Raw genomic sequence first — 144179 nt, 5'->3', positions numbered from 1 at the left:
GATACTGAAGTAGTCCGTGTCAAAGGTGCTGCAAGACCTGGACAATATTCAGGCTTGGGCTGATAAGTGGCAAGTAACATTTGCACCGCACAAGTGCCAGGCAATGACCATCTCCAACATGAGAATCTAACCATCCCCCCTTAACATTCAATGGCATTACCATTGCAGAATTCCCCCACTAACAACATCCTGGGGGTTACCATTGACCAGAAGCTGAACTGGACCAGCCACATAAATACTGTAGATACACGAGCAGTCAGAGGCTGGGAATTCTGTGGCAAGTAACCCACCTCCTGACTCTCCAAAGCCTGTCCATCATCGACAAGGCTTAAGTCAGGGATGTGATGGAGTACTCTCCACTTGCCTGGATGGGTGCAGCTCCAACAACACTCAAGAAACTCGACACCATCCAGGATAAAGCAGCCCGCTTGATTGGCACCTCATCTGCCATCTTCAACATTCACTCCCTTCACCACCACGCACAGTGGCAGCAGTGTGTACCATCTACAAGATGCACTGCAGCAACACACCAAGACTCCTTCGACAGCACCTTCCAAATCCACGACCTCTACCACCTATAAGGACAAGGGCAGCAGATGCATGGGAACACCACCACCTGCAAAGTTCCCCTCCAAGCCACACACCATCCTGACTTGGAACTATATTGCTGTTCCTTCACTTTTGCTGGGTCAAAATCCTGGCACTCCCTTCCTAACAGCGCTGAGGGTGTACCTACACCCCAAGAACTGCAGTGGTTCAAGAAGGCAGCTCACCACCACCTTCTCAAGGGCAATTATAAATGGCTAATAAATGCTGGCCTATCCAGTGATGCCCTCATCTCATGAACGAATAAAAAAAAAAACACCTTCCTCAGGTCCTTACGGTCCTAGCTTCCACAGGGTCGGTGAAAACATTTATGAAGCTTCTCTCCCATTTCCTCGCTCTCAGGAACACGATGGCGCCTTTCATCTCCAAGTGGTTCCAACCCTTTTATGACTATATTTTTACTTAATACATACTTATTAAAGCACTTGCTATTTCCCTTTATATTGATCGCCAGCCTTATTCTATACTCCATCTTAATCTTCCTAATTTTTCTCTTTTGTTTTCTATATTTTTATAATTTTCATAGTTTTATCTGTATTCTTCCTCCCATATTTATTGTCTGCCTCTTTTTAGATCCTATTTTTATTCCAATCTATCTATAGATTTATTGCATTTGACAGACGTCCCGTCATTAATGCCTTTGAAGTTTACAAAAAAAAGCACCATTAGTCCACCATGAATATTTCAATCAGTCTGGCTCTGGGAAATTAACAACATTTATGTAAAGCGTACGTAGCACTAAACAGTGTACAGAATTATAATTTGAACAAATCACTTTAAAACTTAAACCTTCCTACCTGATTGGATCTCAGTGGAGATTGTTGTGCTTTTGGATTCTTGGGAGAGATTTTGGACCCTCGTCTGTGGCGCTGGCGCACTATGTATTCATAAGTGCTTAGCCGGTTCCACACTATCAAAAAAAGTACTTTCATAAACATGATCTGTAATTTATACATCGAATCACAAACACTGCAACTAAAAAGGTGATTATTGCTTCTAAGGTTCACTTGCGATGTTAGTGATGGCTTTGGAAATTATATGTAAATCATATGTAAATGAGATATACATGACTGAAGGCCGTCGAGTCCTTCGAGACGAGTAAAACTCCCGGAAGCGACGGCTTACCGGTCGAGTTGTACTCGGCCCTGTGGGACTGGGTCGGCCCGGACCTGCTGGAAGTATACGAGAGTATGCTCCTGGCCGGCAGCATGTCAGAATCCATGAGGAAAGGTATCAACACCCTCATTTACAAGCGGAAGGGGGAGAGGGCAGAAATCAGAAATTGGCGGCCCATCTCACTGCTTAATGTTGACTACAAGATTCTGTCCAAAGTCATAGCCAGTCAAGTCAAATCAAGTCTGCTCTGGAGTTGGTGATCCACCCCGATCAGACCTGTACTGTACCCGGCAGGAAGATCTCTGATAGTCTCGCGCTACTCAGGGATACGATCGCCTACATACGGGACAGGAGGGTGGACACCTGCCTCATCAGCCTGGACCAGGAGAAGGCTTTTGACAGGATATCACACACCTACATGATGGACGTGCTTTCCAAAATGGGGTTTGGGGAGGGAATCTGCAATTGGATCCAACTGCTCTACACAAACATCAGTAGCGCAGTCTCAATCAATGGGTGGGAATCGGAAAGTTTCCTGATCAAATCTGGAGTCAGACAGGGCTGTCCTCTCTCCCCGGTCTTGTTTGTTTGCTGTATTGAACCCTTTGCTGAGTCTATTAGGAAGGATGCGAGCATAAGAGGGGTGATAATCCCAGGCAGCGGAGGCACTCAGGTTAAAACCTCCCTGTACATGGATGACGTCGCCGTCTTCTGCTCGGATCCGCTGTCCGTGCGCAGACTGATGAGCATCTGCGACCAGTTCGAACTGGCCTTGGGAGCCAAAGTTAACCAAGGCAAGAGCGAGGCCATGTTCTTTGGGAACTGGGCTGACCGATCCTTTGTCCCCTTCACCGTCAGGTCAGATTACCTGAAGGTGCTGGGGATATGGTTCGGAAGGGCCGAGGCGTGCACCAAAACCTGGGAGGAACGAGTAGCCAAGGTACAACAAAAGTTGAGCATGTGGGGGCAGCGATCTCTCTCCATTGTGGGTAAGAACCTGGTCATCAGGAACGAGGCACTCACGTTGTTGCTGTACGTGGCGCAGGTCTGGCCCATACCCCACTCCTGCGCTGGCAGTCACCCGAGCCATTTTCCGCTTCATCTGGGGATCTAAAATGGACCGGGTCCGGAGGGACACGATGTTCAAATCTCTGGACAAGGGCGGGAAAAATGTACCCAACGTGGCCCTCATCCTGATGACCACCTTCGTGTGCGGCTGCATCAAGCTGTGTGTAGACCTCCAGTACGCAAACTCCAAGTGTCACTACATGCTGAGGTTCTATCTGTCCCCGGTGTTGCGAAGGATGGGCCTGGTCACATTGCTGCGGAACGCTCCATGCAGTTGGGCCGTGCCGTACTACCTATCCTTCGTGGAGAAGTTTCTGCGGGAAAACACCTTTGACCACCGGTCCACCAGGCAGTGGTCTGCACGGAATGTCCTCAAGGCCCTACGGGAAAAGGAGATGGGGGATCCTGTCGGATGGTTCCCCGAGCAGACCGTCAAAGTCATTTGGCGGAATGCCTCATCACCAGAACTCTCAAACAAGCACCAAGACGTAGCTTGGCTGGTGGTGAGAAGGGCCCTCCCCGTCAGATCCTTCATGCACACCTGAAGTCTCGCCCCCTCCGCACAATGCCCCCGCGGTGGCTGTGGTGGGGAAGAGACGGTTGCCCACCTCCTCCTGGAATGTGTCTTCGCAAAGCAGGTGTGGAAAGAGATGCAGTGGTTTTTGTCGAGGTACATCCCAAGCAGCTCTGTAACACAGGAGTCTGTGCTCTACGGGCTGTTCCCAGGGACGCACACCGAGACAAACATCAACTGCTGCTGGAGGACTATCAATTCGGTGAAAGACGCCCTTTGGTCTGCCCAAAACTTGCTGGTCTTCCAGCGCAAAGAGTTGTCCACGACCAAATGGTGCAGACTGGCACATTCCAAGGTCCAGGACTACGTGCTGAGGGACGCACTAAAGCTTGGGGCAGCCGCAGCAAAGGCTCAATGGGGAAAGACTACAGTGTAAAGTCCCCCCGCCAAGCTGAACTGAGGGGCTGGATCCATGGGAAACCCCTCGAACTGTATTGGGAAAATTTCTGTCTCGCGTATAATGTAAAAATGCATCTGGCAGGACAAATGTGAAATGGAAGGATTGTGAGGCAACTCATAATTGTATAGAAGGAAACTAATCACCTTTGCACTGTTTGTATTTTTTTGACTTGATGCTGTTTTAAACTGTTTGGGAATGTAATTTTTTACAGATTTTTATGAATAAAGTATATTTTGGAAATTTTAAAAAAACACATGACTGAACTGAAAAATATATCCATGTAAAATGTGATGAAAGCCCTTGATATTTTTCCAAAAGAATAAAATAAAATTTTCTCTTTATAAAAACTGCTGCTCGACCCTACTTAAGTAAAGGGATTTCTTTGAATGCGAAAGTTCATTTTGGTCCCGAGTGACATGCCAGAGTTTTTGGATGCCTGCAATACTTTTAGAATGCCCATTTTTAAAGCTTAATTTTTCCACTGACAAGCAAACTGCTCTTCCCTATAAAGCACACCATTATATGGATTACTAGCCTCCAAATGTTCAAATGATTTTATCTGCAGCAAGATTATATGGACACGCTGGGGACAATTTTTCAAGTATGTGACGGCAGGAAACCTGGCTTGATGCGCCTGGCACGCTGCCCACGATTTTAGACCTATTAATGGGCAGAAAATTACAGGCAGCACATATGCGACACAAGAGTCGTTAGCTTGACACAGTGGTAGCACTCTCACTTTTAATTCAGAAAGGTGTGGGTTCAAAACTCACTCTAAGACTTGAACAGATAACCTCGGGCAGTTCCTCAGTGCAGTGCTGAGGGAGTCTTTTGCATAATATGTTAAATTGAGCCTGCTGTAGGGGACACAAAAGATTCCATGTCACAAGTCAAAGAGGTTTCCAGTGGCAGTGGCTTCTGCTGGAAACTTTGCATGTTCTTGGGAGAAGTGGGTGGAGGGCTGGTGGAGGAGCCAGAGTTAAGCTCAGCTCAGGTGCTTTCCATGGTCAAACTGCCTTACAATGTTCGCCACCTTGGTTCACCTATGAAGAGGGGAACTGGTATCAGAGAACCATTCCCTAGAATGAGACATCTTCAAAGAAGGGAAGTTAAAAAATAATCTATTTGTTTCCTCCAATTTTTTTTTCCATTTTGCTTAGTTTTATAATGCATTCAGAACATTTTTTGCATTTCAGTTCATACAGTTATAGTGCCTGCCTTCATACTCAGTTACTAAATGCACTTTTACTTTTTAAAATAAATCAATCTCAGGATATGTGCATGACTGACATTTATTGCCCATCCCTTGTTGTCCCGAGAAAGTTTTGATACTGCTGAGGGCAGCAAAGAGTCAACCACATTTGTGTGGGACTGGAGACACAAAGGGAAAACCACGGCAGGCTTCCTTCCCTAAAAATCATTCATGAACCAGTTGGGTGTTTTACATTTCCACATATTTAAAATCTGCTTTTAAATTCTCAAATTGCCATGGTTGGATTTGAATTCACATTATCTGAATTATTGTCCAGGTTTCTAGATTACTAGTGCAGTAACATAACCACTACATTACCATACCCATATAGTAAACATGCCAAAGTGGTACAACTTCCTCCTTCTTCCCCATCAGCATATAGAGACGGAATATGAGAAAATCTCATTCAGAAACATCATGTAAACTTTGAAGCCTGCACTGCCCAATTCCCTTGAAACAGCACAGAAATGATAGCAAACTAATTTGATTCTAACACAATGCAGCTGATACACAATCAGCTCTTGTGATAGTGTTGGACAGACTGGATTACTGTAACACTCTTCTGATAAGGTAGGATTATCCTGCCCCCCTGTGGCAAATGGTTTAGTTTCAATATTCTAAGTCTCGACTTATTTCTTATAGTACGTCAAATTGTATAGCTATTTAACTGATTTATGCAACTGTATGGCACAGAAATTTGATCAAGCCTAATATTTAAAAACAAGTATTTAGAAACTGCACCGAAAACCTGTAACATCTAATTTAAACGCTCAAAAGAAAAGCTCAACTTTTTTAGCAAGTGGTGAATCTTATTGATAAAATGAGTACATTGAACATCTTGTATGCTACTTACAGAGGTAGATGTGGAAGCACAGAAGTTGACCCAAAAGTGACACTGAAGTCAGACCGAGTAGAACAGTGATCGCAGACACACAAAGAATGGCAGTAGCAGTTGTACGAACAGGGGCATAGGGCAGAAATGCAAACCAGATATTTGTATCATTTATACCTGTTAAAATTTAAAAAAAAATGTATACAATACTTCATTAATTGGATTTAAACTCCACTAGTTTTCTCCCAACTTGCTTTCTTCCTCATGGTTCAGGATCTAATTGTAAAGAATCAGGACAGTGAAACCCCTATTTACTACACTCCAATTATCACTATTCCTGATTGTCCACCAGCATTTTTTCAGGACAAAGCCATACAGCAGATGTTGCTTCTTGTGTACATTTATGTTTATTTTGTAATTTGTGTTCCTATTCCTTGTCCCACTGGATAAAACTATATAATGTTTATCTGTATTGCACTTGCTTCCATTCTGATACCTACAGTTATTGCTGTACATTTTTGTTAGACCAAAGTTTTGAAGACTCAATTACCTTCTGATTCTCCATTATAGGTGATAATGTACAATAATTAATGCATTAAACTGATTTGAGCTTTTCACAACTAGCAGGTTGCATACACAGAATGCAAAAATGTTTCTTCAAATTTACACTAACACCTAAAAATAGTAAGAACTGTTTTGAATGTCAGGCTTAAGATTAGACCTATACAAATCTGGTTAAAAACTAAAGATTTGATAATATAGAACTTTCGCATGTGAGCACATGAGGTGCATTAATTCACTTTGCCTTTGTTTATATGAACCTCAAAGAAGACACACAAACACTGGTGCAGGGCATAGAGCCTGTTAATTCAAAGCCATTTTTGCACAAAAAGTTCAAATGATCTAGAATTTAAATTCAGCACTGTAATAGAGAGATACAGCACTGACACAGTCCACCGAGTCTGTGCCGACCATCAACCACCCATTTTATACTAAATCCTACATTAATCCCATATTCCTTAACACATCCCCACCATTCTCCTACTACCTACCTACACTAGGGGCAATGGCCAATTTACCTATCAACCTGCAAGTCTTTAGCTGTGGGAGGAAACTGGAGCAACCGGCGGAAACCCATGCGGTCACAGGGAGAACTTGCAAACTCCACGCAGGCAGTGCCCAGAACCGAACCCGGGTCGCTGGAGCTGTGAGACTGCGGTGCTAACCACTGCGCCACTGTGCCACCCAGTGCAGGAAATATTTCTGCACAACTTCAATTAAAATTAACAGATCATTTGAATTAAACAATTTGAAATTAAGAGTGCACTTAGAATGCCTAGTCCTAAAGGAAAATGCAACACAATTTATCATTTTCTTTCTAAACAAAAGAATTTTCCAAGATGAGAGCATGTTTAAAGCCTTTTATATTGGCGTAGATTGGTAAAAAAAAAATTCAAATACAAGTGTTAATGGAGCTGCTCAGCAATACAATTAGGGATGGGGCAGTCCAAGTTTTTAAAATCAGAACCAGGACATTTGAATAATGAGTTCCAAACAATGTAGCACTTGTTCACCATGCAAACCTTCTAAAAAGGACGTGAGAATTCAAGCAAAAAAACTGGTGAGCTTTTATGAGCACCCTCAAATCAAGAGGCATAAGAAATCAGTCTCCCGAAGTAATTAAATAATATCCTTGACTGATGAGCAAAAAGTGATATATATAGCAAATGCCGATTATTATACACATATCAGTTTTAAATATAAATATCTTTGAATATTTTTTCATGAAAGCACAAATGAATAAAAATATTTTTGTTCAGATAAATGTATGTTAACTACTGTAATTTTAAAATGCAATTGCTTGAGACTACCTTTCCTGTTTGCGCGACTTCTCAAAAGTAAGCATATAATATGCTTAGAAAATATGGGCATATTTTGCTTTGTGACAGTCCATAGTATTATTAAAAATTAAGTTGATGGTTGAATGGAAAATGGTGTAGCACAGAACCATTCCTTGTGAGTTAGCCAATATCAGTCAGTCGAGCTGAAGTGTGTTTTTAATTGGCCTCGGTCCAAGGGCTGGGGGAAAAAGAAATAAATCATCCAGTGCTCCCACTCCTAACTGTTACTTAGTGACCTGAGTAAGGAAGTGAGAAAAGGGCAGAAAAGGGAGAAAAAGATTCAACATAGAACCAAATCTTTAAAGAACTCTCATGTTGCTCAGACTCAGTTAACAATTTAAATAGGTTTTTTTTATTTAGAGATACAGCACTGAAACAGGCCCTTTGGCCCACCGAGTCCGTGCCGACCAACAACCACCCATTTATACTAACCCTACAGTAATCTCATATTTCCTACCACCTACCTACACTAGGGGCAATTTACAATGGCCAATTTACCTATCACCTGCAAGTCTTTGGCAGTGGGAGGAAACCGGAGCACCCGGCGAAAACCCACACGGTCACAGGGAGAACGTGCAAACTCCGCACAGGCAGTACTCAGAATAGAACCCAAGTCCCTGGAGCTGTGAGGCTGCAGTGCTAACCACTGCGCCACAAAATAACTTATTTGTACAGAGTGTCAGTCACACATGACATGGATTTACTGAAGCCAAAATTCTGCAAGGTAAACTTACTTTCAAATTTCCAGTTGGTGCGAAGCATATTTAAATCAACAAAGTACTCAATAAACACAAAGGATGCAATGCAGACAATCACCAAAACGCCGAGGACAGCAGAGATAACAGAGTTCAGGAAGTGCCTGGATGAGAAAGCAGCAAATTAGAAATAATACAGTATGGAACAGCACAATACTTAACAATTTACATTAAGATTGCAGTGCTCCCCAAATATTAACATTCCATTAATTCCACTACTCACCAAAACAATTTGATAATAGTTCTCTGATGTCAAAAACTATAAAATTTACTAATGTGGCAAACATGCTGCATTAGGGATAATTTCTCAGTCTTTGCTAAAAATGCACAAAGATAAAATTCTACTTATATTTCAGAATAAGAGAAATATAACCAAATAATATTTGTGAGCAACACATTATTTAAAAAATTGTCCTGGTTTAAATATTAACTACTGAATGTCCTTAGTAGCTTTCAAGATAGAAATTTGTGTCTTCAGAATGAAAATGAAATGATTAAACTGTATGTAGACAATTATTGTAAGGATAAGTCCTCAGCTACCTATTTTGAGCAAAAATTCTTTGTCAGCAGATCTTTTTAGTGAGCTGCATACATTTACCACTCCAAAAAATGAAATAGCATTGAGTAGTTGAAATGGAAATCTACGGGGAATTTTATCACACTTCTCACACAAAGCCATGTGCCTATAACAGTGATTTTGGAAAAGAAAAATCATTGGCAGTTTTTTTTTTAAATTAAAAACTTGTTTTCCACCAAAATCCCCAAGTTACTGAGGAGTATGATCTACTGCTAAACATGGGATTCTATGATAGAGCCCCATATTTATACCCTTAATAGCAAAGATGCTGAACAAAATGATTGAACAACACTACAGTTTCAGAGCAGATTTCTGAACTGATGCAATAGCATAAAACTCATTGAAAAGTCCAGTTAAAGTCCATTTGAAATATTTTACACCATGTCTATGGACCTCAAGAGCAGTGAGAGGCATTGCATGGCTTTGGCCCCTTCTCTGACCAAAGTCTTAAGAAAAAGGGGGAAAAAAGCAACTGAGCTACAAATCACACATGAAGCAGTTAAATATATCTAATATCATAACAAAGTTAAATAAAAATACATGTTAAAAACAAAGACTTCTTCAGAGGTTCAGAGGGAGCAGGGATGTGGCTGCAGCAGGACAAGCAGCTCAAGGGAGCTTGTGACCATAAAGTCTAGAGTTGCAGTGGACAGAGGTCTTGGGTAGATGAGAATAGATTCCTAACTAGATCCCTTACAGAAAAGCTTGGGCTCAGCAGGAGGTCTTGACCTGGATTTACTGCTGGGAAGGACAGTACAGTCAGAGAAGTTGGGACTGGCTCAGAGAAAGTGACCATATATAGAAATCAGGGCCACTATCGTGAGGATGTGATTTGCGAACCGGAGTCAAGGCTGAAATGGAGGGAGTTAGGTGAGCTGGCAACAGATCAAGATGACAGCCAATGAATTGTTACAAAATCAATTGGATTAGGGTACCATGATCAACCAGGAACTCAGGTTTATTGCTCAAGTGGTGCCCCACAGGTCAATCAGACCTCAGAAATAAATGGACAATTATCTGCCAACTCAGTTTTTACACATTTATCATGTAGTACCTGCTGCACAGCGAAGTTTGCAATTTCCATCAGCAGTAATCTTCTACATTACATTCCTCCGTCAAGCTACTTCCACAAAGAAGCATACTTGCTTTCAATTGTTAGACCAACCAAAATAATTTGTAGCTTAGGTGATTATTACCACTATCATTATTTCATAAAAGTGACGCTTGAACTGTGCAATAATTAACCTCATTCTTTCTCTTGTAGCTCAACAACCTAGGTCGGTGGAAATTCATACCTCCTTGACAAGAGATTTTTCAAAACCTCAGTGATCCTACTGAAGTTTGAGATCTCCCATTCCAGGTTATACATCCACATTAAATGTGATTTTCTGGGGTCTTTGTTGGAATTATTTTTATTGCGTATTCATTTTATCTCTGCTTTTGCTAGATATTATTGGTTAGAGTGTGTGAGATGAAGCATTGGTTTTACAGATAACTAATATAAATGGGAGAGCCACATACAAGGACAAGGAGGACGAACAACTTAATGAGGTAAAGCAGACTGGCAATAGAGCAGGAAACGTGGTTGACTAATTAATGTACTGGGATAAATTGCATTAGTTGACATCCCCAGCAGTAACTGGAAAATTGGGTGGGCCGCAAATCGGACGCATTGACTCGATGTCTGAAAGCTTTCATCATGCAAAGCTCTACAGCAGAAACATTAAATTAGTAATGTTATCCCAATATTTCTATTGATAGATGATTAAGTTTCATTGTCAATTGATGGAAAAATTTAGGAATTGTTTTATTCCCTATTGATACCATTTTCACAAGAAACCACAAAGAATAACGATTTACTGACATTAACCAACTTGATTAGATCTGCTTGTGCAACTAATTTTTGTAAATCTGTATTTATTGACATTCATCCACAAAGTTAAAACTTAGTATACAGGCTTTCAATGACTACTGCAATACTGTTTACCTAATAATAAAGTGAAATTTTAAATTTTGTGCTTTCCAGTGCTATTCAATGTTAAAATGGGCATTTGTATAGAGCTTCCCCGCCACCCACCCCCTCAGCCCATGCTGCAAAACCTTATACAGCAAAGTCTCGATACAGGAATGTCCAAGTGGACTGGCAAAACACAAATGTTTTAAGAATTTCATAAATGCAAATTTCTGCTCCTGGCCCAGTATAACCCTCCTGGACACTCTGACACTGGTCTCCCATTCTCTCAGGCAGTCTGCATTTACTACAGGTACAATATAGTACTTAAGTACAGTTCTGATGAAAGGTCATCAACCTGAAATGTTAACCATTTTTTCTCTCCACAAATACTGTGTTTCCAGAATTTTCCATTTTTAATATACAAAATAGTGCCTATTGGCCAGATCTGGCTAGATCTGAATGCTATAGGAAACACTGAATTACAAGGGGTCAGAAATTCATGGAGAAATTTAGCGAGGTGTAACTTTGGCCACTAGTCTGCCCAGATGCTGGACCCCAAATTCATGCATGAAATGTGAGATGCCTGCACCATTTATATTGCTTTGTGAGTGTCCACCCTGCTGAGGTTCAGAAATTTAAGACTGGTAACATGCCACTCCTTTGGGATGAAGATCAGAATATTTATTTATTCATCTTGCTGCAGTGAGTTTCCTAACAGCGTAGCCATGAGGGGAAGCTTTGGTGAGCTGGAAAATATCCAAAGAAACAATATACAAATAGAGTAACAGCTTGGTTCAAATAAATATGAATTAATTTACAGCATGCAAGCCAGGTTTCAATCAGGCTCAGGATCTGTGGGAATTAACTAATCTCAGCCAGGGCAACTGCAAATTGCACTAAATCCTTACTTTCAAATGTTCAGATTATACAAACCATTCAAATCTAATTTTAAAATAGATGTTGCCTCCCTAATTACATGTGCAGCTAACCTAAGGTACAGTCTCTAACTGGCTGGCCTGGAAGTCCTTCAGGCTGACATCGCATGCCAAAAGCAGAAAAATCTTGATTCCCCGGCACAAATATGTGAATCCAAAAAAGTATTTAAAAAAAAAAATATGTAGGCGCAATACATAGACATATATTCCTGCATACTAAATTTTCAACAGAAATCTGGAACCCAACATTCTTGACAGTGAGGGGAACTGGTGCTGGAAAGTTCAGAGGTGTAGGGCAAGCCCAAAACCCACTCAAGGGGCTGAATTTTACTAGCCCCTTGACGCGGCGGGGGGGGGGGGGGGGGGGGGGCAAGTAAAATTCTGCGGCGAGTGGTCCGCCTTGACCTGCGATGTCGAGAAAGGCCCGCCGCATATTACCGGTGGTGGGGGGGACCTCAGTACAGCGCCCCCCCCACCCACCCCCCCAATGTCGACTGGCGGCGGTCCCTTCATCTGAATATTCAAACTAACAATAAACATATGTAAATTAACTTACCTGCAGACGTTGGCCGACCCACGCTGATTTTACGGCCTCCATTAGGCCTTCACATGCCTTCAGAACTTCACATGGAGTTCCGAGGCTTGAACCTGGTGGGGATTGGGGGGGCGAATAAAATTTTCAGGGTGGGAGGGAAGAGGGAGCGGGGAAAACACTTTTTATTGGTTGTGTGAATGGTGGGAAGGGGTTGAAGGACAAATGATAGAAGGTTGGGGTGGAAAGTTTGGGTAGGGACTAAAGTGATTTTTGTCAATGAAGGTCAATTAAAAGACCATGGAGGGTGGGGGGGGGGGTGGGAAGGGCCTCCATAACAGAATTGTTTATTTCATAAAAATCGGAACTACTGTACCGTTATAAATTTATATCTGTGTTATGGGCTTAAAGCCCTTTAAAAATGGCGCCTGCACAGTGGCGCTGGACACCATTGCCAGGGACGTGCTAGCCACCCCCTCGACATCATCGGGGGCGGCCCCTCCACCCCCTCTATTTAAATGAGCTCCCGCGCATAACATCGTGGGGGCTCTTCGGCGGCACTTCTGTGTCAGAAGGCTGCCGAGTTCAAAGTGCACTGCTGCAGAGCACGGCGCGCGAATAAAATTCAGCTCAAGGACTTGAGCACAAATATCAAGGCAGATACTCCAGTGCAATGCTGAAGGAGTGCTGCACTGTCGATGGTGCATTCTTTCTGATGAGATCTTAAACCGAGGCTCGGTCTGCCTTTTCAGGCAGATGTAAAAGATCCTGTGGCACTATTACAAAGAAGAGCAGGGGGGTTATCCCCAGTTTCCTGGCCAACATGCATCCCTCAATCAACATCACAAAAACAGATTATCTGGTCATTATTGCTGTTTGTGGGTATTTGCTTTGCGCAAATTAGCTACCGCATTTCCTACATTACAACAGAGATGAAACTTCAATAAAAGTGCTTCATTGGCTGTAAAGCAGTTTGGGAAATCCTGTGGTTATGAAAAGCACTATCTAAATGCAAGTCTTTTTTTAAAAAAGAAAACCTTAATGGATATACGGAAGTAAAATTCAGATGTAATTTAATGATAGGAGCCAGGTTCTAACTTCTATAAAAATGGCAGAATGTTAGTATAGTGGTTATGTTACTGCAGTAATCCAGAGACTAATGATTTGGAGCGAAGAGTTCAAATCCCAATAAGACAGCTGGAGAATTTAAATTCAGTTGATAAATAAATCTGGAATAAAAAGCTAGCATCAGTAATGGTGACTGGACTGGTCATAAAAACCCATCTGGTTCACTAACGTCCTTCAGGGAAGGAAATTTGCTGTCCTTATGCAGCTGAGTCAATGTGTGACTCCAGACCCACAACAATGTGATTGACTCTTAACTGTCCTCTGAAATGGCCTAGCAAGCCATTCAGTTAAGAGCAATTAGGGATTGGCAATAAATGCTGGCTTTGCCAGTAATGCCCACATCCCATGAATGAATAAAAAAAATGACATTGTTCAATGAAATATTTGTAATATATTGCTGTAACATAGTTTAATTCATCTATTTTTTGAGCTGAATTTTAAAGACTAGTGCACTAAAACATTAGAGCAATTGTCCTATTGTATCAATTTGTAACAAAAAAAAAAATCAGACTTACCAGTAATTCCTGCCTCCGACACAATTGTTGAGCCATTTACAGTGGTGATCAAATGCAGCTACACACTTGTTACACTGACTGCAGTGCTTGGACTTCAAACCTCTGAACCAAATATAATACAAAATCTACAATTACCTACAGTTCTTAAATTTTGATAGATTATGAAAATTAAGCATTTCTGGAACTTTTTCCATAAAAGGCCCCTAGTGTTCAATTAAGGTGGTTAAAATACAAGCAAAAATAAAACAATAACAGGCATTTATATAGTAGCTTTAATGTAATAAAACACCACTAGATGCTTCACAAGAGTGATACAAAACAATATTTGACACTGAGCCACAAAAGGAGATATTGGGGCAGATAACCAAAAGCTTGGTCAAAGAGGCAAGTTTTAAGGTGTGTCTTTAAGGAGCACTGGTGAATTATTGACGTGACACGTTAATGGTCACAACAGATGAATGGGCAGGGCAGTAACACAATTTACCTCTCTTCCTCTCCCCATGCACAGATAGTTGGGAATTGAAATCTGCAAAACTGATTACGTAGGGAATTCTAACTATCTGGGAACCAAGACAGAGCAGTAATCAAACTGAAGAATTCAAATGAAGTCAAAGAACAGCACAGCTACTGCTGAGCACTGGGTCTCATGTTTATTCCACACATCGCTGGAATAATCCTTTTTAGACATTTTGTGATGTCACAATATCTTACATGTTCTCCAACTTCACATACTATAAAAAGGGCAGATCCCACAATCCTGTTTCACTTTGTTGTTCCTAGCATAGGGTTCATGAAACATTCCACTCCTTTCACACTTGAAGGCTTTATGTATTATGCATCTTTATTCTGTTAGTTAAATTATTTTATCCTTTAAAGGCTTTAAATTTTTTACCTGTGGTCGAATACCCTCTTCCTTCAGAACCCAAAACCTTTCTCAGTTGTTAGAATTAGCAGCTATCAGTGTACTTATCAGCAATGATTAAAATCAGTGTGAATTAAAGTGCCAGTGAGCAAAATTCATCTTGACCAAGACCAACTGGTAAATTTTTTCACGGTTGGGACAGGAGAAAATAAAGAGCACTGGCACTTTGAAGCATACAATCGATACTGCCATTATAATGGCAATAAGTGGAGAAACCAATGGAGTTGTGACTCAGTGAACTTGTCAACCATTGGGATGTCAATGGACCTTTCAGAACTCAGTCGTACTATAGATATGTAATCAGAATCTACATGCAACCTCTGCACCTATCTACTGCATCATTTCTTACTTTGCCAATTTCGCAATATTTACAGAGCCAGAGTCACAAGAAGACAATTTGATTTGTTCAACCTATAACATATAATACATGGTTTCTTAAGTAATACTAATGCACCTTGGGAGGATAGCAATTGTTGGGGGGGGTGGGGGGGGGGCATAATTTGTGGAATAAATCATTAAACAAAAAATGCATTCATTAGTTTGTACACCTAAATGAAATGTGGAATTGTACTCAAACTATACAAACATGTTTTATACTGTTTGCATGGTGACAACAGCCATTAAGGATCCTACCCGACAGTTCCTTGCCTTTACAAGATGGCATGATCTTCATCAACGGGTAATCTGCAGTCGATTACATGGAAATTCTATGCCAGTAAGTAATTATACAGAAAGATGAAACAGTAGCATGAGGTGTACTTTTGAAATCTTCTCAAGCAAATACAGTATACAGTATTGCACCCCCTTTACTTGTTGATTTTACCCACATTGCAAAAGCTTCATTACAGCCTACATACTTTTCTCTAATGCTAAAATCTATCTGCTGTATAGTAAACTGGGGAGTTTAGGAGAGGTCGTAATCACAAATCTCCTCACCCACAATCTACCATTTTGGCATTTCTGCTGCAAACCAAATGACCATAAAGAGAAAAATAATTTCACTAACCCTACTCCATCCTCTTTATAATGCTGAAATATGGCTCCATGGGCATCAGCTGTCCTCTGGTGTCTCATTCAAGTGGGCATCATTTATGGGAAAGCTACAGCAATGAATTCCAGGCTGTCTCATCATGAAAAGCATCATCACCAAACCTGAACTCCTTACTAGAAGTCAACCCATGCACACTTTCGAGCAAGTTACTGGATAGCAATCAGGCGTAGAATCTAGCTTACTTTTACCCTTCCTAGCCTAGGTATGCTGACGCCATCTGTGGTGCTAACTAGAATCTTCCAGGTCACATGGCTCAATGTCAGTATTTAGGAAGAATTAAAATTGCTCTAATGTTTATTTTTTGATCTGGAACTTAAATTAATTTCCATGTCAAAAGGAGATTTGGTATGTTACTGAGTTGGACGCACTGGCCTTGCACTTTGTCCTGTATTCAAATCGAGCTCAGACTGATGAGATGAAGATTTACCATCTGTTGGCTGTAAGGGCCTAAATGAAATCAATTTTGGCAGCCTCAGTTAAGTTTGCAGTGGGTAGTAGAGAACATCACATAATATTCTAATGGCTTATACGTTCCTATCACAGTCTATAAAGAAGCAATAGATTATTCTGTCTGACAGGAAACTATTTTAGACACTTACACATCAACTTCACAAAGATAGCAGTGATGATTTTCAATAACATGTTTATGTTTGTTGCGGTCAAACACTGGGATTGGCTTATTATAGTGCTTGGCTCGAACGTTCTTATCAGCTGGGTCGATGCTGGCTGAAGACAAATGAACAACCAGGTGGGAAATAAACATAACACCAAGCCACTGAACAGCGTTAAGGTTAAAAAGTTCTCAACATTATGGATGGTGACACTATAGTCTTATTGTAAAACTTCACATTTTTTGGAACAATAAAAGTAACCATATAAAAGATTAATATAAAGTGACTATTGTTAATCTTAAAGCTGATTGTGTAAAATACAGCACTGAATAACACATATAGCCACACATTAAGAAATACATTACAAAGCAAATCATACCAGCTGCCATCTGAATCAAATAGTAGGGCAGATTTGCTGGTGTTGGACAAATTAATATAGATAATTACTAAAGGATACAATAAAGTTGATTCACGCTGCACTAAAACTTCTGCGCATTAAAATAATGAATAATTCTGACGTGCAAGAATGAATTCTAACAAGGATAATGAAGCTGTTCCAAGATGGTTAAGTCATCAGGCTGGATGTGCTTAGACTGTATTCCACTAATTCACTTTGGCTGTTTGTATTATTGGCTGTGCTTTACTGAGAAATTTTACATGCCATATAAACATTTAATTGCTAGAAAATTGTAATCTACTGAGGGTGTATAAAGTAATACTTCTGAGGAAATTTGCATAGATTATCACTTAAACGAATAAATTGCTAACTGCATCTGTTTTTCTGTTTAAGTGCAAAACAAAGGGCTGGGTGAGTGAATGTTAATTACTGAGAAAAACAGACGATGAGCTGACAGATTCATATTCTCAGAACTTCCACTTTTCAAAGTTGCACATTTCCAAAATTTAGTGAGGTCATTAATTAGAGGAAAGCAAATGTTGAACACCAATTTTTTTCTCTAATTTGGAGCTCCCACTACCAACAAAAATCACAGGGAAGTTGAACTGTTAAATATGAATGGTCAGAGAATGCAATTCTCTGCCTGATTTATGGTATAATTGTTGATCTGCACATTCTTCAGTTTTAATTTGTAGGAATTCCACTCTGATAAATTTCAATTATCATGATCAGATCAGCCATGACCTCACTGAATGACGAACAGGCTTGAGGAGCTAAATGGTCTACTCCTGTTCCTATGTTCCTATCATTTTTTCTTCATGGTTTATTTTCTTTTGCCATTTAACTACAAATTGGTCAATTATATGTTTATAAAGTATATGTAATGTACTCCTATTCTTTCAGTGTGACCAGTAAAAATACTAATCAACTTATCCAGAATTTAAACACAAAAGTTATTTGTGTCCTGCTACAACTAATACAGATTCAGCACATTTTCAAAGAACTTTGTAAGTCAGCTTTCCAGTTAATAGACAGTAAGTTTAGTGCAACGAACATTAGTCTTTTAAAAATTGTTACCAAATGTTTGTTATGCCAAGCAGCTACTCTTAAATTAAAAATCTATCACTGCTAATTCTCAACTTGATTAAGACTATATTTCTCATGTTTCTGTTCACAAAGATCTGGCAGATAATTCTGTGAATCATATTACACTGAGATCAGGTGCCAGCGGTAGCACTTTCGCCTCAGAATCAGAAAGTTGTAGGTTCATATCTCACACTAGAGCAGGGGTTCTCAACCTTTTTGCTTCTGAGGCCGCCCTCCCATGAGACAAAAATTCCAGACCCTGTAACACAATTACTTTTAATACATAAAAATTAGTTATGTAATTAAACAGAGCTGGCATAGCCATGATGGGCCAATTAGCCTCTTTCTGATACTATGAAAGGTGATCCATCACTTTTGTACAGTTTGAGTACAAATCCTATCATCCTTCAAACAGTTCACCAGGAAGAAAGATTCCCTCAGTACTTCATGTAATATTATGAATCCATTTATAAAGAACAAGTATATTATTTTGGTACAAATGCACAGAAACCCCAACCCAATTCACCAGATCTCAATAAAATAGAAATCTGAGACCCAGAAACATCATCAGAATGTTGGCATAATTTAGTGATAGTTCGGAGACATTTCCTATGCCAGGCATCAAAACCTCCAGCAATACTGGATCAAAACAACTGATTTTTTTTTTAAAGTAAGAGTTTATTTCCAAATAATATATAATTTATGCAAAGATTTGATGAACTCGGACCCGTTAAGATCGGGATGTACACACTGGAGAGAATTAATTGACCTGCATCACAGCCAGTTAACCGTATTTATCATTGCATGGTTTCAAATTCTTAAAATTCACAAGTTTTACTTACAACTCTATATTAGAAAAGTTGTGTTACATGTTTGGCAGGATTCTTAATGGAAATGCTTATTTAGTAATTTGCTTGTTACATTTTCAGTAATGTCTTTAATAAGTTCACTTGTCTTTGTAAATTTAACTGCACCAGTGTCATTAAGATAAACTGGGTACATTATGTGTATTAGTAATCTGCACCTTTAAAATGACTGATAACTGCTATACAACTATCAAATCTTTTTTCAATTAGATAAATATTTGAATTTCCACACTTTGCGATAGTCTCACGATGATAAATTAGGATTCCGCTTCTTGTGCCTGAAAACCTGCTGAAACCACCAAACCAATCAAACTTCACATCTCAAAGTTCAATTTTAATATTTGAGAGCTAAACAGGACAACACAAAAGTAGGATTGACCATTTGAGGTGTTAGCTGCTTTAAAGCAGAAAATTAAAGTTTGATGTTTTTTGCCCATCGCTTATTTAAGCAGGAATCAAGATAGCGGGGTTTAGGAGGGAATTCCAGAGCTTAAGGCCTAGGCAGCTGAAGGCATGATCACCAATGGTGGAGCAATGAAAATCAGTGATGCACAAGAGGCCAAAGGTGGAGGAGCACAGACGTTTTGGAGGGTTGTTGGGTTGGAGTAGGTTACAAAGATTGGAAGGGGGCAAGGCCATGGAGAGCTTTGAAAATGCAGGTGAGAATTTTTAAAAGGGGCATTGCTGGTTCAGAAACCAATGTAGGACAGCAAGCATTGGGTCGATGGGCTAATGAGTTTTAAAAAATTATTTCATGGGACGTGGGCATCACTGGCAAGGGCGGCATTTGTGCCCAGAGCATTAGCTTACACATCTGGATTACTAATCCAGTGACAACCACTATGCCACTGCCTCGCCCTAAGTCAGGATACAGATGCAGAGTTTGGATGAGCTCATGTTTAAGAAGGGTGCAGGGTGGGAGGACGGCCAGGAAAGCAGTGGGATAGTCATTCTGGAGGTAACAAACTCACGGATTGGGGTTTCACCCAATGACTGGAGGCAGGGGCAAAGATGGACAATTTTAGAGATAGAAGGAGGCAGTCTTGGTGATGGAGAGGATATGAAATCAGAAGCACAGCTCAGGGCAAGTAGGAGGCCAAGGATGTGAACTGTCTGGTTCAGTGTCAGAGTGACCAGGGAGCAGCATAGAATTGGTAACTAGGGAATGAAGTTTGTGTTAAGTTTTTTTAAACAATACTTAATTGGTTGTAAAGTGCGTTGGGACATCCTGAAGGTGTAAAAAGCTCGATATAAATGCAAGTTCTTTCTTTATAATCTGTTAAAGTTGACCATTTTGTACAGTTTTCCTTTGGGATAAATGGGACATAAATGCATCTAAACTTGAGAGGATGGGTTCCATTTTGCATAGATAGGGTAGATAGGAAGAAACCTTTTCCCTTAGCGGAGGTGTCAATAACCAGAGGACATAGATGTAAGGTAAGGGGCAGGAGGTTTAGAGAGAATTTGAGGAATATCTTTTTCACCCAGAGAGTGGTTGGAATCTAGAACACACTGCCTGAAGGGGTGGTAGAGGCAGGAACCCTCACAACATTTAAGAAGTATTTAGATGAGCACCTGAAATGCCATAGCATACAAGGCTAGGGGCCAAGTGCTGGAAAACGGGATTATAATAAATAGGTACTTGATGGCTGGCATGGACATGATGGGCCGAAGGGCCTGTTTCTGCGCTGTATAACTCTAATGACTGACATATGGACCATCGAGCCTGCTCCGCCATTCAATACAATCATGGCTGATCTTGGGCTTCAATTCCACTTTCTTGCCCGCTCTCCATATCCCTCGATTCCCTGCGAGACCAAAAATCTATCTATCTATCTATCTATCTATCTATCTATCTATCCCAGCCTTCAACGTTTTCAATGATGCAGCATCCACAACCCTCTGGGGTAGAGAATTCCAAAGATTCATAAACCTCCGAGTGTAGTAAATTCTCATCTCAGTCCTGAATGATTCGCCCCTCATCCTGAGACTGTGTCCCCATGTTCTAGATTCCCTGACCAGTGGGAACAATTTCTCAGCTTCTACACTATCAAGCCCTTTCAGAATCTTGTATGTCTCAATTAGATCGCCTCTCATTCTTCAAAACACCAGAGAATATAGGCCCAAATTACTCAGCCTCTCATCATAGGACAACAGCCTCATTCCAGGGACCAATTTAGTAAATTTTCACTGCACTGCCTCCAGTGCAAGTATATCCTTCCTTAAATGTGGAGTCCAAAACTGCACACAGTATTCCATGTGTGGCCTCACCAAAGCCCTCAACAATTTTAGTAAGACTTCTTTATTCCTATACTCCAATCCCCTTGCAATAAAGGCCAACATGCCTTTTGCCTTCCTAATAGCCTGCTGCACCTTCATGTTAAGTCTGTGCGTTCCTTGTATGAATATCCCCAAAGTCTCTCTGAACAACACTTACCTGTTTCACACCTTTAAAAAAAATTCTGCTTTTCTATTTTTATGACCAGTGAACAACTTCACACTTTCCTACATTATACTCCATTTGCCATCTTGTTGCCCACTCATTTAACCTTCCTATATCTCTTTGCAGCCTCTCTATGTCCTCCCCGCAGCTTACCTTTCTACTGAGTTTTGTATCACCAGCAAACTTAGTTACATTGCTTTGTCTCTTCATCCAAGTCATTAATATAGAGTGTAAAAAGCTGGGGCCCCAGCACTGATCCTTGCAGCACCCCACTATTCACTGCCTGCCAACTTGAAAATGCCCCATTTATGCCCACTCTCTGCTTGCTGTCTGTCAACCAACCTTCTATCCACACTAATATATTTCCCCCAACACCATGAGCCCTTACCTTGCTTATTAATCTTTTATGTGGCACCTTATCAAATGCCGTTTGAAAATCCAGGTATACAACATCTACTGGTTCCCTTTTATCTACCCTACTAGTTAACATCCTCAAAAAACTCTAATAAATTTTTCATCAGGATCTTCCCTTAGTAAAACCATGCTGACTTGTTCTAATCATACTATGCTTTTCCAAGTGCAATGTTCAGACTTCTTTAATAATAGTTTCCAGCATCTTCCAAACGACTGATGTTCGGCTAACTGGCCTGCAGTTCACCGTTTTCTCTCTACTTCCTTTCTTGAAAAGCGGTGTAACATTTGCCAACTTCCAATCTGACGGGACCATTCATGAATCCAAGGAATTCTGGAAAATCACTGCCAACACATCCACTATCTCTGCAGCTATCTCTTTTAGAACCCTAGGATGTAGGCCATCTGGTCCTGCGGACTTGTCAGATTTTAGTCCCTCAAGTTTCTCCAATACTTTTTCTCGGCTGATATCAATATCCATAATTTCCTCACTCTTTTTAGCCCCTAGGTTACTGCCTATTTCTGGTATGGAACTTGCCTCTTCTACTGTGAAGACAGACACAAAATATTTGTTCAATGCCTCTGCCATTTCCTCATTCCCCATGATGATTTCTCCTGTCTCTGCGGCTAAGGGACCAACGTCTACTTTAACTACTTTTTTCCTTTTTATGTACTTATAAAAGCTCTGACAATCTGTTTCTATAGTGCTGGCTAGTTTACTCTCATTCTATTTTTTCCCTTTTTATCAACTTTTTGAGCGGCCTTTTGCTGGTTTCTAAAACACTCCCAATCCTCAGACTTGCTACTATTTTTTGCAACATTGTAAGGCTCTTTTTTTAGTCTATTATGCTCAACTTCATGAGTGAGCCACCGATGGGTCTTTCTTGATGAGTTTTTGTTTTTGAACGGAATCCTTGCACTTCATCAACAGAGCGTTAAAAATCTTTTAATATAATTTTAAACATCCATCCTGGTGTACAGACTTTTTGGGAAAAACATTGCAAGATTCAATGTCAGATTGAATGTCAGAGCCCCAAGATTACTTGTTTGCCTGCAATGGCAGATGGCAGTCTTCAGCCATTTGCACCAAGCAGCGAGGATGTCCTTGGATTCACTTTAATAGTTTATGCTGTGCATCACTACACCCAAATCTGCTAGATCTGCACAATTTCATAAAGAAATGCATTCTGTATATTGTAGACATAAATGTTAGTGCACACTTATACTACCATTCTTTCTCACTTTAAATTCATACAAATTTGGTGATTATTAACATTACATAAACTGCTTGTGCAATCTTCTGTCCTAATCCTGAACTAGCTTCGGTACAAAGAGGCAAATTGTCCTCAAATGTTCAACACAGAATTGAAACAGACACGAATGCACAATAATGGAGACTGTACTACTACTTCCTAAAATGTGTACAAATAATTTAAACAGCAATGTCAATCTCTGGTATAAGCAGTCTTTAAAAGTCCAATAGAGCCTTATATCTCTATATAAAAAAGATACAATGTAGCCAGCTGGTACCCAGTGAGTTGGAAGAAGAGGGATAAGTATGCCAAACACAACAACAACAAAGTAGAAGTAGACAATCCAACAGATTATCTGATATGGATGCAGTGGCCAGCTCCAGCCATTGGTCCTTGAGTGATGATGACAGTCCACTTTTGAAGTCCGTGCATTCCTCTCTGGTGCAGTTTTATTGCTGTTCTTATTGATGAAATTCATCTGCAAGATAATATTAAAAAGTCACTTCTGCAAGCAATATTTGCATCTCAAAATAGGTAGCAAAGCAGTACAGCTTATATAGTGCTACTGTCGAGCCATTCTGATTTACATCATTAAATTAGCTTTTTGTTTCAATGAGGCACTAAGGTGTGTATCATGATGTCTCATTGCCTACATATAAAGTTTAAATTCAATTTCTCATCATTTGCATGTCAGATTCATGATCTTTATTCATTCTTGGGATGTGGGCTTCATTGGCAAGGCTGGCGTTTATTGCCCATCCCTAGTTGCCTTTGCGAAGGTGGCAGAGGGAACTGCTTCAGTGTAGCAGTTTGATGCAACTGCGTGGCTTATGAGGCACACAATTGCCAGAAGGCAATTAAAGCCACATTTAGGCCAGCAGGTTTCCTTTCCTAGAAGATGTTGCTTTGTTAGCTATCACAGCTCTAGTTAATCTCTTAAAGGTCTCTGTACCTAAACTAGTACCCAACCCATCAGGAGATAGGAAAGCACTTTGAGAGCCCCATCCCCAGAACTTCACCACAAATAGTAGGAGAAAACACAAGGTCCTGAGTAAACAAGGGAGAACAGTCACATATCTCCACCCAGACCAATGAAACAAAACCAAACCCAATGAACTACAATGAGGCTATGAACTCTGTCAGACTTCCAACTGCTCTGCTTCATGTGAATTACACTGTGGACTCAATATTGCTCATTAATACTGTTGTGGGGAGATGGTGGAATAGGATGGATCACAACCGTTGAATATTTGATGCTAGCACAAAAGGGCTCCTTGAATATGCAGAAACTGAGACAGGGATCACCAGCCTTGACAGTCATCCATTAACACCAGGCACCAGGCAAAGCCAACTCCAGCACCCCACCATTGACAAGAGAATGACTGGATGGAAACAATGGAATTTCAAAGGAAAGTAGGAATCAAGAGAGGTTACAAGAACTCATTTTGAACACAGCGCTAGGGAAAAGGTATATACAACATTGCCCTTGCACATAGAGGGTGACAAATCCCAAGCGAAAAGTCTGCTAATGAACACAGGGCGGTAGGGACAAAGGAAACCTCAATACCTAATACACCATCAACATACCCTCTTATTTTTTTTTTGAGTGTGCGAGTGATTTATTTAAGTGCATGGCCCCTTTAAAGTATTTTGCGCAGTAACCTAAAGCGGCTGACTGGTGTGTGGCGTGCACGGGGACTTCTGGCTTGCTGCGCAATGTACAAGGAACACTGGGCACCTTGATGTTGACAGCATGCAAGCAATGCCAGACATATCCAAGCTCCTGCATATAAAGCACTAACATGGCTGAAATTTTAATTATCTCCCCAAATATCGCCAGTCTAAATCAAACGGATGGAAGAAAATCCGCAAGACTTCTGCAAGAGATCCACGTGACCCCTTCAAAATACACTAAACTCACAAAGGGCTTGGTGGGCCAAAAATAGGCAGTCACTCACTTATCCAAGAGTACAGGAGTGCCTATGCTGATTAACAAGCATTTCCCCTTCATTTTAGAGACCATTCCCAGAGCAAATGTGCACCGTATCTTAATAAGGAGGCCAATTGAGCTCATCACAATATTCAACATCTATGCCCCACACAAGAATGCTCTCAGTCCTCACTTCAGCATTCCTTCACTTTCCCCACATATGGAAAGCATAGCATTAATGGGAGGAGACTCTATCTCCAGTTGGACAAGTTCCTAGCAGTTATGGGGCACCCAGGAAAAGTTACCAATACAGTCTGAGTGCAATGACCTAGGCCATGTAGATATATGGCAAGTCAAGCAAACCGTAAGAGATTTTACTCAAATCCACACAAAATCAATTCCAGAATCAACTACACGCCAGGATTGGGAGACATGATTACAGACAGACACTTCAGTGCAGTAGTGAGGGGAGTGCAGCATTGTCAGTTGTGCTGTCTTTCATCTGGAATGTTTACAGTGAGGCTGTGCGTGCAGTAGTAGACATAAAAGATCCCACTATTTGAAGAGGAGTAAGGGAGCTTTCTAGGTGTTCTGTATAAGAGACAAAGGATAGTGTATGAATAGCCAAAAAGGGTCAGATAGAAAGGGAAGCATGAAAAACCAGCAAGTCAGAGCAGGTTCCAATGACCTAGGAGACTGGTGGAAAAAAAAGCAGACCACTGGAGGTGCACAGACCACCCAACCAATACTATAATTCCCTTTCTACAATCCCTCTTTAGCCATTCGCACACGGTGTCTTGTAAATTTCTTAGATTTGTCTCGTTATACCATTTTTGTTTCCTGCTATTATTACTTTGTCCATTTAATAGTTTCCTGTTCCCCACCCAAACCCTTCACAGTTCATTGTGTTCTTTCCCCTTCCACTTGTTCTGTTCCACTTTAAATGCTGTTTATCTTTAATATCTTCCAGTCCTGAGGAAAGGACTTATATCTGAAATACCGAGTGACCGACTTAATACTACACATGCTGCCTTACCTTCTAAGTATTCTCAACATTTCTGTTCCGTTTTCTGATTTCCAGCATTTGCAGTATTTTGCTAAAGGGATTTGCAGACTTGTATGCCTGTGTTCCAGAACATCACACAGTAAACGTCTTGCCATTTTACCAACTTCCTCCTCTCCCAAGCTACCCAGGGAACTGTACAGGTGCTGCACTCTTAATCCCAGCCAAGAATATCTAAGTGATAATATAATATGGTCCAGATTTTGCTGTCAAAATAAAGGTGAGGCCAACGGTGCTTGTATTCATTAATGCATAAATGGTACAGCAACTTCAAGCAAGGAGATGCATGGTTAAAATGCGAAAATCCCAAACTTGCTGTCCAAGATGTGTTGCTCCACTGTTAGCTCCATGAGATCAGCATTTTGCCGTCTGCTTCACCACCGATGAGCATCAAATGTTGTGAAGTTGCGAGATAAGCTTTCCACAGAAAGTTAGCGCTTGTAACTTCAAGTGCAAGTACTGTTTTAATGACATGATAATTGTTAATTACTGCTAATTACTGATAATTGTTAATTACTGCAACCTTTCTGGCAATGAAAATTACCCATTACAAATGTTGAGTCTCAGTCCTTCAGGTATTAATTGTTGTTTACATTTTTTATTTTTAAAATCTCCATTTTTTACTTTATTAAAAAAAAGTTTCCTTTCTGCCTCTTTTCTCTCTCTATCTAATTTTTCTTTCTCTTTCTGCACCTGATTTAGCATTAAATTCACCTAATCTAATTTACACATCCTTCTCAGTCCTTGCGCTGTTAATTTCATAATCCTTCAATCTGTTTGGTTAAAAACATATCCTATTGGTTGCTCTGTTCACTCAATGCCCCTCACTCTGCTCAGGTTCCAGACGTCCTGTTTCCCTTGCTATGTTATTGGATTACATTTTCAACAATTTAGTGGGCAAAATTTTTTGAGCTGAAGGGTGCAGTGACAGGTCTAACTAACAGCCAACCTTATTAGATGCCTTGCTACAGCAAAATCTGGTCCCATTGCCTCTAGTCGAGGAGGCCCAGGAACAGAAAGCTAGCGGAGTTCTACAGCACCCAATTCCCAAATTGACATCTTTTTTGACTGGAACATTTGCACCACTTTGAGATGACTAGCATCCTTCCAGATACTTCCAAGATTGTCTCAATCATCACATATTACAAAACCTATTAAGACATCATCCTTTGTTCTTCCCAACTTGCAGCTTGGTTCAGTGTTAGCTCGCTTGCCTCTAAATCAGGTCATACATTCAATCGCACCCCAGGATTTCATCACATAATCTACACTAACATTTCAGTGTAAAACATGTCACAAAAGTTGTTTGTGTGTCTTTAAGACTGAGAAAAAGGATTTCTCTGAGAACAGTGAATGCTGAACTGAATGGGGCAATTGCAAGGCAATCTGTTTTTCCAAGCCACTCAACAGAGAGAAATGACTGTCACACGACTGGCTGCTGGAGATTTTTTAGTTTCGCTTTTGACAAGGAGAGACCAGTTTGGGCTGGAAATTGTTTTTGGAAACTAGAAAGAGACCTCTCTCTGAAAGAAAAGCAAAAGACCAGTTGCTGCTGGAAACGTGGGGTTTGCAGACCAGAAAAAGAACTCCCCGAGTTGAATGCGTGTCTCTTTTGTGTAAAAAAGGAATCTTACATTTAAGGTGTGGTTTTGACCTGTCTGACGAGAGAGGGGAGAAGATCCTTGGAGAGAGAAGACCCAAAGAGAATCACTGTTTTGGAGAAAGGCTCCTTTGCGGACAGGAGGCCTTGCATTGTTAAGGTGGAAAGATTCCTGTTGTCTCGAGTTGTAGGGCTGAAGGAGTTTACAGTGACAAGGAGAGGTGAGACCACGGAGGGATATGAACATGAGGATGAGAATTCTAAAATTGAGGTGCTAGTGGACTGGGAGCCAATGTAGGTCAGCGAGCACAGGGGTAATGGGTAAATGGGATTTGCTGTGGAGAAAAATAAAAGGACAGGAAAACACTGGCTGGTCCATCAAGCCTGCCCCATACTGGCATGATGCAACTTATGTATATATATATATATATATATATGTTGCATCATGCCAGTATGGGGCAGGCTTGATGGACCAGCCAGTGTTTTCCTGTCCTTTTATTTTTCTCCACAGCAAATCCCATTTACCCATTACCCCTGTGCTCGCTGACCTACATTGGCTCCCAGTCCACTAGCACCTCAATTTTAGAATTCTCATCCTCATGTTCATATATATATCATGACCCCCATCTGCCTCCCCCAACAGGAAAACCCCATGTGGAAAACTGAAAGGATTAAGAATCACTTCTCGCAGATGAATTGCCTTCTGTGATGCTTTGCAAAAATTGGATTAATGTAATATTCCAAACCTGAGGTGACTTTACAGTTAAGAAAAATAGATTTAAAAAACATTTGGGATATATTTAGCAGTATGCATATTGAGGCGCTATGGCGTTGGAAGGATGAATGAGAACGGGCAGAGACTGCTTGAGTTGTGTACCTATCATAACCTCTGCATCACCAACTCGTTCTTTCACACTAAACCCTGTCATCAGGTTTCATGGAGGCACCAAAGATCGCGTCGTTGGCACCAGCTAGACCTCATTGTCACAAGGCGAGCCGCCTTAAACAGTGTTCAAATCACACGCAGCTTCCACAGTGCGGACTGCGACACCGACCACTCCCTGGTATGCAGCAAGGTTAGACTCAGACCAAAGAAGTTGCATCATTCCAAGCAGAAAGGCCACCCACGCATCAACACGAGCAGAATTTCTCACCCACAGCTGTTACAAAAATTTCTAAATTCACTTGTAACAGCCCTTCAAAACACTCCCACAGGGGATGCTGAGACCAAGTGGGCCCACATCAGAGATGCCATCTATGAGTCAGCTTTGACCACCTATGGCAGAAGTGCGAAGAGAAATGCAGACTGGTTTCAATCTCATAATGAAGAGCTGGAACCTGGTCATAGCCGCTAAGCGCATTGTACTGTTGAACTACAAGAAAGCCCCCAGCGATTTAACATCCACAGCACTTAAAGCAGCCAGAAGCACTGCACAAAGAACAGCCAGGCGCTGCGCAAACGACTACTGGCAACACCTATGCAGTCATATTCAGCTGGCCTCAGACACCGGAAACATCAGAGGAATGTATGATGGCATGAAGACAGCTCTTGGGCCAACCATCAAGAAGATCGCCCCCCTCAAATCTAAATTAGGGGACATAATCACTGACCAACGCAAGCAAATGGACCGCTGGGTTGAGCACTACCTAGAACTGTACTCCAGGGAGAATGCTGTCACTGAGACTGCCCTCAATGCAGCCCAGCCTCTACCAGTCATGGATGAGCTGGACATACAGCCAACCAAATCGGAACTCAGTGATGCCATTGATTTTCTAGCCAGTGGAAAAGCCCCTGGGAAGGACAGCATTACCCCTGAAATAATCAAGAGTGCCAAGCCTGCTATACTCTCAGCACTACATGAACTGCTTCGGCCTGTGCTGGGACGAGGGAGCAGTACCCCAGGACATGCGCGATGCCAATATCATCACCCTCTATAAAAACAAAGGTGACCGCGGTGACTGCAACAACTACCGTGGAATCTCCCTGCTCAGCATAGTGGGGAAAGTCTTTGCTCGAGTCGCTCTGAACAGGCTCCAGAAGCTGGCCGAGCACGTCTACCCTGAGGAACAGTGTGGCTTTCGTGCAGAGAGATCGATTGTTGATATGCTGTTCTCCCTTCGTCAGATACAGGAGAAATGCCGTGAACAACAGATCCCCCACTACATTGCTTTCATTGATCTCACCAAAGCCTTTGACCTCGTCAGCAGACGTGGTCTCTTCAGACTACTAGAAAAGATTGGATGCCCACCAAAGCTACTACGTATCATCACCTCATTCCATGACAATATGAAAGGCACAATTCAACATGGTGGCTCCTCATCAGAGCCCTTTCCTATCCTGAGTGGCGTGAAACAGGGCTGTGTTCTCGCACCCACACTTTTTGGACTATTCTTCTCCCTGCTGCTTTCACATGCGTTCAAGTCCTCTGAAGAAGGAATTTTCCTCCACACAAGGTCAGGCGGCAGGTTGTTCAACCTTGCCCGTCTAAGAGCGAAGTCCAAAGTACGAAAAGTCCTCATCAGGGAACTCCTCTTTGCTGACGATGCTGCTTTAACATCTCACACTGAAGAGTGCCTGCAGAGTCTCATCGACAGGTTTGCGTCTGCCTGCAATGAATTTGGCCTAACCATCAGCCTCAAGAAAATGAACATCATGATGCAGGACGTCAGAAATGCTCCATCCATCAATATTGGCGACCACGCTCTGGAAGTGGTTCAAGAGTTCACCTACCTAGGCTCAACTATCACCAGTAACCTGTCTCTAGATGCAGAAATCAACAAGCGCATGGGAAAGGCTTCCACTGCTATATCCAGACTGGCCAAGAGAGTGTGGGAAAATGGCGCACTGACACGGAACACAAAAGTCCGAGTGTATCCGGCCTGTGTCCTCAGTACCTTGCTCTATGGCAGCGAGGCCTGGACAACATATGTCAGCCAAGAGCGACGTCTCAATTCATTCCATCTTCGCTGCCTCCGGAGAATACTTGGCATCAGGTGGCAGGACCGTATCTCCAACACAGAAGTCCTCGAGGCGGCCAACATCCTCAGCTTGTGCACACTATTGAGTCAGCGGCGCTTGAGATGGCTTGGCCATGTGAGCCGCATGGAAGATGGCAGGATCCCCAAAGACACATTGTACAGCGAGCTCGCCACTGGTATCAGACCCACCGGCCGTCCATGTCTCCACTTTAAAGACGTCTGCAAACACGACATGAAATCCTGTGACATTGATCACAAGTCGTGGGAGTCAGTTGCCAGCGTTCACCAGAGCTGGCGGGCAGCCATAAAGACAGGGCTAAAATGTGGCAAGTCGAAGAGACTTAGTAGTTGGCAGGAAAAAAAGACAGAAGCGCAAGGCGAGAGCCAACTGTGCAACAGCCCCGACAAACAAATTTCTCTGCAGCACCTGTGGAAGAGCCTGTCACTCTAGAATTGGCCTTTTATAGCCACTCCAGGCGCTGCTTCACAAACCACTGACCTCCTCCAGGTGCGTATCCATTGTCTCTCGAGATAAGGAGGCGAAAGAAAGATGCATATTGAGGCACATTTGCCTTTTGGAGCTTGTAAAAAGCAATTACCACACTTAAATTTGGAGCTGGTTATACTTTCATTTTCAACCCTCCCACAATCTCCTTTATTTTTGCGCCTTCCTAAAAAAAACTTCCCACCATGCTGTCACGCAAGGCAGTGAAGTAACTCAAGTCCTAAATCTCTCGTCAGTGACACTTCAATCCTCAAAAGGTGATGAGAAAATACCGTGATTTGTGTATCAGCTTTTCTCCTCCCTAACTTACAATTTGCACCAAAAGTCAATAGTTGCTATAAGTATGTGGACCACGCTATTCAGGTTGCTCTCAAAACAGGTTTGAATCCATCATATTATTGTCCCCCTAAAGGCACAATTCTGTACTTGGGACAGATTCAGAGAGAAAAATTCTGTTATCTGAAACAACTTCCACACAGCCTCTCTTTCACGTCCCTTTTAAAACAAATTATTACACAGTACAAACAACTTTTAGTGGTATGATGACCTCATTTTTTCAACTTAAGTATTTGCTATATAGAATGTTAGATGAATATGAATGGAAAAGAATAAACACAGTAATGTCACCATCGCACTGAAAGTGATGAATATGTGGCTTCTCAATGTGAATTCTTAAAAATCAAGTATGCCTCTTAAATAAATATTAATTTTAGAACTTGTAAATACATAATCTGTAATAGTAGTTATGGCTAGATGACTATGCCTTTAAAATGTTACAGTTCTATTAAGTATGGCAAATAGCTAAATATTTCTGAATTATAACTTAACATTCTTGGGTTTATTTCAGTCTGATGATTTTTTTCTTCAATGCAGTTGAACACTGCTAACATTGTCAGGGATACTGCCAATGAGGAGTTGTGGATCCCTAGACAGTTAAACCAGCAAAACTACTGTCCATCCATCGCTCCAGACATAAAGTCAGGGTCATCATTGTTAAATCCGAACAACTTCTTCAAACTACTTAGTCTAGTGTGGTTTGGCAAGCACACTCCAGCTGATAAAATAGATGGAAGAAAATTGTAATTTTTTTTTTTGCAAGTTTAGTTTTTGATTTTTAAGTTTAAAATCTCTCACAATGTATGCAATGCTGACAAGACTGAATTTATTATCCATCCTTAGTTGGCCAGAAATGATTGGCCTTCTTCTTAAACTGCTGCAGTACTTGTGCTGACAGTGCTCTCAAAATGGTATTAGGTAAGAAATTTCAGGATATTGACCCAGTGAAGAATGAATAATATGTCCAAATCAGGATTGAGAGAGACTTGGAGGTGATGAAGCTCCCAAGACACTGTTGCTCTCGACTTACTTGTGGAAAAAACGGTGGAGCATAGCGATGTTGTCAAAGTAACCTTTAGCGAATTTCTGCAGTGCACCCTGTAGGACATACATACTGCAGCTACAGTGTGCTACTCTCTCCAGAAGCATTACCGCACCTTATCTCAAAGATGTTCTACTCCGCAGTTTCATTTCATCCTTTGTCTTATCTGATGCATTAACAAAAACTTTTTTCTTCCTTTCAGGTGTTAAGGAAAGCAAACTCCAGCAGCTGATGGGGACAAATGCCCCTCCAGATCCTTCTTCCCCCTTCACTTCCCTCTGACCCCACCACTTCTGATCTGACCCCTTGCTGTGTATTCACTATACCCTCTGACCTTCCCCTCTCTGATGCTGAACGTTCTGTAGTCAGCAAAAGACTCAGTTTTATCCCTTTACACGCCCACCTGAATGAATTTCGTGCTCGGCTTGACGTTGAGCTCTTGTTCCGTCGCCTTCGCCTCCAGGCTCACTTAGTTGACCAGGTGTCCTCCCCCCAACCAGCAGACCCATTCACCCACCTCCAGCATTCTCCCTCCACCTGGACCCCTTCCTCTGTTATCCACTCTTGATCTCCTCATTGAAAACTGTCGGTGAGACATCGGCTGTCTCAATTTCTCTGACCCCTCACTCACTCTAACCTGTCTTCCTCTGAACTTGTTGTACTCCGTTCTCTCAGGACTAACCCGACATTGTCACCAAACCTGCCAAGGATGGTGCTGCTGTTGTCTGGCATACCAACCTCTACCTTGCAGAGGCTCAGCGCCAACACTCAGACACTTCTTCCTACCTCCCCCTGGACCATGACCCCACCGCCAAACATCAAGCTACTGTCCACAGAACTGTCACTGACCTCATCTCCTCTGGAGCACTTCCCTTTGCATCTTAAAACCTCATTGTCCCACAACCCCAGACAGCCAGCTTCTACCCCCTTCCTAAAATCCACAAACAGGACTGTCCCGGCATTGTTTCAGCCTGTTCCTGCACCACTGAACTTATTTCTTCCTAGTGTGACTATTGTTTCTCCCTTGGTCCAGTCTCATCCCACCAACATCCGTGACTCCTCTGATGCCCTACGTCATTTTGACAATTTCCAGTTTCCTGGCCCCAATTGCCTCCTTCACTATAGACGTTCAATCTCTTTACACCTCTATCCCACTCCAGGACGGTTTGAGGGCTCTCTGCTTCCTCCTTAAACAGAGGCTCAACCAGTCCCCATCTACCACCACCCTCCTCCGCCTGGATGAACTTGTTCTCACATTGAACAACCACTCCTTCAACTCCACTCACTTCCTTCAAGTAAAAGGTGTTGCAATGGGCACCTGCATGGGTCCTAGTTATGCCTGTCTTTTTGTGGGATATGTCAAACATTTCTTGTTCCAGTCCTACTCAGGCCCCCCTCCCCCAACTCTTTTTCCGGGACTTTGATGACTGTATTGGTGCAGTTTCCTGCTCCCATCGCGAACTGGAAAATTTTATCAACTTTGCTTCCAATTTCCACCTTTCTCTTACCTTTACATGGTCCATCTCCAACACTTCCCTTCCTCGACTTCCCTGTCTCCATCACTGGGGATAGGCTGTCTATTAATATTCATTATAAGCCCACCGACTCCCACAGCTACCTCGACTACACTTCTTCACACCTGCCTTCTGTAAAGGACTCCATTCCATTCTTTCAGTTTTTCCGTCTCCGACACAGTTGCTTTGATAATGCAACCTTCCATGACAGTGCTTCTGATATGTCGGATATAATCCTCAACTGAGGATTCTCCCCCACTGTGGTTGACAGGGCCCTCAATCGTATCCGGCCCATTTCCCGCACCTCTACCCCCTCCCCTCCCTCCCAGAACCGTGACAGGGTTCCCCTTGTCCTCACTTTCCACCCCACCAGCCTCCAGATCCAAGGATCACCCTCTGCCATTTCCGCCACGTCCAACGTGATGCCACTACCAAACGTATCTTCCTCTCCCCTTCCTCGTCAGCATTCTGAAGGGATCGTTCCCTCTGCGACACCCTGGTCTGCTCCTCCATTACCACCAACACCTCGTCCCCTTCCCATGCAATCGCTGGAGGTGTAATATCTGCCCTTTTATCTCCTCTCTCCTCACTATCCAAGGCCCCAAACACTCCTTTCAAGTCAAGCAGTGATTTACTTGTACTTTTCAATTTAGTATACGGTATTCGCTGCTCACAATGTGGTCTCCTCTACATTGGGGAAATCAAACGCAGATTGGGTGACCGCTTTGCGGAACACCTCTGCTCAGTCCGAAAGCATGACCCCGAGCTTCCAGTTCCTTGCCATTTCAACACCCCCCACCCCCCCCCACCTGCTCACATGCCCACATATCTGTCCTGGGATTGCTGCAGTGTTCCAGTGAACATCAACACAAGCTCGAGGAACAGCATCTCATTTACCGATTAGGCATGCTACAGCCTGCTGGACTGAACATTGAGTTCAATAATTTCAGTGCATGATGGGCCCCCCCTTTTTATTTGTAGTTATTTTTTATTTTTTACTTGTTATTTTTATTTTATTTTAGTTTGTTTCATCATTCATTTTTTTTTTAAACCATGTGCCTGCCCACTGATTTTTTTTTCATGTTTGTGCTTTGTGCCAGGGCTGTTCGTTTTTCTGTCCATTAACACCCTCTCTGCATTAATGCTTTGTCTTTCAGCACACCATTAACATACTGTTTGCCTTTGCTGCATGACCTTCTTGTCAGTTATTATCTGTGACTCTGTCCTATCAACACCTTCCCTTTTGTTACATCTTGCCCCACCCCTGCTTTATTTGCTTAAAACCCATTACATTTCTAACCTTTTCCAGTTCTGATGAAAGGTCACTGGCCTGAAACATCAACTCTGCTTCTGTCTCCAGATGCTGCCAGACCTGCTGAGTATTTCCAGCATTTCTTATTTTTATTTTAGTCATTATAGCATTGTGTGTTACTGGAGTTCATAACAATCATTATCATTGCATTTAGAAAATCATAGTATGATCAGAGAGGGTGAACGACAGGGAAATCACGTGATAAATTTACTAGTTTTTTTTTTTGAGGCTATAACTAGGAGATTAGTTAAAGGGGAGCCAGTAGATGTAGCATACTCGGATTTCCAAAAGGCATTTGATAAAGGTGCCACACAAAAGATTAATACATAAGATATGAGCTCATGGAGTTGGGGTAATATATTAGCATGGATGGAGGATTAGTTAATGGACAGGAAGATGACAGTAGGGATAAACTGGGCATTTTCAAGTTGACAGGCTGCAACCAGTGGAGTGCCATAAGAATCAGTGACTGGGCCCTCGACTAGTTACAATCTATATTAATGACTTGGACAAAGAGTAATGTATTCAAGTTTGTGGACCATACAAAGCTAGGTGGGAATGGATGCTGTGAGGACACAAAGAGGCTGTAAAGATATATAGAGACGTGGCAACAAGGAGGCAAATGGAGTATAATATGGGGAAGTGGGGGGTTATTCACTGGTAGTAAGAATAGAGTAGAATATATTTGAAAAGGCACAAAACTTTTTAATGTTGATGTTCAGAGTCTTGGATGCATTCATACAAGGAACGCAGAAAGTTAGCATGCAGGTACAGCAAGCAATTAGGAAGGCAAATGGCATGTCGGCTTTTATTGCAAGGGGACTGGAGTCTTGCTACAATTGTATAGGGCTTTGGGGGAGATCACACCTGGAGTACTAGGCACAGTTTTGGTCTCCATATCTAAGGAAGGATATACTTCTCTTGCCTTGGAGATAGGGATAGGCACCACCATATTTCACCACGGATATGTGACTAAATTATTGACTCAGCCATGGACATGGGGGCAATTAAGCTGTGTATAAAGTGTACAGCCAATCTAATGCCATCAAAACACAGTCCGATTTAAAACACATTTTTCCCGAGAAATAAAGTAGTTAAGCACACAAACATCAATGGAGAGCAGCACAACTGTATTAGCTAGGTAGCAAGCAAAGTAGTATGCAATTCCAATTGCTTTTGTTGACAGAATAGAGCTAGCTACATCATGTTATGGGGTGGTAGATGGACCTGATCGGATGACATCACACTGTGGCAGGAGTGCAAATTCATTCAATAAACTATGAAACTCAAGAGAGGATTGTTATTGTGGTCATTGAGGTGAGGCAACAGAAAAATTGGCAATTGAAAAATCAGCAATAGGAAAACAGACCATTTCTCACACTGCTGTTGTCACAAGACAATTTAACTCGGGCTGGTCGCTGTTCAGCTTCTTCATCTGCTCGTAATATGTATCTGAAGACAGGGCAGCCAGCTAAAGGGCAGTGATCTCCAAATCCAGAGAATTTATAGGGTGAAGCAGACGGTACTTCAGAACAGCCATGTAAAACAGAAAAGCAGAGTAGGACTGGAAGGGACAGAGATTAACGTTAGGTAGCCAAAACTCGTCAATTCATCTTGACAGGCTGTTAAGCCAGGTTCTATATTCCAAAATACAGAAACAATGTCATTTGCTCACCAAAGCTAGTGACAAAATTAGATAAAAAGCAATTATAAATAAAGAGCACCTTTCAGTTCCTCCGATAAAGCGATTCTCTTAAATTCACTTATGCCTATATCTCAGTCTATCACTGTCTATTCAAATTCTGACAAGATAATTATTAACAAAATGCTTTTCTGCAAAAAGTTGAGCGGTTGTTACAGCATGTATTATTCCGTTACAAAATGTTTAGTCACTATCTGTAAGACTGTCCTTCAGAATAACCAATTTATGTCCAAGCCAAATCTATTACTTGTTAGCAAAGGTCCACTCTTAACGTAATGTAATTATATGATACAGACAACTTTTGTATGACATTGGCCACTCAGGTTATCTGCCCTCAAACTGGATAGTAAATGATGCACACTGCAGTTACTGATCTTTGACATACTGGTAAAACGTGTCCTTTAACTGATTTTTCTGTTGCGAATTGGATTAATGACTATTTCTAACATAGTCATTGAAGCATAATAATTTATTACTATGTCTTCCTTGACAGTTTTCAAAACTGCAAATGCACCATAAATTTTGTTAAGGAATCACAGACAGTTTGTCATAGATTAAGGTTTATTAAAGCTAGCTGTTACATTGTATTTACTAACTATCGTATATGGATCAGCAGTATCCTGTTTTTGCCAATATCACTCAGCCCCAGTACACCATACTGTTGTATTCATGAGGAACTTAGAGTGCTGATTTCTGGAGATGCCTTGGATTTTCTTGTCTGTTTTCCCCTTAATACAAGTTCTGGAACACTGCAAGGTTGTTTCCTCTGGCTGGGGAAATCTAGAACACAGGGAACAGCCTCAGGATAAGGGGTTGATCATTTAGGACTGAGACGAAAATAAATTTCTTCACTCAGAGGCTTGTGAATCTTTGGAATTCTCCACTCCAGAGGGTTGTCACATTTGATCCCAAGATGAGCTTCCAACCACATCTTCATGCCATCACTTAGACCGCCTATTTCCACCTCCACAACATCACCTGACTTTGCTCATCTCAGCTCATCTGCTGCTGAAACCCTTACTCATGCCTTCGTTACCTCTAGATTTGACTATTCCAATTGACTTCTGGCTGGTCTTCCATATTCTACCCTCTGTGAACTTGAGATCATCCAAAACTCTGCTGCCCATGTCTCAACTCGCACCAAGTCTTGTTCACTTATTACCCGTGCTTGCTGACCTACATTGGCTCCCAGTCAAGCAACGTCTTGATTTTAAAATTCTCAAATCCCTCCATGACCTTGCCTATCCCTATCTCTGTAATCCTCTGAGGTATCTACGCTCCTCTAATTCTGGCCTCTTGAGCATCCCCGAGTTTAATCTCTCTAACATTGGTGGCTGTGGCTTCAGCTGCCTAGGCACTAAGCTCTGGAATATTCTCCCTATACCTCTTTGCCTCTCTCTCATTTTCCTCCTTTAAGACACTCTTTAAAACCTACCTCTTTGGGTTATCTGACCTAATATCTCCTTATATAGCTTGATGTCATATGTTTTATAATGTTCCTGTGAAGCGTCTTGGGACGTTTTATTACGTTAAAGATGCTATATAAATATAAGTTCTTGTTTTTGTGGATGCTTCATCATTGAATATATTCAAGGCTGGGAAAGACAGATTGTTGATCTCTCAGAGAATCAAGGGATATGGGGAGTGGGTGGGAAAGAGGAGCTGAGGCAGAAAATCAGCCATGATTGTAGCAGGATAGGTTCGAAGGGCCTAATGGTCTACTCCTGCTCCCACTTGTTATGTTCTTTGTTTAAAGTGCATGAATTAATAATCCTTGTTCTATATTGTACACTTTGACCATTTAAGTTCTAGTTACTGAGTCTTTGTAAACAGTTTTTCAGACCAGAATCCTAGACCAGAGAAGCTCTACAAAGGAATGCTAGGGCTTTACATTTTATCCTTTTTTTCCTGTAACATAGAGACGAGCTTTGCTAACTTGCTTTACATTCAAGCATAGAAATCATCACATGTAAAATGGGCTATAGTCCTCGATATATCAAGAAATTTCACATGTACCAATTGCATATAAATCACTTTCTCAATGCACCAGTAGTAATACATTTGTACATATCATTGGTTGGGTCAAGTTAGAGCATTGGAGAACGTTTAGAGTACCCCACTACAGAAAGGGCACATTAAAGAACTAAAGAGTGTACAACGCAGACTCCTAATAATTATGTAATGGTTAGGAAACTAGTTATGAAGAGAAACCCGAGATACTGGGACATTTCACTCCAGCAGAGAAGGTTTCCAAAATTATTAGGGGTTGATAAGGTGAATAGGTAAAGTCTATTTCCTCTAGTCGGAGAGTCAGTGTTGAGGGGTTAAAATTGTCAGAGCTCAAGGAGAGGGTTTGCGGAAATTATTTTATTCAGAGTTATTGGAGCATAGTATGTTTTGCCACTGGGAGTGGCTGAGGCAGAGTTCATTGTATCTTTTAAAGGAAAGTTTGGATGAATATTTGAAGCAGGGGAAGATACAGGGCTATAGGGGGAGAGCAGGGCAGTGGAATTTTTTTTTGTCAAGAAAACCTGCTATATGAAAGGAGGATTTTTTAATTCATCAATTGTAAACCTACATTAAACTTTTAACAAAACAGAGCTGTAATCCTATAGTTAACTTTTAAAAAAAAGCTGGCTGCCAAGATTGCCACCACAATTTGCATTTGAACACTTTGCACATTCCAAGGCAACAAAGAGGACACATGTCTGATGAGCCTGTACCCAAAACAATGGCTTGCTCTATTGATTGAACTACCTGAGATTGCTTTAATTAGCAACAGATTCAAAGCCATCCTGGGATATTAACATTGAAAGGGCGAAAGGAAGAGATTGAAATTCCTAAACGTGAATCTCTTTAGGAGGCATCAGAGAATACACTGAGACAGTCATGTGACCATTTGTCCATCTCTGTCAAAGCTGAGAGTTTCCTTTGGTCAAAGCAGACAAGCCAGTGACTCAGACTGGGCAGAAGCCAGAAGGGCTGTCTCTCTGTCTCCAGAAGGCCTGGTGGGGCATGCAAAGCCTAGCTGCCGGTTGCTAGACCCAAGACAAAGACATCAGGGGAAGAAAGCCACTAACAATTCTGCCTCCAAGAAAACCCTGAACCAGGTGGCCCAGCAAAAGACTTCAAGAACACAACTCGAGTTGGAAGACAACGGAATCACCCAACCCCACAGACTGTGTATTAATTTTTATTTGTTCTGGACTTTAATCCAACCACAATCTACTCCTGATCACTCTGTAATCTGTGTGTGTGAGATTCTCATGTGAGTGTGTGCGTTAATGTGTAGCGTAATTTTATTATTTTGTTTAGATTAAGCATAATAAACTCACCTTTTTCTTGTTTAAACTCAAGAAAACCTGTCTGATTGTTTTTTTTACGATCATAACAAAGGTAAAAGGTAAAACGCTCACTGAACTGGTAAGCACATCCATGGTTTAGAAAGGAATAAACCCTGTTGAGGTCAAAGAGGAAGGACAAGAGGGGAGCCTTGTGACCCCTCCTCGCCTGGACATAACAGATGGCTCTAGCAAAGACATGATGGGCCAAATGGCAACCTTCTCTGCTGTAAACATTTGTTTGCTGATCTACTTGCACATCATTTTTTTTTGCTGTATTTGAATAAAATTCATCTGCATCTATTACAGTATTTTCCTTTGGGTAGCTGACACTTATCTTTCAGTAGTCAGGACGGTTGGGGTTGGGGGGGTGGAGGGTTTTCTCACTATTTACATAGTGATCTCTACTCTGCATCCACAAGTTTGTATAAATATGAAGTAAAATTATCTCTGCTCAACTGAAATTATGTCAGCCATGACTCAGTGGTAACACTCTTGCAACCGTGTCTGAAGGTTGTGGGTCCAAATCCCATTTCAGGGACTTCAGCATAAAATCTAGGCTGACACTTCACTGAAGTACTGACTGAGCTTTGTTACACTGTAGGACGTGTCCTCATTCGGATGAGGCATTAAGCTTTGTGTTTCATCAGCTTTGTGTTTCAGACAAACTCCCCAAAACTTCAAGAATGTGCTCCTTTCCTTGGAACTGTAGCCAAGGTTCGTCAACATCCCTGGATTTCACCAACAAAACCTGTTTGGTAACGGTGATTTAGGTGCTGGATAATCTTATGCCACAATATTTCTATTCAGTCTTCAAAAGCAAATAGAAAGATTGCTTAATAATGTGAATCAATTTATTAAACATTGAACGGGAAAATAGTGACATAACACTGATCTATTTATGTGGGACGATGATCTAAATGACTTGGTGTGGTTAAATAGCAGATAGCAACTCTAAGATATCATCTAATCTCTTGTGCTCAAGAACGATACAGGATTCCTTAAGTCTACAGTAATTCTAAACTATTAAATTCTTTATCTGAAGGCTCTCAATTTAACTGTCAAACCAGAAAGGATTCTTCAGCTTGTTATTTTTCTTTTGAGGAAATCAATTAACCTCTCCCGAGAACCAGCCAACTACTAAGCAAGAAGCGTTTTTAAAATCTAATTGGAAGAGTGTAGCTGGGCATGTCTGTGATTTCAATAGTAAGAATCTCAGATTCAACAAAGATTCAACAGTTGATAAAATAGAAAGTGAACCAATCCAAAAGTCTATAGGTATTTTAAACGGAGTCAGATTGCCTTCAAAACTTATTGCTAGAGATAATCTGACACTATGCAGTAGAATAAGAATTTGATTAGTTGCCAGTTTAGAACTTTCTGTGCAAAACTGAGATCTAAAGTCATTGTACCAGAATAACTAATTAAATATATATCCTTGTCAATTAGTGACCTATAATGAAATGCTGCACTTATAAATAATGTTCACCAGTAGCAGCTACATGGAGCAGTAAATAGGTACAAGTTTTACATTCTGCTTTGGTTTGAAAGAACACAGCAATGCAACGATGCATTAGGTTTTAGGAGTGAAAGGCCCAGAATTCTTTTATGCAAACTGTTAGTCAGATCAAAAGCATGATGTTTTTCGACACAGTTTTAGACAACCAAACCAACGGACCAAGTTACATGTAGGTGAAGGTTTTTCTTATTCAAACATTTCAAAATAATTCGTTTTACTTCTTGTTCTGTACTATTTCTCACAAAAGGTTTTCTGCACTTGTAACATTCTAGTGGAAGATTAGCTGCTACAACGATGGTGAACATTAACCATTTCTACCAAAAACACAAAACCTATTGATCAGCAAAGAAGAGTAGCATAATCTGTACCTTCCAATATATACAATCTTTTCACAGTTCAAGTGTTTTACATGTTTTAAAACATATCTCAATGTTCAACAAAACTGGATCTCATTCCCTGCCATGTCACTCACAGGCCTCAAACTCAGAAAGCTTACCTTAGGACAGTATTATGGTTGTGAAGAGGATGGGAGACAAATCCCATACAACTAAATGGAAATAGGCACAATGAAAGTCTGTTTGATGGGAACAGTGGGCATAAAAAGGAAAATATCTAACTCAATTACAAGACATGGATAGTAATTGCAAAGTGTGGAACAACATTGGAGGAGTGACAAAGTTTCAACAACTACTCACTTAGAAAACAGGAGAAAAAAAATAAAAGGAATGTCAAGCCATGGTGAGAAAGTTGGCTGAAAGTTTAGTCAAACTGTTCTATTTTGAGAAGAGTCACATACATTAAAAAAAAACTCCCTTTCTTTTGATTTATGCTTTCCCGTTGCCAACTTACTAATCAAGGGAAATAGTTTTTCCTTATTTACCTTATTAAAACCCCTCAATGTTGAACACCGATTAGATTCCCTCTTAGCATTTTGTTCTTGTAAAAAAGCATCATCTTTATAGCCTGTCCTCATAGATAAAGCTGCTTATCCCTGATTTTTTTTTTCTCTGTACCAGCTGTACTTTGAATCAGTGTTTATTAAGGAAGAGGATGACGACAAAATATCAGTAGAAACAGAGATGGTAGACATAATTGATGGGGTGAAAACTGATAGGAAGGATATATTGGAAAGGCTGACAATTATTAGGATATATAAGTCACCTGATCCGGAAGGCTTGCATCCCTGGTTGCTCAAGGAAGTGGGAGTGAAGATAATGGAAGGGCTTGCCATCATCTTCCAATCTTCCTTAGAGGAGGGGGAGGTGCCAGAGAATTGCAGAGCAGCAAATGCAGCATCTTCATTCAAGAAAGGGTATAAGTGCATTCCTAGTAACTACGGGCCAGTTAGTTAAACATCGTTGGTGGGTTAAGTTTTAGAAATAATAATCGGGAAAAAGAAAAAAAAAAAATCAACAGGCACTTGGAGAGGTTTGAGCTAATTAAGGATAGCCAGCAAGGATTTGTAAAAGGCAGATAAGCAACAGAGAAGGTTGATGAAGAGAAAGCAATGGATGTTCTCTATATGAATTTTAAGACCGTGTTTGACCACATAAAAGGCTGGTTAACAAAATTGAGGCTCATGGAATAGAAGGGTCAGTGTCAGCTTAGATTTTTAAAAAAAAAAGTGACTTAAGGACAGAAAACAGTAAGTTGTGGTAAATGGTTGTTTTTCAGACTAGAAGGGTGGTAGACAGTGAGGATGATACCAATCCACTGCAACAGGACATAGATAGGCTAGCAGAATGGGCAGACAAGTGGCAGATGGAATCTAATAGAGAGAAGTCTGAGGTGATGCATTTCACCAGAAGGGATAGGGAGAGGCAGTCGAGATTAAAGGACACAGTTCTAAAGAGAGTACATGGACAGAGGGAGTAGGATGGGGTTCATGTGCACAGATTTTTGAAGGTAGCAGGAAATACTGGGAGAGTAATTAGCAAAGCATACGGGATCTTAGGCTTCATAAACAGAGGCACAGAGTACAAAAGCAGGGAAGTTATGCTGAACCTTTATAAAGCTTTGGTTAGTCCACAAGTAGAGTATTGCGTCCAATTCCGGTCACCACACTTTAGGAAGGATGTGAGGATCCCTGAGAAGGTGCAGAGGAGATTTACCAGATTGGTTCCAAGGATGAGGGAATTTAGCTACAAGCTTAGGTAGGAGAAGCTGGGGTTGTTCTCCTTGGAGCAAAGGAGACTGAGGAGAGATTTGATAGAAGTGTACAAGACAAAGAAAAGCTGTTCCCATTAGCTAATGGTACAAGGACTAGGGAGGGACACAGATTTAAGGTTTTGGGCCAAAGATGCAGGGCGGATGAGAGGAAGAACTTTCTTTTTTACGCAGCAATGGGCAATGACCTGGAACTCGCTGCCTACGAGGGTGGTAGAAGATGAGACAATGAATGATTTCAAAAGGAAACTGTATGGGCACTTGAGGGAAACAGACTTGCAGGGCTATGGGGATTAAGCGTGGAAATGGGACTGATTGGATTGCTCGACAGCGAACCAGCATAGGCACGATAGGTCGAATGGTCTCCTTCTGTGCTGTAATGACTCTATGAAAAATGAGGAGCACGCTATATTTATCTTGCTTCCAATGCCAACAAACTTTTTCATTGGAAATCAGGCACAAGGAACCAGCTGACTCAAATGGCAACCCTTCTCCAAGGAGCTTTCGTTTATGTTTTTACAAAGTAATTCATGACAACGCTACGTCATCGCCGAAGTCATCAGGATGCGCCGCGGTGCGCACATGCGCAGACGGTCTCATGCCCTCTGCGCATGCGCTGCTGTCTGGCTTGCCAGGACCGCTTTGCGCATGCTTAGATGACACGGTACGCACATGCGCACACGGTCTCCTGATCTCTGCGCATGCGCTGCGGTCCGGCTTGCCAGGGCCGTTTTGCGCATGCGCAGATGACGTCATCGCGTTACGTCGTCTTCCTCGGGCAACACGCCAGGTTGGCCTCTGCGCATGCGTCAAAGCTTCGGCGCAACTTATCGAAAGTGGAAGGAGGAGAGGTTTCGCCGGGCATTTTCTCGCATTTTATCTGAATTATTTATTCGTTTTGGAGACTTGCTTCATTTTTATTTGACACAGGAGATTGTTCCAAGGTAAGTTGCTCTGCCTTTGTAAGTTGCTTTGAAAACATTTCCATAGGCTGGGCCACCGCATGTTCTCCAGTCCCTGTTGTAAGCTGCTCTGAAAACATTTCCATTGTCTGGGCCACCGCATGTTCTCCACTCCCTGTTGTGAGTTGCTGTGTGCAGGCAGTACATGTGCTGCAACCTACCGTCTTAACGGTCACTTTCGTTTTTGTAACGTTTTAATGGAGTGCATTCTGTATTTCTTATCTCATCTCATGTTTCCCGTGAGGAGACTGGACTGGCTGCGGCAACAGACTCTCCGCTGGCAGCAAGGACTGGCTGATGAGATGGAGCCATTTACTATGCCCAACAATTGCCCGGAAGCACCTTCGGATGGAGGTGGCCACGCGCTGGACATCAGTCACGTGTCACAAACCCTGGATCCTGAGCGCCTCACCCCCTGGCCTAATGATCTGATGGACCATACATATGCCTGCCTGTTCAAAGCTCCACTTCCCCTACCTGCGGTACCCTCTCCTTGCTGCTCAGTTACACAGTCACCTGTTCCTGCACCCATCAGGGCAGTGCACTTGGACACACAGTTACCTGCTCCAACACCCATCAGAGCAGTGCACATGGGCACACAGCCACCTGTTTCCCCATCCGCCTTTGAAACAACCATGCAGAGCCTTGTGAGACTCCGCAATTGCCAGCTGCTGCCTGTTAAGCAGAGAGGGCGTCCAAAGGGGTCAAGCACTTGGGGAACATTCAGCAAGAAGAGACGGAGCACTAAAAGAAACAAGAATGCCGTGTCCAGTGGTAGCAGAAATGTGAATGCTCTTGCTGTGAACACAACTGGTGATAGTAGTAGGCAGGATTAAATGGGAATGGATGGGAAGACGCACGAGTAACATAACCACTAGCAGGGAACTGCTGGGCTAAATGGCCAGCTTTATGTTCATAGCCCAAAAGAAATGTGCTTCTTTTCCAGCACCCTCACATCATTCATGTTTCCCGAGAGCAGCATTGAACCATCACGAGATAGGGGCAGTAACATCATCCTGCCTCCTACAGTTGAGGTGGGTACTAAGTGATTCATTGGCGGTGTTATCAGCACATGCCTTTACCGCAGAACACAAAGCATGCTCAACAGTAATTTCATTGGAGGGAGGGAAGCTCTGACACTGATGTTCTTTCCTTATTTCCTTTCATGTAAAACGTGCCCTTGAGAAAACAATCCTCGACACTTGAGGACGGCATTCAAGCAAAGGAGGCAGTGGAGAGGACGCAAGGATGTGCTGATTCCTGCATCTGAGGTGGGTAATAAGTGCTTCATTGGCGACGTTATCAATTGGTGCCTTCACTGCAGAACTTAAAAAGGTGTGCACAACAGTAATTTCAGAGGATGGAGGGAGGCAAGCTCTGACTCTGATTTGCTTTATTTCTTTTCATGTAAAACATGCCGTCGAGAAAACAAGACCGCATTTGTTGACAACGCGATCCTTGAGACTTAAGGTCAGCATTCAAGCAATGAAGGCAACTGGATCATGGTGCGGAGTTGGTCACGATGTGGAAAGGAACATTGCATTTATGGATGAATTGGGAGTGCACATTGGGATGCGTTTGGGGAACATTCAACAAGAATAGACTGAGCTCAGACTCTTATGATGTTGCCTTCTTCACATGGACAATACAGTAGTGGAATAGAGAGCCAAGCGTTCATTCACCACAAGGCTCTCCAGGAACAATCTCTTTACCTGTGCATAGCAGAGACTCGGCCTGTCTGTCTAACAGGAATGCTGGAAACACAACACTCGTGTATCCATGCACAGCAGTTCCTCGGATGCTTAATGAACTTAATAAAACTTCTCAATAATTAACCCCAGAATTGTTGAGGCTTTGTTTTGCATGCTATTTCCCCGACTTTGCAACTGCACTTCAGATATTCAACTGTGGTGGAGGGGTAGAGGGAGGGGGGGGTAGATGGAGAGAGCAGGGAGGGGTGGGGAGAGCAGGGAGGGGTGGGGAGAGCAGGGAGGGGTGGGGAGAGCAGGGAGGGGTGGGGAGAGCAGGGAGGGGTGGGGAGAGCAGGGAGGGGTGGGGAGAGCAGGGAGGGGTGGGGAGAGCAGGGAGGGGTGGGGAGGGGGAGCATGCAAAATGCAGGGACCAGACAGTTGCAATGCCTGAAGTACTGTGGAGAAGTAGGGGAGAAGCAACTGGATTGGGCATCCGCAGCTGGAAGGAACGGCTGAATGGAGAGGGTCGGATGCGAGAGGCCGTAGAGAGCTGCGGGGAGCGAGTGTGCAAAGACCTCGGTGTCGCCGGGTCCAGGGACTGGCCGGTAAGTCTTTTGCTGTTGTGTTTCTGGCGCATGCACAGAAAAAGGCACTCCTCTTTCGCTCCGCTGCTCCCCACCCACTCTCCCTCACCCCCCCGCTCCCGCCCTTCACCCCCACCCCCCCTTCACCCCTCCTCCCCTCTTTACCCCCCCACCCACCCCTCCTCCCTTCTTTCCCCCCCCCACCCACATCTCCTTCCTCTCTTCCCCCCCCTCCCTCCCTCCTTCCTCTCTTCCCCCCCCTCCCTCCCTCCTTCCTCTCTTCCCCCCCTCCCTCCCTCCTTCCTCTCTTCCCCCCCCTCCCTCCCTCCTTCCTCTCTTTCCCCCCCCCTCCCTCCCTCCTTCCTCTCTTTCCCCCCCCTCCCTCCCTCCTTCCTCTCTTTCCCCCCCCTCCCTCCCTCCTTCCTCTCTTCCCCCCCCCTCCCTCCCTCCTCTCTTTCCCCCCCCCTCCCTCCCTCCTTCCTCTCTTTCCCCCCCCTCCCTCCCTCCCTCCTCTCTTTACCCCCCCCCTCCCTCCTCTCTTTACCCCCCCCCCCCTCCCTCCTCTCTTTACCCCCCCCCCCGACACCCTCAACGCTGCTCTCCCCGGCCCCCGCGCTGCTCTCTCACTCCGGCCATTGTATACTGCCACGTGCTCGTTAGGTTGCCTCTGTGTGATTCTTTGAGCAGCACCATCTTTAGTCCTGGCAGCTGCTACAGTCGCAATCTGTGACGTTTTCGTGGCACATGCTGTATTTGCGCATGTGCCAAAACAGCGCCACCTACCGTTCGCATTGTCAACAAATGCTGACATGTTTTTATTGCAGGGTGATGGGCCCAAATAGAGCCACCATCCTTTGGTGCACCTCCTATATCAAGAAATCTATCTCTTTGCAATCAAAGAGACCCGTGTTACTTGCATGGCTGTGTCACTGTGGGCAATAAATCCACTTTATAGCCACTGCAACTTTACCTTTAATATTGATCTACAGCCCTTTAGGGATTGCTGCATCACTAGATTTTGCACTTCCCAAACAAATGTATCAGAGACCAAGATCAGAAGAAATAGCAGTAGTAGGCCATTCGGCCCCTTGAGCCTACTCCACCATTCAATAAGGTCATGGGTCATCTGATTGTGGCCTCAACTCCACTTTCCTGCCTGCCCCCCATAACCCTGGACTCCCTTGTAGACCACAAATCTGTCTAGCTCAGCCTTGAATATATTCAATGACCCAGCCTCCACTGCTCTCAGGGATGGAGAATTCCAAAGATTAATGAACCTCAGAAGAAATTCCTTCTCATCTCCAGCTTAAAAGGGAGACCCCTTATCTTGAAACCGTGCCCCCTATTTCTAGATTCCCCCGTGAGGGGGAATTGTTACAGCACAGATCGGCCAGTCATGTCTGTGCTGGCTCTCCAAAAGAGCAATTTACCTACTGCCACTCCCCTGCCTCCTCCGCATAGTCCTGCACAGTCTTCCTTTTCAGATAATCCAATTCCCTCTTGAATGCCTTGATTGAGTCTGTCTCCACCACACTCACAAATAGTGCATTCCAGATCCTAACCATTCGCTGTGTGAAAAAGATTTTTCTCTTGTCACCGTTGCTTCTTTTGCCAGTTACCTTAAATCTGTGCCCTCTTGTTCTCGAGCCTTCCACCAATGGGAACAGTTTTTCCCTATCTACTCTGTCCAGACTCCTCCTAATTTTGAACACCTCTATCAAATCTCCTCTCAAAATTCTCTTCTCTAAAGAAAACAGTCCAACTTCTCCAATCTATCCACGTAACTGAAGGTCCTCATCCCTGGAACCATTCTCGTGATTTTAGAATTTTTTTTTTAAAAAGAACATTACAGCGCAGTACAGGCCCTTCGGCCCTCGATGTTGCGCCGACCTGTGAAACCATCTGACCTACACTATTCCATTTTCATCCATGTGTCTATCCAATGTCCACTTAAATGCCCTTAAAGTTGGCGAATCTACTACTGCTGCAGGCAGGGCGTTCCACGCCCTTACTACTCTCTGAGTAAAGAAACTACCTCTCACATCTGTCCTATATCTATCACCCCTCAACTTGAAGCTATGTCCCCTCGTGTTTGCCATCACCATCTTTCTGCACTCTCTATATAATGCCTTCACATCTTTCCTAAAGTTTGGTGACAAGAACTGGACACAATACTCCAGTTGAGGCCAAACCAGTGTTCTATACAAGTTGAACATAACTTCCTTGCTTTTGTACGCTATGCCCCTATTAATGGAACCTTGGATGCTGTATGCTTTATTAACCACTCTCTCAACCTGTCCTGCCACCTTCAATGATTTATGCACATATACACCCAGGTCCTTCTTCTGCTCCTGCACCCCCTCTTTAGAATGGCACCCTTTATTTTATGTTGTTTCTCCACGTTCTTCGTACCAAAATAAAACTATTTCACACTTCTCTGCATTAAATTTTATCTGACACTTGTCCGCCCATTCCACCAACCTGTCTACGTCCGTTTGAAGTTCTACGCTATCCTCCTCACAGTTCACAATGTTTCCATGTTTCGTATCGTCCGCAAATTTTGAAACTGTGCCCTGTACACCAAGGTCTAGATCATTGATATATATCAGGAACAGCAACACTGACCCTTGGGGAACTCCACTACAAGCCATCCTCCAGTCTGAAAAACATCCATTAACCACTACTCTCTATTTCCTGTCACTCAGCCAATTTTGTATTCATGTTGCTACCGTCCCTTTTATTCCATGAGCTACAAGTTTGCTCACAAGTCTGTTGTGTGGCACGGTGTCAAATGCATTTGCCCCGTCAAGGCTCTTCAGAATCTTATGTTTCAATAAGATCACCTCTCATTTTTCTAAACTCCAATAAGTACAGGCCCAACCTGTTCAAACTTTCCTCATAGGACCACCCCTTCATCCCAGGAATCAGCCTAATGAATCCTGTCTGAACTGCTTCGAATGCAAGTATATCCCTGCTTAAGTAAGGAGACAATACTGTACACAGTACTCTAGGTGCGATGTCACCAATGCCCTGTACAGTTGTTGCAAGACTTCCCTACTTTTATACTCCATTCCCCTGCAATAAATGCCAACATTCCATTTGCCTTCCCAATTACTTGCTGTACCTGCATGCTAACTTTTTGTGATTCATGTACAAGGACACCCAGATCCTTCAAATCGCAGCATTCTGCAGTCTCTCTCATGTAATTAATATTCTGTTTTCCTATTCTTCATGAAAATGTGGACAACCTCACATTTTCCCACATTATACTCCATTTGCCAATTTTTGCCCATTCACTTATCCTACGACACGAGAAGTCATTGGTGGATCGGATCAGGGAAAACCCTAAGGCTTTCTATAGGTATATCAGGAATAAAAGAATGACTAGAGTTAGATTAGGGCCAATCAAGGATAGTAGTGGGAAGTTGTGTGTGGAATCAGAGGAGATAGGGGAAGTGTTAAATGAATATTTTGCGTCAGTATTGACAGTAGAGAAAGAAAATGTTGTTGAGAATACTGAGATTCAGGCTACGAGGCTAGATGGGATTGAGGTTCACAAGGAGGAGGTGTTAGCAATTTTGGAAAGTGTGAAAATAGATAAGTCCCCTGGGCCAGATGGGATTTATCCTAGGATTCTCTGGGAAGCTAGGGAGGAGATTGCAGAGCCTTTGTCCTTGATCTTTATGTCGTCATTGTCGACAGGAATACTGCCGGAAGACTGGAGGATTGCAAATGTTGTCCCCTTGTTCAAGAAGGGGAGTAGAGACAGCCCTGGTAATTATAGACCTGTGAGCCTTACTTCGGTTGTGGGTAAAATGTTGGAAAAGGTTATAAGAGACAGGATTTATAATCATCTTGAAAAGAATAAGTACATTAGAGATAGTCAGCACGGTTTTGTGACGGGTAGGTCGTGCCTCACAAACCTTATTGAGTTTTTCGAGAAGGTGACCAAACAGGTGGATGAGGGTAAAGCAGTGGATGTGGTGTATATGGATTTCAGTAAGGCGTTTGATAAGGTTCCCCACGGTAGGCTATTGCAGAAAATACGCAAGTATGGGGTTGAAGGTGATTTAGAGCTTTGGATCAGAAATTGGCTAGCTGAAAGAAGACAGAGGGTGGTGGTTGATGGCAAATGTTCATCCTGGAGTTTAGTTACTAGTGGTGTACCGCAAGGATCTGTTTTGGGGCCACTGCTGTTTGTCATTTTTATAAATGACCTGGAAGAGGGTGTAGAAGGGTGGGTTAGTAAATTTGCGGATGACACTAAGGTCGGTGGAGTTGTGGATAGTGCCGAAGGATGTTGTAGGGTACAGAGAGACATAGATAGGCTGCAGAGCTGGGCTGAGAGATGGCAAATGGAGTTTAATGCGGAAAAGTGTGAGGTGATTCACTTTGGAAGGAGTAACAGGAATGCAGAGTACTGGGCTAATGGGAGGATTCTTGGTACTGTAGATGAACAGAGAGATCTTGGTGTCCAGGTGCATAAATCCCTGAAGGTTGCTAACCAGGTTAATAGGGCTGTTAAGAAGGCATATGGTGTGTTAGCTTTTATTAGTAGGGGGGTCGAGTTTCGGAGCCACGAGGTCATGCTGCAGCTGTACAAAACTCTGGTGAGACCGCACCTGGAGTATTGCGTGCAGTTCCGGTCACCGCATTATAGGAAGGATGTGGAAGCTATGGAAAGGGTGCAGAGGAGATTTACTAGGATGTTGCCTGGTATGGAGGGAAGGTCTTACGAGGAAAGGCTGAGGGACTTGAGGTTGTTTTCGTTGGAGAGAAGGAGGAGGAGAGGTGACTTAATAGAGGCATATAAGATAATCAGAGGGTTAGATAGGGTGGATAGTGAGCGTCTTTTTCCTCGGATGGTGATGGCAAACACGAGGGGACATAGCTTCAAGTTGAGGGGTGATAGATATCGGACAGATGTGAGAGGTAGTTTCTTTACTCAGAGAGTAGTAAGGGCATGGAACGCCCTGCCTGCAGCAGTAGTAGATTCGCCAACTTTAAGGGCATTTAAGTGGACATTGGATAGACACATGGATGAAAATGGAATAGTGTAGGTCAGATGGTTTCACAGGTCGGCGCAACATCGAGGGCCGAAGGGCCTGTACTGCGCTGTAATGTTCTAAAGTTCTAAATTCTATCTTTATCTCTTTGCACTTTGTGTCCTCCTCACGTTGCTTTCCTACCTTCGTATTGTCTGCAAATTTGGCTCCAATACATTCAGTCCCTTTATCCAAGTCATTAATATAGTTGAGGCACCAGCTCTGATCCTTGTGGCACTCCACTAGTTACAGCTTGCCAACCTGAAAATGCCCCATTTATTCCGACTGTCTGTTGCCTCCTCTACCATGCTAAAATATTACCCCCCACCACGAGCTCTAATCTTGTGTAGTAACCTTTTATGTGGCACCTTATCGAATGCCTTTTGGAAATCCAAATATACTACATCTACTGGTTCCTCTTTTATTCACCCTGCTTGTTCTGAGGCTAACTGGCCTAGTTTCCTGCATTCTGTCCCCCTCCTTTCTTGAATAGAGGCATTACATTTGCAGTTTTCCAATCTACTGGGACCTTTCCAGAATCTACAGAATTTTGAAATATTAAAACCAATGCATCCACTATCTCTGCAGCCACTTCTTTTAAGACCCTAGGATGCAGGCCATCAGGTTCAGGGAACGTGTCAGCCTTTAGTCCCATTAGTTTTCTAGTAATAGTAATTGTTTAAAGTTCCTCCCTCCCTTTTGCCTCCTGATTTTCTACTATTCTTGGGATGCTTTTTGTGTCTTCTATGGTGAAGACATAGAAAATACTTGTTTAATAATGGGTTATTAATTCCCCAGTCTCATCCTCCAAGGCACAAATGCTTACTTTAGCTACTCTCTCTCCCTTTTTATATATTTGTAGAAGCTTTTACTGTCTGTTTTTATATTCCTTGTTAGTTTATGCTTAAACTCCAATTTCTCCCTCCTTTTTTTTTTCTAAAATTTCCCCAATCTTCTGGCCTACCACTAATCTTTGCAGCCTTTTCTTTCAATTTGATACTGTCCTTAACCTTCTTAGTTAGCCACGGACGGTGCATCATTCTCAGAGTCTTTCTTCCTCAATGGAATATATCTTTGTTGAGTTATGAAATATCTCTTTAAATATCTGCCACTGTTTCTCTACTCTCTTACCTTTTAACTTATTTTCCCAGTCCACTTCAGCCAATTCTGTCTTTATAAACTTAAATAAAAACAATTACAAGGGTAAGATACTAGCTTCAGACCCACATTTCTCATCCTCAAACTGAATGTGAAATTCTATAATGTTATGCTCACTCTTGCCTGAAGGATCCTTTTCTCTGAGGTCATTTATTAATCCCGTCTTATTACACATTACCAGGTTGGTTCCAGAATGTAAATGTTCGAAGAAACTGTCCCTAATGCACTTTATGAACTCATCCACCAGGCTACCTTTGCTAATTTGATTAGTCCAATCTATCTGAAGATTAAAATCACCCACAATTATTGCAGTTCCTTTCTTACAAGCTGCCATTATTACTGGATATATACTCTGTCCTACAGTGTAGCTACTCTTATGGGGCCAATAAACTACTTCCACAAGTGACTTCTTTCCTTTGCTGTTTCTTATCTCCACCCAAACTGACTCTACATATTGATCTCCCGAGCCAAGATCATTCCTCACTACTATACTGATCTCATCCTTTAACAGAGCTTCCCCACGATATTTTCCCTTCTTCCTATCCTACTGAAATGTCAAATACTCTTAAAATAATCAGTTCCCAGCCTTGGTCACCTTGCAACCATGTCTCTGTAATGGCTAGTATGACTATTTGTGCTATCAATTCATCCATCTTGTTACGAATTCTGCATGCATTCAGATAAAGAGCCTTTAATTCTGACTTTTTACCATTTTTCCCTACTCTGACCTTGTTTGCTGGTGCACTCTTATGTTTGTAAATTCTGTCCCTTCCTGTCACACTCTGGTTGTCATTACCCGTATCGCTACCCTGCACTATTGCCTGGTCCTTTCTCGTTAACTTTCTAAATTTTCCTCCACCCCCACCTATTTAGTTTAAAGCCCTCCCTGCTGCCCTAGTGTAAGCCGTCCTAACAGTCCAGCTCCCTCTTTCCCCAGTACTGGTGCCAGGTCCCCATGAATTGAAACCCATTTTTCCCCATACCAATCTTTGAGCTATGCATTTAACTCTCTTATTTACCCTATGCCAATTTGCTCCTGGCTCAGGTAGTAATCTAGAGATTACCACCATTGTGGTTCTGCTTTTTAAATTTAGCTTCTAGCTGCTCATACTCCCTCAGCAGAAACTTTCTTAGTCCTACCTATGTCACTGGTACCCACATTGACCACAACAACTGGATCCTTCCCCTCTCAGTCCAAGTTCCTCTCCAACCCCAAGTAAATGTCCTTAGCCCTGGCACTGGGCAGGCAACACAGCCTTCGGGACTCTCTCTTTTCATGTCAGTAGCCTATGCAAATTAGAGGGTGGGAATCCTGCTGCAAAATTCAACACCATCTGCCATGAGCAGCTGCTTTGCGCAAATGGTTACATTTTTCTTTTTATTTAGTGTTATCTATTGTAAACGTTGCAATAATTTGATATTGTGCCATTGAAAAGAATTATAAACTTTACAATAAATTGCTGGAACTTTTGTTTTTGATTGTTTTGCGTGACTGAGACGTTGAATAACAGTAAGCCACAGTATTGCAGATCAGCATAGACAAGGGAATCAACTAAATCAGGACATCAACACAAGCAAAAAACAAAAACAAAACCAATGCAGTCATGCCGCAATCTTTCAATCAGGACTACTAATTCTTGGTAAATTCTAACTATTTTCTCAGCTAAAGGGAGTAAAAATATTGGATCTCTTGCTAAATTTCTTCTCCTGTAAACAGTGAAATGCTCTGGATTTTTAAAAAAAAAAATCATTCACAGGATGTGGGTGTCACTGGCAAAGCCATCATTTATTGTCCATCCCTAATTGCCCTTATGGATGTGCAAAGGAGCTGCCTTCTTGAATACAACCGAGTGCCTTGCTAGGCCATTTCAGTGGGCAGTTAAGAATTAACCACTAAAACAAAAGCAAAATACTGCAGATGCTGGAAATCTGAAATAAAAACAGACAGTGCCTGAAGGTCATAGACCTGAAACATTAACTCTGCTTCTCTCTCCACAGATGCTGCCTGATCTGCTGAGTATTTCCAGCATTTTCTGTTTTTATTTAAGAAGTAACCACGTGACCATCTTGAGTCACATATTGGCAAGGATAGCAGATTTTCCTCCCTAATTATCAAATGATTGATCAGTTACAGACTTTGACATATATGCTGTAACATATACTCTTCCAGGCAGGTTTCATTAGCAAATCCTGCACAGGTGATGACACAGTGGTATACAGTCGGGTGGGAGTTGGCCTGGGAGTCCTCAACATCAACTCTGGACCCCATGAAGTCTCATGGCATCAGGTCAAACGTGGGCAAGAAAACCTCCTGCTGAGTACCACATGCCGACACCCCCCCCCACCACACAAACTGATGAATCAGTACTCCATGTTGAACACCACTTGGAGGAAGCACTGAGGGTGGCAAGGGCACAGAATGTACCCTAGGTGGGGGGACTTCTAGTCCATCACCAAGAGTGGCTCGGTAGCACTGCTACTGACTGAGCTGGCCGTGTTTATAAGGACATAGCTGCTAGATTGGGTCTGCGGCAGGTGGCGAGGGAACCAAGAGGGAAAAACATACTTGATATCGTCCTCATCAATCTGCCTGCCGCAGATGCACCTGTCCATGGCAGTATCGGTAGGAGTGACCACCGCACAGTCCTTGTGGAGATGAAGTCCTGTCTTCACATTGAGGATACCCTCCATCGGGTTGCGTGGCACTACCACCGTGCTAAATAGGATAGATTTTGAACAGATCTAGCAACTCAAAACTGGGCATCCATGAGGCGCTATGGGCCATCAACAGCAGAATTGTACTCAACCACAATCTGTAACCTCATAGCCCAGCATATCCCCCACTCGACCATTACCATCAAGCCAGGGGATCAACCTTGTTCAAAGAAGAGTGCAGGAGGGCATGCCAGGAGTAGCACCAAGCATAACTCAAAATGAGGCGTCAACCTGAAGCTACATGCTAAACAGCGTAAGCAGCATGCGATAGACAGAGCTAAGAAATCCCACAACCAATGGATCAGATCTAAGCTCTGCAGTCCTGCCACATCCAGTCGTGAGTGGTGGTGGACAATTAAACAACTGACAGGAGGAGGTGGCTCCACAAATATCCGCATCCTCAATGATGCCTAGTACATCAGTGCAAAAGATAAGGGCTCAAGCATTTGCAACAATCTTCAGCAAGAAGTGCTGAGTGGATGATCCATCTCAGCCTCCTCCTGAAGTCCCCAGCATCACAGATGCCAGTCTTCAGCCAATTCGACTCACTCCGCCGGATATCAAGAAATGACTGAAGGCACTGGATACTGCAAAGGCAATGGGCCTTGACAACATTCCGGCAAATGCACTGAAGACCTGTGCTCCAGAACGTGCCGCGCCCCTAGTCAAGCTGTACCAGTATAGCTACAACACTAGCATCTACCCGGCAATGTGGAAAATTGCCCAGGTTTGTCCTGTACACAAAAAGCATGACAAATCCAACCTGGCCAATTACCGCCCCATCAGTCTACTCTCGACCATCAGTAAAGTGATGGAAGGTGTCATTGACAGTGCTTTCAAGCAGCACTTGCTTAGCAATAACCTGCTCAGGTGATGCTCAGTTTGAGTTCTGCCAGGGCCACTCAACTCCTGACCTCATTACAGCCTTGGTTTAAACATGGACAAAAGAGCTGAACTCCAGAGGTGAGGTGAGAGTGACTGCCCTTGACATCAAGGCAGCAACTGACAGAGTATGGCATCAAGGAGCCCTAGCAACACTGGAGTGAATAGGAATCAGGGGGAAATTTCTCCGCTGGTTGGAATCTTACCTAGTACAAAGGAAGATGGTTGTGTTTGTTGGAAGTCAATCATCTCAGCTCCAGGACATCACTGCAGGAGTTCCTCAGGGTAGTGTCCTAGGCCCAACCATCTTCAGCTGCTTCATCAATGACCTTCCTTCAAATCATAAGGTTAGAAGTGGGGATATTCGCTGATGATCGCACAATGTTCGGCACCATTCACAACTCCTCAGATACTGAAGCAGACCATTTGGAAATGCAGCAAGACTTGGACAATATCCAGGCTTGGGCTAATAAGTGGCAAGTAACATTCACGCCACACAAGTGCCAGGCAATGACCATCTCCAACAAAACAGAATCTAACCATTCCCCATGACATTCAATGGCATTACAATCACTGAATTCCCCACTAACAACATCCTGGGGGTTACCATTGACCAGAAACTGAACTAGAGCAGCCATGTAAATACTGTGGCGACAAGAGCAGGTCAGAGGCTAGGAATCCTGCGATGAGTAACTCACCTGATTCCCCAAAGCCTGTCCACCATCTACAAGGCACAATTCAGGAGTGTGATGGAATACTCTCCACTTACCTGGATGGGTGCAGCTCCAACAACACTCAAGAAGCTTGACACTATCCAGGACAAAACAGCCTGCTTGATTGGTACTCCATCCACAAACATTCACTCCCTCCACCACCAATGCACAGTGGCAGTAGTGTGTACCATCTGCAAGATGCACTGCAGCAACACACCAAGGCTACTCAGGCAGCACCTTCCAAACCCACGACCTCTACCACCTCGAAGGATAAGGGCAGCAGATATGTGGGATCACCACCTGCAAGTTCCCGTCCAAACCACACACCATCCTGACTTGGAACTATATCGCCATTCCTTCACTGTCACTGGGTCAAAATCCTGGAGCTCCCGTCCTAATAGCACTGTGGGTGTACCTACCCCACATGGACTGCAGCAGTTCAAGAAGACAGCTCACCACCAACTTCTCAAGGGCAATTAGGGATAGGCAACAAATACTGGCCTGGCCAGCTAAGCCCACGTCCCATGAATGAATAAAATGATGGCACAAAACTTCTAAGTAGTAAGTTTAAGATACAGTTATAGTGTAAATGTATCAAAATAAGTGCTAAAAAATTTAAGCTTAAAAATGTACAGGCAAGTTATCTCACTGTTAGTGTACACTCAGAAAATTTAACTCATTGTGTAAATCCAAACCAACTCCAGAGCAAAGAGGAGAGTATCACACTCTAGTTCCCTCCAGAATCATCAAATTCTAAATCCATATTTACTTTATAACTTTAATCTAAATGCAAAGTCTTTACAAGTATGCCACAATTATAACATAAATACAGGCTTAAGCGATCTCAGCTCACATTAGTAAGTTGCTAGTGCAATTTCATACTAACCAGTGGCATCCATGCCTTCAAGGCATCATACTCCAATTCCCTCCCTGAACCCTTTCGCCTCCCTCTGCCTCACTCTTCTCCTCTGAGATCCTTCTTTAAGCTCATTTCTTTGACCAAACTTTTGGTTACCCCCTCCCAATATCTTTCTTTAGGTCAGCATCCATTTTTTTTTAACACCTCTATGAAACACCTTGGAACGTTCCTGTTATTCTACATTAAAGTCAGTGCATAAATACAAACTGTTTAACACGTAATAGCAGTATGTTGCAATGCATTCCTCATTCTATAAACTGCAAACTATAGTTTATCATTAAGCAATAATTACCTACGAACATTACATGGCACGTGACACATTTAAATTCACATTGACTATTGGCACCTGGGTTGGGTGTGCGACAGATGCTTTTTGCTGTGGCTCCAGCCTAACTCTTGGGATTTTTAGCTAGACGCCGGTTCATCTAATAGCCCTATAAACCGCATCACCGCCAACAGTAACCGGCCCGAGGCCGCTTCCTTTCAGTAGGTTTAAATAGCCGGGAATCCATATTCATATTACCGCACGACACCAGCGCCACTGTTAAGGCCGGATTGCAGGTGGTTAAGCGCGCTACTCTGCCGCCGGCTCTACAACGCGGTTACCAGAAGCGTCCATAAAACAAGTACCTTTCAGCGGGGTTGACGGCCGCTCCGCGCGCTGTCGCCCATGGTTACCGCCGCATTCTCTGCTCCGGGTCACCGCCACACCCTGCGTCATAATGCTCCCTCTGTGATACGACAATACAAAGCGCCGCGCCTGCGCGTCCTGGTACTCGATGGCGGTGACAGAGGTATTGGGAAGGAGGGAGAAATAAAAGGAGGAGCAAGAATAGTGAAAAGGGATGGGGGAAAGCGAGAAGGAAGTGGAGCAGTAGGGAGCAATTTACCCACTTATTCTAATCTCTACTGATTTTTAAAATTTTAATTTGATTTAATAAATTTCAGTTAAATTTTGTTTACAGTTTATGGGTTGTGCGCTTTGTTGCCTCTTAATTGATAGTTATTAACTGCTGCAATTAGCAATTAATAAAAGAGGTAGCAATCTAAAAAAGCAGGTTAACCTTTTGATGAAATTAAAACAGAAAATACTCAGTAGGTCAGGCAGCATCTGTGGAGAGAGAAGCAGAGTTAATGTTTCAGGTCTATTACCTTTCATCAGATATGCTCCTTTTGATGACTTCCCTTTGTTAGAACTGCTCCTTCTGCAGATGCAAATGCAAGCAGCTTTTTTTTACATACGTGAAAGTATAGTAGTTAGTGTGCTATTTCAAACATTGTCTCTCCATTGACTCCAGTGGTTCTCAAAGTGTGTTCCACGACGTTCCTCGTTCCTCCAGGTGGTCTGTGGGCTGGTCCAAAATGCAAGTCACTGAAGCTGGTATTCAGAAAGAAAAGTTTGACTGACTTTTGGCTCCATATACACTCTGAGTATCCTGGGCTTGCCAACGCTGTTCTGAAGGACCTGCTGCTATTTCCAACGACGTGCAACTGCGAGATTCGATTTTCAATACTTGGGCTGAAAACAAAGAGTGTCATTGTTGGAGAAAATCCAGATTGTGCCCAATTGTTGAACAAATTCTCCGGACTCAGACGTTGAGAATCAAACACTTTATTGCATGATATCATGGGGGATCACACCTTACCTAAATGCGGTCCAGTGCTACTCCCCTGAGCTACAGATCGCCGTGGACTTGTATAGTATAAAAGAAGCAGAGCTAGCAGTTTCACAATTAAGCATAAACCACAGGACAACCACAAGACCGCCTGCAGCTCTGTGCCCTTTGCAAAGTCCGAGGTCAGTAGAGCGTTAGTTCGAGCATAACAAGCCATTGTTCCCTATTTAACGTACACACTCCAGGTACTATATTTGGCCATTATTTCTGGCTAGGTTTCACAAACATGATAAAAGCGGAAGAGTCAGTAACGAACACTCTGCGTTCACTTCCCCAAAATCCATCATGAGCTCTGTCCCTTCCTAAGCCAGATGATTGTGGTCAGTTGCTCTGTCTACATTTCCTGACCATTAGGTTAGCTACAAGCTGCGTCCTGTTTTTCTATTTCTACAAAGTTAAGTAATAATTAGCAAAGCTCAGAAAATTCTCCAACAGTCATGCAGGCCCCCACCTGCCAAGAATAAGGCACATTAATTTCACCACATGAACATTGATTTTTAAACTGTTACTGGAGTAAAGAAAGAACTTGCTTTTTTAAAAAAAAAACACCAGTCCCATGACTGGAAAGATATTTGCATATTTGCAGACAGTGTCTAAAAGGGACAAAAGATTATGCCCTGACACATTCAATCCACAATGGACTTTTGATTACCAGATGTTAAGGGCGGAGGAGCTCGCATTCCAGGTTGACTGCTAAGATGGCTGAATACACAAACAGATGTGGTCAGACCAGTTTAGTCACATGGCTAACTGGCTGTTCATTGTTTTTGAACTTGCCACAGCGAATTTGAACTCTAAGCTCCTGACTCCTGGATTGAGAACATCTCCCTCCTGTCTGCTTCCAACTCTTTCTCATGGAACTCCAAGATCCATTGAAGACATATGAACCCCGAGAGAGAAAAGTCTCCTACAGTGAACAACGTTTAAGAAGAATACTGGGCCCCAACGAAAAGCAAGATCTATCTACAATCAAGAACTCTACAGTGAATTCGAAGCACAGTAAAAATAAACCCTCTTCAGCGATTACCTCAAACCTCTCCACTATTTTTCTTCTCGTTTCTGTCTCTGTTTGCATGTGCGTATCGCGTATACATGCTAGTGTGGGGCGCGGTGTGTATCGGTAGGCGTTAACTGAATTAGAGTTTAAGTTTTAATAAATTTCACTTTTCTTCTTTAAACCTAAGAAAGCCTGTTTGTGCTCATTACTTTGCATTATAATTGGAAAGTGGTGAACAAGGATTCACCAAGGGGGAGCTCAAACCACAGCGTGTTTAAAAAAATTAAATCCTGTTGCAGTAAGACCAGGTGAAGGCTGGATGAGACCCCGAGACACCTTTCTCACCTGGTCGTAACAAGAGGCACAGGCTGAACATGGAGCCTGACATGAGACTGAAGTTCTCCAGCTTGGAACCAGACACTGTGTCATTGGTGTCTCCTCAAAAGCAGTGCAATTCTTCCCATAAAATCTCATCAGAATTATCTAAGGGTAGCAAACAAAAGTGAGTGGGGTAGGAGAGATAGGAACTCAGTGGGGTCTTTTGCCCACAGTAGTCTGCACCAAAAAAGTTCGAGTACCACTGATCTACTCCATCATTTGGTCAGCCCTGACCATATTAGCTCTGAAGAATAGTCTGAGTTAAAGTAAATCTAACTTTCTGTTCCAGAGGCTGGTTTAAATACTGGCTATATTTCATACTTGTTTTTCTTTAGTTAAATTATTTTCATTGATTTAATGTTCATGTGCAAACTGCGTGTTTGTGTGATATGTCTCCTTGTAGAAAGTAACCTGAGTTTCATTGGTTTCAAAGGAATTGGAAGGTGTCTTAGTTTTACAAACTCATTTAACTGAGAAGGGACAAGTGGAGATGGCTGGACAAGGGGAAGAATTTGGCCAGGTTGTGAGTCCGTAATGTATGTCTACAATATGGGCAAGGGATTGGTATCCTACTGGGCGTGCCTTTAGTTAGGTATTAATTCAAAAGCAGAGATACTTTCTCATATCCTTTAAGTCTGACATGAACTGCTTACAACATTTGGCTACATGGTTGCATGCAGTATGCATCATGAGCACATTTCACATCAGCTTTATCATCAAGGCCAGTAATTTTGGGGTTTAATGGAAATTATCAATTGAATTGCTGAATATAATCCCCCAGATTTAGGTAAAAATCTCAAAATATGCTGTAATCCTAGAAATGGAAAACAGAATCTGACTTTGTCACTAAACCAGTAAACCTAATTTATAAATGAAGAGTTGTGGAATGTGATCCTAAAGCACTGGTAAGAATCCTATGTAATATAAACAGTAACCTGATCCTCATTTTCTGGCAATAACTTTGACAGCATAAATTATTGAGCCAAAATTACCTGTACAGACATCACGTGCACTGCATATGTGCGGCAAGCGCTCCACCCAGTGTTGCGGTGTCAATACATGCAGCCTAAAATTAAATTTAAATTTTTTGAACATTTGTTTAAAATAACCAAGAATATTTCAAACTATGGAAGATGTCCCGTTTATATAGTGTCTTTGAATGTAGTAAAACATCTCAAGGTGCATCACAGGAGCGTAATCAAAAATTGACACTGAGCCACAGAAAGGCAGGTGACTCAAAAGCTTGATTAAAGAAGTAGTTTTAAGGAGCATCTTGAGAGAGGAGAGTGAGGTGGAGAGGATTAGGGAGGGAATTCCAGAGCTTGCGGCCTAGACAGCTGAAGGCTTGTTCACCAATGGTGAAGTGAAGGAAGTCGGAGGAATGCAGAGCTATCAGAAGGTTGTAGGGCTGGAGGAGATTACAGAGAGAGGGCATGGAGGGGTTTGAACAGAAGGATGGGAACTTTATATTTGAGGCCTTGGTGGATTAGGAGCAAATCTAGGTCAGTGAGGATAGGTATGCTGGATGAACAGGCCTTGGTGGGAGTTAGAATACAGATAATCAAGTTTTGGATGAGCTGAAGTTTACACATTATGGAGAATGGGAGGCTAGTCAAGAGAGCATTGGCATAGTTGAGCTTGGAAATGACAAAGGCATGGGTGAGCGTTTTACTGGCAGGTAATAGTTGCATTCCAATTTTGTTCTCCCTTAAACACATTTCATGCAATGCAGCAGAAGATTAATCACGATGTGCTTGCATTACATTTCCAATTCTATTCCCTCTCTCTCAATTGGAAAGCTCCTTACATTATGAGAAAGATGATAAAATAATGGAGCACTCTCCTATTCTTTAACTTCAGCATTTTTTGCACTATTGTTTCAAAATGATTGCTATGCGACCCCACTATCAATAGATCAGATCAAAGTCTGCAGTCTTGCCACATTCAGTCATGAATGGTGGGCAATTAAATAACTAACAAAGGAAGAAGCTCCATGAACATCCCCATCTTCAATGATGATGGTGTCCATTACATCAGTGCAAAAGACAAGGCTGAAGCATTTGCAACCATCTTCAGCCAGAAGTGCTGAGCAGATGATCCATCTCAGTCCCCACTTTCACAGATGCCAGTCTTCAGCAAATTTGATTCACTCCTCGATATCAAGAAACAGCTGAGTGCACTGAATACAGCAAAAACTTTGGGCCCCAACAGCATCCTGACTGTGGTGCTGAAGACTTTGCTTCAGAACTAGCCATGCCTCTGGCCAAGCTGTTCCAACATAGCTACAACACTGGCATCTCCCGGACAAAATGGAAAATTGCACAAGTATGTCCTGTCCACAAAAAGGACAAATCTAATCTGGCCAATTACCTACTCCATCAGTCTACTCTCTATTGGAAAGTGATGGAACGTGCCTTTGACAATACTATCAAATCGCACTCGCTCACCAATAACCTGCATACCAATTTTCAGTTTGGGTTCGACCAGGACCACTCAACTCCAGACCTCATTACAGCCTTGGTGAGAGTGACTGCCTTTGACATTGAGGCAGCATTTGATGGAGTATGGGATCAAGGAGCCCTAGTAAAATTGAAGTCAAGGCATCAGGAAAAACTCTCCATTGGCAGGAGTCAGACCTAGCACAAAGGAAGATGGTTGTGCTTGTTGGGGGCCAATCAATTCAGCCCCAGGACATCAATGCAGGAGTTCCTCAAGGCAATGTCCTAGCCCAACCATCTTCAGTTACTCACTAAAATAAAAGCAAAATACTGCGGATGCTGGAAATCTGAAATAAAAACAAGAAATGCTGGAATCACTCAGCAGGTCTGGCAGCATCTGTGGAAAGAGAAGCAGAGTTAACGTTTCGGGTCAGTGACCCTTCATCGGAACTAGCAAATATTAGAAATGTCAAAGGTTATAAGCAAGTGAGGCGGGGGTGGGGCAAGAGATAACAAAGGAGGTGTAGATTGGACAAGGCTACATAGCTGACCAAAAGGTCATGGAGCAAAGACAAACAATATGTTAATAGTGTGTTGAAAGACAAAACATTAGTACAGATAAGGTGTTAACGGACTGAATATTGAACAGCAGCAAGTGCAAAATTGAAAAAAACAGTGGGTAAGCAAACTGAACAAACTAAGATGAAATGAAATAAACATGAAAAAAAAAGTTGTAAAAAATAAAAAAATAACTAAAAATAAAAGTAAATTGGGGGGCCCGTCATGCTCTGAAATGATTGAACTCAACGTTCAGTCCGGCAGGCTGTCGTGTGCCTAATCGGTAAATGAGATGCTGTTCCTCGAGCTTGCGTTGATGTTCACTGGAACATTGCAGCAATCCCAGGACAGAGATGTGAGCATGAGAGCAGGGGGGAGTTTTGAAATGGCAAGCAACCGGAAGCTCAGGGTCCTGCTTGCGGACTGAGCGGAGGTGTTCCGCAAAGCGGTCACCCAGTCTGTGTTTGGTTTCCCCAATGTAGAGGAGACCACATTGCGAGCAGCGAATACAGTATACTAATTTGAAAGAAGTACAAGTAAATCGCTGCTTGTCCTCACTTTCCACCCCATCAGCCTCCGTATCCAAAGGATCATCCTCCACCATTTCCGCCACCTCCAGCGTGATGCCACTACCAAACGCATCTTCCCCTCCCTTCCCCTGTCAGCATTCCGAAGGGATCGTTCCCTCCGCGACACTCTGGTCCACTCCTCCATTACCCCCACCAGCTCGTTCCCGTCCCATGGCACCTTCCCTTGCAATCGCAGGAGGTGTAATACCTGCCCATTTACCTCCTCTCTCCTCACTATCCCAGGCCCCAAACACTCCTTTCAGGTGAAGCAGCCATTTCAACACTCCCCCCTGCTCTCATGCTCACATCCCTGTCCTGGGATTGCTGCAATGTTCCAGTGAACATCAACGCAAGCTCGAGGAACAGCATCTCATTTACCGATTAGGCACACTACAGCCTGCCGGACTGAACATTGAGTTCAATCATTTCAGAGCATGACGGGCCCCCCATTTTACTTTTATTTTTAGTCTTTTTTACAACTTTTTTTTTCATGTTTATTTCATTTCATCTTAGTTTGTTCAGTTTGCTTACCCACTGTTTTTTTCATGTTTGCACTTGCTGCTGTTCAACCTTCAGTCCGTTAACACACGATTTGTACTAATGCTTTGTCTTTCAACACACCATTAAAATATTGTTTGCCTTTGCTCCATGATCTTTTGGTCAGCTATGTGGCCTTGTCCAATCTACACCTTCTCCTTTGTTATCTCTTGCCCCACCCCCGCCTCACTTGCTTATAACCTTTGACATTTCTAATATTTGCTAGTTCTGAAGAAGGGTCACTGACCCAAAACGTTAACTCTGCTTCTCTTTCCACATATGCTGCCAGACCTACTGAGTGGTTCCAGCATTTCTTGTTTTTATCTTCAGTTACTCCCTCAATGAACTTCTCTCAGAAGTGGGATGTTTGCTGCTGATTGCACAGGGTGTAGTTTCAATCATAACACGTCAGAAAAAGAAGTAGACCATGCCCGCATGCAGCAAGACCTGGCTTGGGCTGAAAAATGGCAAGTAACATTTGTGCTACTTAAGTGCCAGATAAGGGCCAGCTCCAATAAAAGAGAGTCTAACCACTTCCCTTTGATAATCAACAGGATTACCATCATTGAATTTGCCACCACAACATCATGGAGTGGGAGAGGGGCATCACCATTGTCAAGAAATTGATCAGCCACATAAATATTGTGGCTACAAGGACAGATTAAAGGCTGGGAATTTTGCAGCAAGTACCTCACGCTGACTTCCCCAAAGTTTCGCCACCATTTACAAGGTACAAGTCAGGGATGTGATGGCACACTTGCCTGACTGAGTGCAACTCCAACAACACTCAAGAAGCTGAACACCATCTAAGACAAAGCAGCTGCTTGATTGGCACCCCATCTACCACCTTAAATATTCACTCCCTTATGCACCAGCACACTGTGGTTGCAGTATGTACCATCTATGAGATGCACTGCAACAACTTGCCAAGATTTCTTCAACAGCATTTTCCAAACCCATGACCTCTACTGCCTAGAAAAACAAGGGTAGTGGGTACATGGGAACACCAAGTTCCCTTCCAAGTCACACATTGTCCTGACTTGGAAATATATCGCTGTTGCTGGGTCAAAATCCTGGAACTCCCTCCTTAACAGCACTGGGGAATACTTTCACCATGAGTCACCAGTAGTTTAAGAAGGCAGCTCACCACCAGCTTCTCAAGGGCAATTAAGGATGGGCAATAATTAGTGGCCTTAACAGCAATGTCCACATCCTGTGACTGAATAATAAGAATAGAATTGGGCAGCAGAGATTGGGATGCAATTAAATTTATTCAGTATGGAGAATGGAAGATTGGTGCTGATGTCTGATCTCCAACACCCACCACCACCATCCCCCCCACCCCACCCCCACCCCCACCAGCCACGATGACTGACCATCTCCTTTCCCGCTTGCTAGGGACTGTCCCCAAGGCTCCCTGGCTGCACCCTCCTTCTGCTTGTTTTTGTAATACAAGGGTGTGAAAGGGTTAATATTGAGTGTGTGTAAAGAATACCTCCTACCATGATGTAAGAGATCACATGTGAGAGAGACTTGAAGAGGAGTCACACAGACTGGTGTGAAGCTGTACATAGAACATTAACTTTTATTACATAATAACTAATTACTCCAGACTAAGGAATCTCTCTAAGCTAGACTAATTAAGTATATTAAGGTGGCAGCATACAAACCAAACATACAATATGGGGTGATCAGTGGTGAGATCCTGAACAACGGTGATTCTTACCATGCTGGACCCAGAGAAAAATTTGAAGAAATACTTTGAAGAGGGTTGACCTGAAAAAAGTACCAAAGCTGCAGAACTCAGAGGTTGTGGAAAAGCTCCAGAACTGCTCGGTGGATGAAGGAGGCATGGAGAGTCGGGGAATCGGCTTGTAGAAATCTGGTCCAGCAATTGCAGACTTTGAGTCGGAGAACCAAACGACGATTGGGGATCTGGTGAGCAACCCTGAAAGAGGGTAAAAATTTGTTCCTAGCTGCACTGGGAAAATCAGAAGCCATGATCTGCAAGGGCAGATCCGAGGTCAGCACCATTACATAAAGCAACTGGAGCAAGTGGAAAAAAAAATTAGGCTTGTCATGCTAGGCCCCTACCTGCCAAGAATGAGGCACATTAATTTTGTTATGAAGATTGATTTTAAACTGTTACTGGAGTGAAGAAAGGTCTTGTTAAACAGATCAGCCGTGACTGAAAAGATATTTGCATATAGACAGTGCTTAGAAGGACAAAGGACCATTCCCTGATACATTCAACCCACAATGGACCTTGATCTCCAGGTATTGTGTGTAAAAGGAGCATTCCAGAGACTGCTAAGGTGATACAATCCAAGATGTGGTCAGACCAGTTTATCACATGACTAACCTAAAATAAAAGCAAAATACTGCAGATGCTGGAACTCTGAAATAAAAGCAAGAAATGCTGACATATGACTAACCTGCTTGGCAGCCTGGGTTTTTCTGAATTGTACAAACAGTTTGAACTCAGAAAGTCTGTATGCTCCTGAACTGAGAAGACCTCTCCTGTCTGCTGCCATCTCTCTGTCACAAGCCTCTGAATCCACTGAAGACACATGAACCCCAAGAGATAAAAGTCTCCTACAGTGAACAAGGTTTAAGAAGAATACTGGGCCACAACGAAAAGCAAGGACTACCTACAATCAATGAGCTCGAAGAACCGTAACAAAAACTCTTCAGATATTCCTCAAATGTTTCACTTTATTTTTTCTTCTCTTTTGTCTCTATTTGCAAGTATGTATCGCATATGCATGCTAGCTGGGGCGCGGCATGTATCCATAGGCGTTAACTGAATTAGAGTTTAAGTTTAATAAAATTCAACTTTTCTTGTTTAAACCTAAGAAAACCTGTTTGTGCTTGTTTCTTTGCCTTATAATTGGAAAGCGCTGAACACTGATTCACCAAGGTGGAACTAAAAACTGTGTGTTTAAAATTAAACCCTGTTACGGTAAGACCAGGTGAAGGCTGAGAGGGATCCGTAGAGACCTTTCTCACCTGGTCGTAACAGAAATTTGGATGCTAGTGTCCGGAATTTTATCCACAGACAAACAAAAGAAATTGGAAGTGGGAAGCCAAATTGTTCCCAATTTAAAAAAGAGCAAGATTAATACAGGTTTTCTCGTGGTTGTGTGTGATGGAATACTAACATGTCTGCAACTGAAGCTAGTAGCTCTCCAAGCCAGGATGAAGTAACTTGGGATAAGTTAAAACTACTGTCTCTGGAGGAGTTGAGGAAAATGGCTGAGCAGTGTGGGATCACTGTACTTGGCAAGGCTAGGAAGTCTGAACTCCTAAGACTAGTGGCCAACCAATTTTCCCTTGAATCTGAAGAAGCAGAAACAGTGTTAGAAGTAGACCCAGACAGGGTACTGCTAGCAAAAATACAATTGGAACAAAGGAAACTTGAATTAGAAGACAGGTGAAGAGAAAGAGCGAGACAAATGGGCGGCGCAGTGGTTAGCACCGCAGCCTCACAGCTCCAGCGACCTGGGTTCAGTTCTGGGTACTGCCTGTGCGGAGTTTGCAAGTTCTCCCTGTGTCTGCGTGGGTTTCTGCCGGGTGCTCCGGTTTCCTCCCACCTCCAAAAGACTTGCAGGTTGATAGGTAAATTGGCCATTGTAAATTGCCCCTAGTGTAGGTAAGTGGTAGGTGAATGGTGGGGATGTGGTAGAGAATATGGGGTTAATGTAGGATTAGTATAAATGGGTGGTTGTTGGTCGGCACAGGCTCGGTGGGCCGAAGGGCCTGTTTCAGTGCTGTATCTCTAAATAAATAAATAAAGAGCCTTCCAGAAGGAACATGAAGAAAATGAAAGACAGGAGAAGGAGAGAGAGCAAGAAAGAAGCTTCCAGAAAGAATGCTAAGAAAGAGCGTTGAAGCAGCTTGAGTTAACTTGGGAGCGACAGAGTAACCCCAGTGAAAGCATGATCAATATGGAGGAGTATCATTCAAGGCTGGATACAGAATTGTTAAAACTAGCTCATCTAATCCCAAAATTCAATGACAAAGATGTGGAGTCATTTTTTGTGTCTTTTGAGAAACTGGTAAGGTAGCTAAAATGGCCAGCTGAGACCTGGTCTCTTTTATTGCAAAGCAAACTAATTGAAAAAGCCCACAAAGTTTATTCCCTGTTGCCAGATGAGAGTTCATCAAATTTTGAACTGACCAAAAATGCTATCCTCAGGGCATATGAATTAGTACCCGAGGCCTATCGTCAATGTTTAGAACCCTCAAGAAGCAAGCCAATCAAACTTATCTGGAGTTTGCAAGAAGTAAGCGGCTGGTTTTTGACCAGTGGCTGAGGGCTCTTAAAGTACAGCTCAGCTATGAGAATCTCAGGGCAGTAGTTCTGTTAGAGGAATTTAAAAACTCTCTCTCACTCTCAGTAAAGATCCACGTAGAGGAGCAGCGGGTTCAGAGAGCCCGGCAAGCAGCTGTTCTACCTGATAAGTTTGCTTTAATTTATAAGTCGGTTTTCCAGAGGAGAACCTTTCCTAATCACCCCCACAAATCCAAAAAGGACAAAGGGTGAGAAGATGCTCTCCGCCCAGGCAGTCCTGGGAGAGAAAGGAAAGCAGGAGACAGGGGCTCCATCCTCCAGCCAAAAAGCCAAAGAAGGTGCTGTGAGCAAGAGTGAGACCCAGAGATCGATGTGCTTCCATTGTAATAAAGCAGGGCATTTAAAAGTTGACTGCTGGAAACTAAAGGGAAAACTGGTAGGGTTAATCAGGGCACACCCGCTCAGTGAAGACGCAACTTTGATGGAAAGCACAGCAGAACAAGCTTTAACTGCAGTAAGAGTGCAACCCAGGAAGCTTACTACGGCCAGTGCAGGAAAAACTATCAGGATTTTGTGTTTGAAGGGAAAGTAACCCCATAGGCCTCGAGTGGGGCCAGCAAGCCCATCATGATTCTTAGGGACCACTAGATCCCTTTTACTGGAAAAAGGCCTGACTTTTCCCCTAGAGAGTGCAGTGAACACCAAAATGGTGGTGAATGGTATTGGAGGGCAGTGTATGCCTGTACCTGTAACACTGGGTGCACCTGGAGTATGACCTAGCTTTGGGCCAGGTGACAGTTTGGATTGTCCCTAGATTGCTTGTGGATGGGGTTGACCTGCTCCTAGGTAATGATCTGGCAGGGGTGAAGGTGGTAGCCCCCTCAGTAGTGAAAGAACGACCGCAGGATATCAGAGAGACAGGGCAGTGGCAGGAGACGGTCCCCTGCAGTTTCCCTGAACGTGTAGTCCGAGTGTATCAGGCCTGTGTCCTCAGTACCTTGCTCTATGGCAGCGAGGCCTGGACAACGTATGTCAGCCAAGAGCGACGTCTCAATTCATTCCATCTTCGCTGCCTCCGGAGAATACTTGGCATCAGGTGGCAGGACCGTATCTCCAACACAGAAGTCCTCAAGGCGGCCAACATCCCCAGCTTATACACACTACTGAGTCAGCGGCGCTTGAGGTGGCTTGGCCATGTGAGCCGCATGGAAGATGGCAGGATCCCCAAAGACACATTGTACAGCGAGCTCGCCACTGGTATCAGACCCACCGGCCGTCCATGTCTCCGCTTTAAAGACGTCTGCAAACGCGACATGAAATCCTGTGACATTGATCACAAGTCGTGGGAGTCAATTGCCAGCGTTTGCCAGAGCTGGCGAGTAGCCATAAAGACGGGGCTAAAATGTGGCAAGTCGAAGAGACTTAGTAGTTGGCAGGAAAAAAGACAGAGGCGCAAGGGGAGAGCCAACTGTGCAACAGCCCCGACAAACAAATTTCTCTGCAGCACCTGTGGAAGAGCCTGTCACTCTAGAATTGGCCTTTATAGCCACTCCAGGCGCTGCTTCACAAACCACTGACCACCTCCAGGCGCGTATCCATTGTCTCTCGAGATAAGGAGGCCCAAAAGAAAAGAAAAAAGAAAGAAGTAGTGGATTAGGCCATGATCAAACCAGCTTCCCCAGAGGAGATTGCATGGGCACTGCAGGCAGATGGCCATGAGGTCTGCCTGTCCGAGACTTTCTTTGGAAAGTTAGGAGACCCATAGAATTAGTTAAACGGATTTTCCCTAGCTGAGGCTCAGTGATCCGACCCAGTAATGCGAGAGTTAGCACAGGCTGCCCAGTATGAAAGTGAAGCAGAGTGAGTCCCTGATTGTTACTGTCTAAAGAATGAGGTACTGATGAGGAAATGGAATTCTCCTCACAGACCTGCGAGCAAGGAGTGGGCAGTAATTCACCAGTTTGTGGTGCCGTAGAGGTACCGGAGAGAAATATTAAGGGCCCACGAGACTACAGTGGCTGTACATGCCGGTATACGAAAGACCAAAGCCCGCATAAGACAGCGGTTTGACTGGCCAAAACTCCACAAATATGTGGTGGAATACTGCAGGAGTTGCCACATGTGCCAGGTTGAGCGGAAACCCCAACGTACAGTGAAACCTGCACCCCTAAGTCCCGTACCAGTTTTAGGAGGAGCCTCCAGCAGAGGGCTGGTGAACTGTAAGGGACCCCTGCTGAAAACAAAAAGGGGCAGGCAGGCACAAGGCTGGCAAAAGGTTAGACAGAGAAGGGGGATGTGACAAAGAGGGCAGGTTAAAGGAAGTCTGGGAGGAATCACGGATGAAAACCCCTACTGTCCGATTAGCCAACCCCGGGAAATGTGAAAGGTTAGACCCCACATCCTCCTACGTAAATGCAGACACTAGAAGCACCCCGCCAGAGTTGCTAACAGCATTAATAGGAACCCTAGGGGGCAGAGAAACTGGGAGGGTGATGCCTCACCTAGTTGAAGTGCAACAGGGGAGTGTAATAGAATCTGCACAAATACCTGCAGGCAGGAGTGTTTTCTGGGACAAAGGGGAGATTAGCAAAGAATCCTCCCCTATAGTCGGAAAAAAAGCGAACCACCCATCCCTGAAAGTCAAAAGCCTTTGCATAACTCAGCAAAGCACTAGAAGAGGTTCAGGATAGACCTGCCCCCTTCTGACTCTTTAAAAATAAATTACCTCAGCAGGAACAAGGATCCTAGGCAGCCATGGAAATAGGCAAATGGAAGAGAAACTTCCCCAAAAATAAGAAAGGCATGTTTACTGGATTGCCAAAAAGGGGGTAATTAAAGCAGCACCGGCACCAAGAAAAGACAGGCAATTTTAATAAACTTTAGGATTTATGAATGAATGGAAATGAGAGAGAAATGCATGTTTTTTTCTGTATCTTTTATTTTCTCTCAACCCTTTTAATGAAATACGCTTTTCTCAAATCGCATTTCATTCCCCTGGGTGTAGAATGAGGCATATTAATTTTGCCACATGGACATTAAATTTCAAATTGTTGCTGGGAAGAAGAGAAGGCCTGTTAAAAGAACTGCCGACCTTGTAGACCCGGTAAATACACATATAGCTAAAACACTTTAGAACTTAATTAAAACAAAGGGGCACAGCACACAGATAGCCGACGAATTGTAGATATGATTATAGAAAAGGTATTGAGGAGGATCCCAGAAACTGGGGGTCGTCATGGACACCAGATATGATTAAAGAAAAGGTATTGAGGAGGATCCCAGAAACTGTCCTTGGATTTAGCAGATATAGGGAGTCGTCATGGACACCAGATATGATTAAACTCATAATAGACAATGGGAAACTGTGAAGTTTTGAACAGGTTCTCACTGAGCCAAATAAGGAATTATCATTATGTCATTATACCAGACCCCTATGAGTAAGTAAGAGGGGCAGGTCTTAGAAACAAGATTTAACCCCTGACTGAAACTGAGGAAGGTACGAGAACCCCGGGGAAGAACACTCGAGAAGATACCCTGAGCCAGGGGCTCAGAGAACAGAAGAGCAGCCGCACGTCCGAGACTGATCACCTCGTGTCTTGACGAGTAGTATACTGTACAAGGAGTGAGAGCTTGTATTTTGATGAGTTTTGATAATGTACAAATAGTGAGAGCTTGTGCTTGATGATTTAGTGTGTGAATAAAACATTGACATACCTTTCACCAATCGGATTCCGTGGATTCTTTAAGAGGATTCTTTAAGATGTTAGGCAAAGCAACCTTGGCTGGAAAAAAGACATTTGCATATTAACAGTGCTTGGAAAGGGCAAAGGACCATTCCCTGACATACAATACACAGAGCCAAGACATGGTCAGTCCAGTTAGTCACATGACTAACCTGCTTGGCAACCTGGGAGTTTCTGAATTGTACAGTTTGAACTGAGAGCCTGCGGAAAGCAGAATGCTCCTGGACTGAGAAGAGCTGTGCTGGCTGTCTCGCCACAGCCTCTTCTGCCTGTCTGCCTGCTCCCATCTTTTTCTCACCAGCTTCTGAATCCACTGAAAACACTTGAACCCTGCGAGAGAAATGTCTCCTACAGTGAACAAGGTTTAAGAAGAATACTGGGCCCCAACGAAAAGCAAGATTGACCTGCAATCAGGGACCCTACAGTGAGCTTGAAGACCCATAACAAAAACTCTTCAGATATTGCCTCAAACGTTTCCACTTTATTTCTTCTGTTATCTTTCTGTCTCTGTCTGCATGTGTGTATCGCGTGTGCATGCTAGCATGGGTGCGTCGTGTATCCTTTGGCGTTAACTGAATTAGAGTTTAAGTTCAATAAAATTTCACTTTTCTTCTTTAAACCTGAGAACCTGTTGTGCTGGTTTCTTTACCTTTTAATTTGAAAGCGTTGAATGAGGATTCACCAAGAGGGAGCTAAAAACAGTGTGTTTAAAATTAAATCCTGGTATAGTAAGACCAGGTGAAGGCTGAAAGGGAACCCTAGACCTCTTTCTCACCTAGTCGTAACAATAGTTATAATGTAAGAAAGGTTAATGTTCTAAATACTCAAGATGAAGGAATCTCTCTAAGCTAGACTAAGTGTATTAAGGTGCCAGCATACCAACCAAACATATAACAGTTTTCCCTCTCGGCCACTGGTCAGGCTGTCAATTTGGCTGGCTGGCAGGTGGGGACAGTGATCAAAAAACTATAATGAAGTCCTGCCAGGTTCTTTGACTATTTATGGCTTCCCATTCCCTAACCTTCCCTGTAAATAGCGGGACCTATGTTTCCAGAGATTACTTTTAAATTTACCCCCTTTTCAGCGCAGGCTATATCCTCTGATTCGACTGTTCTGGACTTCAGTCCTTTACAATCAGGTACCTTAGTTTATGGTGACACAAGTCAAATCCATGCTTTCTTACATGTGATCATAGGAATTCATGAATGGTTTGGGGATTGTATTCTAGATTTGCAGTCATTTTTCCATGAAAATACCCCTTTAATCCGCATTAGTAGTAGCCCGTGAATACTTCAGCATAAGCCACTGTAAATAGACGTGCTTATGATAATAACAAGGGAATATTTTCTTATGCTTGGCACATCTTTCTATACTGCTGTCAGATTAAACAGTTTTGCTGCAGTATCGGTTCTTGTTGGAATGCTACGCCCCTTGCCTGTCACATGGTTAGATGGTGGCAGTTACTGTTACGTGCAATCGACAGAGACTTTTGTTAAGCACTGCTTTGCACTTTGGCTGATTTCGATCTGAATACACACAAGGCCACAAGCAGGCAACTTTTGGGTGAAATGGAGAGCACCAGCACCTCAGCACTGGGCTTGTACGGGTTAATGACAGCAGTGTTCGCGGCAGCAGTGGCTATCCATTTTCAGAAATCTAAAGCGCGTTTGAAGTTAAACATTTCCACCAGCGTGACTTTGCTGCTGTTATTTTCCGGAATGTCCTTGTTTTACATTTACTTACCGCAGTACTTGGGGGTTGTGCTTTTCGGTGTTTGCTGCTGTCTGATTTATCGATCGCTTTGCTCCGATGCCTTACTCTGTCCGGTAGGAAAGGCTGTTCTGATCACCGGTAGGCATAAACTGAGTTACAATAGCTGTTAGTCATGTAAAGCTTGTATGTGATTCTTGGTAAATAATGAACTATAGTTTTCATAAAGAACAAAATTAGATTGTGCTACAATTTAATCCTTTTGGGTATTAAACTAAACAATCGCCCACATTAATGCGCCTAATTATTTATCAATATTAATGCTAATTATTGGGTAAACCAAAGCCATTGTCTGCCAGACCATTCACAACCTTGGTGTCCTATTTGACACCAAGATGAACTACCGACCTCCTATCCGCTCCATCACCAAGATCGTCAACTTCCATTTCTGTAACATCACCCAACTCTGCTCCTTTATATTATTAATTATTATTATTGATATTACGACAGATGATCAAAAGCTTGCACAAAGAGGTAGAGTTTAAAGAGTGCCATAAAGCAAGAGAGTGCGGTAGAGAAATGGAGAGATTTAGGAAGGGCATTCCAGAGTTTACTGCTAACAAAAGCAAAATACTGTGGATGCTGGAAATCTGAAATAAATACAGAAGATGCTAGAAATACTCAGTAGGTCTGGAAACATCTGTGGAGCGAGAAACAGTGTTAATGTCTCAGGTCTGTGACCTACGGCTTAGGCAACTGAAGGTGTGGCCGCCAATGTTGAAGCAATTCGGGGCCATTGGAATAGTTGAGCCAGGAGGTAACAAAGGCGTGGATGAGGCCTGCTGCAAGCGTGGTCTGGTAGGGCATCTCGGGAGCAACAGCAGGTGTACCATTGGCCTTTGAACCTAGCGAAGCCACCGTAAAGGCATGCCTGCACGCTAAACACAAAAATGGCAAATAGCGTAAATGTAGTGTCATGCATGTTGATAGGACAAACACAAAATACACCATTTTTCTTTTATATTTTTGCTCATTCTCAAATGTCACCAGCAAGGTCAGCATTTATTGCCCATCCCTGATTGCCCTTGAGCAGGTGGTGGTGAGCCTCCTTCTTGAACTGCTGCAGTGCATGTAATGAAGGTACTCCGATAGTGCTGTTAGGTTGGGAGTTCTAGCATTTTAAACTAGTTACAGTGCAGGAACAGTGGCGATATTTGCCCAAGTCAGGATGATGTGTGACTTTAAGCGGAACTTATGGAACTTCCATGTGTCTGTTGCCCTGGTCCTTCTAAGTGGTAGAGGTCACTTGTTTGGAAGGTGCTGGCGAAGAAGCCTTGGTGAGTTACTGCAGTGCATCTTGTAGATGGCGCACACTGCAGCCACGGTATGTCAGTGATGGAGGGAATAAGTGTTTAAAATGGTGGCTAGAGTGCTGATTAAGTGGGCTACTTTGTCCTGAATTATGCCGAGCTCCTTGAGTGTTGTTAGAGCTTCACTCATTCTGGCAGGTGGGGAGTATTCCATCACACCTCTGATTTGTGCCTTGTAGATGGTGGAAAAGCTTTGGAGAGTCAGGAGACGAGTTACTCACCACAGAATTCCCTGCCCTTGTAGCCAAAACATTTTTGAACCTGGTCCAGTTAAGTTTCTGGTCAATGGTGACCCCAAGATGTTGATAGTAGGGAATTTGCCAATGGTAATGCATGGACTCAATGGGCTGAACTGCCTCCTTCTGTGCTGTACGTAACTCTGTGAATGTCATGGGGAGGTGGTTAGATGCTCTCTTGTTGGAAATGTTCATTGCTTGACACTTCTGTGAATGTTACTTGCCACTTATCAGCCCAAGCCTGAATGCTGTCCATGTCTTGCTGCATGTGGGCATGGACTAATTCATTATGTGAGGAATTAGGAATGGAACTTAACACAGTGCAAATATCAGCGAATATCCCCATTTCTGATCTTATATGAGGGAAGGTCATTGATTAAGTAGCTGCTGATGGCTGACACTGTCCTGAGGAACTCCTGCAGCGATGTCCTGGAACTGAGATGATTGGACTTCAACATCCGCAACCATCTTCTTTTGTGCTAGGTACGCCTCCAGCCAGAAACATTGTGGAGCAAACCATTGGCATGTTTAAGAAACAGTTCTGATGTCTGGACCATTCAAGGGGAGTCTTACAATACTCTCCAGAGCATGTTGCAAAGTTCGTAGTCATCTGCAATATCCTTTACAACACTGCTACAATGACGACGCAGCAATTGTCACCAGGCATCCAGAGGCCACCTTGGGAGGAGGAGGAATGGAGGTGGCATCTGGGACCCCTTCGCACTGGATGGTCTGAGACTCCACTTCTATTATAGCGGGGCATTTAGAAAAATTAAAGGCAGAGTCAACATGGTTTTGTGAAAGGGAAATCATGTTTAACCAGTTTATTGGATTTGTTTGAGAGAGTTGCATGTGCTGTGGATAAAGGGGAACTAGTGGATGTATTGTACTTAGATTTCCAGAAGGAATTTGATAAGGTGCCACATCAAAAATTATTGCAGAAAATAAAAGCTCATGGTTTTGGGGGTAACTAATTGGCATGGATAGAAGATTGGCTAGCTAACAGGAAACAGAGAGTAGTCATAAATGGGTCATTTTCTGGATGGCAAAATGTAATGAGTGGTGTGCCACAGAGATCTGTGCTGGGGCCTCAATTTTTTACAGTTTATATAAATGACTTAGATGAAGTGACTGGAGGTATTTCTGCTACGACCATGTGCGAAAGGTGTCTAGGGGTCTCTTACTATCTTCACCTGATCTTATTGTAACAGGGTTTAATTTTAAACACACTGTGTTTTGAGCTTCCCAATTGTAAGGCAAAGAAATGAGCACAAACAGGCTTTCTTTGGTTAAAGGAAGAAAGATGAAATTTATTAAACCTTAAACTTAAACTCTAATACGGTTCACGCCTACGGATGTATGATGCGCCCACGCTAGCATGCACACGGGATATAAACATGCAGATAGGGACAGAAGTGAGCAGAAGAAAAAATATGTACAACAGTTTGAGGCAATATATTGTTACTGTTTCTTGAGCTCGCTGTAGTCCTTGATTGAAGATATGGTCTTGCATTTCATTGGGACTCAGTAGTCTTCTTAAACCTTCTTCACTCTAGGAAACCGTTCTCTCTTTGAGTTTCATGTGTTTTCACAAGATTCAGTTCTGTGAGAGATGAGCAGGCAGGAGAGTAGAGGTCTTCTCAAACCAGGAGCCAGGAGCTTTTTCTACTCCGTGAGCACATGGCTTTGTGCCTGTTCAAATCCTTTGTTGGAAGTTCAAATTCTCTGCAACAGCTAGTTAGTCATGTGACTAAAACTGGTCTGACCACTTCTGTGTATTGGGGAAGCAACTGCTGGGTCCCCATTATTTCAACCTTGTCTGGTACCGTGCAAATGTCCTTCCAGTCAGGGCTTTCAATTTTAAGTTTTTGTTCAAGTGGCAAAATAATGTGTGCCTCAGTCTTGGGCAGGTGTGGGGTTTGCCTGACAGTATGTGTGCTAAATTTGCTGATGACACAAAGATAGGTAGGAAAGTAAGTTGTAAAGAGGGCATAAGGGGGCTATAAAGGGATATAGATAGGTTAAGTGAGTGGTCAAAGACCTGGCAAATGGAGTATAATGTGGGAAAGTGGGAAATTATCCACTTTGGCAGGAAGAATAAAAAAGAAGCATATTATCTAAATGGTGAGAGATCGTCGAGCTCTGAGATGCAGAGGGATCTGGGTGTCCTAGTGCATGAATCGCAATAGGTTAGTATGCAGGTACAGCACGTAATTAGGAAAGCTAATAGAATGTTATCGTTTATTGTCAGGGGAATTGAATACAAAAGTAGGGAGGTTATGCTTCAACTATACAGGGCATTGGTGCGACCACATCTGGAGTACTGTGTACAGTATTGGTCTCCTTATTTAAGGAAGGATGTAAATGCGTTGGAGGCAGTACAGAGAAGGTTTACTAGACTAATACCTGGAATGGCGGGCTGTCTTCCGAGGAAAGATTGGACAGGCTAGGCTTGTATCTGCTGGAATTTAGAAGAGTAAGAGGCAACATGATTGAAACATAAGATCCTGAGGGGTCTTGACAGGGTGGATGTGGAAAGGATGTTTCCCCTTGTGGGAGAATCTAGAACTAGGGGTCACTGTTTAAAAATAAGGGGTCGCCCATTTAAGACAGAGGTGAGGAGAATTTCTTTCTCTCAGAGGGTTGTGAGTCTTTGGAATTCTCTTCCTCAAAAGGCTGTGGAAGCAGAATCTTTGAATATTTTTAAGGCAGAGGTGAATAGATTCTTGATAAGCAAGGGGATGGAAGGTTATCGGGGTAGATGGAAATGTGGCGTAATCAGTTCAGCCATGAACTTATTGAATGGCAGCACAGGCTTGAGGGGCTGAGTGGCCTACTCCTGCTCCTAATTCGTATGACCCCCAGAACAATTTAAAGAATTACATGACAAGATTTCACATTTTAAGATTTATTATAACAGTGAAACGAAAAGAAATCCCCTTTAACTAAATGGTACATTTTCAGTAGCTGATACCCCAAATTACATAGAAAAGTGTTTTCTTTACTTAGTAAAATACTTGAAATGCTCACACCATACTTACACGTTATATTGTCCTCTTTGGTGAAATATTTGTGCTTAAAAGTCCCAAAATCCTCCCAGTCCATGTCCTCTTCGCTCACTTCTCGAGCATTTCTGACCTCGACGTCCGTGAATAAAGTGATTCCTGGTGATTCTACTGGTCTCTACCTCTCCACAAGCTTCTTTCAAACTTTTAAAACAAGTTCAAGTCTTTGCAGCCTTTTGCTGTATCAGGCTTCCGAGAGCAGGTGTCTCCTCTCTATCTCTTTTACAGCCTGGCTTGAGTCTGCAACCACTAGTTTCCACTCTTACAGCCAGTCTGCCTTCAGAAAATCCATTAAATTTATCTGGACCCAAAAGGCAACAGCTTATTGTCCTGTTCCAAAATGGAAAGTCCAGAAGTCTGGTATCACAGAGCCACCTGAGCCTTCCATTGTTCCAGCTGTTAACAGCTGCTCAGTATATTTTCATCTTCAGAACATTGGCTGGAACTTTACATCAGGGCGAGCCTGCCTCCGTTGGGCCTGGAAGCCTCACGGTGATTTAATGTCACCTAGGCCCTTAATTGGCCTCGTGTAGAACTACCGCCCCTCTGACGCAGGAGGTCCCGCCTCCAAGAGCTGCTGGCCAATCAGCGGGTCGGCAGCTCTTCAGTCCCAGCACTGCCACTGGTGTGGTGGTCGCTGCTGGGACTGCACCTAGTGTTGAGGCTTCGCCGGGGTCAATCGGCTGGGCCCCAGCGAGGCTGTGGGGGTGGGTTGAATGGGGTAAAGAATGTTCTCTAGCAGGGGTGGCTTGTGCCGTGTTGGGGGGCACTCTAGAGTACAGGGTGCCTGATCTGGAGGGCCTCACCACAGCCCGCAAGGAAGTCGCCAGGTTTTAATGGATGGCTTCCTGAGGTGCTAAGCCACCCATCTGCGGCTGGTATATTACCAGCGGTGCAAGGAAGAATCCCTTAAGTGGCAATTAATTGGCCCCTTAATTGACCTGGGGCGGGCGGGCGGGCGGTCCCTTTGTCACCTCGCCTTCTGCTTGTAAAATTGCAGTGGGGACGGGAAGACGACACGAATGGCCCGTCGTCTCCCACTCAGTTTTATGCCCCCCCCCACACCCCTGCCTCCAGCCCTCTCCTGTGGGTGGGTAACATAAAATTTCAGCCATTTATTCTTTGGTTTACGGCCCAAAAGTCTGGGTGAGCGAAACCCATTGTTCTTCAGGTGAAGAGCAGAATTTCTTCAAGGTGGACATTCCTGGAAGAGAAGTGGCAGTGAATTAAACACGAATATGAAATCAAAATACTGTGAATGCTGCTCTTCTCTCTGACGGAATTTCCATTTGTCTCTTCTACCTTATTACATTGCTAACCATTGCCATTTCTGATGAAAAGTCATAGACCTGAAACGGAACTCTGTTTCTCTCCCCACCGATGCTGTCAGAGCTGCTGAGTATTTCCAGCATTTTCTGTTTTTATTTCAGATTTCCAGCATCGGTAGTATTTTGCTTTTGTGTTAGCACTACTTTTTTATCTTGCCTTTTTTCATACTCTTTTTAACTTTGTTGATGCCCATGCCTTGATCCTTGGCTTTTCATTTAGATTTCTCAATTTAAGATAAAATGCTGTAATGCATGGCAGTGTTCATATTGGATGGATCAGATATTGCTTACCACCTTAAATGAGTGAAAGTAGAGCACTTGGGTAGTTTATATTGAAATCACAGAATATAAACAGAAAATGCTGGAAATACTCAACAGGTCAGGCTGTGAAGAAAGAAACAGTTAACATTTCAGGTCACTGACCTGTCATCAACCCTAGTCTTTGGTGACTCGGAGGCCTACTGAGCCATGTCAATGTGTTTTTTGTACTTTATCTCTCCTTTGTTCCTGTATTTATTTATTTAGGACTTTCATGCCTACTTTCATCCCTGATTCCTTGACAAAGATTAGGAATTCATTCTCTGTTGTGGATTGAGGCAAACTGTCTGAAATAACTTAGCGTTTGACTCATTATAACTGTCTGTGTTCTACTTAGTACATATTGGGAATGGAAAAGTGTTTAGTATCAAATAATCAGTTATGTGAGGTGTTTGTGTGTATGAGCATATAAGTTTCTGTGTCCTTTTGTTTTGTGATAGACAATAGAAATCTGTTAAACCAAGAAAGAACAAATAGCATTAAAATATTTTTTCATTTGAAGAAAATAGCAGGTATTGGATCATGAGACGAACAAGATGGACATGCCTTTCTTTAGTTACAGCTCTTTTGCAAAAACTGTGTTTTTCTATTTTATTTAGGTTGTGACTCAGGCTTCGGTTACACTTTGGCCAAGCATCTACATTCTCTTGGTTTCCATGTGTTTGCAATGGTGCTCCATGAAAGAGGAGATGGCGCGCAAGAACTCAAGTCAATCCATTCTGATCGACTCATAGTTATTGAAATGGACGTTACAAATTGTGCAATGATCCAAGAAGCCCAGAAAGAAGTTGCAAAGCACCTGGATAACCAGGGTGAGTATGTATAGGATGCTCCAGTCAGCTTGACGGTAACATTTTCAGTTCACAGTGATAAAGCTGTTTCCAAAATTCATAATGCCGGACTGATCACGGGTACCTGAAGCTACAGCTCTGAAGGACAACTAGTGATTATTGCCAATGACAGCCTTTGAGAAATTTACTGATTTCACAGCAGGTAATGTTAAAATGCATAAGAAACCATGTATCATCATCATTAATTGCAAAATACATAAATTGTAAAATAGATAATATTCCAGACACCATCTCATAAATGATCATCATTTAGATTTCCCTGTAACTGTACAATATCACAGGGATAGTTGTTATTTTTTGAACACCATTTCACTGCTGGAAGGAACAAAACCAGGAAAAGACAACTTGAGAGTCCAGTAGTTGATGCTATAATGAAAGAACCTTCACGAATTAGTCCTGCTGAGTTTCTAGGACATCTTAACAATGCAGCCTCCAGAGTGTGCTAATTGGCTAAAGCCAGGGACTTGTACAATGTTATACAGCTTATGAGCAAAACCATGTGATAATTTTGTATGTGAGCCGGAATTAACCACTGGATCTCTGAAAGAATTAGTAAATAATATTTTTACGTGAAAAAAAATGTGCTTTTCCCCCCTCCCTTTCATTGTGTACCTTTTTGTTTCTCTCCCCATCTCAAGAATCTCCTCCAGCCCCACAACCATCCAAGATTTGCGCTCCTCCAATTCTAGCCTCTTGAGCACCCCTAATTTTAATCACTCCACCGTTGGACAGCATTCAACTGTCTAGATCATAAGCTCTGGAATTCCCTCCCTAAACTTCACCACCTCCCCTTTCTTCCTTTATCACTTTTTATAACCTGCCTCTTTGACCAAGCTTTTGGTATCTGTCCTAATATCTCCTTATGTGGCTCAGTGTCAAATTTTGCTTTTTAATGCTCCTGTGAAGTGCCTTGAGATGTTTTCTTACATTAAAGGTGCTGTATAAAACATTTTACAGTTTGTTCGGATTCACTGGAGTTAAACCAAGCCAGTCACCAGGTTCTTGTTCCAGTCTACCTCTTGACTGTAAATTAGCCTTGTGCATACAAAGGGACATAATATTATAAATAAAGCGCATTAGATGTTCCACTTTTATGCCCTGACCTGTAAAAGATGTTTAAGCCTCCTTGGGAATTTTAAGAATTGCCTGAAAGCTTGTGTAAAACACACTTTTCTCAGGTGAATTGTGCTATGAGTTCATTTTTTAGAAAACACTGCCCCTCACTGTTTCATTTGCAGCTTAAGGAGAAGCAAATGCGACTGGAAGCTCCTGAGTTTACTGTTTTTGTATAATAAGGCGATATTTTTAAAGCTCTATGCTTGCTTTAGGCTAATAGCCATTACCATTTAGCACCATTCTAAAAATGTTCAGGAAACCTAGATTACATTTTGAGAACCATGTTTATAAACCACTATGATGATGTTTCCTGAATGTGAGAAAATCTGCAGACATACAAGCCTACTCAAACATATCATTGAAGTCAAATAACATGGCAGCAAGCACTCCTGTGGGAATGTGAAGGCGTGTGCTACATTTACTTTGATGAAATTACTGCTGCTGAGTTCAGAGAAGAGTGAACTTCCAAGGATCACAGTTAATTTGTGGTTGATATTCTAGTTTCTTAATAAAATTTGTGTTGGGTGATTTTGATAGGACTGGGCCTTATTGTCAAGTTACCAACATAATTATATGACCTTGGAGGGTAGTTTCACAATGCACAAATTATTAATATTTTTCTGACAGGCAACCTCCAGAGCCAGCTGTTTGGCAGGGTCATTCTGGAGTTGTGTAAGATTTGAAGGTAGGTCCAACAAAAGGTACACCCAAGCAAATGGGTCACCTATAATAAATCTAAACACCTTGGGACATTATCCCTCCAGCTGAATGTGATTTGGGTTTTGGCTTTTGGTTTGTACAGAAATGTTCTTGAAATGGTATTGCACTTTCTCAGCAACTATGAAAATAAAACCACTTCAACCTAAACTGTGATGCCATTTCCACAACATCTTTAATGATGACAGACTCCACAGACCACATTTGGCTGGAGGCTTTAGCAACAAGTGGTTCTTTTTAGTCTTAGTTACTAAAAGGGGCAGGGTCCCATTCTATAAATGGTTCTATAACATTACATCTATTTTATTTCCTCCATGCACCTCTGCATGAAGACCACCCAAGAAAAATCATAGATACAGAAGTACCATTGTACGAAAGCCACTATTTTTGGTCCCCGCTCCAAACTCTGTTCCCTGGCTACCCACTCCATCCCTCTCCCTGTCAACAGTTTGAGATTAAACCAGTTTTTTCACAACTTTGGTGTCATATTTGACCCCAAGATGAGCTTCTGACCACATTTGTCCCATCACTAAGACCACCTATTTCCACCTCTGTAACATCGCCCAACTTTGTCCCGGGAGGCTTTCCCGACCCGTTCCCGCCTCTGCCCCCCCCCCCAACTTTACCTAGGGTGGGAGGGGGGCAAAAAATGGGCCGCCCGCCCCAGGCCAATCAAGGCCCTTAAGTTGCCACTTAACAGCCACTTAAAGTCCTTTGCCCACCTCCACACAGTGGCAAGTGGGCGTCCTGGAGCCGGGAAAAGCCGCCTGGGAAAAGCAGGCGGCTTCTCAGCGCCCCGGGGGTGGGTACTGATAATCGGGCCCGGGTGCCCAATGAAGGGCCGCCCCGGCTTCCCCATCCATCCCCAGGACCCAATGCGCCTCTTTCCCCCCCAAACGGGCACCCTTGCATTGCCAGGGCCCGACCAATTACCCCCAGTGAGGCAACCAAAACACACCTTAAATCCCGGCTCCATGTCTTCCTCTGTGGTCGGCTGGGTTGCAGTCTCAGCAGTCGGCTGGGTTGCAGTCCCACCTCGGAACAGTTAAAGCCTGGGGAACCGTAAAATGCGGGGCGACTCCCCAGGCAAGGCGGAAATGGGTTCGCCACCGACTTTTATGTCGGTGGCCAGCTCCTGTCCGCCCAACATAAAATTCAGCCCAACAGCTCCCGGACAAGCAAAGTCTTGATTTTAAAACTCTCAACCTTGTTTTCAAATCCTTCCATGGCCTAGCCCCTCCCTGCCTCTAAAACCTCCCCCTGCGCCACAGGATATCGGCGCTCCTCTATTTCTGGCCTCTTGAGCATCCCTGCTTTTAATCACTCTTCCATTTGTGGCCGCACCTCAGTTTCCTAGGCGCTAAGCTCTGGAATTCCCTCCATACTCTTCCCTACCTCTGTACCTCTTTCTTTTCCTTTAAGACACTCCTTAAAACCTACCTCTTTGACTAAGCTTTTGGTCATCTGACTTAATATCTCCTTATGTAGCTTTGTGTCTATTTTGTTTTGTAATGTTCCTGTGCAGTGCCTTGGGACGTTTTATTACATTAAAGGTGCTATATAAGTTGTAGTTGTTGTACCATTTCTAGGCTCTTCATGTGTTCTTGCATGCAGACGTGAATTTCATTTTAATTGAGTTTGAAGTATTTGTAACTAATTCCTTTGTTCACTTCTCTCTTGTTCCAGCTTGCTGCTATTCTGTTATTTTTTTCCCTCTTTGGCTGCTATTTATTTTCTCTGATCTTTTCATTCCCTCACTTGTCTTTCCATTTATTTTTTCCAACTCTCATCTGCAGTTGACTGCAGTAGAGAAATTCATGGCTGAAGAAATCTAGTGTAAAAAGATTTAAATTGGTTTTAAGAAATCACTGGAGCAAATGATAATTACTAACCATAGAATATTAGTTTATTGATAAACATTTGTCATTTTAAAATTATATTCACCAAGTTAACTCATATAAAACTATGTCCATTATAGTACAGTTGTAGTACATTCCCACAAGAGGAAAGGTAGATTAAGCAAAGCCAGTGCTCTCTGGATGATGAATGAGAGTAAGATAAAGCAGAAAAAAATTGATAATACAAATTAAAATCAGGTTGAATATAGAAAGTTCAGAGGGGAAGTGAGAAAGGAACTAAGATAGGCAAAGAGAGAGTATGAGAAGAGACTGGCAGCTAACATAACAGGGAATCCAAAAGTCTATTTTAGGCATATAAATAGTAAAGGGGGAGTAAGAGGAGGGTGAGGCCAATTAGGGACCAAAAAGGGAATTAACACATGGAGGAAGAGTGCATGGCTGAGGTACTAAATGAATACTTTACATCAGTCTTTACCAAGGAAGAAAATGTTGCCAAAGTCATAGTGAAAGAGGAAGTAGTTGAGACACTGGATGGGCTAAAATTTGGTAGAGGAGGTATTAGAAAGGCTGGCTGTGCTTAAAGTTGATAAGTCACCAGGACCAGATGGGTTGCATCTGAGGATACTGAGGGAAGTGAGGGAGGAAATTGCAGAGGCCCAGGTTATATACTTCCAATCCGCCTTAGATACAGGGGTGGTGCCAGACGACTGGAGATTTGCAAATGTTACACCCTTGTTCAAAAAAGGGTGTAAGGATAAACCAAGCAACTTTTGGCCAGTCAGTTTAACTTCAGTGGTGGGAAAACTTTTAGAAACGATAATCTGGGACAAAATTAACAGTCACTTAGATAAGTGTGGATTAATTAAGGAAAGTTGGCAAAGATTTGTTAAAGGCAAATTGTGTTTTAACTAACTTGATTGAGTTTTTTTTTTAGGTAACAGAGAGGGTTGATGAGGGTAATGCGTTTGATGTAGTGTACATGGACTTCCAAAAGGCATTTGATAAAGTGCCATGTGATAGGCTTGCCAGCAACGCTGAAGATGATGGAATAAAAGGGGTGGGACAGCATGGATACTGAGTTGGCTGAGTGACAGGAAACAGAGTAGTGGTGAACGGTTGTTTTTTGGACAGGAGGAAGGTATATAGTGGGGTTCCCTAGGGATCGGTACTAGGACCAATGCTTTTTGTGATATATATCAAAGACCTAGACTTGGGTGTACAGGACGCAATTTTAAAATTTGCAGATTACACAAAACTTGGTGTTGTGAACTGTGAGGAGGACAGTGACAGACTTCAAGAGGACATAGATAGGCTGGTGGAATGGGTGGACAAGTGGCGGATGAAATTTAATGCAAAGAAGTGTGAAGTGGTATGTTTTGGTAGGAAGAACAAGGAGACGCAATATAAAGGAAAGGGTGCAATTCTAAAGGGGATGCAGGAAAAGAGAGACCTGGATGTATATGTGCACAAATCGTAGAAGGTGGCAGGACAGGCAGAGAAAGTGGTTAAAAAGGCATACAGGGTCTTTGGCTTTATAAATAGAGGCATAGAGGACAAAAACAGGGACAGCTGGAGTATTGTGTCCAATTCTGGGCACCACACTTGAGGAAAGATGTGAAGGCATTAGAGAGGGTGCAGAAAATATTTGAGAATGGTTCCAGGGATGACGGACTTCAGTTACGTGGACAGATTGGAGAAGCTGGGGTTGTTCTCCTTGGAGAAGGGAAGGTTAAGAGGAGATCTGTGACAGAGGTTCAAAGTCATGAGGGTTGTAGACAGAGTATGTAGAGAGAAACTGTTTCCATTATGGAACGGTCAAGAACCAGAGGACACTGATATAAGGTAAATTGCAAAATAGCCAACGCGACATGAGGAAAAACTTTTTTATGCAGCGAGTGGTTAGGAACTGGAATGCATTGCCTGAGAGTGTGGTGGAGACAGATTCAATCGTGGCTTTCAAAAGGGACTCAGATAAGCACCTGAAGAACAATAATTTGCAGGACTACAGGGAAAGGGCAGGGGAGTGGGACTAGCTGAGTTGCACATTGCAGAAAGCTGGCATGGACACAACGGGCTGAGTGGCCTCTTTCTGTGCTGTAACCATTCTATGATATTGATGCACACATTCAACTCTTGCTTCTGTCATATCAAAAGAGTTTTATTGATTTTATTCTCAGCTACTTAACATTGGCAAGTAACCAGGGCTTTCCTTTTCTAATACCGTGTTAAGTTTAAATGCTGCATCAAATCTGATACTGAGATACAAATCAAGACAAATTTGATAACAATGAAATATAATGCCACATAAAATAGGGGAGAGAGTAAGAATTTATTGGAAAGCTGTTTGCAATAAAACACAAGCCATTTATGGACCAGTTATCTTGCCGCTTCATCATTTATCAATATTGACTGCTCATAATCTGGCCTCAACTACGTTGATTAGTGAGGAACTGAAATACTCCAGGTAGTTACCTCTTTTTATGGTACAGGATGACAAATGAGACCTCTTTCTGCCTTAAACAACATAAATGTTTTCTGCTGACAAGGTTCATGGTAAAACTATCACTCTTACTGTGAAGCCCAGTTCACATCGGATGGATTTGAAATGATCAATTTGGGAACTACTTACCAAATAATATGCTGAAAGCTTGAAAGAACCTTTTTTAAAATAAAATGTTGTTAAAGGATCTAGTAACTTCAACGAGATTATTTTAAATGCTATGATTTGGTGTTACTTTATAAAGCCATTTTCTATTCCAGGAAGGAACAATGATATCTGTGAAAAAAAATTTCAAAAGCTAATTTTTTTCTCTTTCTGTAGGACTCTTTGCTTTAGTTAATAATGCTGGCATCATGGTCCACATTGGTGATGCAGAAATCATCCCAACTGAAGCTTATAAACGATGCATGGAAGTCAACTTCCTTGGAGCAGTCGAAGTTACTAAAATATTTTTACCTTTGATTCGTCGAGCAAAAGGAAGGATTGTTAATATTTCTAGTCCCTCAGGTATTTCCTCTTCAGAGCTGGCAACTAGCTGTGCAAGTATCTCTATCGGTATGGTAACAGCATGTTAAACATTTCTGGCACATTCCCAGAAAAACAGCGTGAAAGCTCTAATTGAGATAAATAACATATAACTTTTGTCTGAATTAATCTACCCGCTGAGGACATTAAGTAAAAGTTTCATGTCACATGTGGTGCCCTGCAAGCTAGCTGGCAGCTCCAAATAAATTGTGTTGCAATGTAAATTGCAAAAAACATAATTAGAAAAACAGGGAGGTTATGCTGAACCTTTTATAAAGCTCTGGTTAGGCCCCAACTGGAGTATTGCATCCTGTTCTGGTCACCACACTTTAGGAAAGGAGTGAGGGTCCTTGAGAGGGTGGAGAGGAGATTCACCAGAATGTTTCCAGGGATGGAGGATTTTAGTTACAAGATTAGGTTGGAAAAACTGGGGTTGTTCTCCATAGAACAAAGGAGATTGAGGGAAGATTTAATAGAGGTGTACAAAATTATGACAGGCTTTGATAAGTTAGGCAAGGATAAACTGTTCCCATTAACTAACAGTACAAGGACTAGGGGACGCAGATTGAAGGTTTTGGGCAAGAGGTGCAAGGGGAATAGGAAGAAGAACCTTTTTAGGCAGTGGGTGGTGGTAATGACCTGGAACGTGCTGTGCACAAGGGTTGTGGAAGTGAGACAATCAATTACTCCAAAAGGATTTTGGAATAGACTTGCAGGGCTTCAGGTTTGAACGGTGGAGTGGGACTGACTGGATAGTGCCGTGGAGAGCTGACATGGACTCGATGGGCCGAATAGCCTCCTTCTGTGCCATAAATGACACTGAATCTATGACAATGGTGACTCATTGATATAAATTTCTTTAAGGTGACAGTATACCTGCTTAAGTGCTGGATCTGCAGTTGGAGATACAGTTTCAAATTCCAGTGTTGCTTGACATTTGTGATGTTTTTCTAATGATGACCAGGTCATCTGCAGGCTGTATTAAAATCCAGTGCTCAGAAGCTGTTTTAGTATAATGTAAGAATGCTGAACCTTTGCTGTTCCTGCATCAGTGCTTGGAGATTCATTCAATAGTGTTTGATCTGAAGAAACAAGCCATTGCACAGCATCTTTGTGTCCCAAAGCATCAGCGTGCAAAGGTAACAATAGTGCTATCGAGTGAGATGCATGATGTTGAGAAGCAGAAAACAATAATATATAAAACAAGCAAATGGAACCTTTAAGATTTTATTAAGAAACATATAGAAATTGCATTTCAGGTTGCAGATTCGTAGAAATATACTTTCTCTAACCACTGCCTAGAGTCTTTTATTTCTATAAGCAATCAGTGTTTACAATGCTTACAAAGAAATGAATAGCTCCGATGTGCTGAACAGTGATGATTTATACTTGACTTGGAGTTGTTTCTGTGGAGCAAGGTTAGCAATTCCACCTGTAACTAATTTACAGCTAGTATGTTCTTTTTTAATCTGAAAGCTAGAATTACTTAGGATCTGTCATGTTTATTCATTTCAGGTGTGGAAGCGAGTGAAATATTAAAAAAATCTGTAGTTTTCAAATAGAGTTGATTTTTTTACGAACAATCCCTTTAATATAGCATAGGATCGCACATGTAAGAATTAAATTAGTATTTCGGATAATAATAAGAGGAATGTAACAATATTATATGAAAAAAAAATAGGTATAGAAATGTAACAAAAGGAAGTATTTTGTCTGATGGATTAATTATTGGATTCCTTCTGGTCATAACACTCATAGTGCTGATCTTAATCAATGCTAACTGTTTCTACAAATCGAAGAGAATCTACATGACAGCCTGTTATGTGCACAGCCTTAATTTATCGAGTAGCTTGTGTTATGACCCAGGTGAGAAGGGGACTAAGGGTTCCCTCTCAGCCCTTGCCTGGTTTGACCGTAACAGGGTTTAATTTTAAAACACTGTGTTTTTAGCTCCCCCTCAGTGAATCCTCGTTCACTGCTCCTATTGTAAGGCAAAGAAATTAGACAGGTTTCCTTAGATTTGAACAAGAAAGGTGGAAGTTTATTAATCTTAAACTCTAATCTGGTTAATAACTATGAATATGCGACGTGACCACGCTAGCATGCATACACGATAAACACACACGCAGATAGAGACAGAAAAAGGAGAAGGAAGGAATAAAGAGGAAACCTTTGAGGCAATATCTGGTGGTTACAGCCCTTTAAGTTCAATGTGGAGCCTTCGGTTGCTGGTAAGTCTTGCAATTCGTTGGGGCCCAGTTCAGGCTTCAAATTGTTTCGATGTAGGAGTCTTTTGTCTCTTGAGGTTCACATGTCTTCCCTAGGACCGGTGGCTTTGGGAGAAAGCGAGAAAGAGAGAGCAGCTTCCTTGTTACAGCTTCAGTTGCACACTGCCTTCAGTTCCTTTCTGTGTGGCAGAAAAAACCCAGTTTGCCCAGCAGGTTAGACATGTGACTAGCTCCTTATTTGGAACAGTCTCTCCTGCGAGGTTTGTGGATTATATTACCTTAGTCTCTGGAATGCACTTCCTTACACCTTCAATGTCTGGTAATCAAAATCCATTTGGGTTAATTGGAGCAGGGAATAGTCCTTTGTCTCCGCAAGCAAAATCTTTCAGTATACAAATGTCCTTCCAGCCCAGTGTCTGGTGATCTTCAAACAAGTCATTTCTTCACTCCAGCAACAGTTTAAAATCAAAGCAAAATACTGCGGATGCTGGAAATCTGAAATAAAAACAAGAAATGCTGTAACCACTCAGCAGGTCTGGCAACATCTGTGGAAAGAGAAGCAGAGTTAACGTTTCGGGTCAGTGACCCTTCTTCGGAACAATGTTCATATGACAAAATTAATATGCCTCATTCTTGGCAGGTATGGGTCTGCATGACACCTCTACGCCCAGCGGAATGAAATGCGATTTTTTTTTAAAAGAGCATTTCATTAAAAGGGATGAGAGAGAAGATAAAGACAGGAAAACACATAATAATCTCTCTCATTCATTCAGAACCTAACAATTGTAAGAGCCTGTCTTTTTTTGGTAGCAGTACTGCTTTCAATGGCCCTTTCTGGCATCCCAATAAACATGTGGTTTTTGGTGTTTTTTTCCAGTTTGCACATTTCTATGATTCCCTAAGGTCTTTGTTCTTGTTGAGGTCTGTAAGGGGAGGGCTAGGTTTAATTAGCCCTAAAATAACTGACCCGAATCGTTAACTCTGCTTCTCTTTCCACAGATGCTGCCAGACCTGCTGAGTGGTTCCAGCATTTCTTGTTTTTATTTAATTAGCCCTAGGTTGGAGTTCTGCTCAGGGGGGGCGGCGGTGGGTGGTTCCACTCTGAACTCTTTTTTTTTCAGTGCTTTGATGAGTCATGCAAGGGCTTTTCACCTCAGGGGATGGCTGGTTCCCTTTTATCCTGAGTGTGGGGGGTGGGGGAATTCTTTGCTAATCCCTTTGTCCTCTGGGACATTTCTGCTTGCAGGTATTTGTCCGGATTGTACTGCACTCCCCTGCGGCACTTTGACTAGGTGAGGCATCACCCTCACGATTTCTCTGTCCTCTTGAGGACTTTCTTTGTCTCTGCCTGTAAATGTTGTTAGCAACTCTGGTGGGGCGCTTCTAGTGTCTGCATTTACATAGGAGGATGTGGGGTCTAATTTTTCAAACATTTCGGGGTTGGCTGACTGGACAGTAGGGGTTTTCATCCGGGATTCTTCCCAAACTTCCTTTAACCTGCCCTCTTTGTCCCTTTTTCCCTGTTCCTTTCTAACGTGTTGCCAGCCATGTGCCTGCCTCTTGCCTTTTGTTCTTGGCAGGGGTCCCTTGTAGTTCACCAGCCCTCTGCTAGAGGGTCCTCCAAACACCGATACCGGACTTAGGGGTGCAGAATTTACTGTAGGTTGGGGTTTCTACTCAACCTGGCACATGTGGCAACTGCTACAGTCTTCCACCACATCTTTGTGGAGTTTTGGCCAGTCAAACTGCTGTCTTATGCGGGCTTTGGTTTTTCATATACCAACATGTACAGCCACTGCAATCTCATGGATCATTCTTATTATTTCTCTACAGTACCTCTGTGGCACCATTAACTGGTGAACCACTGTCCATTCCTTGCTCTCAGGTCTGTGAGGAGAACTCCATTTCCTCATCAGTACCTCCTTTAAATAGTAGCAATCAGGTACTCCCTCTACTTCAATTTCAGATTGGGCAGCCTGTGCTAACTCTCCCTTACTGGGTCAGCTCGCTGAGCCTCAGCTAGGGATGATCCATTTAACTCATTCCCTGAGTCTTCTAACTTTCCAAAGAAAATCTCGGACAGACAAACCTCATGATCATCTGCCTGCAGTGCCAATTCAGTCTCCTCTGGGGAGCTGGTTTGATCATGGCCTCACTCATTACACATTCAGGGAAACTGCAGGGGACCGTCTCCTGCCACTGCCCTGTTTCTCTGACGTCCTGCGGTCTTTCTTTCACTACTGGGGAAGCTACCACCTTCATCCCTGCCAGATCATTACCTATGAGCAGGTTAAATCCGCCACAGGAAAACTAGAGACAGTCCCTACCGTCACTAGTCCCGAAACTTTGTCGCATTCCAAGTGCACCTGGTGTAAAGGTACAGGCATAGACTGCCTCCAGTACCATTCACCATCATTCTGGAGTTAACTGCACTTTCCGGGGGAAAGGTCAGGCCCTTTCCCAGTAAAAGGGATCTAGTGGCCTCTGTGTCCCTGAGGATTACTGTGGGCTTGCTTGCCCCACTCGAGGGGTATGAGGTTACTCTCCTTTCAGACACAAAACCCTGATAACCTTCAGGAATCCTATTAAATTTTCCAGCACTTGCAGCATTAAGCTTCCTGGGTCTCACTGTTACTGCAGTTAAAGCCACAGCTTGTTTTGCTGTGCTTTTCATCAGGGTCGCTTCTTCACTGAGCAGGTATGCCCTGATTAACCCTGCCAGTTTTCCCTTTGGTTTCCAGCAGTCAGTTTTTAAATGCCCTGCTTTATTTCAATGGAAGCACACAGGTCTCCTAGTCTCACTCCTACTCACAGCACCCTTTTTGGCTAGAGGAGAGCCCCCTGTGTCTCCTGCTTTCCTTCCCCTCCCAGGACTGCTTGGGCTCCTATCATCTTCCCACCCCCTGTCCATTTTGGATTTGTGGGGGTGATTAGGAAAGGTTTTCCCCTGGGGAACTCACATAAATGAGAGCAAACTCATCGGCCAGGCCTGCTGCCTGCTGGGCTTTATGAGCCTTTTGTTTCTCTACATGTGTCTTCATGGAGGAGCGGGAGAGAGTTTTTAAATTACTCTAACAAAATTACTTCTCTGAGATTTTCATAGCTGAGCTGTACTTTAAGAGCCCTCAGCCACTGGTCAAAAGCCAGCTGCTTATTTCTCTCAAACTCTGGGTAAGTTTGATCAGCTTGCTTCTGGAGGGTTCAAGTACTAACTCACATGCCCTGAGGATATTATTTTTTGTCAGTTCATTATTTGATGAACTCTCATCAGCCAACAGGGAATAAACCTCATGGGCTTTCCCTATTAGCTTACTTTGCAACAGAAGTGTCCAAGTCTCAGTCGACCACTTTAACTGCCGTGCCAGTTTTTTAAAAGACACAAAAAAACGCTTCCACATCTCCCTCATTGAATTTTGGGATCAGTTGGGAGAGTTTTAACAATTCTGTACCCAACCCTGAATTACGCTGCTCCATATCGGCCATGTTTTCACTGGGGTTACTCTGTCACCCCCTAGTTAACTCAAGTCGTCTCAGCACTCTCTCTTTGCATTCTCTCTGGAAGGATCTTTCACTTTCTCCTCTCTTGCTTCCTCTCTCTTTTTCTTGTTCTTCACGTTCCTTCTGGAAGGCTCTTTCTTTCTCTCTCTCCTGTTTCTCTTTCTCCTTCTCCTGTCTCTCTCTTTCTTTCTCCTGTCTCTTTCTTTCTCATCTAATTCAAGTTTCCTCTGTTCCAATTGTAGCTTTGCTAGCAATACCCTGTCTGGGCCTACTTCTAACCCTGCTTCTGCTTCTTCAGATTCAAGGGAAAAGAGGTTGGTCACTAGTCTTGGGAGTTCAGACTTCCTAGCCTTGCCACGTACAGTAATCCCACACTGCTCAGCCAGTTTCCTCTACTTTTCCATAGGCTGTTCTTTTAACTCATGCCAAGTTACTTCACCCGGGCTTGGGAAGCTACTAGCTTCAGTCGCAGACATGTTAGCATTCTAGCACACACAACCACAAGAAAACCTGTATTGAAATCTTTTCTCTTTTGTTTGGGGTCAATTTGGGTTCCCAACTTCTGCAGGCAAACAAGAAATTGGGTCAAATCCAGGATGCTAGCCCCCAAATTTCTGTTACTACCAGGTGAGAAGGGGGCTAGGGGTTCCCTCTCAGCCTTTGCCTGGTTTGACCGTAACAGGGTTTAATTTTAAAACACTATGTTTTTAGCTCCCCCTCAGTGAATCCTGCTCCAATTGTAAGGCAAAGAAATTAGACAGGTTTCCTTAGATTTAAACAAGAAAGGTGGAAGTTTATTAATCTTAAGCTCTAATCTGGTTAATAACTATGAATATGTGACGTGACCACGCTAGCATGCATACACGATAAACACACGCAGATAGAGACAGAAAAAGGAGAAGGAAGGAATAAAGAGGAAACCTTTGAGGCAATATCTGGTGGTTACAGCCCTTTAAGTTCAATGTGGAGCCTTTGGTTGCTGGTAAGTCTTGCAATTCGTTGGGGCCCAGTTCAGGCTTCAAATTGTTTCAATGTAGGAGTCTTTTGTCTCTTGAGGTTCACATGTCTTCCCAAGGACCGGTGGCTTTGGGAGAAAGAGAGAGCAGCTTCCTTGTTCCAGCTTCAGTTGCACAGTGCCTTCAGTTCCTTTCTGTATGGCACAATTCAAAAATCCCCAGGTTGCCCAGCAGGTTAGTCATGTGACTAGCTCCATATTTGGAACAGTCTCTCCTGCGAGGTTTATGGATTGTATTACCTTAGCAGTCTCTGGAATGCACTTCCTTACACCTTCAATGTCTGGTGATCAAAATCCATTTGGGTTAATTGGAGCAGGGAATAGTCCTTTGTTTCCACAAGCAAAGTCTCTTAGTATGCAAATGTCCTTCCAGCCCAGTGTCTGGTGATCTTCAAACAAGTTATTTCTTCACTCCAGCAACAGTTTAAAATCAATGTTCATATGGTGGGGGTCTGCAAGACATAACAAAAATGCAGTAATGCATGTTCACCATCAGAGAGATAAGAGATAACGATGTAGACACCTTCAAATCTGAAACTGTTCTTCTCTTCTTTCTAGCAGTAACAAAAAGTGCGTGACCATGAGTCAGCCTGAGAGTCTAAAAGTGTATTTTGCATAACAGCAGTTCCAGCAAAATCATTGGGTCATTTAACTCTTTTGAGCCTAGACCCTCTAACACCCTCCTCAACCTAAAGCCAGTAGCTGTTAATTCTAGAGTTACAATTCAGCGCATAAAGGATTATGGGGACAGAGAAGGACTGTTCAGGTGGTTGCTGCTGTTGTCAGTTGCAAATGGCTGCATGGTTGTAAATAATAGAATTCCTCATGTCCTGATTGAGCTAATAGTTTATCCATTGTGAAGGTATGGAAACTATATTTAGTGATTCCTAGCCGACATATATGTTGATAGAGAAATATTTCAATTAAAACCTGCAATTATGAGTGTCAGGAAGAAAGTATCTTATTTTTCCCAGACTCAGCGGTCTTTCTGTGGCTTAATCATAAACCTCAGTCCTGACAGATGGCTAACGGGCTCTGGTACCATATGCTGCCAAACCATCATCTGAAAATCCAATATAACAAAGGGCACAGGTGCTGTTCTGTACTCCTTACAGTGCAGTAACCTTTAAATACTTCCAAACAGGTCATTAAATTTCAAGTTGATATTTCTGTTCCAGTTGATATACAAGGTCTGGAAGCAGCATTTGAATAATTCTGAATCATTTTTTTACCCCCGAAGAATCATTTAGCAGAAGCCTTATTAAATGCTGAAGCTCGCAATGCTAGAAATAGCACTGCGAACTTCTGACTGATGGCATCTGTCCCTCACAATTTTTTTTATTTTTTTTTATGGGATGTGGGTGATGCTGGCAAGGCCAGCATTTGTTGCCCATCCCTAATTGCCCTAGACAACTGAGTGGCTTGCTAGGCCATTTCAGAGGGCAGTTAAGAATCAGCCACATTGCTGTGGGTCTTGAGTCACATGTAGACCAGGTAAGGGCGGTAGATTTCCTCCCCTAAAGGACATTAATGACCCAGATGGATTTTTATGACAATCGATAATAGTTTCATGACACCATTACTGAGACTAGCTTTCAATTCCAGATATATTAAAAAAATTAATTAACTGAATTTAAATCCACCAGCTGCCATGGTGGGATTTGAACCCTTGTCCCCAGGGCATTAGCCCGGGCCTCTGGTTTACTAGTCCAGTGACATTACCATACACCACCATCTCCTCCAGAAGGAAAGGATTGGTAGCCAGTGTTGACTAGTGCCCTGTGGCAGCTTCTATTGCCCACCTCTGCTGCCAATACTTTGCTTTGGTTAGCTTTCGTGATGCGTGGGGAAAGAGAGGAGCAGAAGGATGATGTACTGCATTTTGGCCTTCGTTTCAAGTTACTGAGATCAGTTGCTGATTATAGTATTCAAATAAAGTCCAATTTTAGTGAACAGAGGAATTGCACACAGACTTCCTACTATTAGTGTAGGGTTTCTAGAGAAATGACTAGCTTTTTTAAAAAAAGTAACCGATAAATAGATTATTTGCTATTCCTGCAAATTGAGTTCCACTCCCAATCATGTATCTTTTGGAATTGTGCATTATCAGAGGTTTTCCTGAATTTGACATCCACATCCTTCTAGGATCTAGTATAGATGGGATGCGGAAAAGTCTGACTCAAATTTTCTCTGTACCAGACAAACTTTACAGAGCTCTGAAAGTCACTGAGGAAATTCTTGTTTATTTTCTTGTACCTTTCAGAGTCAAGGAAACTGGAAAGCTTGAGGGAAAATATTTCGTCCCAGTACACTTTACAAATGAAGGTTGATGTACATCAGGTTCACCAGGAAAATGTTATTTACCAGCATGTGGCTGTCCATGGTAGAGTTTGGTGCAGCCCTTGTGAGGGATAATGCACGTCCACTGGAAATTACAACATGCTGAATGCAAAGTTAGCCAAAATTGTGAGGATGATGTTCTTGAGAGATGCTCTGCTACACAAGACGTCCTGTTTCGTAGGTACACTAGCTGTTGATTGCTTGTCTTAACAGCCAGCAAACCTATTTCCTCAGCTGTCAGCAACTCGCCAGGGTCACCAAGGCGGGTGTACAGCGAGGAGTACTTCTTCAGTGAAACTGAGTCTGGGAGGCCTTTGATCAGTAAAACTGAAAAGCTCCAACTACGACCAGGTGAAAGGCTGTTGCTCACAGCACCCCTTCTCAGAGTGTTTTCACTACTTGACAAGTGATTGCCAACTTCTTGGAAGCCACTTCACCTGTCTTTCACTTCTCTCATCTTCAGCTACACTTCCTTGCTGTCAGCTTTCAACATGGTATGGGAGCAATTACAGGTAAAAGGGCAGGTGTTACATGGTAAGGGGACAAGGTGTTGAGATGTCCCAGTTTCTCTATCTTTGATGCAACCTTCTACAACAGCACTTCTAATATGTTTTCCTTTTTCCTCAACTGAGGATTCCCCACCCCCCCGCCCCTCCCGCTGTGGTTGACGGGCCCATGACCATGTCCGACCCATTTCCCGCACTTCTGCCCTTGCCCCTTCCCCTCACTCCCAGAACTGCGACACTGTTCCCTTTGTCCTCACTTTCCACCCCACCAGCCTAAACATCCAAAGGATCATTCTCCGCCATTTCCGCCACCTCTAGCGTAATGCCACCACTAAACACATCTTCCCCTCCCCTCCCATCAGCATTCCGTAGGGACTGTTCCCTCTGCAACACCTTGATCCACTCCATCACCCCTGACACTTTGACCCTTCCCATGCATCGCAGGAGGTGTAATACCTGCCCTTTTTCCTGCTCTCCTCGTCATCCAAGGCCCCGAACACTCTTTCCAGGTGGAGCAGTGATTTACTTGTACTTCTTTCAATGTAGTATACTGTATTCGCTGCTCACAATGTGGTCTCCTCTACATTGGGGAGACCAAACGCAGATTGGGTGACAGCTTTATGGAACACATCCACTCAATCCACAAGCATGACCCCAAGCTTCCAGTTGCTTGCCATTTTAATTCACCATCCCGCTCTCACACCCACATATCTGTCCTTGGCCTGCTACAGTGTTCCAATGAAGCTCAATGCTATTTTGAGGAACAGCACCTCCTCTTCTTCTGATTAGGCACTTTACAGCCTTCTGGACTCAACATTGAGTTCAACAATTTCAGAGCATGATTGACATTTTTTAATTTTATTTTTGCTTATTTTTAACCATGTGCCTGTCTTAAACTTGTTTTTCATGTTTTTGCTTTTGGACTGAGATGCCTTTTAATCACTGTACAACTGTGTGTCGACTGGGTTTCAAATGTTGACTGGTTCACTATTGCATCTGCCTCATTGTGTGTGCTGCTGAGTGATTGAGGCTGTTTGCTAAGAGCCCATAAATGTACAGTGTTCACAGCTGGGTCAAATCAAAATGGTTATCCTGATTATGACCTTGAGTGTTTTTATTTTTCTTTGTTATTTTAAACCTGAGGCAAGTGATATATGGGTATATATATGTATAGTTTTTTTAGGCCATGTTGTTTAATTATATGGGCTGCTGGCAGTAAAATTGCTCGCTCAGATAACAGATCTCTTCCCCCACAAAGGGAATTCTGTTCCTTTCTGATTAATTTTGACAGTGTAATTACTTTGACTGCTGTTGCAGTCATGGTGCACAGGCTCCAAATTTCGTGCATGTCTGACTGGAGTGTCTGGAGAATTGGAATTAGTCACCGTTTCAGCTGCAGCTGTGATACTTCTTTGTACGGGGAAAGAGCACTCACTGGCACCTAATTAAACTGGCTGATACTGAACAAACCTTGTGTTCAAATCTGTCATCAAAAACTTATTGACTAACTGTCCCAAATGGCACAAATTGATAAATGCATTCGTCAGTGTTGTTGCTGAAGCACATTAACTACAACAACTTGCCTTTGTCTAGCACCTTTGTAATAAAACGTCCAAGGCATTTCACAGGACCGTTATCATACAGTATTTCGAGCCACACAAGATATTAAAACAGAAGATCAAAAGCTTGATCAAAGAGCTGTCAAGGGAGAGTCTTCAAAGAGGAGAGAGGAGGTAGAAAGGCAGGCAGATTTAGAGAAGAAATTCCAGAGCTTGGGGCCTATACAGCTGAAGGCATGGGCTGCAACGGATGAAGGAAATCAGGAATGCACAAGAGACTAGGCAGGTCCTAGCTTTGATCCTTGGTCTGGATTGAATTGACTTGATTGAGCTCAGCCAGGCAGCAGTCAGAGAGCCAAGCTTTGCCCAGGCACCTTTTGAGGGGAGAAGGTCAGCCAGAGTTGCTAGTCTGGATCACTACCTGGTGGCCTCTGTTGCATGTGTGTCAAATGACAGCAGGATTGGGCTTGACTGTGAGGTCATTCCATAGTCAATGGTGTGGCCGCTGTCAGACTTTCACGTGAAGTATAAGCGGCCACTTTGGTCGGGGACCAGAGAGCTACTGGAACCTGTGGAGCTGTACTTCCAAGAGTCGACAACTTTAGCAGAGGAGAAAAGGCAAGGGTAGAAAATTTGGGGGGGGAAACAGGAATGCAAAAAAAATTGGCTTTGATTGGCAGCTTGAGAAATTGCACTTTACTGCATAAATTTACAAGTTACTGCTTCCAAACTGGAGCTCAATGGGAGGGCAGATTGAACAATCGGGTGTGGAGATCAGGGCACTTCACCTGGCTCTCCTAGTTTTTCGGTTGTTAAATTTAATACCATGAAAATTGGGAGGGTCTTGAATCGGCCACAGTGAGTGCCATGCATCGATTGTCTGTTGGTCCCTCCTGTCGAACAGTGCTCCATGCTGGAAGCACTAACTCATAACTTTTACCATTTAACTTTTTATAAGTTATATTAACTTTTTTAAAAGGGTGTTAGCTCTGTTCTTGCCAGCTAAATATCAGTTTGTTCAATAGTAGTTGGGTCTATGAGCAGGCTTATACTATTTAACAGGGTGACATTTATATTGCTGTTAGGACCGGGTGAGAAAGGTGTCTAGGGGTCTCTTTCAGCCTACACCTGCTCTTACTGTAACAGGATTTAATTTTAAATACTGTTTTGCGCTCCCCCTTGGTGAATCCTTGTTCACAGCTTTCCAATTATAAAGCAAAGAAATGAGCACAAACAGGTCTTAGGTTTAAAGAAGAAAAGTGAAATTTATTAAAACTTAAACTCTAGTTCGGTTGACGCCTACAGATACACACCATGCTCCACGCTAGCATGCATACACGATTTGTACATGCAAATGGAGACAGAACAGAGCAGAAGGAAAATAGTGGAGAGGTTTGAGGCAATCTCTGATGAGGGTTTTTTTTACTGTGCTTTGAGCTCACTGTAGAGTCCTTGACTGTAGTTAGTCTTGCTTTTCATTGGGGCCCAGTATTCTTCTTAAACCTTGTTCACTGGAGGAGACTTTTCTGTTGGGGTTGATGTGTGTTCAATGGTTTCCGAAGCTGGTGAGAGTGAGATGAGAGCAGACAGGAGAGAGGTCTTTTGAGTCCAGGAGCAAACAGCTTTCTGAATTCAAATTCTCTGGCAAGTTCAAATTCAAAAAATCTCCAACAACCAGTTAGTCATATGACTAAACTGGTCTGACCACGTCTTCTGTGTATTGTGGGAGCAGGGACTGATTCCTTTGTTCCAACACTGTCTGCTAGTAAGCAAAAAAGGTCTTTCTGGCTAGGGGCCTGGCAATTCCTTGTGATAGGCCCTCTTTTCTTCCCAGCAACAATTTTAAGTTAAATGTCCATATGGTGAAATTATGTACCTCATTCTTGGCAGGTGGGGGCCTGCGTGACACTGCAAACATATACAATAAATTTCAATGCAAAATACAGCTCCATTAACCATAATAGTATAGGAAGAACATCAATTCTCAGCTACAAAACAAACATCACCAAACCATCAAAGTGCAGTGAGAAAGTGTGCAGATTCACTTTGAATAAAATGTCTTTTCATTCTAACTAAACTTTTATTTCAGTCCTTGTGGCTCTGGAATATGTATCCTGTCGAGCTGGCTGCTTCAAACTATAACAGGACAGCTCACTGGAATATTGTGCCTTTTCCAGAGCTGTGATTTGGTTTATGAGGTCTGCTGTGGCAAATTATGCTATCCAAGTGCAGTCAAGAGATTAAAAGTTCAAGATTGCACAATTTTTTCTTGACAGATGTCTAATTAAAGGGCGATTATTATAATTAAACTGGAGTACAGTGATGTGCTCTGTGCAGTTGAAATGGCAAGTTGAGATGAGGCCCAATGAGATTTGGCGGCCTCTCACTTTGTTCCGAGGGATGTGATTGGAGGGTATATTTTCTAAATTGCTTCAATGATTATGTGGTGGTTTGTGTGAGCGGGGAGGGGAACACGGGCTGGCAGGATCTATGCTGTTTCTTGCAGCAATTATACAGGGACGATTTTTTGGAATGGCCATTCCTGGAAAGTTAAATACTTTTTGAAAGTGCAATTTCCTGATTTACAGATGGACTTTTTCCATTTGCTTTGTGAATCTAAGTAAAATGGGTGGTGCTGGGAAGGTATGTGCTGGGTATTGAGAGCTTGTTTTCTTGAAGGTGGATGGGAATTTTTCCTACTTAGTTTTACTTTGGATTTGTACCTTTTTTTGGATGACTTTTCTTGTAGTAGTTCTTTTGTCAAGATATCCCCCCTTCCCCTGCCCCAGACCTGCGAATCACTTAATCACTTACCTGTACGTTGTGATTTTGTCCCCACTCCACCACCACACCCCCTCCTCCCCCCCCCACCCTGCCCATCCATCCCAAGTCCCTCACTTGCCTTTGGGCCTCTAGTTGCTAGCTGTAGTCCAAATGTCCATCACTTACCTGCGTGGCCTCCTCGTGCAGCACCATTGAAGTGAAACTAAGGTCGAAAGCCCAATATCAGGGCTGTTTGGACTTCATCAGCGGCATGCAGGGTGAGTAATCTCTCCAGCTTTAATTTTGAGGACTGGATTCCTACTTTGCTGTCACTTGAAATGTTTGACGTGTATGTCCAAATGTGTGTGGGAGACATTGGAAGTTGGATTCTTAGCACTGAAATCTTTAAAGCAAGGAAAGGAATTTGCTGATTCCCAGCGAATGAACATCAAACTTGCCACATGAATCAGCTATTGATTTTTTTTATTTTAAAAATCCCAGAATAGATTTTTCCAGGACCAAAGCATTTCATTTTGTTTTTGAATTTCCCTGTCAAATGCACAGCATCTGCCAGTTTTGGGATCAATAATTGAGGAGATACTCTTTCATTTCATGGTCTTGGTGTAAGGGAGTTACAATGGACACAATTTAAGGTTTAACCTGAGCTACCTCTTTACACAATCTGACAGGGAAGTGTTACTATTCCAGCTTCACCCTCTCAACAGGAAGTCTTGCCCACTGAGATTTTGGGTCAATACTTTCACCAGCCATTAATTTAAACAGCCCAAAAAATGTGCACAGCACATGTCTGAATTTCCAATTTGTTATCCCAGTGTGGTGAGAGGTCCCACCAAGAAGCACAAAGTCAAAAAATTACCCTTTAAAATGTAATTCAATGTACAAACAGTGAGCTGGTCCAATGTTGCTACTGTACACCATCATCCTCTTACTACTGAGCAGCATATTATACCAGTTTTTTCTGGGTCATGTTGATTCTACCTAATTCCCTGACTTATTCCTTGTGCATCCCAAATCGCTGCCTTCTAGTGCAGTGATCATGCTTGACTGACTGTCATTGCAGGTCTTTGTGGACCAGATGGCACAATTTATTTAATGCTCATCATGCACTGCTCCTCCTCCAAGAGTTAGCTGACCCTGTTGCTAATCTTGTTACAATAGATCCATGATCTTGATTTAGAGATACAGCACTGAAACAGGCCCTTCTGCCCACCGAGTCTGTGCCAACCATTAACCACCCATTTATATCAATCCTACTGGATCCCGCTGGGTTGAGCACTACCTAGAACTGTACTCCAGGGAGAATGCTGTCACTGAGACTGCCCTCAATGCAGCCCAGCCTCTACCAGTCATGGATGAACTGGACATACAGCCAACCAAATCGGAACTCAGTGATGCCATTGATTCCCTAGCCAGCGGAAAAGCCCCTGGGAAGGACAGCATTACCCCTGAAATAATCAAGAGTGCCAAGCCTGCTATACTCTCAGCACTACATGAACTGCTTCGGCCTGTGCTGGGACGAGGGAGCAGTACCCCAGGACATGCGCGATGCCAACATCATCACCCTCTATAAAAACAAAGGTGACCGCGGTGACTGCAACAACTACCGTGGAATCTCCCTGCTCAGCATAGTGGGGAAAGTCTTTGCTCGAGTCGCTCTGAACAGGCTTCAGAAGCTGGCCGAGCGCGTCTACCCTGAGGCACAGTGTGGCTTTCGTGCAGAGAGATCGACCATTGACATGCTGTTCTCCCTTCGTCAGATACAGGAGAAATGCCGTGAACAACAGATGCCCCTCTACATTGCTTTCATTGATCTCACCAAAGCCTTTGACCTCATCAGCAGACGTGGTCTCTTCAGACTACTAGAAAAGATCGGATGTCCACCAAAGCTACTAAGTATCATCACCTCATTCCATGACAATATGAAAGGCACAATTCAACATGGTGGCTCCTCATCAGAGCCCTTTCCTATCCTGAGTGGTGTGAAACAGGGCTGTGTTCTCGCACCCACACTTTTTGGGATTTTCTTCTCCCTGCTGCTTTCACATGCGTTCAAATCCTCTGAAGAAGGAATTTTCCTCCACACAAGATCAGGGGGTAGGTTGTTCAACCTTGCCCGTCTAAGAGCGAAGTCCAAAGTACGGAAAGTCCTCATCAGAGAACTCCTCTTTGCTGACGATGCTGCTTTAACATCTCACACTGAAGAGTGCCTGCAGAGTCTCATCGACAGGTTTGCGTCTGCCTGCAATGAATTTGGCCTAACCATCAGCCTCAAGAAAACGAACATCATGGGGCAGGATGTCAGAAATGCTCCATCCATCAATATTGGCGACCACGCTCTGGAAGTGGTTCAAGAGTTCACCTACCTAGGCTCAACTATCACCAGTAACCTGTCTCTAGATGCAGAAATCAACAAGCGCATGGGTAAGGCTTCCACTGCTATGTCCAGACTGGCCAAGAGAGTGTGGGAAAATGGCGCACTGACACGGAACACAAAAGTCCGAGTGTATCAGGCCTGTGTCCTCAGTACCTTGCTCTACGGCAGCGACGCCTGGACAACGTATGCCAGCCAAGAGCGACGTCTCAATTCATTCCATCTTCGCTGCCTTCGGAGAATACTTGGCATCAGGTGGCAGGACTATATCTCCAACACAGAAGTCCTTGAAGCGGCCAACACCCCCAGCTTATACATACTACTGAGTCAGCGGCGCTTGAGATGGCTTGGCCATGTGAGCCGCATGGAAGATGGCAGGATCCCCAAAGACACATTGTACAGCGAGCTCGCCACTGGTATCAGACCCACCGGCCGTCCATGTCTCCGCTATAAAGACGTCTGCAAACGCGACATGAAATCGTGTGACATTGATCACAAGTCGTGGGAGTCAGTTGCCAGCATTCGCCAGAGCTGGCGGGCAGCCATAAAGACAGGGCTAAATTGTGGCGAGTCGAAGAGACTTAGTAGTTGGCAGGAAAAAAGACAGAGGCGCAAGGGGAGAGCCAACTGTGCAACAGCCCTGACAAACAAATTTCTCTGCAGCACCTGTGGAAGAGCCTGTCACTCCAGAATTGGCCTTTATAGCCACTCCAGGCGCTGCTTCACAAACCACTGACCACCTCCAGGCGCGTATCCATTGTCTCTCGAGATAAGGAGGCCCAAAAGAAAGAGAAAGAAAAGAAAAGAAAGAACACTAATCCCATATTCCTACCACATCCTTACCTGTCTCTATATTTCCCTACCACCTACCTACCTATACTGGGGGCAATTTATAATGGCCAATTTACCTATCAACCTGCAAGTCTTTTGGCTTGTGGGAGGAAACCGGAGCACCCGGAGGAAACCCACGCAGACACAGTGAGAACTTGCAAACTCCACACAGGCAGTACCCAGAATTGAACCCGGGTCGCTGGAGCTGTGAGGCTGCGGTGCTAACCACTGCGCCACTGTGCCGCCCCACTGGAATAGTTCTGCCAGCTGTTTGCCTTCTGTACCCTCTATTCCTCAGCTGACTCCTGCTCCTGCTGCACTGAGATATCCAGCAATGGCGGCTGTAGCCTGGGCTCTAGATGTTGTTTGAATTTACCATAGATTACTCATCAACGAACCCGTAGCAAAATTTAATGGGAGTAAATTTTCAAGTCCGTATTGTTGGCAGGATCTTACACAATTATCCCCAGTGTGTAAGCTCGTGCAGAAAGCTGATTCTTGGGCAATTTCAATAACCTTGTGCTTTTACCAGAAGTTTTCAGTGAAGCCTCAGATCATCCAATTTACTGCCAATGCATGAGTTTTATTACATGGTAAAGCTGGATAATAAAACAAAGGGCACATAAGGTCCATTTAGTGTTGGCAAATTAAGACTGATTTGGGGAAGTTTTTCCTGCAGAGAGCATGTCACATTTGGAATTAACTTTCTGGTGGGATAATAGAACAAAAATAATTGTGATGGGATTGTGGGGGTCAGGGCAGGGTGGGTGGGGAGATTGAACCTTCATGGAAGTTTATCCCTTAAGTTTTTTGGATGGTTCAGCAAAGTTGGACTGATTGGCTTATTTCAGCTGTTTTTATCTTGTATTCTTGCACAATGAGCAGCTAAACATTTTACATAGAATTCTCATTTTAGCTGTATTTGGTTATGTGCCAAAAATGGCTTGCGCAATGCAGAGCTGTTTAAAAGATTAGAAAAATAGAACTAAGAGCAATAGTACAGCTACCGCATCTCACTTCACCTCTCTCTTCCAGTTCTGTCTCTATGGTATAATGTGGCTTCCAAAGATATGTTGCTCCTTGGAAACTGTATCTGAGACCTTGTGGAACGCATTATGATGCAAGTGCATTGAAATTAAACAAAGTCTATTGGAGTTGAGCTGTACGAAGTGCATTAAGGTTTCAAAACATTTCTGAACATAGATGGGTTATTTCAGTGCAGTTAGTTTATCACAATAAATTGACCAAACTACTTGTTTTGATCAGAAGAAAGAAGAAGAGGTTTTTCACTACTGAAGCAGTTTGTAGTATTGGTCACCGCATTATAGGAAGGATGTGGAAGCTTTGGAAAGGGTGCAGAGGAGATTTACTAGGATGTTGCCTGGTATGGAGGGAAGGTCTTACGAGGAAAGGCTGAGGGACTTGAGGTTGTTTTCGTTAGAGAGAAGGAGGAGGAGAGGTGACTTAATAGAGACATATAAGATAATCAGAGGGTTAGATAGGGTGGATAGTGAGAGTCTTTTTCCTCGGATGGTGATGGCAAACACGAGGGGACATAGCTTTAAGTTGAGGGGTGATAGATATAGGACAGATGTCAGAAGTAGTTTCTTTACTCAGAGAGTAGTAGGGGCGTGGAACGCCCTGCCTGCAGCAGTAGTAGACTCGCCAACTTTAAGGGCATTTAAGTGGTCATTGGATAGACATATGGATGAAAATGGAATAGTGTAGGTCAGATGGTTTCACAGGTCGGCGCAACATCGAGGGCCGAAGGGCCTGTACTGCGCTGTAATTTTCTATGTTCTATATATTATCCCAAGTTGACTATAAACATACAGAACATCTGACTTGGCATTCAACCATATCACACTTGTACCTCTTTTTTTTCTGATTTTGCCAATTTGTCCAAGTTGCATATAATTAACTGACCAAGGAACTACAATTGTAGAAGCATCTGTAAAACAAACTCTCACCATCTTCATCTGAATATGGTACAGAAAGTAATTAATTGACCTCCCATGGGATTGTGTAGAGGTGTCGAGCAATGAGGTGCAGCAGAGGAATAATTGGGCCAGGGTGCAAGCATTAATTCAGTCCCCCTTTTCTGCCCTTATTGCTATTTTGGCAGGAAGGTTGTAATTACAGTCAGAGTCATAGTTATACAGCACAGAAACAGGTCCTTCAGCCCATCGTGTCCGTGCCGGCCATCAAGCACCTATCTATTCTAATCCCATTTTCCAGCACTTGGCCCGTAGCCTTGGATGCTATGGCGTTTCAAGTGTTCATCTAAATACTTCATAAATGTTGTGAGGGTTCCTGCCTCTACCACCCCTTCAGGCAATGTGTTCCAGATTCCAACCACCCTCTGGGTGAAAAGAAATTTCCTCAAATCCCCTCTAAACCTCCGGCCCCTCACCTTAAATCTATGCCGTCTGGTTATTAACACCTCTGCTAAGGGAAAAAGTTTCTTCCTATCTATGCCCCTCATAATTTTGTATACCTCAATCAAGTCCCCCATCAGCCTTCTCTGCTCTAAGGAAAACAACCCTAGCCTCACAACATCCTGGTGAATCTCCTCTGCACCCTCTCCAGTGCAGTCACATCCTTCCTATAGTGTGGTGACCAGAATTGTACACAGTACTCCAGCTGTGGCCTAACTAGCATTTTATACAGCTCCATCATAACCTGTGCAATGTGGGAAGTCTTGGACGTGCCATGTGATCTTGGCAAACATGTCTGCAGAAAGTGTCTCCGGTTGCAGAAGCTTGAGCAGTGGGTTTTGGAGCTCGGGTGACGGCTGGAGTCACTGTGACACATCCACGAGATGGAGGACTACGTGGATGGCACGTTTCAGGAGGTAGTCAAGCCGGTGCCTAGGCAAGCACAGTTGGGGGGTGACTGGGTGGCTGCTGGATGGACAAAGAAGTCAAGGCAGGTAGTGCAGGAGTCCCCAGAGGACATCCCACTTTTTAACCGGTATTTAGTTCTGAGTACCGATGAGAGAGAGGGTTCCTCTGGAGAATGCACGGAGGGTCATGACTGGAATGTCGTGGCTGACTCGGCTGTGCTGGGATGGAGAAAAAGGGATGAGGGCAATAGTGGTAGGGGATTCTATGGTTAGAGAAACATCTGTGGTCGCAGACGTGATTCCAGGATGGTATGTTGCCTCCCTGGTGCAAGAGTCTTGGATATCACTGAGCAGCTACAGAGTATTCTGGAGGGTGAGGGTGCACAGCCGGAGGTCGTGGTCCACGTTGGTACCAATGACATAGGTAGAAAGGGATGAGGTCCTGCAAAAATAATTTATGGAGCTAGGCAGCAGACTAAAAAGTAGGACCTCAAAGGTTGTAATCTCTGGGTTTCTTCGGGTGCCATGGGCTAGTGAGTATATGATTAGGAGGTTAGAGCAGATGAATACATGTTTGGGGAGATGGTGCAGGAGGGAGGGCTTTAGATTCTTGGATCACTGGGCCTGTTTCTGGCGAAGGTGGGATCTGTATAAGATGGACGAGTTGCACCTGAACCAGAACGGGACCAGCATCCTTGCTGGGAGGCTTGCTAGTGCTGTTGAGGGTTTGGGGGGGGGGGGTTTAAACTAATTTGGCAGGGGGATGGGATACAGAGTGAAAGCACAGTAGAGGGTGTTGTACAATCAAATATAAATGTGAAGCTAAGTCAGTCCATAATGCAAAGAGTCTTACTAGTAAGGCAGATGAATTGAGGGCATTGATTAACACATGGGAATACGATATTATTGCTATCACTGAGACTTGGTTGAGGGAAGGGCAGGACTGGTAGCTTAATATCCCAGGGTATAGAATCTTCAGACGTGATAGGGGAGGGGGTAAAAGAGGAGGTGGCATTGCGCTGCTGATTAAGGAGTTAAATACTGCAGTAAGGAGGGATGATATCCTAGAAGGTTCCTCTAATGAGGCCATATGGGTAGAACTTAAAATCAAAAAGGGGGCAATTACTTGGTTGGGAGCGTACTACAGGCCTCCAAACAGTCAGGCAGTAGTAGAGGAGCAGATATGTAGGCAAATCTCGGAGAGGTGCAAAAATATAAGGGTAATAATAGTAGGGGATTTCAACTTCCCCTATATTAGAGGGGATAGTATTAGTGCAAAAAGCTTAAAGGGGGTGGAATTCTTCAGGTGCATTCAGGAGATCTTTTTGAGCCAGCATGTAGAGAGTCCTACAAGAGGAGGGGCAGTACTGGACCTAATCCTAGGGAATGAAGCCGGACAAGTGGTAGAAGTGGCAGTGGGGGAGCATTTTGGGGACAGTGATCACAAGTCTGTAAGATTTAAGGTTGTTATGGAAAAGGACGTAGAGGGACTGGAAATAAGAGTACTGAATTGGGGGAAGGCAGATTTCAATATGATAAAACAGGACCTCGCCAAAGTGAACTGGGAGTAGCTTCTTATAGGAAAGTCTACCGCAGACCAGTGGGAGTCATTTAGAAGGGAAATTGTGAGGGTTCGGGTGCAGCATGTTTCTGTAAAGGTGAAGAGTAGGATCAACAGGTGAAGGGAACCCTGGATGTCAAGGGATATAGAGGATTGGATAAGAAAAAAAAAGGAGGTGTATGGCAGATTCAGAGTGCTGAAAACAGCAGAGGCCCTAGAGGAGTATAGAAAGTGTAGGGGAGTCCTTAAATAAGTAATTAGGAGAGCGAAGAGGGGGCGTGAAAAATCACTGGCAGACAAGATAAAGGAAAATCCCAAGGCGTTTTATAAGTATGTTGGGGGCAAGCGGATAACCAGGGAAAAAGTGGGGCCCATTAGGTATCATAGAGGCAATCTGTGTGTGGAGCTGGAGGACATAGGTGAGATTTTGAACCATTACTTTTCATCTGTAATCACTATGAAGAGGGACGATGTAGGTGTAGTGATCAGGGAGGAGAATTGTGATATACTTGATCAAATTAGCATTGTTAAGGAGGAAGTATTGGCTGTATTAGCGGGCTCAAAGGTGGATAAATCCCCAGGCCCAGATGAGATGTATCCCAGGCTGCTATGTGAGGCAAGGGAGGAGATAGCGGGGGCTCTGACACAAATTTTCAGATCCTCTCTGGCCACAGAGGAGGTAGCAGAAGATTGGAGGACAGTGAATGTGGTACCTTTATTCAAGAAAGGTAGCAGGGATAAACCAGGTAATTACAGACCGGTGAGTCTAACATCAGTGGTAGGGAGATTATTGGAAAAAATTCTGAGAGACAGGATTAATCTCCACTTGTTGAGGCAGGGATTAATCAGGGATAGTCAGCATGGCTTTGTCAGGGGGAGATCGTGTCTAACAAATTTGATTGAATTTTTCGAGGCGGGAACATGATGTGTAGATGAGGGTAAAGCAGTTGATGTAGTCTACATGGACTTCAGTAAGGCTTTTGATAAGGTCCCGCATAGGAGATTGGTTAAGAAAATAAAAGCCCATGGGATCCAGGGTAATTTGGCAAATTGGATTCAAAATTGGCTTAGTGGCAGGAGGCAGAGGGTGATGGTCGAGGGTTGTTTTTGTGAATGGAGGACTGTGACCAGTGGGGTACCGCAGGGATCAGTGCTGGGATCCTTACCGTTTGTAGTGTACATTAATGATTTAGACGTGAATCTAGGAGGTATGATCAGTAAATTCACAGACGACACAAAAATCGGTGGTGTCGTAAATAGTGAGGAGGAAAGTCTTAGACCACAGGACGATATAGATGGGCTGGTAAGATGGGCGGAGCAGTGGCAAATGGAGTTTACCCTGAGAAGTGTGAGGTGATGTACTTTGGGAGGACCAACAAGGCAAGGGAATATACAATGGATGGTAGGACCCTAGGGAGTACAGAGGGTCAGAGGGGCCTTGGGGTGCTTGTCCATAGATCACTGAAGGCAGCAGCACAGGTAGATAAGGTGGTTAGAAAGGAATATGGGATACTTGCCTTTATTAGCCGAGGCATAGAATATAAGAGCAGTGAGGTTGTGATGGAGCTGTATAAAAACACTGGTTAGGCCACAGCTGGAGTACTGTGTACAGTTCTGGTCACCACACTATAGGAAGGATATGATTGCAATGGAGAGGGTGCAGAGGAGATTCACCAGGATGTTGCCTGGGCTGGAGCATTTCAGCTATGAAGACAGACTGGATAGGCTAGGGTTGTTTTCCTTGGAGCGGAGAAAGCTGAGGGGGGACCTGATTGAGGTGTACAAGATTATGAGGGGCATTGATGGCATAGATAGGAAGAAACTTTTTCCCTTAGCGGAGTGGTCAATAACTAGGGGGCAGAGATTTAAGGTAAGGGGCAGAAGGTTTAGAGGGGATTTGAGGAAAATGTTTTTCACCCAGAGGGTGGTTGGAATCTGGAACACACTGCCTGAAGAGGTTGTAGAGGCAGGAACACTCATGACATTCAAGAAGTATTTAGATGAACACTTGAAACACCATAACATCCAAGTTTACGGGCCAAGTGCAGGGAAATGGGATTAGTTAGAACGGGTGCTTGATGGTCGGCGCAGGCGCGTTGGGCCGAAGGGCCTGTTTCTGTGCTGTAAAACTCTATGACTCTATGACTCCCTACTCTGATATTCTATGCCTCGGCTAATAAAGGCAAGTATCCCATATGCCTTCCTAACCACCTTATCTACCTGTGCTGTTCCCTTCAGTGATCTATGGACAAGTACACCAAGGTCCCTCTGTACTTCCTAGGGTCCTAGCATCCATTGTATATTCCCTTGCCTAGTTAGTACTCCCAAAATGCATCACTTCACGCTTCTCTGGATTAAATTCCATTTGCCACTGCTCCGCCCATCTTACCAGCCCATCTACAGCATCCTGTAATCTAAGGCTTTCCTCCCTGCTATTTACGACACCACCAATTTTCGTGTTATCTAAGAACTTACTGATCATACCTCCTATATTCACGTCTAAATCATTAATGTACACTACAAACAGCAAGGGTCCCAGCACAGATCCCTGCAGTACACCACTGGTCACAGGCTTCCAATTGCAAGAATAACCCTTGACCATCACCCTCTGCCTCCTTCCACTTAAGCCAATTTTGGATCCAATTTGCCAAATTGCCCTGGACCCCATGGGCTCTTACTTTTTGACCAATCTTCCATGCGGGACCTTATCAAAAGCCTTACTGAAGTCCATGTTAACTACGTCAACTGCTTTACCCTCATCTACACATCTTGTCACCTCCTCGTAAAATTCAATCAAATTTGTTAGACGTGGTCTCCCCCTGACAAAGCCATGCTGACTATCCTTGATTACTCCCTGCCTTTCCAAGTGGAGATTAATCCTATCCCTCAGAATTTTTTTCAGTAGTTTCCCTACCACTGATGTTAGACTCACTGGCCTGTAATTACCTGGTTTATCCCTGCTACCCTTCTTGAATAATGGTACCACATTCGCTGTCCTCCAGTCCTCTGGCACCTTTCCTATGGCCAGAAAGGATTTGGAAATCTGTGTCAGAGCCCCTGCAATCTCCTCCCTTGCCTCACACAGCAGCCTGGGATACATCTCATCTGGGTCTGAGGTTTATCCACTTTTGAGCCTGCTAAAACTACTGATACCTCCTTCCTTTCAATGCTAATTTGTTCACATATATCACAATCCCCCTCCCTGATCTCTATACCTACACCATCCTTCTGCATAGATGAAAAGTAATCATTTAATACCTCACCTACGTCCTCCAGCTCCGCACACAGTTTGCCACTTTGGTCCCTAATGGGGCCTACTCTTACCCTGCTTATCCTCCTGCCCTTAATATACTTATAAAACGCCTTGGGATTTTCCTTTATCTTGCCCACCAGTGTTTTTTCATGCTCCCTCTTTGCTCTCCTAATTACTTTTTTTAAGTACCCCTGTACAATTTCAATTCTCCTTTCAGGCCTCTGAATCTGCCATAAGCCTTTTTTTTTTGCTTTATCCAATCCTCTCTATCCCTTGACATCCAGGGTTCCCTGGACTTCTTGTTCCTACCCTTCACCTTTCCGGGAACATGTTGGCCCTGAACTCTCACTATTTCCTTTTTGAATGACTGTCTATCTCGACCTTAAATATATTCAATAATGGTGCATCCACTACCCTCTGGGGTAGAGAATTTCAAATATTCACAACCCTTTGAGTGAAAAAAATTCTCATCTCAGTCCTAAATGATTGGCCCCTTATCCTGAAACTGTGTCCCCTTGTTCTAGATTCCCCAGCCAGGGGAAACCCCCTCTCAGTGTCTATCCTGTAAAACCCCTTCAGAATCTTGAATGTTTCAATGAAATCGCCTAAAACACCAGAGAATATAGAACCAATTTACACAGCCTCTGCTCATAGGACAACCCTCTCAACCCAGGAACCAATCTAGTGAAACTTTGCTGTACTGCCTCCAATGCAAATATAGCCTTCCTTAAATATGGAGACCAAAATTGCACACCGTATTCCAGGTGTAGTCTCACCAAAACCCTGTACAATTGTAGCAAACCTTCTTTATTCTTGTATTCCAATCCCCTTGGAATAAAGGCCAACGTACCATTTGCTTTCCTCATTGCTTGCTGTATCTACGTGCTAAAGTTTTGTGTTCCTTGTAGGAATACACCCAAGTGTCTCTGAATGTCAGTATTTACAAGTTTCACGCCTTTTCTATTCTTACAACCAAATTGAATAACCTCACACTTCCCCACATTATACTCCATCAGCCACCTTGTTGTGCACTCACTTAACCTATCCATATCTCTTTTCAGCTTCTGTGTCCTCCTCACAGCTTGTATTTCCACCTAACTTTGTATAGTCAGCAAACTTAGATACATTACTCTGTCTCTTCATCTAAGTCATTAATATAGATTGTAAATAGCTGAGTCCTCAGCAGTCATCCTTGCGACACTCCAATAGTCACAGCCTGCCAACTTGAAAATGCCCCATTTATCCCGACTCTTTGCTTCCTGACCGTTAACCAATCCTCTAACCATGCTAATAATATCACCCCCAGCTCCATGAGCCCTTGCATATTAACCTTTTGTGTGACATCTTTATCAAATGCCTTTTAGAACTCCAAGTATACTACGTCTACTGGTTCCCCTTTTTATATACCCTACTAATTACATCTTCAAAACTCTAATAAATTTGCCATACAGAATTTCCTTTTAGTAAAACCATGTTGACTTGTTCTAATCATACTGTGCTTTTCTAAGTGCATTGTTAAGACTTCCTTAATAATAGATTCCAGCAATTTCCCAACGACTTATGTCAGGCTAACAGGGCTGTAGTTCCCTGTTTTCTGTCTCCCTCCTTTCCTGAGCAGTGTTACATTAGCAAACTTCCAATCTGCTGGGACCATTCCAGAATCTAGAGAATTTTGGAAAATCATAGCCAGCACATTCACTATCTCTGCAGCTATCTCTTTTAGAACCCTAGGATTTAGGCCATCAGGTCTTGGGGATTTGTCATATTTTAGTTCCTTGAGTTTCTCCAGTACTTTTTTCTCTGATATTAATTACCTTAATTTCCTCACTCTTATTAGCCCCTAGGTTACCCTCTCTCTCTGATATGTAACTGGTGTCTTCTACTGTGAAGACAGACACAAAATATTTTTTAATGCCTCTGCCATTTCCTCATTTCCCATGATAATTTCTTCTGCCTCTGCTTCTAAGGGACCAACATTTTCTTTAGCTACTCTCTTATATACTTAGAAAAGCTCTAATAATTCTTTTATATTGCTGGCTAGTTTACTCTCACATTCTTTTTTTCCCCCTTTTTATCAACTTTTTGGTGGCCCTTTGTTGGTTTCTAAAACACTCCCAATCCTCAGACTTGGTACTGTTCTTTGCAACATTTTAAGTCCCTTTTAATCTAATATATTCCTTCGTAAGCCGCAGATGATCTTTCTCGCTGTGTTTTTGTTCTTCAATGGAATGTATTTTAGTTGAACATTTTGAATTGTTTCTTCAAATATTTCCCATTGTTTATTTACCACTTTTAGTCTATTTATCCAGTCAACCTTAGCCAGCTCTCCCCTCATACCTACATAATTGGCTTTAAGTTTAAGATTCATGTTTGTGATTAGAGTATGTCATTTTCAAACTTAATGTGGAATTCACTTGTTGATCACTATTTGAGTTTATAAGATTAAGGGTGATAAAGAGAAACTATTTCCTCTGGTGGGATCAGAAAATGGGGTATAATCTTAAAATTAGAGCCTGCCCACTCAGAGTGAAATCAGGAAGCACTTCATACAAAGGATCATAGAAAGCCTGCCTCCCAAAAGACTGTGGATGCCGAGGGTTAATTAAACCTTTTAAAACTGGGAGATTTTTGTTGGGGAAGGATATCAAGGGATATGGAGCAAAAGCAGGTAAATAGGGTTGAGGTACATATCGGCCATGATCTATTTGAATGGTGGAACTGGCTCGATAGGCTGATTGATCCACTCAATATTAAGCCAATATCTATTATAGGAATATCTATGTCTGAAATTCAGTTGCAGTACATTTTTACAGTAACAAAAGCTGGAATGGGTATTCCTATTGCTTAAATATTGGGATGCAGCAAATACAAGAAAGTTAGGCATCAGGAATACACATGTAGGCTTAAATGGATGGAAAATCAGGTTGGCTTCTTCACAGGCTTGGCTTGAGCACACACAATTTTCCTGTATTTGTTGCCTTAGATGATTTTTGAAAAATTATTTGTTGTTGGGATGTCGGCAATGTTGGCAGGACCACACTTATTGTCCACTCCTAGTTGCCCTGAGAAGGCGGTGGTGGGCTTCTTGAACCACACTCCTCGAGCTGATGGTCTTCCCACAGTGATTTTAAGTAGTAGATTTCAGGATATTAGCCCAGCAACAATGAAGGAATGGCAATATATGTCCTAGTCAGGATAGAGTATGATTTGAAGGGGGTGTTGGTTTTCTTACAGAATTGCTACTCTTGTTCTTCTTGGTGGTAGAGGTTGTGGAGTCAGGAAAACCTGTCCCACTGTCAAACTCTGGAGAAAGGTGCAAGTTAATAACTTCAATATTTTGTTGTAATGGTCATGTAGTTCTGTTTTTAATTGAGAAAACTAGATGAAAGGTCAAGACTATTAGTGGCAGGACACTATCAGGTTTGGGGAAAAGGTAGGAGGGAAGGTGAGGAAAATCATGATTTGTGATGGCAGCTTTGGCTCTTAAAAACCTGTAGGTTGTAGGAAAAAAGGTAAGTCTGGGCAAGAAGCAACAAAACAGTTTTTATTTTTAAAAACTACAGTTCACAGTCTGCGCTAATTCTTTTTCTTATAAACCTCTTGGCAATTGCAGGATGTGGTTCACTTTATTACAGCACTTGGCAGCTTCTGAAAGTCTGGTGCCATGTGGTATGTTTAAAAAGAAATTTAAGTGAATACACCGTAATATGAGTGGCAGTTTATCTTATTGTCTTATCTGTCTTTGTGTGCATCAAGTTTTCCCACCTTTTCAACATTAGCTTTCCTCCCAATACCATCTGATTTTCTGCCAGTATTTTGGTGGGTAGGGTGGAAAATGGAACAGGAATCTGTTACTGGATCACTGCTCGTTGTTGTGCCTGCCACATTTCCTGCCATCGCTGCCTGTGGAGACTGGAAGTGGCCAACCATGTAAGGCTGCCACATTTAAAAAAAATAAATAAATTTGCATTTATATAGCGCCGTTCATGACCTCAGGACGTCCCAAGGTGTACTTCACACCCAATGAAGTATTTTTGAAGTGTAGTCACCGTTGCAATGTAGGAAATGCAGCAGCCAATGAGAAAATGACCAGATAATCTTTTAGTGTTGTTGGTTGAGGGACACTGAGGAGAACTCCCAGGCTGTTCTTAAAAATTGTACCATGAGATTGTTTCTGTATACCAGAGAGGGCAAAAAAGCCTCCATTTAATACCTCACCTGAAAGGCGGCAGCTCCAACAGTACAGCACAGCCTTGTGGCTACATTGGCGCATCAGCCCTGATTTATTTGTTTGAATTTCTGAAGTGGGATTTGAACTGACAACCTTCTGATTTAGAGGTAAGAGCACTACCACTGAGCCATAGCTTCCATTATATGACCAGTAACCCACCTAGATACTAAAATTAAGCTGGTTGGATTATTCAGCAGGGTTGGCAATGGTTCCATCAGAAGCCCTGTCTCTCCACACATTCCATGGGGCCAGCCTGGGTTTTCTTTTATGTCTAGTGACTGCATTGAACATATCAGTTATGTTAATGTAAATAAAAGCAAAATACTGCAGAAGAGAGATTGAGCAGTTTAGGCCTTTACAGTCTGGAGTTTAGAAGAATGAGAGGAGATCTAGTTGAGGTATATAAGATGACTGAGGGGATTGACAAAGTAGACATAGAGAAGATGTTTCCTCTCGTGGGGTAATCTAGAATGAGAGGTCATAGTTTTACGATAAGGGGTAGCAGATTTAAAACAGGGGTGAGGAGAAAATACTTCTCTCAAAAGGTTGTGAATTTGTGGAATTCACTACCCCAGAGTGCGCTGGATGCCACGACATTGGGTAAATTTAAGAAGGAGATAGATTTTTAATTAGAAATGGGTTGAAGGGTTATGGAGAACGGGCAGGAAATTGGAGTTGAGGCCAAGATGAGATTAGCCATGATCGAATTGAATGGCGGAGCAGGTTCGAGGGGCTGAATTGCCTACTCCTGCTCCTAGTTTTATGTTCTTATGCTGGAAATTTAAATAAAAATAAAGTGCTGGAAATACTCAGCAGGTCTGGCAGCTTCTGTGGAGAGAGAAGCAAAGTTAACATTTCAAATCAGTGACCCTTCATCAGAACTGGCAACGGTTAGAAATGTAATAGATTTTAAGCAAATAAAGAGGGGGAGGGGCACCTGCTTTATTTGCTTAAAACCTTTTACATTTCCAAGGGTCACAGACCTGAACTGTTAACTTTGCTTCTCTCTCCAGATGCTGCCAGACCTGCTGAGTATTTCCAGCACTTCTTGTTTTTATGTTATTTTAATGGTTGCAGTGTTTTGCAGTGCTGCATTACGAAAGCAATCTGCGGCCAGTCACAGCTTTGTTCTATTCCCACACTGTCTGTTAATCTGTTCATTGTGTACCAACTGTTTCATTATATGCAGGTGGAGGGTGTTAATTGAGTTCTTTCTTGAGCTCTTATAAGCAGACACTTACTGAGACTGGTGAAGGGTTTGAGTGAGGAGCTACATGTTTATAATCCTTTTACTCTGTACAATAAATGTGAAACTGAGTAAAGATAGGCTCCAGGATTATCCTTCCATAAACAAGCTTTCTGGAGTTTAGCGCTGTCCATCTTTGACCACAAAATGAGATTACTGAAATGATACCAACTCCAGTTTCAGCCACTGGATTCAGTCTGTTGGCAGAATTAGTCCGCCAGAGTGTGAATCCTTCAAATCCAGTTGGCTTTGAATTGTTTGTTGCAGAGAAGAAAGGAATGGCTTTCAGGGCGAGGGGGTGGGGTTAGGGTTAGTGGTGGTGATTGGCCCAGGCCAATTTAGCTCCCAGGTCTTATTTTAATTTTTCAATTCGGATTCCTACCTGAAGCCATCAGGAATAAGATAGCCGATGGATAGGTGCAGAAAATTGCATGGCAGTAGGCTGCCACTGGAGACCTAAGAAAACGGTCTCTGCCATAAGGTGATGGATAGTGGACTGGTCCAAGGCAATCGCAACCACAAGAAGGCAAATGGAAGTTCATGGATTTCTTGTAGAGCCCAGAGAACTGAATTAAATTACCGGACCCTGAGTTTTGAATATAGAGGCCGCCATCTGCCTATATTGTAATGTGTATATGACATTCTATTCACCTATGTTTGCCGACCAACATTGGCTGCCAGTTCAGCAATGGGTAGAATTCTTATCCCCCTGCCTTGCCCCTCCCTATCTCTGTAACCTTTCAGCTCTCTAACCTCCCCAGTATTTCTCCAATTCTGGTTCCTTTCTCATCCCTGATTTTTATTTGCTGCACCATTAGTGACCACACCTTCATCTGACTAGGCCCTAAGTTCTAGAGTTCTCTCCCTAAAACTCTCCACCTTTCTAGCTCCCCTTCTTTAAGATGCTCCTTAAAGCTTGCTCAAAGAGGGAAGTTTTTGGTCACCTGTCATAATATGTGGCTCAGTGTTAAATTTTGTTTGCTGACACTTCTCTGAAGCACTTTCGGGAGTTTTACTGTGTTAAAGGTGCTCATGTGCCTCACGTGCTTGACAAGCTGATGGGACTAAAGTCAGACAAGCCGCCAGGACCTGATGGCCTGCATCCAAGGGTTTTAAAAGAAGTGGCTGCAGAGATAGTGGAGGAATTGATCGTAATATACCAAAATTCATTGGATTCCGGTAGTGTACCAGTGGATTGGAAAGCCGCTAATGTGGCGCCCCTATTCAAGAATGGAGGGAGACAGAAAGCAGGAAACTATAGACCAGTTAGCTTAACATCTGTCATTGGGAAAATGCTAGAGTCAATTATTAAGGAAGAAATAGCAGGACATTTAGAAAAACATAATGCAATCAAACAGAGTCAACATGGTTTTATGAAAGGGAAATCATGTTTGACAAATTTGTTAGAGTTCTTTGAGGATATAACAAGCAGAGTGGATAAAGGAGAACTGGTAGGTGTAGTGTATTTGGATTTTCAGAAGGCATTCGATAAGGTGCCACATAAAAGGTTATTGCACAAGATAAGAGCTCAGGGTATTGGTAATGTGTTGGCATGGATTGAGGATTGGCTAACACACAGAAGGCCGAGAGTTGGGATTAATGGGTCTTTTTCAGGTTGGAAAGCTGTAACTAGTGGGGGGCCACAAGGATTGGATCTAGGGCCGCAACTATTTAATATCGATATTAATGACTTGGAGGAAGGGACAGAGTGTAGTGTATCCAAATTTTCTGATGATACAAAAATAGGTGGGAAGGCATGTTGTGACGAGGACACAAAGAATCTGCAAAGGGATATGGTTAGGTTAAGTGAGTGGGCAAAAACTTGGCAAATGGAGTTCAATGTGGGAAAGTGTGAGGTCATCCACTTTGGTAGGAAGAATAAAAAGGCAAATTATTATTTAGAAGGAGAAAGACTACAAAATACTGCAGTACAGAGGGATCTGGGTGTTCTTGTACAGGAAACACAAAAAGTTAGCATGCAGGTGCAGCAAGTAATTAGGAAGGCAAATGGAATTTTGGCCTTTATTGCTAGGGGGTTAGAGTTTAAAAATAGGGAAGTCTTCTTATAACTGTATAGGGTGTAGGTGAGGCCACACCTGGAGTACTGCGTACAGTTTTGGTCCCTGTATTTAAGGAAGGATATACTAGCAGAGGCAGTTCAGAAAAGGTTCACTAGGCTGATTCCTGGGATGAAGGGGTTGTCTTATCAAGAACGGCTAAACAGGTTAGGCCTTTATTCATTGGAAGAATGAGAGGTGATCTTATTGAAACATGTAAGATTCTAAGGGGGCTTGACAGGGTAGATCTTGAGAATATGTTTCCACTGGTGGGGGAATCTCGGAACTAGGGGATGTGGTTACATAATAAGGGGTCACACATTTAAAACTGAGATGCGACGGAATTTCTTCTCTGAGAGTGGTGAATATCTGGAATTCTGTACCTCAGAGTTGTGGAGGCCAGGTCACTAAATGTATTTAAGGAAGAGGTAGATAGACTTTTGAAATCTAGGGGAGTCGAAGGTTATGCCGAGCAGGCCCGAAAGAGGAGTTGAGACCTGGGGCAGATCAGCCATGATTTTATTGAATGGCGGGGCAGGCTTGAGGGGCCGAATGGCCTACTTCTCCTATTTCTTATGTTCACGTGACTCCTGAAACCCAAGAGCTAAAATAATGGCTGTCTGAACTATGGCACTAATATGGAGGGAAATATTCTGCCCCTAGTTTAATCCCCACCTTGCTCATTCACGTCAGGTGTGGGAGGTTTATTATCCTGCCCCTGAATAATCACAGCTCTATTTAGCACAGAAAGAAAAAGGGTCTCAACATGAAATCTCATTGTATATTGTATATGTTAAATAAGCACTTCAGCAAATGCCATCTGGTTTTATGATTAGCTGTACATTATAAAATGTGTCCAATTTAGTCAGGTACAATTTATTAATTTGGATTATATTCCCCATACTGTGTTTTATCCCCAAGTACCTTGCAACATTAAGTGCAAATTCTATTTTTACAAGGCCAAAAAACACAAGAATTCCTCCAAGTTTGGAAACTTGAGCGATCCTAAGATTGGCATAGAATCATCTTGGTAAGGGCCATTGATATCGTCAATATTTGTCTATTCAAAGTTGACAGTTTTTGTGTTCAGAACTGCACTGAACAAATTATCTTGGCTTTTGGGCTATAACACTTTACATTTGAAGCACACATTCCTAACATGCCAATTTTTTCTGTTATGTAACTAAAATATTTCACCTATTAAAATGTTCAGTTTACAACCCTGTGTGCTGAACTTAGTCACTCAATAAAGTTGTCCAGCTTTTTAAAACAAAACATGAATACTTTTAGATGAGTGTTATGTGCCAATACAAGCAGTGACCCAAATGCACATCTGCACTACAATTGCACATTTGTACATTAGATAATAGGTTCCACTAAATAAATAGTTTCCTAACCTGTATTAGAACTTAATGCATCTTACAGAGGAGCACAGGACCAGCAATGATCATTGCAGTCCATCTGACCAGTCCCAATTTCCAAAAAAATATCTGCCATTCTCCTTTTACCAATTTTTGTCGTCAGCTGCTTATGCAACTTTTGAAATTGTTGCTATGATGAGCCCCTATTGCCTGCCCTGGTAATTCACTGCAGGTATTCATCAATATTTGCATAATATAGTGGCATGAAGAAGATAGTTTGATACATGAGAGAGAAAGAATTGGGAGGATATGCTCATCAGGTTAGATGAAGTAGAGTGGGAAGAAGCTCATGTGGAGCATAAACATTGGCTTAAATCAATTGGGCCAAATGGCCTGTTTCTGTGCAATTCTATTTTCTAAATTCTAGGAAGAGAGGAGGGAGTATAGAGCATATGGACCATAAGGAGCTCAGATGCAAAGCTGGAGGAAATTGCTGATTAAGGGTGGGGTAAAACCAGGGAGGGATTTATAGACGAGGATAATGATTTTTAATTTATTGTGTTGGGAGACAGACAGCCAGTAGATGTCAGCAAGGAGTTGTGTGATGGGCAAATAGGAATTGGTGTGAGATTGTGGAGTTTGTGCAGGGAAGAATACAAAAGGCCAATGAGGGAACTGTAGCAGTGGGATTCAACTGATGAAAACTTAGATCAAGATTTCAGCAACAGTGGAGCCGAGATCATCTTAGCACTAGATATTTATGCAGCTTAGAACCAATCTAAAATACCTGCTGGAAAATTGCTCTCCAACCTAATTTTTTGTTTGTGTGTGCATGTGTCTCTTACGGTCATCAACATAAATCAGAAAATCATGGGTGCAAATTTCAGACAAAGCACCTGTGATTCTCCGATATGCAGTGCTGTGGGTAAGGTTCTTTTCTGCCAGCACGCACTGTTCCGGTTTGCAGCATCCTCTCAACCCAGCAGCTCAATGATAAGTACCAAATACTGTTTCAGGCATTTTTTAACTCTCAGCAGGAGTCATGCTGAGGTAGGCAGCAAACCATCCAGCACCTCCATAGTGTGAGGCCCCGACATTTTAACTACCAGGCCTCAACTGCATCAGGCCTGTCAGCCTTCCAACGGTGGGAGGCATTAGGATTTCAACCAACAGGTGGTTGCTGCCAAGGACCCGAAGGAATAGTCCCTAGCGCGCAGGTAAGGGTTGGAGGTGGGGGTGATTGGGAGTGCATCATGGTCTGTGGAAGGCGTGGGATGCCCGAGGCAGGAGAGGGCCTAGGTTTCCTTGTGGAGCCTGGAGGAGCACTGCTGTTCCTCCTGGCCCAAGGAAAACAAAAGCAAATTAACTTACTCTTGTGGACCTTTTCTGACCCTGCTTTCTGTTGCCGACAGGATGGCCTGGTGGCAAACCAAGGACAGCTTCCCCCAAGGAGGCCTCCTTAACATTGTGAATGGGCCCAGATGATGTGATCAGAGCCCAATTTGCATATTTAAAGAAGGACCTTGCTGCCTTCTGGTGTGTGTCCCTGTCACCTTCTCAGAAATGGCATAAAGGCAGTGGCATCACTTGTGGGGGTGGGGAGGTTGCTGCAGCCACTGTAACTACCCACCTGGTTAGTTTCTGCCAGATGGGCAAGGTTAAAATCAGCAATTGCATTGCATTTTGTGTAAGCTGAACCTTAAGTAAATTTCTTGACTTTCACATCTTGATTGACTACTTTTATGGGTGATTCAGAATGGTAGTAAACTGAATAATAGATTTTCATTCCCAGAAGCTCCTTGTTTCTATTTGAATGAACAATCAAATTATTAGATTTGTGGGAATATCATACAGACTGAAGCTCCTTACATGTTTAACTATCAGACTAACAATTTTGTGGTGTAGGGTGTTGTACCCCTCTTACTCCCATTGTGGCCTGTAAACGTTAAAAGTTAAGCCCACGCTGTTTCTCTCTTACTAATTGTTTTTACAGGCCAATTAGTTGAAGGGAAAAAGAGAACTGAAAGGTATGTATAAGTACTGGTGTTTCCATATACACAAGATAGCATTTTCTACACTTGTTAAACTGCATGATTTGAAAGCTGAATGAGTTGTAGCTTTTATTACTAAGTACAACACAAGACATGCATCTGCCTAAGCCGTTCTCATTGATCTGTTTTCAGTGTAGGGTCCAGAAATTGGGGGTTACCCCGATTTTCAGGCATGGGAGTCACTATTCATGACCTGCCCTCATCTGTTCAGATCGAGATGGGCAGCATCCAAATTTGGTGCACCCACCTCGTGCGTGATTGCAGCGTCTGGCTGAGCTGATCCCGTGCAGCTGACATCGTCTTAATGGTGCCGGCTGACTTTGTGCTCAGCAGGGGAGCCCAGTATTTTTTATTTTTTTTTATTTTAGAGATACAGCACTGAAACAGGCCCTTCGGCCCACCGAGTATGTGCCAACCAACAACCACCCATTTATACTAACCCTACAGGAATCCCATATTCCCTATCACCTACCTACACGAGGGGCAATTTACAACGGCCAATTTACCTATCAATCACCTGCAAGTCTTTGGCTGTGGGAGGAAACCGGAGCACCCGGGGAAAACCCACGTAGTCACAGGGAGAACTTGCAAACTCCGCACAGGCAGTACCCAGAATCGAACCCGGGTCCCTGGAGCTGTGAGGCTGCGGTGCTAACCACTGCGCCACTGTGCCGCCCTTGTGCCACTGTGCCGCCCTGTAGCAGCGTTCAGAAACCATGTGGTGCAGCCAGCCTGCTCTTCGCAAAGGCAGGCTGTTACTCTTAAAGGAAAGCTGCACTGAAGAATATTGTTGCAGTTTAAATAATGGCAAAGTGAACAACAGGGCAGAAAGAGGGTTTCAGGGTGATGGAGGTGGGCAAGAGAAGAGATGCCATGGTCTGGCAGGGGGCTAGAAGGTCCTCAAGGACCACCCTCTGAAGAGAGTGGGAGCAGGTGGACAGGGCTGTCAACTCCCAGAAATTCGTCCTGAGATCCTGCCAGCGTGCCACAAGAAGTACAATGACCTCACACAGGTGGTCAATGGCAGTGAATGCATCTTCACATAGCATCTCCTGCACACCAACACCAACCTCTCTCGTGCTTCTCACCCCCATCACTCATCCATCAGTATTCCCTGGCACTCAGGATTCACATTGATGATGAGGCCCTGTCATTTGATGTGACATTCGCAGCCACCAGCTCAGATACTGGCACTCCACTTATCTTGGAAGCAAGTATAGAGTTGGGATCATCCCATGGTGAGTCATGTGGGCACGAATGGACAGCAGCTAGGCCAGGGCTAAAGAATGGTACGTTTGCCAGCTCACCGAAGGGCGAGGTTACATGTGAATTCTACTGCAGAGGACTTCGATAGGGTGCTTTACAGGAGAACGTTGATGAGTATGGACATCGAGATGCTGAGTGCTTTGGTTGGTCTGGCAGACAGCCTTCTGTCATTGTTGAGGAGCATGGAGGAGTCTGGCTCCAAGTTGGCAAAGCATTTGCCCTCTCCACAGCCTCTGCTGCATCTCCCCGTCATGTTGCAGACCCAGAGACACTGCAACTGCAGCCCCCATGCCTGTTGCAGCCTTTGTGTGAACAGATCACCTACTCCTCTGCCCCTCTGAGACAATGCAGCAACATTCCCTGCCAAATCCAGGAACTCCCAACAGTACCTCCAAAAGCACTGCAATGTACTTTCAGACACTGCAATATAAAAAACAAAATTCTTAATCACGTTGCCTGCAATTTGGGTGCCTGGCTCTTTTAAATAACACGATTGCAGCAAACACTTGTTTGCTGAATGATTTACAAATTTGTTGCCAGGACTAGCATTGCCCAAATTAGGGATCCTGACATTGCAACAGCAGCTTAGGCAGTGTGAGGTCAAGGTAGTGCTGCCCCACAGGCTTCCAGCATCTGTTGGGGACACCCATAAAGGTGCCACTTTGAGCAGGCCTTGCCACACAGGAAGCTGCTGCTGGTACTATATGTCCCCAGAAAGCAGTGCTTGGCCTCTGTAACATACACAAAGGAAATTCACATCTTAGAATATTAGAGCAGTTGAATGTGGATTGTAATAATGCTAATTGTTAGAATTGGTACAGGGAGCACTTCAGGTATAGTCAATTACACCAGCTGTTTCATTCTGTTTGCAAAGTTTAAATTGAGGGTATAAAACCGCAATAAGCATTTCCACCATTAATAGCTCAGCTGCATTGAATTCAATTCACTTAATAACCTGGAAAAACAGATGGAAAATATGTTCCCACCTTCACTAATGTCAAACGGAAATTGTAGCCCAAGGTATTTTCTGGTGATAGCAGAATTATTCTCCCAAGTTGTGATTTATGAATAGTGCCTGATGGATGTTAATAATTTCTCGTAAGTATACATAGAAAAGGAAACAGCAGAATTGTGCCACGGACACATAGGGAAAGGAAGCACAACTGCCATTATTATCTAGTAAAAAGCAAGCTAAGTTCAGCAAACGGTGAAGTTAATAATTATTTGCATCATTCTGTATCAATGTGCCCTTATTTCTAATGTGATACCAGAAGCTTTGTTTCATTACTTCTGCACTGAAACACTGGAACATACAGAAAAAGAGCAGACAATTTCAGTCATCCTGGCCAGTCCCGGAATTCAGAAACTGAATACAACTGGGCTTCACGAGGTTGAAAAGTTGCCTGCTTTCCAGACAGTGGTGATTATTCGTGGCTGGATGCCTCTAGACCATCTAGCCATTTCTTCCATAATATCAATGTATTTAGAATCCACCTGTCCCCTCCCCCAGGCCCCAGAATATCCAATAGTGCAAATGGCTCAGGAGGGAGTGGAGATCTAAAATAGTTGGTCACCATGAAGCCAACAATAAAATATTTTCGTAATGTGTTTGTAAAAGTATGGCAGCTCAGTCTTTCCTTCTTCAATTTTTACTAACAGAAGAGTTGAATAGGGCCAAAGCATAAATATGAAACCAATGTACCACAGTACAGTATAAATACACTAAATCAGGAGAGTTGCACTAAGAAATAATGTTCAGTCTTAAAAGAAATAGAAAGATGCTAATGCATCTAAGGAACTCTCTCATCAGCGCACATTAGTTCATTGTTCCTTGATTCATTTGAGAATGAATTCGAAGTGTACATGCCTTGCTTTACTGATCTCCTGACTGTGACCTGGTCCACAGGGGAACTGCCATTTGGAAGCATGTCAGCCTATGGAGCATCCAAAGCAGCGCTGGAGTTTTTTTCAGATATTTTGCGTCAAGAGATGAAACCCTGGGGAGTACAAATATCCATCATCCAACCTGGTGCCACCAAAACAGGTAAAATGCTTTGTACTTAATTAGAAAAACATGCAGCTAACAAAAATAACTTGCATTCATAAAGCATCCAGAACACCATAAATATCCCAAGATACTTCATATAGGAATGAATGATCACTGAGTGGTTTGTAAAACAGTTAAGAGAGATTATCAAAAGCAGATTCATGATGAAGAGCCTTTTTAAAAAAAAATAATCAAGTTAAGTGGTTTGGGGACGTGGTTGCAAGCAAATGGCCAAGATGGTTGAAAGCTCTACACCAATGGGGGAATGCACAGGATGACTGAAGGTTGGCAGAGTAGAGCTGGTAGAGTAAGGTGAAGCCATAGAGAAATTAGGGGTGGCACAGTGGCGCAGTGGTTAGCACCGCAGCCTCACAGCTCCAGCGACTCGGGTTCGATTCTGGGTACTGCCTGTGCAGAGTTTGCAAGTTCTCCCTGTGACTGTGTGGGTTTTCGCCGGGTGCTCCAGTTTCCTCCCACAGCAAAAGACTTGCAGGTTGATAGGTAAAATGGTCATTATAAATTGCCCCCAGTATAGGTAGGTGGTAGGGGAATTGTGGGAAGGTGGGGATGTGGATGAAGGTGGAGAGGGTAATGGGATTAATGTAGGGTTAGTATAAATGGGTGGTTGATGGTTGGCACAGACTCGGTGGGCCGAAGGACCTGTTTCAGTGCTGTATCTCAAAGAAAAAAAAAGAAAAGAATTTGTAAATAAGAATAAATGTTTTGGATTCAATGTACTGGTGAAGGGAGAGCCAGTGGCAGTCAGCCAAAACAGAAGCGATGGGTAAACAGGGCTTAGTGTTGGCAGGATGCAGGCAGTGGATGAAACTAAGTTTGTGCAGGATGGAGCTTGGAAGATTGGTTAGAGCCATAGAACAATCGAAAAGTAACAGCACAGAAAGAGGCCATTCAGCCCATCGTGTGTGCGCCAGCTGAAAAACTAGCTGCCCAATCTAACCCCACCTTCCAGCACCTGGTCCATAGCCTTGCAGGTTACAGCACTTCAGGTGCATGTCCAGGTACCTTTTAAAAGAATTGAGGGTCTCTGCTTCCACTATCGATCCGAGCAGTGAATTCCAGACACCTACCACCCTCTGGGTGAACAAGTTTTTTTCCTTATTTCCCGTCTAATCCTTCTACCAATCACCTTAAATTTGTGCCCCCTTTTAATCGATGTCTCCGCTAGGGGAAATAGATTCATCCTGTCTACTCTATCTAGGCCCCTGATAATTTTGTACACCTCAATTAAGCCATCCCTCAGCCTCCTCTGTTCTAAGCAAAACAACCCTAGCCGATCCAATCTTTCCTCAACGCTGCAATTTTCAAGCCCTGGCAACATTCTTGAAAAAACTCCTCTGTATTCTCTCCAGAGCAATTATATCCTTCCTGTACCAGAACTGTATGTAATACTCTACCTGTGGCCTAACCAGCGTTTTACAGTTTCAGCATTACATCCCTGCTTTTGAATTTCATAGCTTGACCAATAAAAGAAAGCATTCCATATGCCTTCTTCACTATTTATCCACCGGTCCTGCCACATTCAGGGACTTGTGGACATGAACTCCAAGGTCTCTCACTTCCCTTACGCGTCTCAATTTATTGTGTATTCCCTTGCATTACCTCACACTTCTCTGGATTGAATTCCATTTGCCACATTTCTGCCCACTCAGCCAATCCATTGATATCATTCTGGAGTCTACAGCTGTCCTCTTCACTATCAACTACATGGCCAATTTTTGTGTCATCAGCAAATTTCCCAATCATGCCTCCCACATTTAAGTCCAAATCATGAATATAGACCACAAACAGCAAGAGACCCAACACTGAGCCCTGAGGAATGCCACTGGAAACTGCATTCCATTCACAAAAACATTCGTTGACCATTACCCTTTGTTTCCTGCCACTGAGCCAATTTTGGATCCAACTTGCCACATTCCCCTGTATCCTATGGGCTTTTATTTTTCTGACCAGTCTGCCATGTGGGACCTTGTCAAATGCCTTACTAAAGTCCAAGTAGACAACATCCACTGCACTATCCTCATCAATCCTCCTTGTTACTTCCTTAAATAATTCAATTAAGTTAGTAAGACATGACCTTCCCTTAACAAATCCATGTGTCTATCCCTGACTAATCCATGCCTTTCTGAGTGACAGTTTATCCTATCTCTCAGAATTGATTCTAATAATTTGCCCACCACCGAAGTCAGACTGACCGGCCAATAATTATGTGGTCTATCCCTCGCACCCTTTTTAAACAATTGCAGACCTCCAATCGTCTGGTACCTTGCCTGTATCTAGTGAGGATTTGAAGATGATCCTCAGAGCATCTGCTATTTCCTCCCTGGCTTCCTTTCACAGCCTGGGGTACAATCTATCTGGCCCTGGTGGTTTATGCACTTTCAAGAATGTCAGACCCTCTAGTACTTCCCCTCTCATTATGCTTATAGTATCTAATATTTCGCACTCCTCCTCTTTAACTACAATGTCTGCATCATCCATCTCCTTTCTGAAGTTAAAGACAGGGTACTCACTAAGAACCCTTAATGGGGCGGCACAGTGGCGCAGTGGTTAGCACCGCAGCCTCACAGCTCCAGGGACCTGGGTTCAATTCTGGGTACTGTCTGTGTGGAGTTTGCAAGTTCTCCCTGTGTCTGCGTGGGTTTCCTCTGGGTGCTCCGGTTTCCTCCCACCGCCAAAAGACTTGCAGGTGATAGGTAAATTGGCTGTTGTAAATTGCCCCTAGTGTAGGTAGGTGGTAGGGCATATGGGATTACTGTAGGGTTAGTATAAATGGGTGGTTTTTGGTCGGCACAGACTCGGTGGGCCGAAGGGCCTGTTTCAGTGCTGTATCTCTAAATTAAAATTTTTAAAAATTAAGTTAAAACCCTGCCCACATCTTCTGCATCCATGCATAAGTTACCTTGTACATCTGTGATAGGTCCTACCCTTTCCTTAGTTATTCTCTTGCTCTTAATGTACTGATTAAACATCTTTGGGCTTTCCTTGAATACCTGCCAATATTTTTTCATGTCCTCTCTTTGCTTTCCTAATTTCCTTTTTTACTCCACTCTATACTCCTCTAGGCTTTCTAAAGCATTATGTTTTTTGTGATTGTCATATTCTTGCTTTCTTCTGCTTTATCTTGCCCTGTATGCTTCTAGATTTGGCAGTACCTCTTTGTGGGACATGTCTACACTGAGCCCATAGAATCTCACTTTTGAATGCTCCACTGGTTTGCCACTGAGCAAGGTGTTGGAGAAACATGGCTTCAGAAGCAGGAGGGTGGAGTTTTTTGGCTGGAGCTAAATAAAATGCAATGATTTTCCCAATATTTAATTGGAGAAATTTCCTGCTATTAAATATTGGGAAGACTGAAGCCATTGTCTTTGGTTTCTGCTCCAAACTACAAAACAGGGCAAAAGCATAAATATGAAACCAATATATCATGATACAGTATAAATACACTCGCACTAAATCAGGAGAGCCGCACTAAAAAATAATGTTCAGTCTTAAATAGAAAGATGCTAAAGGAACTCTCTGTCACCGAACATTATTTCATTGTTCCTTGATTCAGTTGAAAATGAATTAGAAGTGTACATACCTTGCCTTACTGATGATCTCATGACTATGACTTGGTCCAAAGGGGAACTGCCATTTGGATACATGTACGCATATGGAGCATCTAAAGCTACCAACTCCATCCCTTTCCCTGGCAACTGTCTGAGACCAAACCAGACTGTTCGCAACCTTTTGACCCTGACATGAGCTTCTGACCACATATCCACATCATCACTAAGACCATCTATTTCCTCCTCCATAATATTGCTTGACTTCATCCCTGCCTTCGCTCATCTGCTGCTGAAACCCACGTTCATGTCTTTGTTACATCTAGACTTGACTATTCTAACACTCCGTGCCGATCTCCCACATTCTACAGCACCCCCCGCCCGCCCCCCCCCCCCCCACCACCTCCCTGTAAACTTGAGTTCATCCAAAACTCTGTTGCCCGTGTCCTTACTTACACCAGTCCTGTTCACCTATCACCCCTGTGCTCGTGACCTACATTGGCTCCCGGTCAAGCAACAACTAGATTTAAAAATTTTCATCCTTGTTTTCAAATCCCTTCATGGCCTCATCCCTCCCTATCCTTGTAATCTCCTCCTGCCCACAACCCTCTGAGATATCTGCACATCTAATTCTGTCCTCTTAAGCATCCCCGATTTTAATTGCTCCACCATCAGTGGCTGTGCCTTCAGCTGCCTGGGCCCTAAGCTCTGGAATTCCCTCCCTAAATCTTTCTGCATCTCTATCTCTTTCTTCCTTTAAGACACTCCTTTTAAAACCTACCTGTTTGATCAAGCTTTTGGTCATCTGCCCTAATATCATCTTAAGTGGCTCAATGTCTAATTTTGCTTTATAACATTCCTGAGAAGTGTCTTGAGATGTTTTATTACTTTAAATGCACTATATAAATATATGTTGTTGCTGCCGTAAGTTCTGACTGATCTATGACTTGATGTTATAGACCAACAAAGAGATGGTGAAGGAGTTGTGGGTGATGATGGAGAATGAGAGATTGATGTTATCAGTATTCGTATGGAAACTGACTCTGTGCCTAAATACGATGTGCAAATGAGGAAAAGGAGGGGCAAGAGCAGAATCATGGATTCTGTAGAGATGAAAGTATAGGTACAGCTACTGCTGGGACAAATAGAAGTGGAGCCGAGTGGCTGCAGCCCCACAGAGAATGGAGGAGAAGTGGCAATTGACAATGGAGTTATCAGCCATGTTGAACATTGCAGTGAAGCTGAGTAGGCCATAATTACAGAGGATGTCGTTGGAGACTTTGACTAGAGTTACCTTGGTGGTGTGTGCATGAAACAAGCTGTTTGAAAGGATTTGAAAATTGAATATTGGGACAGGTGGCATGAAACTGAATAGAATATACGGGCGGCACAGTGGCGCAGTGGTTAGCACCGCAGCCTCACAGCCCCAGGGACCCGGGTTCAATTCTGGGTACTGCCTGTGCGGAGTTTGCAAGTTCTCCCTGTGTCTGCGTGGGTTTTCTCCGGGTGCTCCGGTTTCCTCCCACCGCCAAAGACTTGCAGGTGATAGGTAAATTGGCCATTGTAAATTGCCCCTAGTGGTGGTAGGGAATATGGGATTACTTAGGGCTAGTATAAATGGGTGGTTTTTGGTCGGCACAGACTCGGTGGGCCGAAGGGCCTGCTTCAGTGCTGTATCTCTAAATAAAAAATAAATATGCTCAAAGACCTTGGAGACAATGTGGATGGTCAAGGCTGGGTTGTTTGTGGGACTGATAATGGGCAGTTGAAGGGGAGATTGAATGATGCCTAGGCAAAGTGAGCCATTGATAGGGGCGAGAATTGGGGCAGGAAGGGGTAGTTGTGTGACAAGTTATCAACCATCTATCTAACACTTTACCACAATATATCAAATTGATTAAAAGCTTGAAAATCAAAGGGAATTTAGCTGTGAGCATAATAAGGCAGCAATGAGGAAAGGCCATCTTGATTAGGTTTGCTTAGGCTACAAATATTACTGTCAGTTTTGCTCAATACTTAGCTGGATTTGCTCATTAGAAGTTATGCACGTGTAAGGTCCTAGTGACTCAATTGTTAACTGACAAAGGAGAAGGCTATTAAATAAGAGAATGTAAATCTTTTTTCATGTTTTGTGTTTAAAGCTCAAGTTGGGAATTTCAACTTCTGGAGGGAACAACATCAAAAACTTCTGGATAGCCTCTCTCCAGAGCTTCTACATGACTATGGAGAAGAATATATTGCTGAAATACAGCAAAAGATCGTGGCAATTGGTCCTTCTTTCCGACAGGATGTAGGCCCAGTAGTCAACACAATTGTCACTGCTTTGTTAGCACAAAACCCAAAGCCTAGATACACCACTGAGTTTGTGATCGATGTGCTAAAGACTCTTTACTACTTCCTGCCTTCTTTGGTGACTGATACTGTTCTTAAACAGGTTTTTATTGCACACAGACTCCTACCAAGAGGTGCACGAGAGGGTAACATCAACCAGTAAAACTCTTAATACTTGTGACGTATATTGTATGCAATGCTTTCAAATTGTTAAATTTGTAATCTGTCATATTACAGGTCGCAGTCAATGAATTAATTTGATGTTGAGCTGAATGTTAATGTAAAATGCAAGTGTTAAGTAGGCATTGTACCTTTTCTACCAAATGAAATGGAAAATAAATAGATGTGTACTAGCAGTGAATAGTGATGCTTCATAAAAGCAGTTTTAAGACACCAATACTAATTCTGTGGGTGGTGTAAAGAGTAAGAATCATAAAAATTTAGAGCACGGAACGAGGCCATTCGGCCCATCGTGTCCACACAGGCCAACAAGTAGCCATCCAGTCTAATCCCACTTTCCAGATCTTGGTCCGTAGCATTGTAGATTATGACATTTCAAGTGCATATCCAAGTACTTTTTAAATGTAATGAGACTTTCTGACTCCACTACCCTTTTTTAGGCAGTGAGTTGCAGATCCTCACCACCCTCTGAGTGAAAATAGTTCCCCTCTAAATCTCCTACCTCTTGCCCTAAATCTTCACCCCCTGGTTATGGATCCCTCAACCAAGGAAAATAGGGCTTTCCTGTCCACTCTATCGAGACACCTCATAATTTAGTACACTTCAATTGGTCTCCTCTTAGTCTCCTCTGTTCCAATCTAGCTTATCCAGTCTTTCCTTGTAACTTATATTCTCCCGTTCAGGCAACATCCTTGTAATCACCTCTGTACCATCTTTAGTACAATCACATCTTAGTGTGGTGATCACAACTGCACACAGTACTCCAGCTGAGGCCTAACTAGAGTTTTAGATAGTTCCAGCATAACTTCCCAGCTCTTATATTCTATGCCTCAGCTAATAAAGGCAAGTATCCCATATGCCTTTTTGACCATTTTATCTACCTATCCAGCCACCTTCAGGGATCTGTGGATCTGAAGTCCCTCTGTTCCTTTACACTTCTCAGTATCCTACCATTTATTGTGTATTCCCTTGCCTTGTTATCCTTCTCCAAATGCATTACCTCACTCTTCTCCCGATTGAACTCCATTTGCCGCTGTTCCACCCACCTGACTTGTCCATTGATATCTTCCTGCAGTCTACAGCTTTCTTCTTCATCAACCACTTTTGGAGAAAATCCAGTTAAAACCCAATGATTCAACAAATTCTCCGGACTCAGACTTTGAGAATAAACAGACTTTATTCATGATATCATGGAGAGCACACCTTACCTAAAAGCGGTCCAGTGTTACTCTCTAGAACAAAGGAAATTCACAACGGATATACAGTTACTCAGCCCATCCCGGCTGGACACAATCCAATCAGAATGGTTATTGATTACATACATTACACATAGTACCAATTAAATCACTGATTAGGCATCATGTGGCGACCTGATCAGCTTATGCCTGCCCTGATCATCAATTGATGAACTCAGGTCCCATCCATTGTCCTGAAGTCTCCCAATTGTCACTTTAAATGGGCCTGCATTCCTGAAGGTGCCGGGCAGTCTGCAGATTCACTGATAAGAGGGGCCCCCTCTCGTTATCTGTGTTATGCTGTACCAAGCTCCAACTGTGAGCTCACTAAATCTGTCCCACAGTGCCTCGGGCTAAAACTCCATTTTGTATCAATATATGGCTCTACTTTCAACTCATATAAGAGAGAATATGTGTATACGTTCTCACTAGGATTATATTAATCTACTTACAAAATAATAGGTATAGAAGCAAAACTCAGCAAAATTGCTCCCACAACCACCCAAACAATTTTTGTATCGTCTGCAAACTTCTTAATCATACCCCTATATTCAAGTCCAAATCATTGATATATACCACAAAAAGCAAGGGACCTAGTACTGAGCCCTGCGGAACCCCACTGGAAACAGCCTTCCAATCATGCAACACCATCAACCATTACCCTTTGCTACATGCGTCTGAGCTAATTTTAGATCCAACTTGCCACTTTGCCTTGGATCCCATGGGCTTTTAATTTCGTGACCAGTCTGTGTGGGACCTTATCAAAAGCCTTGCTAAAATCCATATAGATTGCATCAAATGCACAACCCTCACTGATGCTCCTTGTTATCTCCTCAAAAAATTCAATCGTTAGTCATACACAACCTTCCGTTAACAAATCTATGCTGTCTTTGATTATTCTGTGTCTTTCCATATGTTGCTCAGAATTTTTTCCAGTAATTTTCCCACCACTGACGTTAGGCTGACTGGCCTGTAATTACTCAGTCTATACTTTTCTCCTTTTTTTTAAACAATGGTACAACGTTAGCTGTCCTCTGTCTTCTGGCACCATATCTGTAGCCAGAGAAGATTAGAAAATGATGGTCAGAGCCTCCACTATTTCTTCTCTTGCTTCCCTTAACAGCCTAGGGTGCATTTAATCCGGGCCTGCGGATTTATCCACTTTCAAAGATGTTAGTCTCCTTCATACTTAATTTTTCGCTATGTTAATTTCATCCTTATCCTTGATTGCAAACTCTGCATCATCCCACTTTTTTTGTGAGAAAAGACACAAAGTATTCATGAAGAATGATACCAACATCCTCTGCCTCCACGCACGGGTTAGCCTTATGATCACTAATAGACCCTACTCTTTCTTTAGTTATCCTCTTGCTCTTTATGTATGTACAAAAAATCTTTGGGTTTTCTTTGATTTTACTTGCCAGTATTTTTTCATGCCCTCTCTTTGCTTTCCTAATTTCCTTTTTTTTAAATTTCACTCCTATGCTTTTTTTTACTCCTCTAGGTTTTCTGCAGTATTGAGCCCTTGGTATCTGTCATAAACTTCCCTTTCTTTCTTTTCCTTAAGGGCTTAAAGGAGAGGATAATGAGGTAGCACATGGTGGACATATATACTGAATTTTCCTCTTTGCTGCTTCTGGGAAATGCTTCATTCCTAGCTACAGCCAAAAGGAAAACAAAGTGGCGACCCATTACATTAGGTCTCTGTCTGCACTGGACTAGGATTATCTCAGGATTCTGATGGTTTGTGCTTGAAGTAGCCTTCCCAGCCTCCCACCTCATTTTGCTCATCAGCTAAACTGTCTGGCACCCCAGTGGATGGCTGCCTTAAGAAAACTGATAGTTGGGATTGAAGTGGGACGCTTGCAAACCACTCTGTCTTTGAGAGGGGTCCTGGGGTTGACCTAAAGATGCAAGAGGACGAAAGGATCTGTTCTGGCAAGATATTGCCAGATCTTGTAGTGGCTGCGAGTTGGCATGTGCCCTAGGGTAATTGGTTTCCAGTTATAGCTCGTTACAACTGAGGCGCAGTCCTCAAACTAGGTGGAGTCTCCCAACGGGGCTACCTGGCAACTGATATTCTGCTGGCTAACTCCCCGGATGTTTCTCTGGGGGAAAATCAACCCATTGGAAAACAATTGGGATGAGACCAGAAGGCCTAAATCAGAGTCATACTTCATTATGCTCATGAATATTAATCAAGGATAGTCAGCATGGCTTTGTCGGGGGGATCATGTCTAACAAATTTGATTGAATTTTTCGAGGCGGTGACTAGGTGTGTGGATGAAAGAAAAGCAGTTGATGTAGTCTACATGGACTTCAGTAAGACTTTTGATAAGGTCCCGCATGGGAGATTGGTCAAGAAGGTAAGAGCCCATGGGATCCAGGGCAATTTGGCAAATTGGATCCAAAATTGTTTATAGTGTACATTAATAATTTAGACGTGAATATAGGAGGTATGATCTGTAAGTTCGCAGGTGTCATGAAAATTGGTGGTGTCGCATATAGTGAGGAGGAAAGTCTTAGATTACAGGACGATATAGATAGGCTAATGAGATGGGCAGAGCAGTGGCAAATGGAATTTAATCCTGAGAAGTGTGAGGTGATGCATTTTGGGAGGACTAACAAGGCAAGGGAATATACAATGAATGGTAGGACCCTAGGAAGTACAGAGGGTCTAAGGGACCTTCGTGTACTTGTCCATAGATCACTGAAGGCAGCAGCACAGGTAGATAAGGTGGTTAGGAAGGCATATGGGATACTTGCCTGAGGCAGTCCGTGTAGAAATGCAGCAAGACCTGGACAATATCCAGGCTTGGGCTGATAGGTGGCAAGTAACATTCGCGCCACACAAGTGCCAGGCAATGACCATCTCCATCAAACCATCTCCCCTTGTCATTCAGTGGCATTACCATCGCTGAATCCCCCACTATCACCATCTTAGGGGCTACCATTGACCAGAAACTGAACTGGAGTAGCCATATAAATACCGTGGCTACAAGAGCAGGTCAGAGGCTCAGAATCCTGCGGCGAGTAAGTCATCTCCTGACTCCCCAAAACCTGTCCACCATCTACAAGGCACAACTCAGGAGTGTGATGGAATACTCTCCACTTGCCTGGATGGGTGCAGCTCCAACAACACTCAAGAAGCTCAACACCATCCAGGACAAAGCAGCCCGTTTGATTGGCACCCCATCCACCACCTTCAACATTCACTCCCTCCAGCACCGACACACAGTGGCAGCAGTGTGTACCATCTACATGATACACTGCAGCAACGCACCAAGGCTCCTTAGACAGCACCTTCCAAACCCGCGACCTCTACCAACTAGAAGGACAAGGGTAGCAAATACGTGGGAACACCACCACCTGTAAGTTCCCCTCCAAGTCACACACCATCCTGACTTGGAACTATATCGCCGTTACTTCACTGTCGCTGGGTCAAAATCCTGGAACTCCCTTCCTAATCGCACTGTGGGTGTATCTACCTCACAGAAGGCAGCTCACCACCACCTTCTCAAGGGCAATTAGGGATGGGCAATAAATTCTGGCCTAGCCACCGACGTCCACATCCCATGAATACATTTAAAAAAATTAGCCAAGGCATAAAATATAAGAGCAGGGAGGTTATGATGGAGCTGTATAAAACACTAGTCAGGCCACAGCTGGAGTACTGTGTACCGTTCTGGTCGCCACACTATAGGAAGGATGTGATTGCACTGGAGAGGGTGCAGAGGAGATTCACCAGGATGTTGCCTGGGCTGGAGCATTTCAGTTATGATGAGAGACTGGATAGTTTAGTTTAGAGATACAGCACTGAAACAGGCCCTTCGGCCCACCGAGTCTGTGCCGACCATCAACCACCCATTTATACTGATCCTACACTAATCCCATATTCCTACCACATCCCCACCTGTCCCTATATTTCCCTACCACCTACCTATACTAGGGGCAATTTATAATGGCCAATTTACCTACCAACCTGCAAGTCTTTTGGCTTGTGGGAGGAAACCGGAGCACCCGGAGAAAACCCACGCAGACACAGGGAGAACTTGCAAACTCCACACAGGCAGTACCCAGAATTGAACCCGGGTCGCTGGAGCTGTGAGGCTGCGGTGCTAACCACTGCGCCACTGTGCTGCCCCTAAAGGCTAGGGTTGTTTTCCTTAGAGCAGAGAAGACTGAGGGGGACCTGATTGAGGTATACAAAATTATGAGGGCCATAGATAGGGAAGATAGGAAGAATCTTTTTCCCTTAGCGGAGGTGTCAATAACCAGGGGGCATAGATTTAAGGTAAGAGGCCGGAGGTTTACAGGGGATTTGAGGAAAAAGATTTTCGCCCAGAGAGTGGTTGGAATCTGGAACACACTGCCTGAAGGGGTGGTGGAGGCAGGAACCCTCACAACATTTAAGAAGCATTTAGATGAGCACTTGAAATGCCATAGCATACAAGGCTATGGGCCAAGTGGGTAGGTAGTAGGATGTGATGGGGAATATGGGATTAATGTAGGATTAGTATAAATGGGTGGTTGTTGGTCGGCACAGACTCAGTGGGCTGAAGGGCCTGTTTCAGTGCTGTATCTCTGACTATGAGAATCGATAGGTGCTTGATGGTCGGCACGGACACAATGGGCCGAAGGGCCTGTTTCTGTGCTGTATGACTCAATGACTCGAATATATTTGTGTGGGACTTTGTATGCTAATTGAACTGGATTTATCTCCTGCTTTTTCCAGCATTGATTGTTGTCCTGTCCTACGAGCCTCGGCCCTTTCATCAAGGTTTCCGAGTGAAAATAAACTGAGATATAAATCAGTTCTTGTGCATTAATCTTTCTTTCTTCTGTTAGATTTAGCTTACTTGAAAGCAAAGCTTTGAGAACATAACCACCTTCAGTACTTCCAGCCTTACATGTGATTAGAATCAATTTTGCTGCAGTATGAAACATGCTTTATGGCAATGTAAAGATCAAAGAAGCCCCGTTTTGGGAAAACAAATCAAAAGCCATTCAAAGGCTAACTACAAATATTTATAAAAATGTTCTTGGGTCTTTGTGAACCATTCTTTTACAAGTTATTGTTGCACACAGACAGTTTGATGGTTAATAAAAGTTATGGAGCCTATGGCTTAGAAATTCCTGGCAGCATAAACCTTTTTCTTTGTCAACACCTCCAGTGCTCCAGCAACTTGCAGTAACTTGTCAGAGAACCAACAAATGCATGAAAAAACTGCCTGTGATACAACATAGAACATTAGCACAGTCTTGCCTGTATCCATAAAAGTCAACTTGGGACCTCAATTCTAAGGATAGTGCTTCTTCCACACTACTGTAGGGAGTAGAAGTGGGAGCCAGTTTGGTGCCTACCGATGTATCAGGGAGGACAATGGTGCGTTATTCAGAAGAGCCAATAATGTCATTGCTGTCAGCAACTGGCCAACTTGAGCAATGAGTGGGCAACACAATTTTGAAGAACTGCTGACTTTTCCAGGACAGAGGGCTGTCTGCTCATGTAGTCTCAGTATAGACTTTGCAACCAACAGCATAGAATCAAGCTGCTCATCGCCTGCGTCTTTGGAAGATCTCACTATGTTTTCATTTTCAGACATTCTACACTATCCTTTTTTTTTGAAGGGTGGAAGACTGGCACCAGGGAGGCAAAAAACCTATGTGCCAAATGCAAACTGGAGTGGAATATAGATGCAATAAAGCTATAATCAGAATTACCAAACATATCATTGGTATCTTAAAACAGCACCTCTCATGATTGGTTCAATCAGGGACAGTATGGGTAGCTACAACCAGGATTTCCAGAATAATTTGTCTGCCTGTGCAAATCCATGACACCATAGAAGGTAGAAATGACACAGGGGATTAGTGGTGGTACCAGCAGTACAGCAAGGAACCCTGACATGCCAGCTACTAATTCCAAAACCCTTCCAGGAAGTATTAGAGCTGCACCATTCCTTAAACAAATAAGAAACATCTATCACATTACCAAGTTCAAACCAACTTGTCCAATGCTGTCATACCAGTTCTTCAAATAGCATCTCATGTTGGGCTCCTGCTGTCGTGTAACCAAGGACAAATAAACACCAGGCACAAGGTTCACATTTAATGCAGGGTATTTATTTCTTCTATTACCCAGTGGGCAAATGTTGACAGCTGGAGTTGGCATGGTGCTGCCCCCTCTGTGCTTATGTTAGTGGCTACCAGTGTCCCAGCAGGCTGTATGGCCTTGCATTGTGAGGGGCCCGCAGTTAATAAATAGTGCAGTTTGTTCCCAGCCCCTTCCTGCAGAAGTATAGTAATCAGATCATGATCTGGCTGACTGAAGAAGTGAAAAAGTGAGAAATAGATTGTCTGAATTTTGCCCCACGGTGGCGTGATTCACAGAACTGATGCAACTTACAGGTGTAACTTGTAGCCTGTGCTAGAGGTTTAGCCATTATACATTGTGGTGCAAATGTACCAGACAGATTAATTGTTTTGATTTTAGATTACCCCCAAAAACCCTCCAATTGAATTGTATGCTAAGATTCAAATGGTGCTCTGAGACTGGTAGTTGACTGGTGTTGCAAGCTTTAAGCTATTTCATTTGATACTAGGCATTTCTGGGGAGATGGGAAATAGTCCTTTAAGGTTGTGCCTTCTCTCTCTGATGGCCATGCTCTATAGGTCCAAGATGTGTAGGGTTGTTGTGATCAGCCTTGCCAACAGCTTTCCCATGTTTAGAACATTAGTATGCCCTCGGTTGACGACAGAATAGGAGCACATGGTGCCCACTGATACGCTTAAAGAATTCTGTCATCAATCACATTGCAAGACAACTATTGTAAGAGAAAACCTGTACTTAAATAGCACCTTTCATGACCTCAGGACATCCCAAAACTGTTACAACCAACAAAGTACTTTTGAAGTGTAGTTGCTGCAAAGTGGGAAACGCAGCAAGCCAATTTGCACATAGCAAGTTCCCACAGGAAATTTGAGGCCATTATTTTTAGTTATATAGTGGGGTGGGTGAGAACTGTCATGGTGATCATATACCATAGCCCTCTTTTCTGGTAGAACGTGGTTGGCTGTGACACAGATGATTCAGGGATCAGATTTGTTACTGGTTACATGGTTCTGGGTCGGAATGGTTGTACTTTCGAAGAGTATGATTGATTGAAGGAACAGTATTTTCTTACATATGATTAGTCTTTGGTTCAGGAGTTTTTGTTTTATCATACTGAATTCTTAGCACTCCTTAATAATGCACATAAAATTACTTAATGTCAAGGATCTTCCTTTAGTTATTAATAAATAATACGTGCAGGCAACTACCACTCAAAAGGATTTAGAAGCTCGGAAAATAGCATCACTTGTTAATTTAGGTTGACAAGGTACCTGAGCAAGATGGGGAACCCGTGACCCACCACCCCCCAGTATTCTCAAATAAGTAAGTGAGCAAAATGTTGAGTCTATGGGCTGACTTTTATGGGACCCTAAAGACAGGTACAGAGGCGGCGGAGACCCATAAGATTGCACGGTAAGTGGCGAGGCAGAGTGCCCATCGCCTTACTGACACCTTTCAATTTAGTCTGGAGCAGGGAAGGCCAATTAATGGCCACTTAAGGGCCTTTTCCCTCCTCCACCTCAATTTAATAGAAGACGGAGGGCCGCAGGGAAACGCCGCCAGATTCCTAGTGGGGTGGTGGGTGTCCCTCCTTTGTGAGCAATCCAGGGCCCCTGGAGAGCCCCACCCCTCCCCCCCCCCCCCCCCCCAGGAAGACCCCCACCATCACCAACCCCACCCTGTTGCTGGGACCTGCCTGAATGGGCCCGGCGATCCCAACCCCACTTACCTGTCCTGGGGTCTTTGACATCCTCAATACTGCAGGGCCTAATGCAGTACTGGCAGTCGCCACTGCTTCCAGTGACGCTGCTGGTACTACAGAGTTGCTGGACTTCCGATTGGCATGCAGCTCTTGGAGGTGGGAGCTTGGCCCTTAAGGGGCGGCATCCCCAACGGCGGGCAGTTAATTGCCTGTCTGCCATGGAATTGCAATAGGAGTCCGATGGAGGGCCGAGGCGGGGTCTCCCCCCATCTTCTGGCCTGCCTCCAGGACCCCTGCAGCCAGAACAAAATTCAACCATATAGTTGTGAAATTTGACCTCTTCGCCCCTGGA

At 43.2% G+C, this 144179-nt stretch overlaps 2 protein-coding genes across 6 annotated transcripts in view; one reads left to right on the top strand and one right to left on the bottom strand.

Moving 5' to 3' along the window:
* Positions 1-62933, bottom strand: part of zdhhc1 (zinc finger DHHC-type containing 1) — a 105517-nt gene extending 42584 nt beyond the window's left edge. The window contains exons 1-7 of one of the 5 annotated variants that reach the window (XM_068049552.1): positions 62907-62933; positions 23445-23663; positions 16718-16893; positions 14146-14247; positions 8484-8608; positions 5870-6025; positions 1404-1516 (exon numbers count right to left, since the gene is read on the bottom strand). In XM_068049552.1, the coding sequence (XP_067905653.1) occupies positions 1404-1516; positions 5870-6025; positions 8484-8608; positions 14146-14247; positions 16718-16893; positions 23445-23663; positions 62907-62918 (903 nt within the window). In that variant the 5' untranslated portion in view covers positions 62919-62933. Of the gene's footprint in view, positions 1-1403; positions 1517-5869; positions 6026-8483; positions 8609-14145; positions 14248-16717; positions 16894-23444; positions 23664-59155; positions 59177-59209; positions 59474-59493; positions 59595-60015; positions 60037-62906 lie in introns of those variants that run through there. The other 4 variants (XM_068049555.1, XM_068049553.1, XM_068049554.1 and 1 more) reach the window with 4 other exon arrangements.
* Positions 62934-75521: 12588 nt separating this feature from the next.
* On the top strand, positions 75522-140824 carry LOC137378989 (11-beta-hydroxysteroid dehydrogenase type 2-like). Its single transcript, XM_068049551.1, has 5 exons — positions 75522-75904; positions 82680-82892; positions 89445-89630; positions 128558-128695; positions 134406-140824. Exons 1-5 carry the CDS (start codon positions 75622-75624, stop codon positions 134756-134758), a joined length of 1173 nt encoding a protein of 390 aa, XP_067905652.1. The 5' UTR covers positions 75522-75621; the 3' UTR covers positions 134759-140824.
* The last annotated feature ends 3355 nt before the right edge of the window (positions 140825-144179 follow it).

Source organism: Heterodontus francisci, chromosome 17, assembly GCF_036365525.1.
Source record: "Heterodontus francisci isolate sHetFra1 chromosome 17, sHetFra1.hap1, whole genome shotgun sequence".
Lineage (NCBI taxonomy): Eukaryota > Metazoa > Chordata > Chondrichthyes > Heterodontiformes > Heterodontidae > Heterodontus > Heterodontus francisci.
The sequence above is the reverse complement of the archived record's forward strand: the minus strand, read 5'-3'. Positions and strand labels throughout refer to the sequence as shown.

Coding starts and splice junctions, on each gene's coding strand:
- LOC137378989 (XM_068049551.1), top strand. CDS start 75,622: ATGGAGAGCACCAGCACCTCAGCACTGGGCTTGTACGGGTTAATGACA. Junction 82,893..89,444: donor AAAGCACCTGGATAACCAGG/GTGAGTATGTAT, acceptor CTCTTTCTGTAG/GACTCTTTGCTTTAGTTAAT. Junction 128,696..134,405: donor ACCTGGTGCCACCAAAACAG/GTAAAATGCTTT, acceptor TTGTGTTTAAAG/CTCAAGTTGGGAATTTCAAC.